At 38.4% G+C, this 144,179-nt stretch overlaps 3 protein-coding genes and 2 long non-coding RNA genes across 13 annotated transcripts; 3 read left to right on the top strand and 2 right to left on the bottom strand.

The window, feature by feature from the left end:
* Nucleotides 1–45,729: 45,729 nt before the first annotated feature.
* LOC145122192 (protein FAR1-RELATED SEQUENCE 5-like) lies at nt 45,730–48,821 on the bottom strand. The gene is made up of 7 exons (XM_079057835.1): nt 48,734–48,821; nt 48,132–48,413; nt 47,609–48,038; nt 47,302–47,497; nt 46,707–47,123; nt 46,137–46,349; nt 45,730–46,026 (listed from the first exon to the last, which is right to left on the bottom strand). Exons 1-7 carry the CDS (start codon nt 48,819–48,821, stop codon nt 45,730–45,732), a joined length of 1,923 nt encoding a protein of 640 aa, XP_078913961.1.
* Nucleotides 48,822–75,534: 26,713 nt separating this feature from the next.
* On the top strand, nt 75,535–84,172 carry LOC145120704 (uncharacterized). Of its 2 annotated transcripts, none has more exons than XM_079056507.1 (12): nt 75,535–75,630; nt 75,728–75,782; nt 75,850–75,907; nt 80,920–80,991; nt 81,184–81,259; nt 82,026–82,150; nt 82,914–83,184; nt 83,315–83,368; nt 83,450–83,506; nt 83,604–83,696; nt 83,812–83,904; nt 84,008–84,172. In XM_079056507.1, exons 4-7 carry the CDS (start codon nt 80,939–80,941, stop codon nt 82,999–83,001), a joined length of 342 nt encoding a protein of 113 aa, XP_078912633.1. In that variant the 5' UTR covers nt 75,535–75,630; nt 75,728–75,782; nt 75,850–75,907; nt 80,920–80,938; the 3' UTR covers nt 83,002–83,184; nt 83,315–83,368; nt 83,450–83,506; nt 83,604–83,696; nt 83,812–83,904; nt 84,008–84,172. Both variants share the same exon structure in this region, with proteins under 2 accessions (XP_078912633.1, XP_078912634.1).
* On the bottom strand, nt 78,847–80,679 carry LOC145118805 (uncharacterized). Its single transcript, XM_079054468.1, has 2 exons — nt 79,472–80,679; nt 78,847–79,142 (listed from the first exon to the last, which is right to left on the bottom strand). Exons 1-2 carry the CDS (start codon nt 80,580–80,582, stop codon nt 79,126–79,128), a joined length of 1,128 nt encoding a protein of 375 aa, XP_078910594.1. The 5' UTR covers nt 80,583–80,679; the 3' UTR covers nt 78,847–79,125.
* Nucleotides 84,173–98,004: 13,832 nt separating the features above from the next.
* On the top strand, nt 98,005–100,199 carry LOC145120520 (uncharacterized). Of its 4 annotated transcripts, none has more exons than XR_013714229.1 (4): nt 98,005–98,456; nt 98,545–98,656; nt 98,757–98,801; nt 98,892–100,199. It is a non-coding gene; the product is annotated as an uncharacterized LOC145120520 (long non-coding RNA). The 4 variants fall into 4 exon arrangements; XR_013714228.1 differs by having other exon boundaries at nt 98,545–98,669; XR_013714227.1 differs by having other exon boundaries at nt 98,757–100,199.
* A 1,976-nt stretch (nt 100,200–102,175) lies between these two features.
* Nucleotides 102,176–104,283, top strand: LOC145122794 (uncharacterized). Of its 5 annotated transcripts, none has more exons than XR_013714740.1 (4): nt 102,176–102,765; nt 102,899–103,229; nt 103,451–103,723; nt 104,029–104,283. It is a non-coding gene; the product is annotated as an uncharacterized LOC145122794 (long non-coding RNA). The 5 variants fall into 5 exon arrangements; XR_013714737.1 differs by having other exon boundaries at nt 102,179–102,765; nt 102,961–103,229; XR_013714738.1 differs by having other exon boundaries at nt 102,250–102,992; nt 103,132–103,229.
* Nucleotides 104,284–144,179: the final 39,896 nt, after the last annotated feature.

Raw genomic sequence — 144,179 nt, 5'->3', positions numbered from 1 at the left:
AGGATTTCTCACGCTGTGAGGAGTCAAAGGGACACCATCCGAAGCTAGGGACCAAATGGCGGGTCTACGAAGTGAGCAGGATCGAGCTCACAACGTGAGCATGCTTGGTTCACGTCGTGAGAGGCCAAAAATCAGCCTATAAATAGCCATTTCGACCCCAAGGCTTATTACACATAAATCTCTTCCTGCTCTCTTGTTTGTTGAGGCCATTTCGCATCCCGAGCTCGACGATCTCGAACCGATGACTGTTTCTAGTTAGATTACATAAAATCAAGCTACTAGGGTGAGTTTTATGGCCCCACTTTTTTTAATGTTTTCGGGGGAAAACGCATGCTAAATATTGAATACAAGTTAATACTATATTTATATGATAGTATGTTCATTAATCGGGATATAATTATTTTGTATCTATACAACTATCATAAACTTGTTAGCATGTTATTGTTATAGAAGTATACTAATGTAGATCTTGAATTACTTAGGATTCTATATATATATATATATATATATATATATATATATATATATATATATATATATATATATATATATATATATATATATATATATATATATATATGTTGTGTGCGATATAGTTCCAGAGTTATACTCGGAAGTTCTATATGCTAATTTATAAAGTATGTTGTTATTGTTGGTTTTATGTCAAGATAAAACCCCGTATGTTATATGTTGTTATTATTGGTTTTATGTTAAGATAAAACTTGGTTTTTCCTCAAGTTATAGCTGTTCTACTACCTAAAGTATTATGAACTTAGGAATAATGTTTAAAAGCATAGTCTAGTAACTTAGGGTTTTAGACACGAAAATGCTTTTGTTGTTCGAGCTTTAGGAAGCCGACAAAGTCTACATGAGCTATTGTATTCATCAACTAATATTGGAAATCTTAGTAGAAATCCTCTGACCTATAACCGTTAATCCCGTGCGAGCGAGGAAGTCGTGTATGAGTAAGATACAGGTTGACAATCCCACTCGTGGTTACTAGCTACAACCAAACATAAGTGAGGCCCGTTGTCGGGCGGGGTCTGATGTATGTAGGTATACATGCTACGTATGGCATGAGAATCATGGGATCCGAGGCGAGGTTAGGCCTGTATAGCCCTCGACTAGGTGAGACCCATGGTCAAGGCCCGTATGATTACAATAGTGTGGGTGTGACCCGGTGGTTTAGGTTGGGGCGTGGTTTTGGGATCACGTTAGAGTGGGCTGACCCTATGGTCAGTGGTGGGATCGGGTGTAGGACTGCCAATCTCGATGGTCGATGGAGAAGTATACATATCCATTCAGTGGGAAGTCACCATGGATGCAGAAGATCTTTAACAAATCGAAATTGTGAATTTTTGCTTATTAGGATGTGAGTTTTTAGACTGGTTTGGTACGTAGGGGTGAGGCTTACATTGGGAGTCACGCTTGATCTTAAATGGATGATTCATTAGCGATGAATGGTTGGTTATGTTATCCTTGGTTGGAGGAGGAGGGTTGTTGGAGCCATTAAGGCAAGTAAACTTGGATAGCTCTTGTCAGATAAACCTTCGTTCAGGAGTCGCGTGGTGTAATTGTATGAGCCTATCAACATTATCAACCAGTTGGAATTCTGGTATATCTGTTAATTGCTAGGTAAGTGCGAGACCAAAGAGGTCTCGGTTGCATATGGAATGTAATTATGGGGCAACAAGATGAGCCTGAGGTGGTACTAGTGATTGGGACTCATCTTAGGAGTCGCTTGTTATTAAGTGAATATGTTAAGTCATTTGTTTCATGGGTTAGATAATCTCAGAGTAAATGATTTGACCTTACTACACAACTCTCGTATGAGTCTAACCATTGTAGAGATGAGTCTTTTAGTCGAAGGATTATCTAAGCCTCCTATCAATTGAACAAGTTCGGAAGTAAGAATTGGTCAGTGATTTTGTTTTCAGTGGAAACAACAATATAATCAAGGGTTGGAAGTGTTATGATTGGTTGGAGTTCGAAATGGATTTGAAGTGGTAGTTATTCAGAATGGGTTGTTGTCGGGGAGTAAGAAAGGGTATTAGAATTTCGGACTTCGGACAGAGTAGTAAGGGTTATTCTCTAGTGGTTAACTCTAGTGGTGTAAAGATCCGTTCGTCGAAAGGAAGTGAGAGCCCTGCTAAGGCCTAGTTCGACCACATGTTTGGAATGTTGTTGTTTGTGTGAGTTGTAACGTCCTAAAAATAATCATAAAATATGGAAGGAGGTGGTGTGTGTATTGCAGTCATCGCGGGCTCTTCCGTTTCGGGGGTTTGTTGTTGTTTTAGAAATCGTAACCGAGACAAATTTCGAGGGCAAAATCTAATTTAAGTGGGGGGGAATTGTAACATCCTATTTCCTGCCATTTCTAGGCCATGGGTCGGAAGTCAGTTGTGTAAGGATTTGGGCCTTAAGGAGGCACAGTTTATTCCTTGTGGAAGGAGGTAATGGTAGTTAAGAGATTTTACCCTTGAATTGTGCTTTGGTCCGAAGGATAGAAAGGGAAAAGTCATAGGTTGGGTTCTTGCATGAAATATGGATTTTATTCGAGAATTTTTTAGTCCAAGATATTTAGATAATATTGTAGAGCTCTTCAATACCTTTCTGTGGATATAAAAAAACGTTGAAAACGGAGTTGGAACGAAGAAGTTACGACCGTTTGAAGTTTGGCGATTTATGGGTCAACCGCGTACGCAGGGCGTACTAGGGCCTCCCTAGTACATTAGGAGTACTCAACATGTACGATGGGCGTAATAGGGCATCCTTAGTACGTTGGGCGTATATTGAGTATGCAGGGCGTACGTGATCAATGCCTAAACCCTTTTTTCGTGGTTTTAGCCCTATTTTAGCTCCTTAACTTCCCCAGACCCACTCCATTCTCAACCTCTACCTTTCCAACACCCTCTCTTGAAACCCTAACCCTATATTGAGCTTTGTGAGAAAAAATGAAGGTTTTTTAAGTGCTTTGGGGTGTTCTTGGTGCACCTAGGAGAAGAAGGAAGTCATGGAAGAAGTGTTGGTTGCATTAGAGCTTGTAGATCCAGACTTTGTTCACCTTGATCTTTCTTCTAGAGGTATAAATTTTGAATCTTGATGATGATATTGTTAGATCTAGCTAGTTTTGAGTGTTAGGAGCTTTTGGTCACTTTAAGTGCATAAAGTTTAGATCTTGAAAGTTTATGACCTTGTTATGGATAAAGTTGGAAACTTTATCCATCTAAACATCATTTTGATTCAGTTCTGAAGATTAGAGACTTGGACTTAATGGATTAAGTTGAAAAGATGCACATTTTGGGTCCCTTTGAGACTTAAATTCTAGATCTTGTTTGTTGGGTGTAACGCCCCGATTCTCGAATACCAACTTATGATTATGAATTCTCATGAATTCAAGGTCTACTCAACGAGTCGGTTGTCTAACTCGTCGAGTAGCAGCGGGTTTGGACCACGTGTTAAGTGACCAACTCGCCGAGTTGGAAGAGTGACTCGACGAGTTGGAGTTGGAAGGTAAAACCCTAATTTCCGGGGTTTGACACCCTACTTAAAGAATCATTAACCTCCTTCATCCTCTTTACAGTCCCTTGAGAGCTTAGCAAACCCCTAATACGTGTGTGTGTGTGCCCCATTGTGTGTTTTAAGCTTTGAAAGAGGATTCTTGGTGGTAAGAACTTGGGGGAAACAAGTGGATTGAAGCAAGGAACTCGTGGGAATCAAGATCTACTTCAGTTTGCATCTTTTGGGAAGGTATTAAGTTGTTATCTTAACCCCATTTCATTCTAGATCTCCTTGGATGAAGTTTAGGGCTTCTTGGCTTGGTTATGAAGCTATTCTTGGGTATGAGCTCAGATCTGAAGTTGTAACTTCATATCTGAACTCGCTTTGAATTGTAAGTCCATAAAGCTATCAGCTTTGGCAAGTATGAACCCCTCCTTAAGTGTAAAACCCCATTTCAAGCTTAGCTTTGGCATTTTGAGTCAATAGAGCCTTGCATGCACGTAAAGTTTGCAACTTTACGTGATAAGCATGCCTTGGGAAGTTGGATCTGTAGTATGGAGTCTTAGCATGGCTTAAAAAGCATCTGTATGGATGAAGGTCTGAAGGTACTCGGCGAGTCGCATGGTAGACCTGGCGAGTCATATGAAGATGGTCATGAACTCGACGAGTTGGATGAACAACTCGGCGAGTCCGATGAAGATTGCCTTGGACTCGGCGAGTAGCATGGTGAATCGACGAGTTGGCAGGTTATGCAAGGAACTCGGCAAGTAGTTGAAGGTACTCAACGAGTTGAGGTCAACATAGACTGTTGACCTTGATAGTTGACTTTGACTTTGACCAAGGGTTGACCGTTTTGACTTTTGAGGGTAATTGGTAAGCGGGTATTTATGAATTGGATCCTTGATGGTTATAGGTGTTGGAGTTTGGGGCAGTGTTTCAGGAGCGTGATTTCGTGGTTTAGTCCGGCATTGCAAGGTGAGTTATCCTCACTGTACTCAAGGGTCTAAGGCACCAAGGTCGGCCCTTTGTTTGTTACTGGGATTATTACTGTTGTGATATGTTAGTTCAGTATCCTGGTAGATAGGATGGTTATATGCTAGTATGATATGTTAGATCGGTATCCTGGTAGATCGTAGGTGGTTATGCTTAGTGACCTATAGTTGGTCCGACTGTCTGCATGTTAGTTGTTATGCCAGTTGGGTAGATCTGTAGGACTACCTGTAGTATTATGTGATTATCTGAATATGCATTAGTTGTGTTATATGTCGACATATTATGTGGGATGGGTTGAGGTGAAACTGCTTCGTGCGGTAACCAACAAACCCAGGAGCATTCCAGATACGAGCTGAGGGAGACTCGTACTGTGGGGTCGATGGCAATCCAAAGGTGAACTGTGGGCCCGGAAGGCAATCCAGACTCACACTATGGGCCCAGGGGTAATCCAGTCTGTGAAGCTGTGGACCCAGTACATGTTGTTAGTTGTATATGTGTTATGTGAAGTGTATCGGTATGTTGGCATTCCAACCTAATGGTTGAGGGCCTAGGGTATTCCATCCCGATGGATGATTGGACCCATAGTATGTTGTTTGTTATTGTATGTGTATTGTTGTATGTATGGGTATTTTGGGGGTAACTCACTAAGCTTTCGGGCTTACAGTTTCAGTTTATTGTTTCAGGTTCAGCGGATGGCCGCAGGTATGCGAAGGCGTGACCGTACACTTCCTTGATTGATGATTATGTTTTCCTGGGAACTCTGATGTTTAAACTATTTTGAAAACAAATTGTAATAAGTGAATGGTTTTAAATGAATTAAAAAGTTTTAAATCGGCTCGAATTTTATGGGTGTTACAAGTTGGTATCAGAGCCTTGGTTTGAGTGAATTAGAGGAACACTCGTGTGAATCCAGTCTCAAATCAAGGAAAGATTTTCAAAATGATTTTAAATGGTTTTCAAAATAAGTAAAGGAGGATGCGAAGTGTACAATCAGCCGGAGCCAGTAAGTAGACCCCAAAATACCATACGGTTATTTGATATTGTGATATGTTAGAAGAACATGCTAGTACTAGGCTAGGGATCTTCAGGAATTGCATGATAGAATTGCCTGAGTACATGATGCCTGTTAGCCTAGGGTTTTCCTTATATGAGATTGACATCATTACTGTAGTTACTTGTGTATGCATTACAGCTGTATATAATTAAGATCTTATAGCCTAAGAATGTTTGATATGGCCTTATGTTCTGTTCTTATTGATTAGGGCTTAGGGTAGGATTGGATATTCGAAAGTCTATAAGGTCCAGCGTTATGTATGTCTAGCATACACTAGTGCTGCAGGGGTTGGTGGAAGTTTCATGGATGGGTGGATAGTGAGAGTCCGGGAGGCCATTTGTGAGATATTTAGCATTCCTCTAGGAGTGAGGATTTATCGCTCGATATGTATATGTGTATTGTAGGGTGTTGTGTTGATACTTGAGACAAATATGGGTAGGTGTGGAAGGTAGTATGGGCCCGTACTACTGAAAGCACAGGACCCATACGCGTATCAAGGAAGTCACAACCCCCTAGGGCTTTGGTTGGGAGTCGGTTCCCTGTTATGGTATGGATTTTTGAGACGTCTTGAGACCGGATCCAGGTTAGGATCGGGAGTGGGCAGCCAAGATAGGCCAGCATCTTCAGGAGATCGTGTTAGTGAGATCATCCGGGAGTAGGTGATCAAGATTGTCCGGGGGTAGTTTCCGGAGATGTCGGGTCTATTAAGACCGCCATGGTTGAGTATATCGAAGAGCGCTATGCAGCCATTGCCGAGACGGTTGTCGTGGCAGTTTTAACAGTTCTAACGACGGCAGGGAGAGGAGCTGGTCGAGCCTTCCAGTACCGGGACTGTTATTGGTGCATATTCTGATGAGTAGAGGGCTGCAGTTATCTGGGATCAGGAATATGATCTGTACCCGTTATATTTCCGCGGGTTGATCGGGAGAGGCTAGCATGTGGGTTTCTAGATTTGAGGCTCGGGGGTTTTGCTCGAGTCTGGAATGTGCGTCGCAGGGACACCGAAAGGGAGTGATGGTTATGTTCAGTTGGGGTTTTGCAGCTGGAAGTGCAATGGTTAATTGATGGATTGGATTGTCGTTTTGTAGGGCAAGGATTGTGCCCTCTCAGTTTTTCGAGCTCGAAGGAGTGAGCAAGCTTGTGACCCAGGGGCAGGTTGTCTTCCAGCGTGGGATCAGTTGGTTACAGAGGTTGGCAACATTATTTTAGCACCGGTGAGCGCAGGTGGGTCGACGTGGCATAAGTAAGTGGGGAGTCCGGTTTGCCTTGGATCTCTTGCATCGGACGGTAAACATTGATTTCGCAATCTATTGCACTTTTGGGATTGTAGATTATGTCTTGGGAGCAGTTGTGGCCCGGTTTAGTGCGGAGGTTGTTTCAGCTGCTGCAGTTCAGCTGTGGACGTTTGAGCTGGTAAGTGAGTCAGGGTGCGAACACTGAAGAGAATGATTCTAGAGCCCGAGAGCGGGAAGTTTATTGGAACACCTTTGGAAAAAGGGGTATTATGTGGGAAGTCTGTAGACAGGGTTTCACAGGATGGTTATTCAGCATTGTCAGGACTCAGTGGTCTTAGCAACCGTTCATGATTGATGGACGAAAACGCCAAGGGTAGTGGTTCGTTGCCTAGGTATTAGTTGGAGTATTTACCTTGTGGTCTTCAGGACATGAGTGTGGGGTCGTTCAAGCAGTAGTGGCTGACGGTTTCACTAGGATTCAGGAAGTGTTCATTTGGTTCTTAGAAGTGTGTGATCATTTGGGACTAACTAGCAGTGGAGTACTAGTGGGAAAGAGTTGGTTGTCATCGGATCGGTCGTTGGGAAGTGAGAAGGATTGAGAATCCTCCAATTTTCATGTATTATGAAGGCTTAGTCGAATCTAAGTGGGGGAGTGTTACCCCGAGATGCGGAAGTGGGAGAGGTTTTGAAACGGGGATAAGTTTCACAACTTGATAGGGAGAATGGAGGCCTTAGTGGCTGATTGGTTGAAGGGTTGTGTTGATTGGGGGTTCGGCAAAACTCTCCAGCATAAGAACACGTCTTCTGGGTGCTTAATAGTAGAATTTGGGGAAACAGGTTGGAGTTCTAGTCAAGAATCGAGTTCATTTTGAGTATTCGGTCGAGGGTATGCTCGACTCTGAGGATTTTGGATTGATAGATTGAGGGTTTTGTTAGCTTCCAGGGCTCAGCAGTGCATTCAACTCGGGTGCGCGGGATATTCAGCGTATGTGGCAGACCACGGATTTCAGAGAGAGTGGACGATCGACATGAGGCCTAGGGTTAGGCTGGAGTTTGAGCCCACGAAATGGATCAGGAGTTCGGAACCCCAAGTGGGTGAGAACAGTTTGCATGGGAAGGATCACCAGGAGGGGTGGTCCAGGCAGATACTCAACAGTTTAGAGCGGTCCGGATAGACTGAAGGCCAGTGGGGCTTACCAGTCAGACCGAAGGCTCGGAGGACAGTCCAGATAGACTGAAGGCTTGGTAGAGCGGTCCAGTCATGCTGAGGACTCTGTATATGTTTGTAGAACTATGATCGGGTGTCGAGCAGGCTGCTATGCTATAGCAATCAATAGGTCTGTCCCAAGTTTTGAGCATGCTGCTGGAATAGGCTGAGGACTCCGGTGTATTTTGGTTGATCGGAAGTTGTTATTAGTGGTCAGACGGAGTTCAGAGGACCTTGGTGATCTCACCAGTTCGGAGTGTCTCATAGGATTAATCTTCTTGGATCGAGTAATACTCCAGTTGGGGACTGGGAGTAGATCCGAATGGGTACTCGTGAGCTTTAGGAGGGCTTGGGATTAGAATGTTCTGTCTTTCAGGTTCGGGGAACTGGGCTAGATCTTTCTCATGATCGTGTATGGCATTTATATAGGGTTGAGGCGGTCCTGCTTTATGCAGTAGGTCAAGATACCCGGTGTGGGCCGACTGAAAGTCGTAGGCACGGAGGCTCAAAGGGAGCGGTAGGGTTGAGGCGGTAGGCCAACAAACCCTTAAAATTTCAGCTCGATAGTTGAATTGATTAGACATGATTGGTTTTCCAACCAGAAGGGTAATATGGGTTAGATATGAGTGTCGTACTGGTGGGCTAGTAGTGGTAGGTATGTTGATGATGGTTTGAGTTATTGTAATGTGTCTTGGGTTGATTTCATCTGTGATAGAGCCATAGCGTGTCTGAAGTAAGGAGAAGATGGGTCACTAAAGACCAGGTAGGATGTGAGGCTGACGTGGGTCATGAAACGTTCATTATTTTGGCAGGAGTTGGTGGCAGGGCGTGGAACTGCTGTTTGTGTGTGTGTTTTGCTTAAGTAATCGGTGAGGTGTCTGATGTTCGGGTTGTGGGCAGACAAGTTGGGACCAAGGAGGTTTCGACTTCGCTTGAGAAACATCATATGGTAGCAGGAAGAGTTAAAGTGGGTTTATGACTCGGGATTTATGTGTGGTAGTAGTTTTTGTATCGTTATGTTGTTCGTTGATGAGAAGGGCGTCGATTAGGCCCTTCGAGTGGCGGAGGAAGTGGATATTTGCAGGGTTGGAATGTTGGGCAACTGAAGTGATGACAGTAATGTCGATCGGTCATCGGGAGCATTCCAGTCATGAGCTGAGGGCCGGGGAGGGCATACCAGACTCATGTTGTGGGCTCAGAGGCAATCCAGACCTATGCTGAGGACCACGTAAGGGTATTCCAGTCATAGGCTGTGGGCATAGAGATTGTGTTGGTTATGACTGTTGTAGGAGCGCGATGTATTATTGAAGACTCGGGGGAGTTGTACTCGGTTGTGACGAGTCTGAGGATGGTGGATGAGATGCAAGGATAGATCCTTGGGTCTCCGGTTATAAGTAGACCCGAGTTATGTTCATGGAGGTTCCCAATCTAGGGTATCCCATCCTGAGGATGACCGGACCCTATGATGGACTGGATTTGATATGTTTGGTATTCCAATCCGGGGGCTGATTGGGCCAAACATGTGAGGGATATGAGGGTATTCCCTCCTAGGATGATTGGAGTCATCGTAGGCTCGCCTGGTATTCCAGCCCGAGGCTGTTTGGGCCAGGCATGAGTGTTCGTATTCATTAGTGGATCGATTATGTATGATATTCTGAGAACTGAGGGATGCATTATCATGTCAGCGAAGAGGGTTCGCTCCAGGAAAAAGGGAAAGTGGGTTTCTGATACTTTGGACCATCAGGATTTCGTCAAGTTGGCAAAGTGGCATGAAGGATAGACCTTATGAAAAGGTCCGATTGGGATTCACATCACCTCTCACTTTTCGCACTTGAGAAAGTGCGTCATGGATCAGGAGGCAGTAGCATCGTTGGATGACATTCAGGTCGGTGAGCACCTGGATTATGTGGGAAGGCATGTGGCCATTCTGGAGAGAGGGGTGAAGGTTCTGCAGGACAAGGAGGTACCTTTGGTAAGGGTACAGTGGTAACACCAAAGAGGGTCCGAATGGACGTGGGAGCTGGAGGCAGAGATGCGGGAACACTATCCGAGGATGTTCACCGCATCAGACTTCGAGGACGAAGTCCAGTTCAAGTAGGGGAGAATTGTAACGCCCCGATTCTCGAATACCAACTTATGATTATGAATTCTCATGAATTCAAGTTCTACTCGACGAGTCGGTTGTATGACTCATCGAGTAGCAGCGGGTTTGGACCACGTGTTAAGTGACCAACTCGCCGAGTTGGAAGAGTGACTCGACGAGTTGGAGCTGGAAGGTAAAACCCTAATTTCCGGGGTTTGACACCCTACTTAAAGAATCATTAACCTCCTTCATCCTCTTTACAGTCCCTTGAGAGCTTAGCAAACCCCTAATACGTGTGTGTGTGTGTGTGCCCCATTGTGTGTTTTAAGCTTTGAAAGAGGATTCTTGGTGGTAAGAACTTGGGGGAAACAAGTGGATTGAAGCAAGGAACTCGTGGGAATCAAGATCTACTTCAGTTTGCATCTTTTGGGAAGGTATTAAGTTGTTATCTTAACCCCATTTCATTCTAGATCTCCTTGGATGAAGTTTAGGGCTTCTTGGCTTAGTTATGAAGCTATTCTTGGGTTTGAGCTCAGATCTGAAGTTATAACTTCAGATCTGAACTCTCTTTGAATTGTAAGTCCATAAAGCTATCAGCTTTGGCAAGTATGAACCCCTCCTTAAGTGTAAAACCCCATTTCAAGCTTAGCTTTGGCATTTTGAGTCAATAGAGCCTTGCATGCACGTAAAGTTTGCAACTTTACGTGATAAGCATGCCTTGGGAAGTTGGATCTGTAGTATGGAGTCTTAGCATGGCTTAAAAACCATCTGTATGGATGAAGGTCTAAAGGGACTCGGCGAGTCGCATGGTAGACCCGACGAGTCATATGAAGATGGTCATGAACTCGACGAGTTGGATGAACAACGCGGCGAGTCCGATGAAGATTGCCTTGGGCTCGACGAGTGGCATGGTGACTCGGCGAGTTGGCAGGTTATGCAAGGAACTCGGCAAGTAGCTGAAGGTACTCGACGAGTTGAGGTCAACATGGACTGTTGACCTTGATAGTTGACTTTGACTTTGACCAAGGGTTGACCGTTTTGACTTTTGAGGGTAATTGGTAAGCGGGTATTTATGAATTGGATCCTTGATGGTTATAGGTGTTGGAGTTTGGGGCAGTGTTTCGGGAGTGTGATTTCGTGGTTTAGTCCGGCATTACAAGGTGAGTTATCCTCACTGTACTTAAGGGTTTAAGGCACCAAGGTCGGCCCTTTGTTTGTTATTGGGATTATTACTGTTGTGATATGTTAGTTCAGTATCCTGGTAGATAGGATGGTTATATGCTAGTATGATCTGCTAGATCGGTATCCTGGTAGATCGGAGGTGGTTATGCTTAGTGACTTATAGTTGGTCCGACTGTCTGCATGTTAGTTGTTATTCCAGTTGGGTAGATCTGTAGGACTACCTGTAGTATTATGTGATTATCTGAATATGCATTAGTTGTGTTATATGTCGACATATTATGTGGGATGGGTTGAGGTGAAACTGCTCCGTGCGGTAACCAACAAACCCAGGAGCATTCCAGATACGAGCTGAGGGAGACTCGTACTATGGGGTCGATGGCAATCCAGAGGTGAGTTGTGGGCCCGGAAGGCAATCCAGACTCGCACTGTGGGACCAGGGGTAATCCAGTCTATGAAGTTGTGGAGCCAGTACATGCTGTTAGTTGTATATGTGTTATGTGAAGTGTATCGGTATGTTGGCATTCCTACCTAATGGTTGAGGGCCTGGGGTATTCTATCTCGATGGATGATTGGACCCATAGTATGTTGTTTGTTATTGTATGTGTATTGTTGTATGTATGGGTATTTTGGGGGTAACTCACTAAGCTTTCGGGCTTACAGTTTCAGTTTATTGTTTCAGGTTCAGCGGATGCTGCGGGTAGGCGAAGGCGTGACCGTACACTTCGTCGATTGATGATTATGTTTTCCTCGGAACTATGATGTTTAAACTATTTTGAAAAGAAATTGTAATAAGTGAATGGTTTTAAATGAATTAAAAAGTTTTAAATCGGCTCGAATTTTATGGGTGTTACATTGGGACCATTCTAATGGATAAAGTTGGAAACTTTATCCATTATGGAGCTATTTTGAACCATAAAAATATGATCTTGAGTGTTGTATATGACCCATTCATGTGTTAGATGGTCTTATTGGGTTAAGAACATAGGGTTTTAGACATTAAGCACTTAATGGTATTTTGGGTATTTTTTGGAATGTGTTTGAGAATTGGTCATTTGGATGGATAGGTGACGGTTAGAGCTGAGAATGGGAGTCACGACCTCATGGTTTGTTATGTTGATGATGAGAGGTGAGTTTCCTCAAGTGTTTGCGAGTCGAAGGCACCAATGTCAACGCATGGTTTGTTATTTTGAGGATGCTAGATGTCTACGTGACTCTCACATATGTTATGTGTTTGCATGTTTACCGGGCGGAGCCTGATGCTGGGAGAGGGATCGATGACCATTCTGTATGCTATTTATCTTTGTAATTATTGCATATGTATGTGTTTATATGCCTATATGTTTATATGTAAATCGGGCGGGACCTGATGACTCACAAATCTGTATACCGAGCGGGGCTCGATGCCGGGCGGGGCCCAGTATATGTGGATATGTATGGTATGTGGTATTTTGGGGAACTCACTAAGCTTCGTGCTTACTGTTTTCAGTTTTTGGTTTCATGGATTTCCGGTTTAAAAAGGGAAGGGCCCGGCTTGATCGCAATGCATCCACCCATGTTTCTGCACTATGATGATTTTGGGATTTCACTCTGATAACTATTTTATTATGAAATACTTTGAATGTTTGAAATAAAGATAATTGGTGTCTTCGTTGAATTAAAAATGAAAATTTTACCTTATGATTTTCAGGATGCTGCAATCTGCCTGGTCCTACCAGAAACTGGAACCCAAACGCGACCACATCGGGTCAACAACCCCTGACTATTAGTGACAAACATGTCGATTTAGCCCTTGATCCTCTCTTGTTTCTAGTTCTCCTTCTTGACTCCTTTTTCCTGTGCCCCTCTGATCAAAACCAACAATGATGAATCAATGGATATCCTCAAACACATATCCCCAATCGAAGATCCAACCGACTTGCGGCTCAAGGCATATGCTACCACATTCGCTTTACCCAGATGGTAAAGGATCTCGCAGTCATAGTCCTTGACCACGTCCAGCCACCTACACTGCCTCATGTTCAGGTTTGGTTGATCCATAATGTATCGTAAACTCTTGTGGTCCATGTAGATAGTACACGAACCCCATACAAGTAGTGCCGCAAATCTTGAGGCCAAACACCACCGCCCCCAACTTTAGATCGTGAGTAGGGTATTGTGCCTCATGAGGCTTCAGCTGCCGTGAAGCATAAGCAATCACTCGTCCCCTCTGCATAAGAACCGGCCCCAATCTAGTGATGGATGCATCACAAAATTCCATGAAATCCTTGATGTCACACCCCTAAACCAGAAAACGTCTGGGGGCGGATGACTTCATGTACAGTATCATAACAATTGAATAATAGAGATCAAAGCAATTCAACCATTGTATTGAATATTTAATAAGTTTACATTGTACTAAAAAACATTGTTTACATGAGATCAAATGCATATGCTAGAAGTAAATAACGTGATGCGGCGACGTCCCATCCACCAAAAACTCTTGTGTTACCTATTTAATGATTTCCTGAGAATAAAAGTGATTTCGAAAAGTGTCAATAATTAAGTTGGTGAGTTCATAAGTGTTTTTTATGAGAAGGATTTGTAACTGCTTCGTGTAAAATGATAATGCAAACTGCCAGAAAATCCAATATTTTCTTTATAAATGAGTTGTAAGTCTAAAGACCAAAATATAAGTAATGTTGTACTGAAAAGTAGTGTTATGAAGTTTTATCTCTATATAAAAACTACTTGAATATATGTTATCCTTGTTGTAAGTCTTAAAGTCCCAAGACTAAAAATGTAAGTAATCCTGTACTGGAAAGTAGTATTAGTAAGCTTTATCTTTATATAAAACTACTTGAATGTATGTTATCCTTGTTGTGAGTCTTAACCCAAGACAAAAACGTAAGTAATATTGTACAGGAAAGTAATATTTTTATCTGTATATGAAACTACTTGGATGTATGTTAATCTCGTTGTAAGTCTTAACCCAAGACTAAAATGTATGTAATGCGGTACTGGAAAAATAGATTTAGTAAGATTTATCATTTTGTGAATCTATTTGAGTGTACGTTAGCCCGTAAACCCAATGTTTTGTCAATACTCTAATATGAGTCATCATAACCACACTAATGCGACTGATTGCCTAAACGACACGCTTCGGACGTCGGAACTGTTTACGACATTTGTCACCCCAGACCTGCCGGTCTAACTTTAGCTAACAATTTAGGTGCGGGGTTGTCAATCCCGTATAGATCTATACACAAGTGTCACGCTCTCCCTACAAGAGACTGGTTATAACGCAGGTCTTACTATGTTTACTCTGGTGGGTACAGTGAAGCCTAAAGTCTCACAAGTCTGTATCAACTAGTTTATGTCTATTGTACTGAAAATTCGTTTTCTTGTAAGCAAATGTATTATTCTTCCATAATGGATACATAGTATGAAAATAATTATATCTTCAAAACAATTATCTGTTTCTTCTGAAATGATAGTGTAGTTTTGTGACTCCCCAAACTATACCAATTATAGTTTATCATGTTTGTTTGTCAAGAACATTTATATAATCATTTATATAAATACACAGTAATCATCTCATTTAGTTTCGAAATGTAAGAATCAAACTTCTTATTTTTGGGTTGTAACCCACAAAGTAGTGAAATAACTAGGATGTGCTCCTTTTTGTTAGAAAAGCTATATTTTGGTAAAAAAGCTTTTAGAAAACCTTGTAGTTTTACAAATCATAACTTTCCTCATGATTTTTATAACATAGATCTTGTTTTGTTTTTGTTAGTTTTGCACTCGAGAACTAATATGTCACAAATATTTGTACAAAGGCTAGTAATAATCATATCTTATGCAAATAATGGCTCATAAAGATGAAGCATGCAAGTATTTGTGTGATAAACAATTTTGACTTGTATCCCCCCCTAAAACATGAAAATCTCGAAAATGTGGGGGTATGAACTCACCTTGAGTGGATTTGTGGGTTGTTTGAGGAGATGGTGTGAAGATTTCCAAGCCTAAACACTTGAATGTGGTGGATGAACATCCTTGGAAAGAATATTATCCTAAGAGTTTTAACACATAATAATGTGTATAAATAAAATAAGACTAGTGTAAAAGAGTGTTAAAACACTAGATTAGTGAGAAAATCTTACCAACATGTTAAGAACAAGCTTGAGAAATAAATCCTTGGAGGATTTGTGCTTAACCTTTGAGAGAACTTAGAGTAAAATGGAGAAATGGAAATGGTGGGATTTGTGGGTGTTTATGCCGTTTTTAAGAAGGGAAGGAATGGATTTGATGGTTGCCTAGTTACCTGTTGGATTTTACATGGGTTACTGATGGATAATATTTTGCATGGGAAAAAGATGGAAACTCAAATCACCAAGTCAACTGTCCTTTTTCTACTTTTCCAGTCGAAATCACTTTGGAAGGGACATCAAATTGGTGATTTCGGCCAAGCATGACCGAAATCACCTTGTATACCAACAAGGTCCATGTGATTTCGGTCCCAGCTCCTTCCTAGCTTGTGATTTCGGTCTTAGTGGTGACCTAGATTGGTGTTTTCGGCCTAGGGTGTTCTAGGATTGATTTCGGTCTTGTGTGGTCCTAAGCAAACCGAAATCTCAATGACATAATTCATGCCTCAAATCCTATTGTATTGATTTGGCTTGACTCTTTAATGTTTATTGCGACATGATTTTTAAAGTATGTATATATATATATACATATATACTTATACAAACAATGCCCTTTTGGCTTTCAAAGTTTTATTGCAACAAGGTTACTTTGTGGTTTTACATTCTACATAGATACACCTTAGACCTTGCTTGATCCAAAATTTTCCAGTTGTCACACTCGACACCCTCTGGAAGGGTTAACACCGGGGCCTCACATAACCTCTGTCGCAACGTCTTAAAAGCAACCTGTTGCTCAGGGCCCCATCGGAAATACACTCCCTTCCTCATCAGATGAGTGAGGGGTACAACGATCTTGGAAAGTCCTGGATAAATCTACGTTAAATTCCTGCCAAACCCAAGAAACTCTTGATCTTTGAGGGAGATTTCGGAACCTCCCACTGCATCACGGCCTCGATTTTAGATGGATCGACCAAAATCATGTTTTGATTAACGAGATGTCCCAGGAATTGGACCTCTCGTAACCAAAACTCACACTTCGAGAACTTGGCATACTGCCATTCTCGCCTCAACACCCCTAAAAGCTCTCGAAGGTGCTCCTCGTGATGCTCCCTGGTCTTGGAATACACCAAGATATCATCAATGAATAAAATAGCTGATCGATCGAGCATCACCCTGCATACCCGATTCATCAAATACATAAATATCGCAGGCCCATTGGTGAGCCCAAACGGCATCACCACGAACTCATAATGCCCATAACGTGTCTGAAATGTTGTCTTCACCACATCCTCCTCTCTCACTCTCACCTGATGATACCCGAACCTCAGATCGATCTTCGAGAACCAAGCTGCATCCTGCAACTAATGAAATAGGTCATCAATCCATGGAAGGGGATAACAATTCTTCACCATCAACTTGTCCAACTGTCGGTAATCAATGTATATCCGGTGGGAACCATCCTTCTTCTTGATGAACAAAACTGGCGTTCCCCACAGCTCGGCCTGATGAACTGCTTTCCTAACAGCTCCTGAAGCTGAGAGGACAACTTATGCATCTCAGGCGGTGCCAAACGGTACGACGCCTTGGCCATCGGAGCCGCATCTGACACTAGATCAGTCCTAAACTCAACCTACCTCTTGGGAGGCACACCGAGTAACTCCTCCGGGTAAACATCGGCAAAATCCCTAAAAATCGGTACATCTGAAACCAAGACCTTCTCCCCTACCTAAGTATCAACCACGTAAAAAAGATAACCCACACACCCATGCTGAATATACTGTCGAGCCCTAGCTGCCAAACAAAACCCTGATATAACCTTGGTACTTTCTCCGTAGATGACCAGTTCTCTCCCACTTGGGGTTCAAACTATCACCCACTAACCCTCGCAATTGATCATGGCACCAAACCTACTCAGCCAATCCATCCCTCCTATCACGCATACAACCCCAATGGGGATAGGGATCAAATCAATCGGATAAGGCACCCCGAAGATCTCGAATATATATATATATATATATATATATATATATATATATATATATATATATATATATATATATATATATATATATATATATATATATATATATATATATATATATATATATATATATATATATATATATATATATATATATATATATATATGGGTATGTGTGAGTGTGTCTAAGTGCGTCTGTGTGTATGTGTGTGGAAGTAGTGATTGTAATGTTAAAGCATGAAATGCATAACGGATCGAAAGGTGCACATGGCTCTACACAAGTAGATATTAGGTATAAGTTGGCAGAAGTGTATATAATCTTGTATAGTAGAGGTGCGAAAAGAAAGAAGTGAAAAAAATGACGTTCGGTTCCCGAAATGTCGAAAATAAAGAAAATCTATAGGTAACTACCTACGAATTACCGACGGAAGCGGCCATCCGTCGCTATTCCGTCGGATTACCTACGGATTTTCCTTATTTTCGACATTTCGGGCACCGAACGTCGTTTTTTCGCTTCGTTCTTTCCGCACCTCTATTATACATGATTATCTACATTTCACTATCTTATACCTAATATCTACATGTGTAGAGCCATGTGCACCTTTGATCTGTTACTCATTTCATGCCTTAACATTACAATCAATACTTTTACCCGCACACATACGCATACATACACACATACACAAACATAAATACACATACATACATACATACACACATAGATATACATACATACATAGACACACTCATTTCACCTTTTTAACATTGTAATGCTTATTAATACATTCACATACTTCCATAATTATACATAGACATACATACGTGTACACATATACATATACACATAATTGCATGTCTAATAACAGATGCCACCATTGCATGCCTAAATGAAGGGCCATTTTCCTACACTCGAAATTTATGCATAGAACATAGGGTCTTAAACAAAAATGGTGATTTCTCCATTTTATCCTCTACGGCCCTTAATTGCATAAACATACACACAGTGGCAAGGCTACTTTGTTTGAAGGTGGGTCATTTGACCTACCTAAATTTAAAAAATTTCCATAAAGTTAAATATAAGATAAATTTAGGACCTATTTTAAATATTTTGAATGACCTACCTTAAATTTGTTGAACCAGCCCGATTGAACATATTTTTCTCTTGAACCGACCCAGTCGAACTTTGTTAGCTAACCGTGTGATTTTCTATTCTAGACTCGCCACTGCATATATATATATATATATATATATATATATATATATATATATATATATATATATGTATATGTGAATGTATGTGTATCTATGTATATATTTAGGTATGTGTCTATGTAAATGTGTGAATGTATATGTATATGTGAATATTTGTGTATTGTGTATGTGTGATTTGTATATATGAATATTTGTGTATGTGTGAATGTATGTGTATGTATATATATGTGTGTATATGAATGTATGTGTATGTGTGTGTCCATGAATGTATGTGTGAATGTATATGTCTATGGGTACATTTGAATGTATGTGTAAATGTGTATGTGTATGTATGTATATGTACATATGTGAATGTGATTATAATGTTAAAGTGTGAAAGGAGTAACAGATTAAAATGAGCACGCCACTATAAACATCTAGGTATCAGGTATAAGTTGGGGAAAATATAGATAATCATTTAAAATAGAGGTGCGGAATAAACGAAGCGAAAAAAACGACTTTCGGTGCCCAAAATTTCAAAAATAAGGAAAACCCATAGGTAATCCATCGGCAATTACCGACAGAATAGAGACGGATGCCCGCTTCCGTCGGTAATCCGTAGGTAGTTACCTATGTATTTTCTTTATTTTTGACATTTCAGGAACCGAACGTCGTTTTTTTTCGATCTTTTTTTTGCACCTCTACTATACATGATCATCTACACTTTCACTAACTTATACCTAATATCTACATGTGTAGAGCCATGTGCACCTTCTATCTGTCACTCATTTCATACCTTAACATTATAATCAATACTTTTACCCACACACATACGTATTCATACACACATACACATACATACATACACATACATACATACACACATAAATATACATACATACATAGACACACTTATTTCATTGTTTAACATTGTAATGCCTATTAATACATTCACATACTTACATAATCATACATAGACATACATCCATATACACTCATACATATACACATAATTGCATGTCTAATAACAGATGCCATCATTACATGTCTAAATGAAGAGCCATTTTCATACACTCGAAATTTATGCATAAAACATGGGGTCGCAGACAAAAATGGTGATTTCTCCATTTTTATCCTCTATGGGCCTTAATTGCATAAACATACACACAGTGGCATGGCTACTTTGTTTGAAGGTGGGTCATTTGACCCACCTAAACTTAAAAAATTTCCAACAAGTTAAATATAAGATAAATTTAGGACCTATCTTTAATATTTTGAATGACCTACCATAAATGTGTTGAACCAGCCCGATTGAACATATTTTTCTCTTGAACCGACCCAATCGAACTTTGTTAGTTAACCATGTGATTTTCTATTCTAGACTCGCCACTGTATATATATATATATATATATATATATATATATATATATATATATATATATATATATATATATATGTGTGTGTGTGTGTGTGTATGTGAATGTATATGTATGTGTATTTGTATATGTGTATCTATATATATATATATATATATATATATATATATATATATATATATATATATTTGGGTATGTATCTATATGTATGTAACAACGTAATTTTTCAAACAAATTTTACATTTTCAAAACACAGTAAAACTCATTTTACAAATCTCAAAATCACAAGTGTCTAAAATGTCAACAATCCACAATGTAATTCACAATCCCAGAATCATAAAAACAACATCTCTCGCCAGTGTGTACAATCATGCCGGTGCCTTTCCGCGATCCTCGGAACTACCTGAAATACATAACACATAACACGGTAAGCATAAAGCTTAGTGAGTTCCCCAAAATACCACACACAGCTCGTCAGCCACTCGAGGCTATACCTCAATAAGACCCTCCGGTCAATGTGTCCCAGTGGGACCCTCCGGCCCCATAACTCAGTTGGACCCACTAGTCCGTCAACTCAACAATTCAATATAATACACAATATGCATATCACAAGCAATTAGCAGAATATCACACAGCACATATACATAAGACATCTCAGTCACACAAAAATACCACTCATGGTAAAGTATAGTGAGAAGATTCACCTCGTAAGCTAGCAAGTGAAAATCTCGTACTCGGAAATCTCGAACTCTAACCACCGGTCTAGCCTCCGCCTAACACATATAATAATTATCCCTAATTAATCATGGCCCTCAAGAAGCTAGACTAACCCTTCTACAAACTCACAGAAGGGTAAAAGACCATTCTACCCCTCCATAGGCTTAATAGCCCACAATTTGACCAAACCCTAAAAGTCAACAAAAGTCAACGGCAGGGAGTACGCTGCGCGTACTCGGCTGTCATGCAGGCATCGGGGATGCGCAACCCCTACGTCGCGCGTACTGGATTTACGCCCAACGTACTCTCCAGTTTCCTCTTTCTCACTCATTTGGTCTTAAACAGTTAAGATCTTGACTCATCTCATAGATCCAGACGCTCTAATAGCTCTTAACCCATAAATTCAGTGACTTTATGCCTTTGCATGGCTGAAATGGTCACCAACCCTCAAAATATACACTCTTTTGTCTCAAGGGGCTCATAACTCATGCATGGAGTGATTCCAACGACCAAGATTGGATTTTTATGACATTACACCACTCATAATCTCAAAAGGGGTTGGTTCTAGTCTCTGGAGTTCAAGATCTCATCAAGTCTCCACCTTTTTGGGACAAAACCCTAAAATACTCCATTAAGATACTCATAGCAAAAAAGAGGTAAAGTTTGAAGCTTTATACCTCTATAAGAAGCTCTCAACTCAGATATGCTCGGATCTAGAAGCTTGGACTCCAACTCCTTCTTCTTCAAGGACTTCTCTTCCCTTCAAGAACACATAAGAACTCTCAAAGGCTCATACACACACTCACAAGCTCCAAAATGAGGGTTAGGGCACACTTAGGGTTTGTTGCCTGAGAATGGTGGCCAGAAATGAGGCCATCATATCCTTTATATAGGGGACTCACCCTAAATTAGGGTTTACACTCTGGGCCTAGTATGCCCAGCATACCCACGGGTACGCCCAGCGTACTAGGTGGTCTCCGCGTCACATGCGCGCTGGCGAGTACGCTAAGCGCACACCTCAGTTACGCCCCGCGTATTCATTTTTCACCCTTTTTAAAATCAGGGCCTAAATGGACAATATCTCAGAAGATCAAGGTTCACAAGGTATACCTGGACTCGGGATGTTACAATTCTCCCCCACTAGAATCAGACTTCGCCCTTGAAGTCATGCTCCGCAAATAACTCTAGATGCTGCTCTCGCATCTCCGACTTCGACTCCCAAGTCATCTCGGACCCTCTCCAATGCTGCCACTAAACCTGAACCAGGGGCACCTCCTTGTTCCTCAAACTCTTTACCTTTCTATCCACAATTGCGATCGGTCTCTCAATGTAATTCACGCTCGCATCGACCTGAATGTCCTCTAGTGGTACCACTGCCGTCTCATCGGCCACACACTTCCTCAACTGGGACACATGGAAGGTGTTATGGATCTGGCTCAACTCCGCAGGTAGCTCTAAACCGTAAGCTACCTTACCCACTCTAGTGGTCACCCTGAAAGGATCGATGTATTGGAGCCCCAGTTTTCCCCTCTTCCTGAACCGTATCACCCCTTTCCACGGTGATACCCTCAGGAGAACGAAATCTCCAACATGAAACTCAAGTTCGGATCGTCGCCTGTCCGCATAACTCTTCTGGCGACTCTGAGCCGTCAGTAACCTCTGCTTGACCTGCTGAATCTGCTCAGTCGTCTTGAGCACTATTTCAGTGCTACATATCACTCGCTGCCCCACCTCTCCCCAATAGATAGGGGTCTAACACTTCCTCCCATAAAGAAGCTCAAAAGGAGGCATACCGATACTGGAATGGTGGCTGTTGTTGTAAGAAAACTCAGCCAAGGGCAGGTATGTGTCCCAACTTCCACCGAAGTCCATAACACATGCTCGAAGTATGTCCTCGAGCGTCCGAATCTTCCGATCACTCTGCCCGTCCGTCTGTGGGTGGTAGGCTGTACTAAAATGCAATCACGTATCCAACTCCTCATGAAGCTTCTTCCAGAATCTAGAAGTAAATCGCACATCCCAGTCTGACACGATCGATGTCGGCACTCGATGCCGAGCTACCAGCTCTCTCACATATATCTCTGCTAACCTCTCTGCAGAAGAACTCTCACTGATAGCAAGAAAATGAGCGCTCTTCATCAACCGGCCTACAATCACCCAAATCGCGTCGACACCCCGCACGGTCCTCGGCAATTTGGTGATAAAATCCATCGAAATTTGTTCCCACTTTCACTGGGGAACCTCTAGTGGTTGCAACTTGCCATGAGGACGCTGGTGCTCGTCCTTAACCTGGCAACAGGTCAAGCACCTCTCGACTACCCAAGCAACATCCCTCTTCATACAGGGCCCCCAATAGTCTCTCTTCAGGTCCAAGTACATCTTAGTGGGCCCAGGATGGATCGAGAACCTCGATCTATGTGCCTCCTCCATCAGTACTCGTCGAGCTCCGCCTGTATAGGGCACCCAAATCCTTCCTCGAAAAGTCATAAGCCCTCGGCTATCCGTCACAAACTCGGGCACCTGCCCAATGACCCGCTCCCTCTTGCGATTCTCTAGTCTCACGGCCTCCTCCTGGGCCTCTCGAATGGTATCTAAGACCGGAGTCATCACTGTTATCCTCATACACACGTCTCGGATCTGGGTACTCTCTACTCTGCGGCTTAGGGCGTCGGCTACCACGATAGCCTTACCCGGATGATACATGATCTCGCAGTCATAATCCTTCACTACATCCAACCATCTCCTCTGTCTCATGTTAAGGTTGGGCTGATCCATAAGATACTTCAAACTCTTGTGGTCCGTGTATATGGTACACCGAACCCCATACAGATAGTGACGCCAAATCTTGAGGGAAAATACCACCGCCCCCAGCTCTAGATCGTGGGTGGGATATCTCATCTCATGAGGCTTCAACTACCTCGATGTGTACGCTATCACGTGCCCTCTTTGCATCAGTACCACACCCATGCCTGTAATAGATGCATCGCAATAAACCACAAAATCCTCCATTCCCTCCGGAAGGGCTAACACAGGAGCTTCGCACAATCTCTGGCGAATAATCTCAAAAGAGGTCTGCTGCTCGGGACCCCAAGTGAAAGTAACGCCCTTGCGGGTCAACCTGGTGAGAGGAACGGCAATCTTGGAGAAATCTCTGATAAATCTCCGATAATATTCGGCCAAACCCAGAAAACTCCTGATCTCGGTGGGGGATCTCAGCACCTCCCATCCCATAACTGCCTCAATCTTGGCCGGATCGACCAAAATACCCTTCTGATTAATGAGGTGTCCCAAGAAATGGACCTCTCGTAACCAGAAATCACACTTGGAGAATTTGGCATAGAGCCTCTCCGATCTCAGTACACCCAGAATCTCCCTCAGGTGCTCCTCATGTTACTCTCTGGATCTCGAATACACCAAAATATCATTGATGAACACGATCACCGATCGATCCAACATGGGCCTACACACCCAGTTCATGAGGTCCATGAATGTTGTCGGTGCGTTGGTGAGCCCGAAAGGCATCACCACGAACTCATAGTGCCCATAACGTTTCCTAAAGGCCGTCTTCTGGACATCCTCCTCGCGGACTCTCATCTGATGATACCCAGACCTCAAATCGATCTTGGAAAACCAAGACGCCACCTACAACTGATCAAACATCGTCGATCCTCGGAAGTGGGTAATGGTTTTTGACCGTCAACTTGTTCAACTTCCGATAATCAATGCACATTCGGTGTGAACCATCCTTTTTCTTGACAAAAAGGATCGGAGCTCCCCACGGCGAGCTACTCGGCCTGATAAACCCTTTCCCCAGCAGCTCTTGGAGTTGTGAGGATAGCTTCTACATCTCTGGTGGCGCAAGGCGATAGGGTGCCTTGGAAATAGGAGCCGCACCCGGCATCAAATCGATCCGAAACTCTACCTGTCTCTCGGGAGGCACACCTGGCAACTCCTCGGGGAAAATATCGGGAAACTCGCACACTATCGGAACCTCAGAGATGGAACTCGGTCTCCCTGCAGTAGCCCGCGTATCCATCACATACGCCAGAAACCCCATACAACCCTGCTGTAAACTCTATCTCGCTCTGGCAGCAGAGCAGAAGGCTGATCCAGATCTAGTACCCTCGTCGTATACCGTAAGTACTCCCCCACTAGGGTCTCGTATAGTCACTAACTGTCGCTCGCAGTCTATCACCGCTCCAAACCGGCTCAACCAGTCCATGCCCACTATGACACAGACATCACCCATAGCGATCGGTACTAGATCTATAGGAAACTTCACACCAAAAATCTCCAGGGTGCACTCACGGATCACGTCCGTAGCAAAAACCGCATGCTCATCGGCTATAGAAACCCTCAAAGGCCAGCTCAACGCCTCGCATCGAATACTGATGTGGCGACTGAAAGCTTAGGACACAAAAGATCGACTTGCACCCGAGTCAAATAACACCAAAGCAGGTACAGAACTCACAAGGAAAGTACCTATACACAATCATAATATAAGCACAAAATATCTCAAAAGAATACAATAAGAATACATACCGGCCACAACGTCGGGTGCAGTGCGGACCTCCTCCACTGTCAGCTGAAAGGCTCTCCCACGAACCCTCGGCGTCTCGGCCTTCACTGGCCGGCTCTTAGTAGCACACACAGAAGTAGGTACAGATCCTTGGGCTCATCCCCGCACGAGCTGAGGGCACTCGGCCTTCCTGTGGCCGGTCTGGTTGCAATGGAAGAAAACCGAGAACCCCTTGGGGCAATCATTCGCCATGTGCCCCTCTTTGCCACATTTATAGCAAATCCCCAAACGGCATGAACCCTCATGAATCTTGCCGTACTTGCCACAAGTGCGGCCCTTCTGGCTCCCAGCTCTGGTATCAGCGGGCTTAGTCCGCTTCGTCGCCGGCTGCGACTGCACTGGCCTCCGGTCCTACCCCGGGACTCCTCCTCCTCCAACCTGGTCTGCAGCTCAAGCTCAATCTCCCTCCTCCTGGTATTGGCCTAAAGCTCAACCAATGTCTTGTACGATGAGTTCGCCACGAACTCTCGTATATCCCTCCTCAGTATGCTCAAATATCGGCTCACACGTGCCTGCTCAGTGGACACGTGTTCAGGGAAAAACATCGCCCTCTCATGGAACATCCTCGAAATCTCAGTCACTGACTCTGTCTTCTGCTTGAGAGACAAAAACTTCTGTGCAAAATGTTCCCTCTCCACCGGGGGAACATACTCGTCTCGGAACATCTGAACAAACCTCTCCCATGTCATTGCAGCATGATCTGTAGTGGTAAAACCAGCTGTCACAAACTTCCACCAGTCCTTCGATCCCAAGCGAAGCTGGTTCAGCGCAAATTGAACTCTCAAGTGGTCGGGGCATGAACACGTGTAAAAACACCCCTTGATATCAGAGATCCACCTCATCGCAGCAATTGGATCCTGAGTCCCATCAAACTCTGGTGGCTTCGTGTTGCTGAACTCCCGGAACAACAACAAGTCACCTCCCTGAGGCCTAGCAGCGGTGACAGTTGCAGTGGCCGCGACAGCAGCATCCTCAGTGATAGAAGCATATCGATCATCAAATATCTGTATCAAGGTGGTCTTGATAGACCCAAACATCTCTGGAATCTTTGCTCGGATAGCTGCAGCCACCTCCTCGTGGATCATCATCCGTATCTCCTCATTGCTACTCCCGCTGCCTCCAGGGTTGTGGCGTGTTCCCACCATGATGTCTCTGAAACATAACACAAAATTATCAGATACTCGCTCGAGCATACTCACACTCGATCACCCGCCCTTACTTGTTCCTTAGCATCCTAAGGATTCTTACTCGGACTGCTCACTGATCCGGTGCTTCCAGTAGTACGGGCCCAATACTACCTTCCACACCGCATCTGTGTTCACCCCAAGTCCTCCTCCTGGGATCCCAATTACATGTACTCTATACCTCACAAGCTACTCTCACAGTAAATCTCTCATACGCTCACTCCTGCTAAATACTCGTACCCAAAGCCAATCACCGATAGTAGAAATCCCTAGGCTAAGGCATCACAAATCAGGCCACCCTAGTCCTAATATATGAATTACCTAGCCCTATTCTCTAGCATGCATTATATCTCATAATATATCATAAATATCTTGTAACACAAAATGAGGGTATTTTGGGAAATCACCGCTCGGGCTCTGGCTGATTGTACACACTGCTCTGGCTCGTTTTCTCTTAGACTCTTTCTCATTTTTAGAAAAATTTGTCTCTTTTTTTTTGAAAAACTTTCTCAAATCCTCAGTTTGAGTCCAAACGCACCCGAGGGTGCATCCGAATCCCTCAAATCAAGGCTCTGATACCAACTTGTAACAACGTAATTTTTCAAACAAAATTTTCATTTTCAAAACACAGTAAAACTCATTTTACAAATCTCAAAATCACAAGTGTCTAAAATGTCAACAATACACAATGTAATTCACAATCCCATAATCATAAAAACAACATCTCTCGCCAGTATGTACAATCATGCCGGTGCCTTTCCGCGATCCTCGGAACTACTTGAAACACATAACACATAACACGGTAAGCATAAAGCTTAGTGAGTTCCCCAAAATACCACACACATCTCGTCAGCCACTCGAGGCTATACCTCAATAAGACCCTCCGGTCAATGTCTCCCAGTGGGACCCTCCGGCCCCACAACTCAGTTGGACCCACTGGTCTGTCAACTCAACAATTCAATATAATACACAGTATGCATATCACAAGCAATTAGCATAATATCACACAACACATACACATAAGACATCTCATTCACACAAAAATACCACTCATGGTAAAGTATAGTGAGAAGACTCACCTCGTAAGCTAGCAAGTGAAAATCTCGTACTCGGAAATCTCGAACTCTAACCACCGGTCTAGCCTCCGCCTAACACATATAATAATTATCCCTAATTAATAATGGCCCTTAAGAAGCTAGACTAACCCTTCTACAAACTCACAGAAGGGTAAAAGACCATTCTACCCCTCCATAGGCTTAATAGACCACAATTTGACCAAACCCTAAAAGTCAACAAAAGTCAATGGCAGGGAGTACGCTGCGCGTACTTGGCTGTCATGCAGACATCGGGGATGCGCAACCCCTACACCGCGTGTACTGGATTTACGCCCATCGTACTCTCCAGTTTCCTCTTTCTCACTCATTTGGTCTTAAACAGTTAAGATCTTGGCTCATCTCATAGATCCAGATGCTCTAATAGCTCTTAACCCATAAAGTCAGTGACTTTAAGCCTTTGCATGGCTGAAATGGTCACCAACCCTCAAAATATACACTCTTTTTGTCTCAAGGGGCTCATAACTCATGCATGGAGTGATTCCAACGACCAAGATTGGATTTTTATGACATTACACCACTCATAAGCTCAAAAGGGGTTGGTCCTAGTCTCTGGAGTTCAAGATCTCATCAAGTCTCCACCTTTTTGGGACAAAACCCTAAAATACTCCATTAAGATACTCATAGCAAAAGAGAGGTAAAGTTTGAAGCTTTATACCTCTATAAGAAGCTCTCAACTCAGATATGCTCGGATCTAGAAGCTTGGACTCCAACTCCTTCTTCTTCAAGGCCTTCTCTTCCCTTCAAGAACACACAAGAACTCTCAAAGGCTCATACACACACTCACAAGCTCCAAAACGAGGGTTAGGGCACACTTAGGGTTTGTTGTGTGAGAATGGTGGCCAGAAATGAGGCCATCATATCCTTTACATAGGGGACTCACCCTAAATTAGGGTTTACATTTTGGGCCCAGTACGCCCCAGCGTACCCACAGGTACGCCCAACGTACTAGGTGGTCTCCGCGTCACATGCACGCTGACGAGTACGCTAAGCGTACACCTCAGGTACGCCCCGCGTTTTCGTTTTTCACCCTTTTTAAAATAAGGGCCTAAATGGACAATATCTCAAAAGATCAAGGTTCTAAAGGTATACCTGGACTCGGGATGTTACAATGTATGTGTGAATGTATATGTATATGTGAATATTTGTGTATTGTGTATGTGTGAATGTGTATATGTGAATATGTGTGTATGTGTGTATGTGTGAATGTATGTGTATGTATGTATATGTGTATATATGAATGTATGTGTATGTATGAATGTGTGTGCCATGATTATATGTGCGAATGTATATGTTTATGGGTATATTTGAATGTATGTGTAAATGTGTATGTGTATATATGTATATGTACATATGTGAATGTGATTATAATGTTAAAGTGTGAAAGGAGTAACAAATTAAAATGAGCACGCCGCTATAAACATCTAGGTACTAGGTATAAGTTGGGAAAATATAGATAATCATGTATAATAGAGGTGCGAAAAAAATGACGTTCGGTGCCCGAAATGTCGAAAATAAGGCAAATCCCTAGGTAATCCGTCGGAAATTGCCGACGGATGGCCGCTTCCTTCGGTAATCCGTAGGTAGTTACTTACGGATTACCGACGGAAGCGGCCGCCCCGTCGCTATTCCATCGGTAATTTCCTACGGATTACCTACGGATTTTCCTTATTTTCGACATTTCGGGCACCGAACGTCGTTTTTACTCTTCACACCTCTACTATACATGATTATCTACATTTTCACCAAGTTATACTTAATATCTATGTGTGTATAGCCGTTAGCACCTTTTGATTTATTACTCCTTTCGCACCTTTGCTACTTTCACATATACACACATATACATACATATAGATTCTCATACATACATACACATACACATACATTCACATACATACATACACATACACATACATACATACACATACACATACCTATAGACACATATATACATATATATATATATATATATACATACATACATACATACACATATATTCACACATTCACACTTACACATACATTCACATATTCACACATACACATACATACATATGTACATACATACACATACATCCACACAACTCGACCATACTCCATGCATGTCCTATACCCATCATACGTCAAAATAAAGGAAAATGAGGGGAAAAACTCATGCTTGGAGTCCAAGCCACCACAAATCCTCAAATCTGAGACATGTGCTAATTAAAAGGCCTCAATGATCCGTAAAGTTGTTAACTTTATGGATCCTATGCATGCTACCCAACCCAAGAGCTTTAGGACTTACAAAGGTCCATAACACAATACAAGGTGGTGAGGAAAAAGGCTTGATTTCTGAAACAATGCACCAAAGAGACCATCTTCTTTAACGAAGAGCACCAAAACCACTCAAAATGATCCAAAACCACCAAGATGAACTCGGGTTAGGGTTTCTGAGGTGATGGAGACTGAGAAATGAACCCTTAATTAGAGTTTAGGATGCTTAAATACAAAGCAAAAACTAAAAGATCATGAGCTTGGGTTGCAACCCTTTTCACGTCGTGACCAGCTATGTGTCATGTCGTGACTCCTCCAGACACGTATTCTTCAACTCAGCTTGTCACATCGTGACACTCGGTTTTCCCCAGAAACCAAGTTTTTGACTACTTAATGCCCTAAACCGATCCAATCCAGGAAACGGGTGTTACATTTTCACCAACTTACAATTATTAACATCGTTCATAAAGTCGTGTGCACCTTCATGATCCATTACTTGTTTCATGGTTTAACATTGTAATGCCTATTAATACTTGTGATTTTTGATACGCATACATACATACATACATACATACATACATACATACATACATACATACATACATACATACATACGTACATACATACGTACATACATACATACATACATACATACATATAAACACATACACATATACATACATATAGATAAATACACGTAAGCATACACATACACATATACATAAACATACACATTCATACATACATACATACATACACCCATACATACACATACACATACACGTGTATCCGTGTATGTATGTATTTGTATGCGTAGGTATATTTGTGTATGTACATTTATATGTATGTGTATGTATTTAAATGTGTATGTATATGTATTTGAATGTGTATGTGTATGTATGTGTATGTTTATGTATGTGTTTATGTGTCTATATGTATGTATTATATTTTTTTTAAATGGCATGTATGTATTATGTGTCTATATGTATGTATGTATGTATGTATGTATGTATATGTATCAAAAATCACAAGTATTAATAGGCATTACAATGTTAAACAATGAAATTAGTAATGGATCTCGAAGGTGCACACAACTTTATAACACAACACGAACACAAACACAATAACAATAACAATAACAATAACAATAACAATAACAATATAACAGTAACAGTAACAGTAACAGTAACAGTAACAATAACAATAACAATAATAATAATAAAATGATAATAATAAATGATGATGATGATGATGATGACGACGATGATGATGATAACTAGGTGTGAAACCCCGCTCCGCGGGGTTCGGTTAAGAACATAGTTTGTCTTTTGTTTATTGGTTATGTATGTGGTGTAGCGATAGGTAGTGTGTCGTTGGTTGTTATATTTAAGATGCAGTGTTAATTATTGTTAGTATATGGGAAACTTTACTAAACAGGAGAACGTTTTGATTTATTTATGCATGGAGAACGACTTCAATAATAAAAAACACACTCAAATGAAACTTACAATACAATGTATTTTGCTTTTTGGTAAAAAAAAAATTTAAACCAATTGGAAAAAACAGAAACAAAAAGATGAATGGTAAAAGTATGTTGGTATTTACTGCATATACCAACTAAATATGAGAAAAAGTGCACGAAATAGCAATATGTTTTGGTATTTGGTAAAAAAATCAAATAAATTATTGAAAAAAGAAGTACCAATTTATCCACTTGTTTGACTCGTATTGTTGCATAGGAAAAGTCAAACTTCATATTCAGCGCCAACTAATATAATTATAATTTATTTTCTTTCCTATGAAGCACCATGAGTAATACCTTCTTCCTTTTGGTTTAGTTGGTATCTAACTGGATCTTTAAATTAAAATAGTACAATCTGGAATTCATATTAATATTTTATATGTTTGTTTTTTCTTTAAGTAAAATAAAACAAAATAAATTGCCACAGGTATTGCGAAATTGAATGTGTATATATCAATAACTAAACCTTATTTTCTTTAAGCAGAATGGTAAATAGGTTGGTTGGATAAATAGTGAAACTTGTAATTTTTAGTTTTAAAATGCTTCATCACCTGCAACTTTTCTTTAAATCCTTCAATTTGCATTTGTCACTGTAAGTCAAGTACTTTCTTCAAATCATCATCTTTCTCTTTCTGCAAGTCGAGGCAAATTGTGGTTAGTACTGAGTGTGTTTGTAACAGAGGATCAATATGAGGCACATGAGGTACCACAAACACCAAGGATAAGAATTGAGAAATGTGACATGTATTGGATTTGTCAATTTTGTCAAAAAAAAGTAATTATTTTCCATTAGATTCTGCCCAACTATTTGGTAGACCAAATTTCATGTTTCATATAATCCTAACACTAAAATTCCCCCCAAAAAAATACAATGTCACAAGATAGCCGTGAATCGAAATGTCCATTGAAGAAATGCAAAAGGAAAAAAAGCGAAAAGTGATCTCATAACCACTACTGAAAACATAAGACATCAAGTAATATATACAAATGGACTTACAAATAGAATCTACATCACAAGATATTCCATATCTTCAACCGTAATTTTTTTTTCTGCTTAGCAATGATGCCCGGTGAAGGAGTTATGTCTTTAAATGGTGACTACGACCAAAGAAAATGAAATGTAAAACTAAACCCAAAAAGGTCAAACTCAAAACTCTTTTTTTTTAAGAAAAAAAAAGAGACACGAATATACAAACATCAAGTAGATAGAAAGAATTGATAACACAAGATAAACAAAATCAGCTTCAAAAGAATATTTTGTTCTATCTTAACCGCACAAAAAAACACATACTTATACCGTTAGATTCGCTCCTTTTAGATTTGCTCCCACACGATTTCCTTGAAATAAAATCCGATGCCACACTCTAAGAACTAAAAAACAACCAATAATGAGAACAAATCAATAAAAAGAAAAGAAAAGTAGCTGCTATTTGTTGCATTTAATCAGAAACATAAACGAAATTTGGGTAATTAAACATAGAAACTAACCACTTTCCCAAGGAAGCATATTCATAAATATTGAAAGGAACCATGGTCTAGAGACCCAGGCGGGGCGACCTGAACTGTCCAAGGTAATCTAAATCATTCATTGCATCAGATGATTAGGTCTCATCCATAGTCAGAATAAATAAATAAATAAATAAAAATTGAAGTTTGATTTCCAATTGAATTTCAATCTAAAATAGATAAAAAATGAAAATTTTTATTATTTATTTCTTGGATTTCAGAAAGAAAATAAGAAAGAAATAATATGCTTTTTTTATGTTAATGGAAAAATATAGAAATACTTTGATAGTCAAGTGATTGTATTATTCATATATCAATATAAAGTGATCATCCAGTGAGTAAAGCGTTTTTTTTTCTTCGTATTTTGACTTAAAAGAATACACAAGTGAGTAAATCATTAAATTGGTAATTGGTTGTCCGTATTTTGACCTAAACTAAATATCAAAAGTTATACAAAATTAGAAGATTCCCACTTATCATAGCTTCCTTCCCAGCAATCTTCCGTGGCTTCTTTCATTTTCCTATAAGTTTCCGACTGCATATAATAATATAATATAACATTAGAGATAGCAAATTTTAAGATTAAGTTGTTAGCAGATATCAATAAATAATGTTTGTGTTACGTGCTCATCTCCTTTCGGGCCTTCAAAGAGTCCAGGGTCCAATGATAGATCCAGAAATAGAATATCTTCACCTAAAAACCAAAAATTGTTGTTTTGTATTTCGGAAAAAAAATCACTTAAACCCTGTTTCTTTGGATGATTTCTATTGTGTGAATGTGGAGGGAAAATATTAGGCAATAGCTACGGATTTGATATGTAATGAAATCGTGTATCTACATTTGGATTATGGACTAATGTTGTGTTTATCCCAATAGACGTATCCACCCCTTGTTCTTCACACATCAGAGTTGCAAGAAAGTTCTGTGACATTTACATATCCATGTTTCAACAAATTCTTATATGTTTTCCATTGATCTTTTAGGTCTATTAGCTTTTGTAAGAATTAAAGGACAAAATATGACTATGTCAGCCATGAATCTAAACATATTTTAGGGAAAATTATGTTTACTACTGCAAAGAAATCTGAGGTAATTAGGGCATGTATGATTCAGAACTTCAATTTAAATCAAACCAATAAAAAAGTTACGTTTTTTAAATATTTTAATTTTACATATAACTTCTAACCTAGTATCAAAAGCATATGCACACTACAACATTTTTTTTCTATATTCTCTATTATTTTATAATCTTCAATTTAAATCAAACCATGGAGTGAAACTCAAACATACCAAAATTCGATTCACCCACCCGTCCGTACATGCTAAACACAACATCCTGACAGCATTTCGGTTCATCCACCGATGGCTTCATGAATATGTTACATGACTCGCCAATTGAACACCAACCTCTTTTGCAACTACCATTTCCATAAATTACTCCCAACAAACTTTTCAATAATCAGTTGCATTACAACAATACACCTTCTAACAACCAAACAAACTTTCCAATAATCAATCTCATTCCAACCAAACGCCTTCTAAAAACCAAACATATTCCAAGCAAACCTACCCACAACAATTTCAACGTTCTCAACTCCAACATTCCCAAAATGACAATGAATCGGCAACATTCTCAAAATGACAACGAATCGGTACCGAGGAAACAAAAAAACCCTTCGAAACTAAAAAAACAAAGCAAAGACAAACATAAGTCCAATCGAGGAGTTGGACTATAAACTAGGAGGCGGCATTAATGCGAGCTTGAATATTTGTCTTTGAAGATTAATGTAACGCCAACCATAATCTACGTCAACTTTATTAGGAGTGCGTTTTAGACCACTTCCACGCCAATATGGGAAATTGCATTTATCGGAACAATGACGGTTTTTGCAACAATAGTGAGAGCTAAGAACTAGTTGCATCAACTTCAATGGCATGTTAAACAATCTTACAAATATGCATAAAATCGGAACAAAAGATTTCAACATTTTGAATAACATCAACTTCAACGGCATGTTAAACAACCTTACAAATATGCATAAAATCGGAACAAACGATTTCAACATTTTGAATAGCATGCTTCAACAATATCGTACCGTCCAAAGTAGTAACACATTTAACAATCCAAAAACATTGATACTTATGTGAGAGGTTCTGAAATGAGTGCTTCATTCAGAAGTGATTTCTTAATTAGACAACTCAAACAAAGGGAAAATGGCTTACGAGCCCAACGAAGTTTCCGAACCGTTCAAAAAACTTCAATTATGTTTTGTTTGTTCAAGAAAACCCAACGATGTTAACCTTTTGTTTAAAAAGGCCCAACTAAGTTAAACTTTTGTTCAATTCTAAGGAAGTCAAAAAAAAAAGATAAGGTGGCTTATTACCATATCAGGAAAATGACTTTCCAGACCAACGAAGTTTCCAAACCGTTCAAAAAACCTCAATCATGTTTTGTATATTAAAAAAACCCAATGAACTTAACCTTTTGAACAGACAAAATATGATTGAGGTTTTCTGAACAGTTTGGAAACTTCGTTGGACTTTTTTAGACAAAAGGTTAAGTTTGTTGGGTTTTCTTGATCAGAAAAAATATAATGAAGGTTTTTTGAACGGTTTGGAAACTTCGTTGGGCGTGTAAGTCATTTTCCCCTCAAACAAACGGTCAAAACTATCAGAGTCAAATGACTATACCAGTATGTCTAATGTCGGTAAAATAATCGACATCAACATTGAACTCATCGAGTGTCCACCGAAAGTATCCGTTCGATGACGGGTTTGAAGGGATAAAGGAAACGAGCAACATTGTCCCCCAGAAATAAGCATATATTAAAGGAATACTACACAAACATTTTCGTAACTTTGATGTATCTAGAAAAAAAAAAGTAAAGTATTTATACTATATCCTATATGCTGATCAACAATATAATAAGAAAATATTATCTAAAAAAGTACCTAATATCAATACAATATTTTAAATACCAATTTAATGTTGTTCATTTCTTCTTGTATATCATACCACCACAATTTTACATGTCACATCAAAATGGATGATTGTGACATGGTTATCACGGATAACATGAACACCCGCCCTAGGTATATGGGCATGGTGTGAAGTGGACAGATCCATGAGACTTCACGGATGTAGATACGGTATTCTTCCTCTCTCTCTCTCTCTCTCTCTCTCTCTCTCTCTCTCTCTCTCTCTCTCTCTATATATATATATATATATATATATATATATATATATATATATATATATATATATATATATATATATATATATATATATATATATATATGGTTAGGTTATTGTATTCTAACTATTTAGTGTGTGAATGTAGGGTTGATTGTGGACCACTCATTTTAATTTTTTTTTTAGAAAATGATTAATAAATACTATTGAATTAAAAATAAATAAAAAAAATACCATCTAATTTCACTATAAGGGTATTTTTGTTAAATGAGATAAATTTTAAAAAGGATTTTTCCAAAATTTTGGGATAGTTAATTCTCTTGATTTAAAAGTTCTTATTTTTTTTAATTAATTCAATTTTAATTCTAACGTAATTTTTAATTATACCCGGTTTTTTTCCTGTCATAATGATATTCTGTTAGAATGATATTCTATAAAAATGTCAGTATACATATTTCTTACAGAATACATATTTTGATTAAATTAACTTCTTGAAGAAAGACATAATTCTTGAACCATTAGTTAAAAAATAACAAGATCCTTGTATATTTATAGACATATGAATGTAGATACATACATATTCTTACATAATAAAAGTCTTATACATTTAAATATAATTATACATATTCTATCTGAATGTCATAAAAATAAAATAAATTCTTAAAAAACATAGCATGCTTAAATATACAATTCTCGAACAAATGCACTTGATCTTCTTCAATGGTCCAGAGTCTGACTTGATTCCAACCATTCTTACGAGAATGACATTCTGTGAGACTAACATCAGACAATAATTACATTTTATAAGAATAACATTCTGTGAGAATACATTTATCTTTATCATCTAATATATGCAATGCTCATGTATCTGATAAAAAAATACATATTATCAAATCTTATGATAAAATACTTTACAAACTTTAGTGGTTCATTTCAAAATATATTCTAGCAGCTAAAAACAACTATCCACAAACTCCTTACATTTCCTAGTCTATAATTAATAAAAAAGTGAGATGCTAGTCAATAATAAAAACAAGATTGCTTTCTAAGGAAATTGTAAACCATAAGTAATATGGTTTTAAAAAATAAGAGTAAATTACACGAATGGTCCCTATGGTTTGGGGTAATTTGTATGTTTGGTCCCTAACTTTTTTTTTAACTCGGAAGGTCCCTACAGTTTGTTTTTGTTGCGCGTTTGGTCCCTGTCATACTTAAAAAGACTATTTTTCCCTTGATTTTTTAATTTATTTAAATAATGTGAGATAGATAAGGTAAAGTAAGGTGAGGTGGAAGTGAGTTGGGGTGTATTTATTTAAATAAATCAAAAAATCAAAGGCAAAATAGTCTTTTTAGATAAGACATGGACCAAACGCAATAAAAACAAACAGTATGGACCTTCAAAGTTAAAAAAAATAAGTTAGGAACCAAACGTACAAATTATCCCAAACCATAAGGACCATTCGTGTAATTTACTCAAAAAATAAAAAGTAAAAAAACAATTTTTTTGTCCACCAAAATCTCTAAGTGACGATGCTTCCCATGATGATATTAATATATAAACATTCTATGGATTTAAAAACAAAAAACAACTAATTATAACATAATATGGACGAACCTGTTACAAAAGGATACTTGATTTTTATTTTGGTCGACACAATGGAATGAAAACATGTACTAAACACGAGTTTTTGTTTTTATTGAATCACTGTCTATCCTTCTCTCGCTCCTGTTGTAATGTGTCGGAGATGCATATAGCGGTGGGATAGAGTTGTAGTGATTACCGACAATGAAGATGATGATGGTCATCGGCTTACGCAAATTCTGAAGGAAAAAAAGGAGGCTGACGATTTTTAGAGAAAGTGGGGGAAAAGATTATTAGGGTTAGAATATATCAAGCCATATTTATAAAAAAAATAATTATGGAATTAAATGAAATTACCAATCTATCCTTATTTGTTTTAATAATAATTTATTTTTTTCTTTTTAAAATGAGTGGTCCACAATTATTGCTACATCCACACAATAAATAGTTAGAACATATGAATCTCTCTCTCTCTCTCTCTCTCTCTCTCTCTATATATATATATATATATATATATATATATATATATATATATATATATATATAGAGAGAGAGAGAGAGAGAGAGGAGGGTTCAATTGAGAAAAAAAAAGGTTGAGAATGGGGAAACCATTCTCAGTCAATCATTTAATGAGCTTAAAAAACGCACGGTGGCAAACTTGTAATAATCCAAATACATTAATGAGCGGTGGCAAATTTGTAAATAATCCAAAAACATTAAACCGTCAGGGCACTTGAGTAATTTGATAACACGTCAAATCTCGACAGAAAAGCACCATTTCCCTCTTCGATACACCATAACACGAAAACCATTTGCAGAAGAATCGATAAGAAGAAAACCATTTGCAAAAGCATCAAATAACATAAACGAAGAAAAATGTCTTCCGATGAAAACATGAACGAGACCATTTCCTCACTCTTGACAATGAAAGGTAACCATCGGCGTTTTTTCTCGAGTTTTTAACGATTTCGAATCATTTCTAAAATTATCACTTGATTACTTGAAATTTCTCGTAATCTTCGATAATTATTAGTTGATTTAGAACTAAAAACATTGTTTTCACACTGTTCATTCTTCAAAAAAGGTTGTTTACTTCAATTTTTTATGATACTCGTTCATTCTCGTAACCCTCCTTCGTTATTACTTTATTTACTTGAAATTTTTGTAAGAATCATCCATTATTATTTGATATATAAATGATTTTACATCATCTCTTCATTTTTCATCTTTATTCAAAACTATTCTGTCAAAATACAAACGTTACTTCACATTTCGCTTATGTTTTCCTAATATTAACTACTTACCCTTACAGAAACAACACCAACAGTGAAGAAAACATATAAACGAAAAACAAGAACAAATCAAAAAGGTAAATAAAATATGTTTTGTTTACTTCTGAACACAAGCAAAACTAATAATCATTCGTGAATATGTATGTTATATTCACATATGAATAGAACATAGCTTGCTGCCATACATACATTATTCATATGTGAATACAACAAGAATCACTTACATATGTTCTATTCACATATGAATATAACAAAACATATTCATATGTGAATAAAAAAATATGAATACATATGTTTTATTCAAATATTCATTCGTGAATATGTATGTTATATTCACATATGAATAGAACATAGCTTGCTGCCATACATACATTATTCATATGTGAATACAACAAGAATCACTTACATATGTTCTATTCACATATGAATATAACAAAACATATTCATATGAGAATAAAAAAATATGAATACATATGTTTTATTCAAATATTCATTCGTGAATATGTATGTTATATTCACATATGAATAGAACATAGCTTGCTGCCATACATACATTATTCATATGTGAATACAACAAGAATCACTTACATATGTTCTATTCACATATGAATATAACAAAACATATTCATATGTGAATAAAAAAATATGAATACATATGTTTTATTCAAATATTCATTTGTGAATATGTATGTTATATTCACATATGAATAGAACATATCTTGCTGCCATACATACATTATTCATATGTGAATACAACAAGAATCACTTACATATGTTCTATTCACATATGAATATAACAAAACATATTCATATGTGAATAAAAAAATATGAATACATATGTTTTATTCAAATATTCATTCGTGAATATGTATGTTATATTCACATATGAATAGAACATAGCTTGCTGCCATACATACATTATTCATATGTGAATACAATAAGAATCACTTACATATGTTCTATTCACATATGAATATAACAAAACATATTCATATGAGAATATAAAAAATATGAATACATATGTTTTATTCAAATATTCATTCGTGAATATGTATGTTATATTCACATATGAATAGAATATAACTTGCTGCCATACATACATTATTCAAATGTGAATACAACAAGAATGACTTATATATGTTCTATTCACATATGAATATAACAAAACATATTCATATGTGAATAAAAAAATATGAATACATATGTTTTATTCAAATATTCATTCGTGAATATCAAACTCATTTATCTTCTACTTACTATTGAATGAAGGTAAGAACACTAACATTTCCGATAAAGATTCACCAACAATGAGAGAAACAAGATCAATGCAGAAAAATCAAAAAGGTATAAAATACATATCATATCTTATAAATGAATATTCTATATTCATTTATGAATATAATATATTTTCTTTGTAAAATGTATTTCAAAATTATTTATCTTCTACTCACTCTTTCATGAAGGTAAGAAGATTTGTATTTCTGATAAAGACCCCACAACTATGATAGAAACAGATTTGAAGAGGAAAAATGTGAAAGTTACAAAATTCCTATCATATCTAATATATTCATATATGAATGAAATTGTATATATTAGTTATATTTTTGTAATAAATAAATATTAATAAATCAACGAGCATATATCATATTCATATATCAGTAACTTATTCAAATATTATATGTTTTCATTTCCCAGATAAAAAAGAAACAAAAGTACCAAAGAAAATAAAGCATCAAAGCAGAAAAAGTCCATCAAAAAGGAAAACTCCTGAAAAACAACAACTACAAGATTCAGACTCTGATTTTGAAAATAGTCATCCATCGAAGAAGGCAAAAAAAAAGGAGTCACCAATCAAAAAAGACAAAAAAAAAAACAATGGTAAAAGAATTTTACTCAATGAAAAACAGATGTTCACCAGAGGCATTACTATCTATAATCCTTGGGATGAGCAAAGAACAAAAAGAATCTGTAAGATCTATGGGTTTTGGAGCTTTGTTAAAAATGAAAATCACAGATATACCACTGAAGCTGGGATTTTATGTTCTTCAAAAATTTGATTCTGAGAGAATGGTGATAGATATTGAAGGAAAGGAACTGAAAGTAACAGAAGAGTCTGTTCATGACATGTTGGGTATACCAATTGGTGGAACCAAACTTACACAACTGGATCAATGGCCTAAGGATGATACAAGTTATGATGAATGGAAGCAACAATTTAAAAAAGATTCAATCATCCGACTGAGTGCAATCAAAAATGTTATTGTTTCTACCACACAAGCTGATTTCAATTTCAAATTGAACTTCTTAGTTCTTTTTGTCAACACGTTTTGCGAGTCAACATCAATGGGAAGATGCAACCTGTTTCCCTTGAGTTATATTTCAAGAAAAACAGATATCAGCAACATAGACTGGTGCAGCTATGTTTTGGACTGTCTTGTCAGAACAAAAAAACTCATACATATCATACTCAGATACCAGCTTCTTTGTTGGACCTTCAGCTTTCTTGGTGGTAAGTTATTATAATGTTTATAATCAATTTTTAATAATATTGATTATTCATAAACTAATAGCAAATATTCATATATGAATAAGAAAAATATATTTGTTCACACGTAATGCTTTACATTACTTATTCATATATGAATAAGTAAAAAATAATATTACTTGTTCATATATTAATATCAATTAGTTATCATTTATGTGCAGTTGTTCGATGCTGATAACATCCACTCAGAAGCTTTAACAGTAACACGTAAACGTCCAACAATTTGTTATTGGAGTTCAGAGAAGATTAGATATCGAGAGAAATTTGAACAAGAAAAAGGTAGATTTGGACTTGGAGAATTAAACGAAGAATTTGTTAATGAACAAGATGAAGGAGATACAGATCTCGAAGACAGTGATTCTGATAAAGATGAAGATCATTCTGTTGAGGTAATTAGTTTGAACATGTTAATAATATATGATTACATTAAATTCTAATCATACTTCTTTTTATTACATAGGCATATGAATCAAAAATATCTAAAATGCTTAATAGTTTCGAGAGGATGAAGGAAAAGTTGAATTCAAAGCTCAATGATGCGATAACAAAGTTCCCTGAAAAGGAAAGTTTTAGGATTTTCGAAGAAAAGATGACAAATATAATTGGTGAAGAAAAAACAGAAGGCACAACTATTTTTGAATTTCCAAGTAATCAAACTGGATTTGAAGGAATCAATTTGACACCAATAATCTGTCAAAAAACAAATTATCAAAAAGAAAATGAAGATAAAGAGGGAAATGGTGAAGAAGACAGTGATAATGATGGAAGTCAACCAGAAGAAGATTATTTGCTTGATTCAAATGAAGTAGAGAATGAAAGAATAAAGAATGATGGAGATAATAATCAAAAAGAAGGTGAAACTGAAGTAAAAGAGAAAGATGGAAAGAACAATCAAAATGACAATGATGAAGAGAAAAAAGCTGATGATAATGAAGAAACAAATAATCATGAAGAGACTATTGAACAAACTGAAAATGAAAATTTGTTGGATAAAGTTGTTGACAACATTGTGGACAATGTCCTTGGAATTGGAATTTCAAGTTTAAATAGTCAAGAAGATGAAATCTGGAATCACCCTGAAATGAAAACTATTTTCGATAATATTGATATAGGTAAATTTTGTCTTACTTTTATTTTAAAAAAATATATAAAAATATTAATACACAATAACAATTTTGTTTATTAAATTTTGACCAGGGTCACCAATGAGTACAGGTAAAACTAATAATCTTGCAGAAAAGGAAAAATCAGAAGGTGTACATGAACAAGGAACAAAAGTTGAAAAAACAAAGGGAGATGATACAGGTAAATGACTGATTTAAAATATATTACAATATTTATATTGATTTTTTTAATAACATTGTTTATTCATAAGTGAATAATACACTATATAAATGAATAAAAAATAAAAAATATTCATATATGATGTATATGTTTCAGGCAAGGAAAACTCTGAAGATAGAAATAAAGGAGGAACGGAAGCTAAGAACACGAAAGATGGAGGTGAAGATAAACATACAGAAACTGAGAAAGGAAATGCAGAAGATAAAGGTAAATAGTTGAATCACTAATAAATGAATATAATAAGTTTTATTATTCACAAATAAATAACGCTATATAAAAAAAATAAAATTTTAATATTTCTTATTCATAAATAATGATATGCATTACTTATTCATAAATGAATACATTACTTATTCACATATGAATTACTTAATCAAAGTTATTTATCTTTCAGGAAAGAAAAAGTCAGAAAATGAAAACAAGAAAGGAGAAAAAGCTGACAAGACAAAAGGAAATAAAGGAGGTAACAATTTGGATAAACATTTCAAAATATAAACTCAAATATTATAATTAACTTACAACTATTTATATGATAAATCTCCTGGCATGCAGATACTCATCCAAGCTTTAGTCTAGGTCTCAGTCAAGATTCATATCAAACTTCAAGTAAAAAATCTAATGAATCTTCACCAAAAAAAACCATTTACAAAGAAACAAATCAAAGACGACCATCAGAAGGTTGTTATCAGATTAACAAAGAAAAACGTTCTTAATCCAAATCCAATCTCTGTATCAATTCCTACTGAAGTAGGACCATCAAAGCATGATCTGGATCAACCAAGAGAGAAGAAGCTTGCTGATGCTTTCAAATCACCTTTCAAATGCAGAATAACAGACACAAAACCCAAACTGACACATCAGGAGAGTATTGTCTGTGAATGGTTGTTCAACTTACAAGGCAATACATCGTAAGTAACTTTATTTTATATACATTCATATATGATTATTATATAGATAATAATCTATGACATTTTGATTATATATTTGCAGAGATGTGGTTGTCCAGACAAAATATGGTCAGATAACAGAAAGAGCAGTTATGGAAAGTCTATATGCAAGCACAGAGATTTTTGGAGAAGTTTTAGACACTTGGTCTGATTTACTTAACCACCAAGAACTGGAAAGGGATTTTGGAAATTCACCATACAGACTCTTCTTGAAAGTTGGAGTTTCTATAAGTTTATGTTCTAACCTTAATTCCTTCTTTATTGATAAATGAATACACCAATATGATGTATTCATTTATTAATATTATATTTTTTTACAACTGAAATTCACATATGATTATACAAATATGATGTATTCATTAACATAATTATATATATTCAACTGAAATTCACATATGATTATATTGGTTACATACTGCTTATCTAACTTTAACATTGTCTGATGAAAGAAAGTCTGAAAAATTCAAGGAGAACTTTCATGACAGTACCAATGGGTACAAAAAAATCTTGAACATAAAAGATATTGACATGGTATGTTAATTAAAGTTGTTTTTTTATATATATTTTATCAACAAAATACTTACCATTATATACATAAAAACAGGTATTCTTTCCAGTTGTTAGAAGTGCTCACATTTTTGTGATTGTCTTCAACTTACAGAAACTATCAATTGAAATTCTAGACAATAGTGCAGTTGAGGGATGAAGGGAAATACGGAGTAATATTGAAACCTTTGGTATGTACCCAATTCACAACAACATAAAAGAACCAATTTATTACATATCTAACTTTTATTTTATTTAATGATCAGAAAAATTTGTTTGTGAGATACTTTAAAGAAATAAACCATCCAAGAGCAAATGCAATCTCAAAAGAAAGTATGAAACCCCAACGACTTGAAATGTCATGGAGAACAGTTAAAAACAAAGTTGATTGTGGGGTCTTTGCAATGAGACATATGGAGACCTATATGGGACAACCACTCTCAAAGTGGAAACCAGGTCTTCATAAAGAAAGTGCAGTTCAGCAAACTACTTTAGAGAAGCTCAGGCAGAGATATGCACACATAATGCTAACTTCTGAAATTAACATGTTGAAGGCTAAGGTGTTGGATCTTGCTGAAAAATATCAAAAAGTTGAATTCAAAGTGCGTACTGATCATGCATACAAGGCTCTGCAAACAATTCAAAAAAGGTTAAAAGAATATTGATGATTGCTTGTGAAGATGAAAGAATGTTGAAGTGTGATGCTATAGAACAGTTTGTGTTGAAGATGAATGGATTTGAAGTACATGTAAGATGATTCTGCGAAACAAGTTTTAAACGGTTTGTTAAATGTTATTGAACATCGTTTTAATATTTTGTGAAATGCTTATGAACAGCTTTTATTATCTTGTGTTGAATGATTATGTAATAGAAATAAACTTCGCTTATTTCTGTCAGTTTTTTATATTTAAATATTTTCAAAGTTTATTTATGTTTATTCATAAATGAATACGAAAATGATATATTCATTTATGATTAAATTAGGAGTAATATGTCAGTATAACAAAGTTCATATATGAATATAATAAATTTCAGATATGAATATAACTAACTTATTAGTAGAAACAAGTTTGCTTATTTATGTCATTTTTTTATATTCAAATATTTTCAAACTTTATTTTTATTTATTCATAAATGAATACGAATATGATATATTCATTTATGAATAAGTTCAAATTTATGTTAGTATAACAAAGTTCAGATATTAACATAAAAAAGTTCAGATATGAATATTACTTATTTATTAGTATAACAAATTTCACATATTTGTATTCATTTATGAATAATTTACAATATCAATATAACTTATTTTATATTAATTTAAAAAACAAATATCAACATATCAATTTACCATATCAATATAAATGTGTATTATTCATACATGAATATTATTGTTTATTGTTTTTATCTGCATATAATCATAATGAATAAAACCAAAATAAATAAATAAATAAATAAATAAAACTAAAAAATCCCTAACTGTCTTTTGCTGATTTAGCAGCTCCAAGTCTTTCTGGACAAGTACATAAATTGTGTGGAACTCGTTTTCCACATCCTGAACACATTCTATGTTCTTTTTTAGAATTTTCATATGCTACTTCACCTGCACTTGGAATTCTTTTCTTGATTCCAGAACCTTTATTGCTTTGAACTTCAGGAACATGAATATTAATCTCTTCTAGAATTGGAATAGTAACACCCAAAAGCTTGCATACGACTTCACCATCTGTCTTGCTTTTCAATCCAGGAGAAATATAATCACTCTCAAATTCCTTCAACAACATTTGTTGTTCTCAGCAAACAAAGCCAATCTCTTTTTGTCATCTCTTACAATATCCAAACATGATTCAAAACTATAATATGAATCATTGACTAGCTTTACATTCTCACAATCACCTGAATCGGATTGAACAGAACTAAAACGATAATTTCTTGATATCACATCCTTTCTCCATCTCTTCAAAATGTACCTTTCAGGAATTTCTTTAACACCACATCTCATCATTATTGTAAAAGCATGTCTGCATAAAACACCCATACGCTTAAAATGTTCACAACTGCAATTTATTTCTTTCTCTTCAGCTTTTATTTTAACCTGATACAAAAACAAAATTTACACATTTACATTCATATAAGAATACTCATATCAACACTCATATATTCATATATTCATATAATATTCATATATTCATATATGAATATTGATATTCATATATGAATATTCTCATATTCATATATGAATATTCTCATATTCATATATGAATATTATTACATTTTTCATAAAAAACTAGTAAAATTACCTTAATTCATTTTTAAAATCACTTTTACTGTTGTTGTGCTGCACAATGTAAACTTCCCAACCATCTTCAATACCAACATATGAGTATGTACAGAAAAAACATGCTTTATATATTTCTTTTTGCACCTCAAAAAATAATGTACTTATATAAACCTTTGATGCTTGCAGTTCTATTTCTCGAGGTGTTTGCATTTTATATGATGCTTTCCTTGATGCCTTATCAAGCTCTCGTTGAGTATTCCTTTGCTTTTGAATGGCAGTGTCGTAATTCATCATGAAATTTAAAAGTAAGTTCCCACTTTCTGAGTATGTATTAAAGAATGAATTCATACTCTCTGACCTCGATGTAGTCTTCATCAAACCACACATTGGAATATCACTAAAATATCCAGGTATCCATGAATAACGTATTGTAAACATGTCTTTAAACAATCTTGTGTCTTCAAGATTGAATTCCTTCATAAGCAAACCCCACTTCACCTCAAAAACATCAGGTTTCATATTAATGTCCCAAACAAGCTTCGAAAACCTTTTTCTAAAGTCTGTGTTCGTAAATAAATCATCTGATATCTGTATTAAAACAAAAATATTCATAAATGAATAAATAATAATAAGTAAAATAACAATCAATATTCATAAATGAATATACTAATAAGTAATATATTTGAAATATATTAAAATAATACCTTTTTTTCAACTTTTTCATTATATGCCACATACATAATCGGTGCTTTGAATTACGAAACACATTCTCAAGAGCTTGTTTTATTGCAGCATCTTGATCGGTTAAAACAAGTGTTGGTTCTTTCCCATGAGTTTTAAGAGATGCTTTAAGCAACCAAGAGTAAGACTCAATGCTTTCATTGCTTAGCAACCCAGATCCAACAGTAACCGATTTTTTATGATGGTCAATAGCAGTAAACGGAACAAAAACCATTCGATACCTAACACACAAAAAAATGTTCATTAAAGTCAATTTTTGATGTATTAATAAGTGAATATAAAAATATTCATATATGAATAAGCTATAAACAAAAGTAGATAAAATAACTTACTTGTTTGTTCGGAAAGTCGCATCAAACGAGATAACATCGCCAAATTCAGCATAATATGCCTTCTCCATTTCATCAACCCAAAACATACAGTCCAAAACATCATCTTGACAATTAAACTCAAATGAGTAATTTGGATAGTGAGCTCGACGGTCATTCATTGTGTTTACTATCATTTGGGCATCTTTATAACCAATAACCATGTTGATATATCTCCTTAAATTTTTATAGTCAACTACTTTTGGCTTTACAAACTCATACCCACCTCTCAAACTTGCCCTCAACTTATGAGCCATAGTTGGACCTATTTTTGATGTGGAAGCACGCACAATAAACTCTTTTTCTGAATATGACATTTGTCTCGCTTTTTTTAAATCGCTTCTCTTCTCAAGTGGATGGTTGTGAAGTTCATCAAACTGAAAAACTTTATAATCTGGAGTTCCACATACAGATTCAAATATAATCTTTGCTTAACAACCAATAGCTCTTGAATTTGAATTTCGTTTCCTCCTAACACCACTTGTACCTAATGTGTCACAAGATTTCTTTTTCTGTTTACCACCACGATTACATATAACATGTTTCTTCTTTATAATCTTGTTATCAAACCTTGACTGTGTGCTCAGTCTAACATCAAAACCACCAATTTCAGCATACTCAGAATACATTTTGATAGCCAACTTTAATGATTTGAAGATTAAACCCTTAAATGAAATAAGTTGAACAGGTACATCTGGCTTATAGACATGTTCTCCAATTATATCATCACAATATTGCACATCATGTACTGAACTTGAAGATTCACCACCTAAAATAATAATGCATGAATAAAACAATAATATATATGAATACATGAAACTCATATAAATAAAACAAAAAACATTCATATATGAATAAAACATTCATATATGAATACATAAAAATTCATGAGGATTCAAAATATATAAAATAAAACATAACTTATTCATATATGAATAAAACGAAAAAAATAATAAATTCGAAATTACAATTATCACACGTTTATTCATATATGAATAAGACAACAATTTATTCATATTAACATATTCATATGTAAATAAATGATAATCAACAAAATTAAAAACAACAAAATAATTCAATAACTGATACCTTCAAAAAATGAGTTCTCAACATCTTCTTCTTCACTCTCACTCATAGAAGAATACAAATCACCATCAATAACACTAGAATTCGACATAATACACCAAATGATCTATATAAATAAACAAAAACAATCTTAATATCAAATATATCGAATATATCTCACAAAAAAAGTCATAAAGATGAAAACCTGGTTAATTTCGAATATATCTCACCTCAACGTACAAAATATCTTAAAGAAACTTAAATCATATATGATCAGATGATGTAATTAAGCAATCTCTCTCAGTACAGAGCGTAAAAACTACAACGATATATCCGATTAAAAATTAACTCAACTCCGATTTGAAATAAATATCTCAAACTACTTAACAAAAATCCGATGAAATAACTCCAATACATATTCGAAACTTGATAATCTTGATAATTAACTCCGATGAAACAACTCCAAAACGAAGATAATAAGCGTAATTCCAAATAAATTATAAAAAACAATAATCTTGATAATGAACTCCGATCTATCCGATTCAAACGATATACATATCTGATCAAATCGGAAACTGAATACAAAGTAGAAAACTGAAACACAGATGCGAAACTCCACGATTAATAGAATGAATATGTATAATTGCTAACGAGTCATATAAAGAAAATAATCTTGATAATAAATTCCTCATATCTGATTCAAACGAGCTAAAGATATCATCAAATTGGAAACTGATAACAACGAACAGGTAAGTTCTATGTAAAAAAGTTGCTAATTTACAAAGATACTGTGACATCCCCTAATTTCTCGGCCAGAAAAGACCAATTTAATTTATGCTTTTTAAAATAAAATCAGAGAAATCGTTTCAAAAGAAGGTATATATTTTTCCATATATATCAAAACCTCAGGATGTCATATTCCGATACAGATCAAAAGCATAAACAAGACATTATAAGCCTTTCAACAGTTATTTATAACTACTGGCCTATAATCCAAAAATCTCTCCTCATCCTCCGACTATGCTCGGGGTCCACTACCTGTAATCATAAAACGTTGAGTGGGTCGGGCTTGGGAGCCTGGTGAGCATATAGGGTTTTCAACCCACAATAATAATAACTTATTAAGTTCACCAATTAACAATAACCCTGATTACCCATTCCCGTTGTCCTCTCTTTACGTCCCTAAACACCTAACACAAGGGACTTATCCTAAGGAATATCATCGGGTTGGACACTACTGCTAAGGAGACTCCTCAGCCATACATGTCCTAAAGGCAACCATGAGGGGGATTGGAGTACACCAATGAACATTTAGTTCATCAACACCTACAAGTTGCGAACCTGCTAGTGTACCACTGGACTGTCTAGAAAGGTCCGTGATCGTCATCTATACTCCGCTAGACGACTACAACAACAGCAACAACAACACCGACACCGAGGCCTCTCATCATTTTAACACCCACCGACTATTTTGTCTACCCATGTTCTACCCAACATATTTGTAGATAAAATACATATACAGTTTAAAACTTGTATAAAACATCAATGCAACAGTCACCACAAATAAACAATTAACATATTTACACATAACACGTATTTTAAGGTAAATACTTCATATCTATGTGTAAATTGAAAGTAACTACACACTCACATGTTTTGATGAAAATCGGGCAGCAATTCGTTTCCTAAAACGATCGTTTCTAATAAAAACGGGAGTTTTATTGAGAAACCGGGCTCTGCAAAGGTCAGGCTTCGAAACCGAAAAGATAAATTTTCCGGGCTTCACGGGCACTTCGTGACGTATTCTGGGGCTTATAATCGATACCAGGGCTTTGGGTGATGTTAAGATGAAGAAAATATGAAGAAAGGGGTGAAAGATGGTGATTTTCTAAATGTATCCGAGAAGGCTCGCAGCCTTCTATTTATAGGGGGGACCTTCTGATCGGACGGCTGAGAATCCTCCAGGTGGCGAATATCCGAAGCTCGCAGGGGAAGGCTCGCACATGGGTTGCGCGTGCGAGGGGGCTGCTGGCAGTTCCTGATTGGACCGAAGTCCGAATCCGAGGAGGGGGTGTCCGTGGCTTCATGCGAGGGCTCGGTCATGTGAAGGAGGGTACGTGTCGCACCGCTACTGGACCGCTTCGGATCAGGCCAGGAGCTCGGATGACTCAGCAGCTCGGACACGTGGCTCGCATGACTCACCAATTTCGGACACGTGGCACGTTCTAAGCGAGGGTGACGTGGCCGAAGCCACCTATGCGAGATTTCTCGGTTTTTGTGCAAAAACTTCTAAAATCCATAACTTTCGCATACGAGCTCTGTTTTTAACGTTCTTTATATGCACGCGTAGGTAAAATTACGCTCTACAACTTTCGTTTAGACTTCGTCGGCTAATTTTGACTTTAATTTTTAAATTATTATTTTTAACAGATCGGGACAGAAATCCGTTAAAATTCATAACTTCTTCATCCGACGTCCGTTTTCGTCAGACTTTTTACCGTTGTGCTACTATTTACGAGACTTCGATTCTCGGTTAGGTCGTGTCGGCTAAAAATCACTCGATCTAAAATTCGAGTTTTTAGCTGTCTACTGCTAAGCTGAATCTTCGAAAAATCATAACTTCCTCATACGAAGTCAGATTTTGGCGTTCTTTTTATACCTACTCTCGGTTTAACGAACACTACAAGTTTCGTTTAGATCACTAAGGCTAAAAAGTAGTTTATCAAAAACTCACTTTTTACGACATTCAGCACCGAGCCGGTTTTGTCGTGAAACTTCGACAGGTCAAAACTTCTTCGTTATAACTCGGATTTCGGCATTCTTTATATATCCGTAATCCTTGTCACGACCACTACAACTTTCTTAATAGATATCGGCTTTATCTAAAATTTATTTTCGTCGCTCATTTTTATTCTTAATTAATTAACTCCTAGTAATTAAGCATAAAACACATAAAACACATAGAATTCACATAATTCCTTTTTCATTGCTTCAAAATGAGTTACAAGGGTTAACCTAGACTATCACATCAATATTAATGCCTAGGCTAGAAACACGAGTGTTACAATTCTCTCCCCCTTAGGATGATTCCGTCCCCGGAATCACACATCACCAAACAACTGCGGGTAGCGACTCATCATGTCACTCTCCGTTTCCCAGGTGAGATTTGGTCCATTCGTATGTTTCCAGCGCACAAGAACTAAATCAACCATCTTGCGCCGCAACTTCATAGTCTTACGGTCAACTATTGCCTCAGGTTCTTCAATCAACCTTTTGTTTTCATCCAACCTTAATTCAGAAATGGGAATTATGTCGGGCACATCTCCCTTGAACTTCCTCAAATAACACACATGAAATGTGTTATGAATACCCTCCAGTTCTTCCGGTAATTCTAGCTTGTAAGCTTGATTCCCGATCCTCTGAAGAACTTTAAATGGTCCAATAAACCTTGGACTCAACTTTCCCCTTTTACCAAATCTTATAAGTCCCTTCCACGGCGAGACTTTAAGTAAAACCGAATCTCCAACTTCGAAGGATATCGGTTGTCTTTTCTTGTCAGCATAGCTCTTTTGTCGATCTTGAGCAGCTAACATCCTCTCCCTTATCACTTTCAACTTTTCAGCAGTTTGATGGACTATCTCAGGTCCCATAAACTGCTTTTCCCCAGCTTCCAGCCAACATGATGGCGTTCGACACTTTTCTCCATACAAAGCGTGATAAGGTGCCATCTTGATGCTTAGTGGAAACTATTATTATAGGAAAATTATACTAAAGGTAAGTGTTCATCCCAGTTACCTTGGAATTCTAGGGTACATGCTCTCAGCATATCCTCCAATGTTTGAATCGTTCGTTCGCTCTGACCATCAGTTTGCGGATGGTAAGCTGTACTCAAACACAACTTGGTACCAAATTCCTCTTGTAGACTCCTCCAAAACCTTGAGGTAAAACGGCTGTCACGATCGGATACAATCGTTACCAGAACACCGTGTAGCCTCACAATTTCCTTCACATAAGAATTCGCAAGTTTATCCATAGACCATTTCTTGTTAGCGGCTATGAAATGCGCACTCTTAGTGAAGCGATCAACAACCACCCAAATCATGTCGTGACCTTCCTTGTTCTGGGCAGTTTAGTCACAAAATCCATGGTAATGTCCTCCCATTTACCTATGGGTACAGGTAAAGGTTCTAAACTCCTATACGGTTTCTGATGTTGTGCCTTAACCCTAGCACAAGTTACACACTCGGCCACATACTTAGCAACATCAAGCTTCATCGTCGGCCACCAGTAATAGGGTTTTAGATCCCTATACATTTTCGTACTGCCAGGATGAATCGAGTACATGGTTTTGTGAGCTTCTTCCATCAAAAGACCTCTTACTCCTCCCATCTTAGGTACCCAAATGCTATCTTTGAATACCTTCAATCCTTGACCGTTTGTATCAAACACCAACGTTTTTCCCAAACGTTCCTCCTTCCGGTCATTTTTCTCCAAAGCTTCCTCTTGAGCTTTCTTTATACTTTCCATAATTGTAGAGAAAACTTCAATTCTCAACGCTCTTGGCCGTCTCTTTTCAAGATTTACCTTCCGACTGAGAGCATCAACAACAACATTTGCTTTACCAGGGTGGTAAAGTATCTCACAGTCGTAGTCCTTGAGTAATTCCAGCCAGCGCCGTTGCCTCATGTTCAATTCTTTCTGATTAAAGAGATATTGAAGACTCTTATGATCAGTGAAAAGTTTACACTTAGTACCGTAAAGATAGTGCCTCCATATCTTTAAGGCGAATACTACCGCTGCCAACTCTAGATCATGAGTTGGGTAGTTCTTTTCATGCTCTTTCAACTGCCTCGATGCATACGCGATCACTTTATCCCTTTTAGGTCAGAACACATCCTAACCCAACTCCAGAGGCATCGCTATAAACTGCGAAGTCATCAACTCCTTCAGGTAACGAAAGAATCGGTGCTTCACACAATCTCTTCTTTAACTTTTCAAAGGCCTCCTTATGCTTTTCATTCCAAGCATAAGTAGCTCCTTTGTGGGTCAAAGTTGTTAATGGAGTAGCAATCGAAGAAAAGCCTTGGATAAATCTTCGATAATATCCAGCTAATCCTAAAAAGCTTCTAATCTCCGTAGGACTTTTTGGTTGTTCCCACTTCATCACAGCTTCAATCTTTGCTGGGTCAACCATTATTCCTTCTTGGTTAACCACATGACCTAAAAATTGGACTTCTTGAATCCAAAATTCACATTTGGAGAACTTTGCATACAGCTTCTCCTTTTTCAGAACTTCTAGCACTTCACGCAGATGCTTATCATGCTCCTGCTTGCTTTTCGAATAGATCAAGATATCGTCTATGAATACTATCACGGATTTATCAAGGTATGGTTTACAAACCCTGTTTATCAAATCCATGAAAGCTGTTGGGGCATTGGTTAATCCGAACGACATAACCAAAAATTCATAGTATCCATATCTTGTTCTGAACGCAGTCTTCTCGATATCCTGCTCCCTCACCTTTAGTTGATGGTACCCCGACCTAAGATCGATCTTCGAGAAATAGCTCGAACCTTGCAACTGGTCGAACAGGTCATCGATCCTCGGCAACGGGTACTTGTTCTTTATCGTCGCTTTATTCAGCTCTCTGTAATCGATGCACATTCTCATGCTCCCGTCTTTCTTCTTTACAAATAACACAGGGGCTCCCCAGGGTGATGAACTAGGTCGAATGAAACCTTTGTCCAATAACTCCTGAAGTTGTGTCATAAGTTCTTTCATCTCTGTTGGTGCTAATCGATATGGTGCTTTGGCTATCGGCGTCGTTCCTGGTAACAAGTCGATACGGAATTCTACTTGTCGATCAGGGGGCAATCCGGGAAGATCTTCTGGAAAGACTTCCGGATAATCACACACCACCGGAATATCCTGCACCTCCTTCTTTTCCTTCTGAGCATCGATCACGAACGCTAGATATGATGTACACCCCTTGGCCAAACACTTTCTGGATTTCATTAGGGAAATGATTCCAGAATTTACTCTGTGTTTGTCTCCGTACACCATAAACGGCTCTTTCCCTGGCGGGATTACTTTAACTATCTTCTTCCTACACATTATTTCGGCATCATTAGTGCTAAGCCAATCCATTCCTAAAACTATGTCGAAACCATTTAACTCGATAGGCAATAATTCCTCGTGGAACTTATTCCCATCCAAGTCAATGATGATATTTTTCATACGATGGCTAACAGGTACAAACTTGCCACTAGCAATCTCGACTAATAAGGCATTAACTAGTCTATCTACAGGCAAAGCTATTTTTCTACCAAATTCATGCGATATAAAGGAGTAATTGGCTCCAGAATCAAACAAAATTTGGGCAGGCAATTTGTTTACGAGAAAGGTACCTGAAGCGACATCGACTTCTTCTTTCGCAGCTTCGAGTGTCATCTGAAAGGCTCTCGCCTTCGGCTTTGGTGGCAGATTGGGTTTTGCTGCGTCCTTCTTCTTCGGGCAATCCCTCAAAATATGCCCTTCTTCATTGCACCCATGACAGACGCTATTAGTGAAGGTGCAATTATTGGCATAATGCCCTGGCTTTCCACACTTGTAACAAGTGAGTTCCACGCTGCACTTCCCAGCATGTTTCTTCTTGCACCTGTCACACCACTTGGCTTCGGCTCCTCCTCCGAATTTTCTCGAACCAGTCTTCGAGAATTTGTTCTTCTTATTGGAACCTGAAGTTCCTTCAAACTTTCTCTTTTCACCAAATTCAGCCTTGCTGGCGGCTCTCCCTTTGATCGTATCTTCAACAGACTTGGCAGCCCAGATAGCTGCCTCTAAAGTAAGTGCCTGACGTACTGGCACCGCATACTCCCATGGAAGTCCCTTTGCGTACCTGTCAATTTTCGCCAGCTCATCTGGGACGATACGCAAAGCAAACTCCATTTTGTTTGTGAAGTTATTCGTATACTCGTCAACGGTCATACTCTCCTTCTTCAACGTTAGAAATTGGTTTTCTAACTCGAGCACGTTTTGGGCCGAGCAAAACTTGCGCTTAAAGTGCACCAAGAACTCTGCCCAAGTCATTTGCAATGGCTCATTAAGGCTTAGGGTTTTCCCCAAAGTGTTCCACCAACGAGCAGCACTACCCCTGAACTGACGCACTGCAAAGGTGGTTTGTAACTTGCCTTGGCAATCACAAGTCATGAAAGCCAACTCCATTTCCGAGATCCAGTCCATTACTCCGACAGGATCTTCTTTTCCAGTGAAGGTCGATGGCTTGCAAGTCATAAATTCCTTATACTTGCACCCATTTCTCTCCACTCTGCCCTCGTGGTTATTCCTTCCAACCACGAGCGGTTCACTATGACCAACCGATCTGCTGTTGTTCCCTTCTTCAGATCGATCGTCATTTAGTTCACGTTGTTCAACAGGAACTGAAGGTTCATCCCTGTTGTTCAGCAACATTTGCCTCAACTCCTCCCTCTGTTCAGCCATCATGGTCTGAATCACAGCTCGTACTCCAGCCATGGTGATGGGTTCTGGTGCAGCTCCTACTATAGGCACCTGTTCCACCACTTGAGGTTGAGGTTGTTGGTTTCTGTTTACATTTCCCGCTCCACTTCTAGTTTTTGCCATTACAATCTATATACCGAATAAGGCGAATTTAGGTCTTATCCTTGTTAGATATTTTAATTCCCTTATCACTCCGAAACGTTTACATGTTAGTTCTAATCTCGTAATCATACGCTTAGAATCCTACACATATAAGGTTTCCAGATCCGGTCGGCAATAGACCATAGATCCGAACAATTAATGGCATATATGGCAACATATAGCATTTAGCACATAAAGGCGTTTTAGGCACCTTTCCTAAAATAAACTAGTGCTCATGTCTAAAATATGGTAGACACTCACCTCACAATCATCACTTAGCATTCTAAGTTTAAGTCTAGAAATCGTAGGATATTTCTTAGTTCGCTTAAACTAATGCTCTGATACCAACTGTGACATCCCCTAATTTCTCAGCCAGAAAAGACCGATTTAATTTATGCCTTTTAAAATAAAATCAGAGAAATCTTTTCAAAAGATGTTGCGGAATAGGTCCCCAAAATAAAAATGATAAAAGTTTATCAAAACCCTTCTTTAAGAAGGTATATATTTTTCCATATATATCAAAACCTCGGGATGTCATGTTCCGATACAGATCAAAAGCATAAACAATACATTATAAGCCTTTCACAGTTATTTACAACTACTGGCCTATAATCCAAAAATCTCTCCTCATTCTCCGACTATGCTCGGGGTCCACTACCTGTAATCATAAAAAGTTAAGTGGGTCAGGCTTGGGAGCCTGGTGAGCATATAGGGTTTTCAACCCACAATAATAATAACTTATTAAGTTCACCAATTAACAATAACCCTGATTACCCATTCCCGTTGTCCTCACTTTACGTCCCTAAACACCTAACACAAGGGACTTATCCTAAGGAATATCATCGGGTTGGACACTACTGCTAAGGGGACTGCTCAGCCATACATATCCTAAAGGCAACCATGAGGGGGATTGGAGTACACCAATGAACATTTAGTTCATCAACACCTACAAGTTGCGAACCTGCTAGTGTACCACTGGACTGTCTAGAAAGGTCCGTGATCGTCATCTATACTCCGCTAGACGACTACAACAACAGCAACAACAACACCGACACCGAGGCCTCTCATCATTTTAACACCCACCGACTATTTTGTCTACCCATGTTCTACCCAACATATTTGTAGATAAAATACATATATTGTTTAAAACTTGTATAAAACATCAATTCAACAGTCACCACAAATAAACAATTAACATATTTACACATAACACGTATTTTAAGGTAAATACTTCATATCTATGTGTAAATTGAAAGTAACTACACACTCACATGTTTTGATGAAAATCAGGCAGCAATTCGTTTCCTAAAACGATCGTTTCTAATAAAACCGGGAGTTTTATTGAGAAACCGGGCTCTGCAAAGGTCGGGCTTCGAAACCGAAAAGATAAATTTTCTGGGCTTCACGGGCACTTCATGGCGTATTCCGGGGCTTATAATCGATATCGGGGATTTGGGGGATGTTAACTTTACGTGCATGCAAGGTGCTATGAAGCTAAAACTCTTAATCCAAGCTAAAATGGAGGTCTAGGACATAAAATGGAGCCATAGTTGGATAAAGCTAGCAAATCTGAGCTTCTAAAGCTCAAGAGTGCCCAGATCTGAAGTCCAATACATCCTCAAGGGCTTAATACTCGGATTAACCTCGGAAATGGCCCAAATGTGGCAAAATACAAGCTAGAAAGGGGATCTAGATGATTAACAGTCAAGGTATAAGCTTTATACCTTCAAATGATCTGAAATACCACACCAACTCTGGATCTATAGCTCTTTCTTGCACCACTAAGAGTCTCCTTCCTTCTCCAAGCTTCAAATCACTCACAAAGGTAAGAAACTAGCTTAATACTCCACAAGGTTGATTAGGGTTTCGAGAGTAGGTGAGGGGAGTGATGGAGGCTGGGGTGGAGGCCTGAATGATGCTTAAATAGGGCATCAAGTCCCGAAATTAGGGTTTCCAAACCCAGACCAGACTCGCCGAGTCAGTCTCCCCGACTCGTCGAGTCGGTCACTTAATCTGCGACACGGGACACGCTCCGACTCGTTGAGTTCTTCCTTGGACTCGACGAGTTGACCCCTTTGACTTAGGGTTTTTCTTTCCTTTCTGGGTCTTCTGGATTCCAGGTGTTACAGAATACTTCATCAATCAAAAATATCCAATGATTAAAGCTTACGTCCACTGTTTCATCACTCAATAATTATAGCATATATTTTCAATTTTAGATATTTGCAATTATGATTCTAAAATACTTTCTTTTGCAATTTTGTTTCGTTTTGGAGTAATTTAAAGTTTTTCTTTCTTAGTGAACATTTCGGATTTTGATTCCAAAATGTTCTTTTGCTGTTCTTTATTTAGAAATATTATAATATATTTTGTCTCGTTGTCCTCTAAGTTAACAAATCTAAGTTAACAAATGATTGATGGTAATTTACTTGTAATTTAAATTTTAGAATAATTTTAGTATCTAATGGAAATTGATTCATTCATTATATGTAAATTCAATAGTGTTTTTTTATTTATTTATATACTTGGCTATTTTAGAAGATATTCTTTTATTTAGTGTGTAAGTTGTATTATTAATCGATGCCTTTAATATTTAAATAATTGTACCCGTGATATGAAAAGATGATAGAATGAAAAAAAAAATTTCAATCATGTGGAGAGACACAAAAGGCGTGTTCGGCACGGAACGTTTGGGAGCTTCTAGCTTTTAGCGTTTGACAAAACGCTCCGTTTTGAACAGAAAGCCTTGTTCGGCACTACAAGCTTCTAGCGTTTAGTTTAAACAAAACGCTCCAAATCCAAATGCTACTTCATGTAGCGTTTAACAAAACACTACAAGCTCCATTTCTTTCCCCTTCTTCTCCAACCCTACCCCATTTTCACCTCCATTTTTGGAGATATGAATAGTATTCCCCCATATATGGGGGAATACTATTCATATCTCCAAAAATGGAGATGAAGTTTGGTTGCCAATTTTAGTCTCTCTCATTTTTATTTTATACATTTTTAGTTTATTTTATCTACTAATTATAATTTAAATGCAATATTTAATATTTATAATATTATGTTATATACTAATTTATATTAATTAATCATAATATAGAGTTTAATTAGTATAGGGGTGTATTTGACAATATATATAAGTTATAAAATGGAATATTCTAATAATATACTTTTTGGGGTAAAAAATGGGGTAGAAAATAGAGTAGGGTTGGAGATGAAACACTATTTACTTTATTTATGGGGGAAAAATGAAGATGGGTTGGAGATGGTCTAAGTATAGGTTCCGATATACGTGTAAACGATAAAAGATAAAAGAGGTTCCAAAAGTTATGCATTAGATAGTTGTAATCTATGTTTTATATGTAGGACAAATTCAAAATGTAAATAATATTATAAAATTTTAATATTGTTTTATTGATGGTTAATTGTACTGTTAGCTTAATAGTTTGGACGTCTTAAAAAAATAATATTATTATATTCAATCTTTTTTTAGAAATATTGAGATTTCTTATAAGATAGTAAAGATGTGGATATGGAATATACATTACAGCCTCACCTAAGCTTAGATACTAAACCTCTAAAATATGTCGTTTGAACTTGCTAAATATACTCAGTTTGGTTTCACTTGGTAATATATCATCCTCCATAACATTTCTTTATTTCATTATCGTTTTACCATCTCTGTTTTCTTTCCTCCATTATCGTTTATTACTTCACCCAAGTGAACATTACTAAACCCTAAACCCGAAACCTAAAATCTAAACCCTAAACCCTAAACCCTAAACCTTAAACCCTAAACCCTAAACCCTAAACCCTCAACCCTATTGTGTCGATCTTGAATTTGCATCTTGAAGTATTAATCATGAATCCATTAACCGTAATCTTTATATAGTAAAACAATGTATTTTCAAAAGGTTTAGTACCTAAGCTTAAGTGGGGCTGTAATGTATATTCCCTTTTCCCATATATATATATATATATATATATATATATATATATATATATATATATATATATATATATATATATATATATATATATAGATCAGTGAAGTGATAAATATTTTCCAAGTGTAATGCGGAAATAAAAATGATAATAACACTTTTTTGGTGTGGGTGGGAAGTTGACTTACCCTAGTTTCCAAATTATCTTCATTTTTTCCTTAAAAATATGGAGTAAAAAATAGGATAACTAGTGTTTAATATGATATACTCAATTTGTTTACTCTAAACATATATTCCTATTATATACATTTTTGTAACTTTCATATATTATCGAATAAACACTTCTACTAATTAGTTTTAACAAATATATATTCTACCTTTTTTAATTACAATGATATTATAAATTATTTTATTATTAAATTATAACAAAAGAAACTATTCATATATAGTGAATTTTGAATTAATTATTAATTTATTAAAAACTATTAAAAAAAATAACACACTTTTAAATAAATAACAATATAGGTCATTTTGTTTCAAATTTTTAATATGTATTTTATTGTTTATATGGATACTATATATAAGACAAAAATTCAAAATTAGTCCATGTGGTTGTCAAAATTATATGATTTTGGTCTAAAAATATTTGATGGTGTATCATTGGTCTAAAATTGGATCTTTTTATTGGTTTTGGTCCTTCATACTAACATCTGTTAGAAACCACTGTTATCAACAAAAAGAAGGAGGGTATTTTCGTCTTTTCATTTTCCATTGTTTTAAATACAAAATACAGGGACCATTTTTGTAAAACACTAAAATTAATAATGAGCATCTGTCCTTTCACCTTCGTACGATACCCTTCTCAAAACCTCCATTTATGTGGATCCCTTCTTTCCACCTCTATCACCGCCATCAACAACCACCGAAATCCGTAACCACGTCTATGCCACTTCCATTGCCCTTCCTCTTCCATAACACCAGAGGTTTTTTTTTGGCAAGCACCAGTACAGAGCCTACTTGGTTGAGCTATTCAGCCTCCTTAGTTAATCCGAAATCACAACTTCAAGCCTTAAAAAAACTATGTGTTTAGTTGAACTCCAAATGCTAGTCGTTGCGGATATAATGAAGAAACAAGAATGATGGTCTTCAAAGACAGCTCCATTTATAGGTTGTGGTGTTTTTGTATAAATATCTCACATTTGTTGGGTGTAAGAGACGATAATATAATTGGAATTGGTTTCGTTAAATCATTGAAACTTTCCTAAGGATAAAGTGATTTGAGTATATCTGATTGAAATTGTTTCTAGAATCATTTTACTGTAAATCGATGGATGATAACTTTTTTTTTTCTAAAAGTGCATCAAGAACAGATGAATAAAATAATGATTTTGTTTGATGCTTTACTGATTTTTGAATCAGATGTTCTTGAGAATGGATCGACTCACATATACATTTATTAATTGATGCTGCATTGGTTTGGAATTTGAGGATTTTGTTGGTTTTTCTCTTGATTCGTTGAATCGGATAGCAAATGGCAGATTATGTTTTTGTTGATTTCAAATGGAGAATCGATTTATGTAACATCCATAAAAATTCATAAAATTTAGACTTTTCAAAACAACCCTTTTTCTAAAGAAGTGTTTACAAAAGCCATTGTTCCCAAAACATTATTAAAAAAATCAAAATCGCTTTCAACATAGTTTTCAAAACATTCACATTATCAGAGTTTCCCAGAAATCATAAGTCCAAAAAAACGCGAGGATGTGTACGGTCATGCCTTCACCTTGACACGATCCACTGAAGAACCTGAAATCATAAACCAAAACTGTAAGCACGAAGTTTAGTGAGTTCCCCCAAAATACTAACATACAAACAATAGCATATATACAAAACAACATACTATGGGTCCAATCAACCATCGGGTTGGAATACCCCATGCCCCTTAACCATCGGGCTGGAGTGCCAACATACTATGGGTCCAATCAACCATCGGGTTGGAATACCCCAGGCCCCTCAACCAACGGGTTGGAATGCCAACATACTATGGGTCCAATCAACCATCGGGTTGGAATACCCCATGCCCCTCAACCATCGGGTTGGAATGCCAACATACTATGGGTCCAATCATCCTCGGGATGGAATACCTTAGGCCTTCAACCATCGGGTTGGAATGCCCCGGCCTGTTGGCTTACGCACAAAGCAGTGAAACCTTAGCCACCGACCAAACATGTACACATTTAACAGATAATTATATAACAGACTACAGCCAATCAACAGATCTACAGATCACAAAACATATCATCATCTTATATACCAGGATACCGATCTAACAGATCATAACAGCATATCAACATCCTATCTACAAGGATACCGATCTAATAGATCATAACAGCATATCAACATCCTATCTACCAGGATACCGATCTAACAGATCATAACAGCATAGCAACATCCTATCTACCAAGATACCGATCTAACAGATCATAACAGCATAGCAACATCCTGTATACCAGGATACCGATCTAACAGATCATAACAGCATAGCAACATCCTATCTACCAGGATACCGATCTAACAGATCATAACAGCATAAAAGCATGCATAATAGGATATCAATCCAATGGTTCGACATTGATGCCTTCGACCCGCAATTACAGTGAGGAAAACTCACCTCGCAATGTCGAATCATACTGAAAACCTCTGAATGCTAGTTCACGAAAATCCCGAACTCTCACAACCAAATAAACATCCAATTAACAATTGGATTACCATCCTTAACTAATGATTCATACCTAGGGTAAATGTCCATTTTACTCCTTCCCTAACTGGGTCAAGGCCCAAGTCCAAATCTTTGATCTAAAAGGCCCAAATTATCTCAAGGCCCATAATTGGCCCAATTTTTCAAATTGGGCCCAAACTCCTTATTGGGCCTTATCCTAAGGTCCAATGCTCTAATTAGCCCAAAACACACCTACTCAGATAGTCTATTAGGGGTCCAAGAATTTAAGCCCAAAAGATGGCCCAAAACATGAAGTCCAAATGCGAAAACCCAACAGATAGTGCATGTTGGGCGTACCCCGAAGGTACGCAAGGCGTACGCGAGCCTCGCATTGACCACATACGAGGAAGCTAACCAAGTACGTAGGGCGTACTTCTTCGTACGCGGGGCGTACCCTCGTAGAGCCCAAAACCTTGTTAGGAGCTTAATGGCTTAAGCACTTAAGCCTAAATTTCAGATCCATGGTTCAAAAGTACTCCTAAATCATAAAGTCTCAAACTTTAAGACTTTGGACGTCTAAAAAGTCCTTAATACATTGTCTTAATCCATTAAGACCTCCTACAAACAACAAGGAACCAAGCTAGCTAAAGGGACCTCATTTTTATGACTTAGAACCCATCCTTGGATCTAAAAGGACAGCCAAACACGTCCAAAACAAAGCATGCACAATATTGGGACTTTTGGGACAAGAAGAACACCATAGAGCTACCAAAACAAGATCTAAACAATCCAAGCATAAAGGTAGAAGCTTTTTACCTTCCGGAGCTTCCCAAGAAGATGGTAATCCAAGATCTACAAACTTGCTTTCCTTCCTTAATTACTTTGATGCACTTTCTTCTCCTTTTGGCACACAAATATCACACTTTAAGCTCAAGATGCTCACTTATGGGGTTAGGTGTCACACCCCCAAACCAGGATGGCGGAAACGTCCGGGGGTGGATGCCTTTCATGTATAGTATTATAAACAGTTGAATAATAGTAAAGAAAGCAAACACAACAATCATATATATAATCGAAAAGTTTACATTGTTTCACAAGTTACATGTTTCAAAATCAATTACAAAATGATGACAAAATAATGGTTTGTACGACGCCTTAGCGTCCTATCCTCAAAAGCTTGAAGTTACCCGTTTTAGTGATTACCTGAGAATACATGTAATTTTGAAAGAGTGTCAACAATTAAGTTTGTGAGTTCATAAGCTTTTGAAAGTAATGTTAAAATCCTTTATTTGTAAAAGTAGCGTTTGTTCTAGAAAAATCCAATATTTTCCTTTTAAAATGAGTTGTAGTCTTACGACCCAAAGACCGAAATGCTCAAGTATTTTCCATACTTAAAATACTATATGCAGTTTTAAGTCATATAAAATCGTTTGAGTGAGTGAAACCCCGTAAACTATATGTATCGTTGTTTCCCATGTAAGTTATTGTAACCGTGCTAAACGACATAGATGGCATGTACGATGTTCTTCAGGCGTCAGAATGTTATGACATTTGTCACCCCAGACCTGCCGATCTAACTGTAGCTAACAGTTTAGGTGCGAGATTGTCAGTCCCGTATAGATCTATACACAAGTATCACGCTCTCCCTACAAGAGACTCTGGTTATAATACAGAACTTGGTAGGTACATGGATTTGTACGTGAAGACTTTAGCTCACAAATTTGATTCAACGAGTTTACGTGTAGTGTAAATGAAAAACCCTTATGAGTATGATTATACCCTTTTCATCGAAGTAAAATAGCATTAAATATAATCAATGTGTATTTCTATAATATTACACATGCCCACTGCATCGGGCCCCGCCCGACATTGGACTAATCCGGCATCGGGCCTTGCCCGGCATCGGACCGAAGTCCGGAATACATATCATAGCACATATCACATAAACATATAACACATAGACATAATAAACTTCCTCAGGCTTGCCCCCGCATCGGACCAAAGTCCGGTACATATAAACTAATTCAGCATCGGGCTTACCCCGGCTGTAACGCCCGTAGATCTGGGCTAGTCAATTTAGAGAAGATAAGCATCAAAGTGACTTTTTGATAAAAAGATTATTTATGATGAATAATCTTAACTAGGTTGTAGTTGTCGTGACAAGGATTCCAGATATATAAAGAATGCCAAAATCCGAGTTATAACGAAGAAGTTATGACTTGTCGAAGTTTCGCGACAGAACCGGCACGAGACAGCGCGACGTAAAAAGTGAATTTACGTTAGAGCGATATTTAGCCTTAGCGATCTAAATAAAAGTCTTATAATACGTTAAACCGAGAGTGTGCATGAAAATAACGTCCAAATCTGACTTCGTATGAGGAGTTACGATTTTTCTAAGTTTCGACTTAGCGGTATACAACCCAAATCTCGAAATTGAGATCGAGTGATATTTGGCCGAAACAATCTAAACGAGAATCGAAGATCTCGTTGATAGTAGTCCAATGGTGAAAAGACTGACAAAAACGGACGTCAGATGAAGAAGTTATGAATTTCTAACGGAGTTTTCCTGTCCCAGCCTACTAAAAATAATAAAATAAAAATAAATTCAAAATTAGCCGACGGAGTCTAAACGAAAGTTGTAGAGAATAGTCTCACCTACGCGTAGATATAAAGAACGTCAAAAACGGAGCTCGTATGAGGAAGATATGAATTTCTGAAATTTTTAAATAATTAAAAAATATTTATAAAATTATAAATTCGGATAATATCCGAAGCCATGACACGTCCGATCCTATCCACCCGGTACGCCCAGTGTACCAGGAGTACGGCCAGCGTACTCCGGTCTTGTGTGGTCCGAGACACGGCCACGTAGCCCCACCGAGACTTCGCCACCTGGCAGCCTCATTCGAACTACGCCCAGCGTAGATCTTCGTACGCCCAACGTACGCATGAAAGAGGCATTACGCCCCGCGTACATGGAAGTTACGCCCAGCGTAACCCGATGACCAACAGCCTATAAATAGAAGACGAGGGTTGCAGATCTTGTTTGCTAATTTTCACTTATCTCCCTTTTTTCTTTCTTCTTCTTGGCAATTTATACCCCCGAAGCCTCGGTATCATCCCGACACCCGAAGCAAGTCCCGAGGCCCCGAAGATCCCGAGAAATAGAGTTGTCGAGCCAAAACTCTGCCCGCGAGAAGCCCGGTTTTTGGAGAAAACGTCCCAGTTTCATCAGAAAAGATTATTTTAAGAGACGAGGTGTTGTCCGATCATCGTCTTATCAAGTGAATGTGTAGTTACTTTCTTCTAACACATAGATATGAAGTATTTGCTATGAAGTACGTGCTATGTGTTTATACATTGTTTGTTTATTGAGATGGATGTTGAAATAATGTTTTATACAGGTTTTAAAAGATTTAAACTGTATATTTGTTTGCATCTACAAATATGTTGGGTAGAACATGTGTAAATGAAATAGTTGATGTGAGACGAAATAATAAGTGTTTTTGAACTCACGTGTTCATTAAGTATTTTTGAACTCTATGTGTTCACTTGGTGTTTTTGAACTCTATGTGTTTGTTAGGTATTTTTGAACTCTATGTGTTCACTTGGTGTTTGAACTCAATGTGTTCATTAGGTATTTTTGAACTCTATGTGTTCACTTGGTATTTTTGAACTCAATGTGTTCATTAAGTATTTTTGAACTAGATGTGTTCACTTGGTGTTGTTGAACTGAGTGTGTTCACTAAATGTTTTAGAACTAAGTATTCACCAGATGTTTTTGTTCACTAGGAGTGTTTGAACTAGGTGTTCGTTAAGTATGTTGAACTAAGTGTTTACCGGTTGTAATTTGAGGACCTTGACAGTGGTGGACTTTGTGTCAATTCCTTAGGTCAATCCTTAGGAATAAATGAATAAAGGATAGTTGATTCTTAGGGTAAATCCTTAAGAAATAAAGGAGATAATGGGGATGGGTAATTTGGATTGATTGATAGATTGATGATTGAATATAATAATTATATTATTGTGGGTCGAAAACCCTATATGCTCACCAGGCTCCCAAGCCTGACCCACTCAGTTTTCTTTGCATTACAGGTAATGGCACAAGAGTATAAGTTGGTTGACTTGAAGAGAGATTTTGGATTATAGACCAGTAGTTGAAAATAACTGTTGTAAGGTTAAATTGTACTGTTTATGCTTTTTGGTCTGTATCGGAACATGACATCCCGAGCTTTTATTATTTAATAAAAAGTACATTCTCTTTGAGAAATGTTTGATAAAGTTTTATCATATTTTGTTTGGGAACAAATTCCGCAACTGTTTTCTTTAAAAGATTACTCAGATTTTAAAACAAAGCATAAACAAATCGGTCTTTTTTGGCCGTGAAATTGGGGATGTCACACCGGCATACATAACACATAACATGCGTGAATGACAAAGACGTCAAGCATACATATACTCTTCTCGGAACCGCCCCCGCATTGGACCGAAGTCCGGAACATATAAGCTGCTTCGGGCTAACCCCGACATCGGACCTAAGCCCGACATATACTAACATTTATAAACGGGCGTACATTGGTGCCTTCGACCCGTTCCTACTGGAGGAAAAACTCACCTCTCAATCTGGCTGCTGAAAACTCGTGCGAAGGTAACTCTGACCGCTGCTCCAACTACTCCCCGACTATTTTGACCAAAATAAACACTTAGTCAAAAACTGAGAATCCTTCTAAGGGTAACATGACTATTTTTACCCCTTTGATCTAATTTGGACCATGACCTAGGCCCAATCCTTTCTAGTCCTTCCAAACTCACTAAATCCCATTAAAGTCCTCAAATGGCCCAATTTTCTAAATTGGGCCCAACTCCTCAAATGGGCTTTCCACCCAATCCTAAACTAGTCCTTGGGCCCTTAACTGACTCCTGGGGGCCCATCACGGCCCAACATCTACTATGTCCAAAGCTTGGCCCAAACCGAGGCCCAATAACGTAAAGCCCACTGTCTGAGCGTACACTGAGCGTACCCTTCTGTACGTTGCGCGTACAACTTGTTTGGCTTGTACGTTGCGCGTACTGGCATGTACACCCAACGTACTCCCCTGTTAAGCCATTTTCTTCAAAGCTGCTTAATCCCTTAAGACACTACGTCCAAACTACAGATCTGAGTCCAATAATTCGTCTTAACCCATAAAGTCGATCACTTGGTGGCTTGCAACCCACCAAATGAACCCAACTCGAAAAATAGCAATAAACTTTCTGTTGGATATAGTGTCTAAGTCCATAACTATATTTGGTATGTACTTGACCCGACCCGGCATGGTCCATTTGGGTTGCACTTCACCCGAACAATTTATGGATAATCGTTTGAGAATAGTATAAGTTATGATTTATTAATATATTATAAGTCCTAATATATTAATATAAAATCATATTATTTAATTAGTATTGATTTATAATTAATCTAGAATTAATTTAGAGATCAAAAGTATGACTAATTAAATATGGGCTCTTGTATTTATATAGTGTGGGCTAATGCTTATTTGGAATGGGCTAGGCTTGCATGGAAAGTCCATGGATACTCCATGGAGCTTTAACCCATGGATCTCATGGAAATGAAAAGACATCGGTATTAGGGTTTACATGAATGTAACCCTAATCCACCACACTATATAAAGGAGGCTTTGGTAGTATAAACAAGGTTTTACCTTTTATTTTGATAATAATAATGGTAGTATTGATGCTTTCTTTAATAATGTTCTTTATTTTAAAGCATTACCTTGTGATGGTGTGTATGAAACTGTATCTGTTGTAGATAATCTAGGAAATAATGTATTGTGTATTAACTCTTCCACTAGCTTAGATAAAGCATCCTTATGGCATTGTCGTCTTGGACATGTAAGCAAGAAACGCATAGGCCAACTCCAAAAGGATGGAGTCTTGGAGTCATTTGACCTAAAGTCAGATGATAATTGTGAATCTTGTGTGCTTGGTAAAATGACAAAGTCACCTTTTACTGGCACTTGTGCTAGGGGTGAAGGTTTGTTGGACCTCATACACACGGATGTGTATGGACCCTTCAGAACCGCCACAAGAGATGCTAATCGGTTCTATGTGACTTTTAATGATGATTTTAGTAGATATGGATATGTCTACCTAATCAAGCATAAGTCAGAAACCTTTGAGAAATTCAAAGAGTTTAAGCAAGAAGTGGAGAATCAGTTGGGCAGGAACATTAAGATGCTTCGATCCGATCGTGGTGGTGAGTATCTTAGTACTGAGTTCCTTGACTATCTTAAGGAATGTGGGATTGTCTCACAATTGACACCTCCTAGGACACCACAGTTGAATGGTGTAGCTGAGAGGCGCAATCGGACCTTGTTGGACATGGTTCGTTCCATGATGAGTCGAGCTTCGCTACCAAACTCATTTTAGGGGTATGCCTTAGAGACTGTCGCCCATATCCTTAATCTAGTCCCTACAAAGAAGGTTGCCAAAACACCTCACGAGGTATGGACTGGAAAAGTTCCCAATCTAGACCACATCAAGATTTGGGGTTGCGAGGCTTTCGTGAGACGCGAGACTCACGATAGGCTCGAACCCCGAAGCGAAAGGTGTATTTTCATCGGCTACCCATAGAAATCCTTTGGTTACATCTTCTACAGACCCAGTGATAATGTGGTCTTTGTAGCAAGAAGAGGATTCTTTCGAGAGAGAGAATTCATGAGCCAAGGAGACAGTGGGAGGCAAATTGACCTTGAGGAAATTCAAGAGTCAAGTGGTGAAGGAACCTCAAACCCTAGCCCTCAACCTGAGGAGGAAACTCCTGTTGAGCCGACTGAAGAATCTATACCTCTGAGGCGTTCCACTAGAGTTAGGAATGCACCTGAGCATTATTATGGTTTTCATATTACTGCAGAAGGTGAGACACTTATCAGTGATAACACACTGGTAAATCTGGATGAGCCTAACAGCTACACGGAAGCCATGGCAGGTCCTGAGGCTGCTAAATGGAAAGAGGCTATGGATAGCGAGATACAGTCCATGTATGACAATCAAGTTTGGAACTTGGTTGACAATGTACCTGATCGTAAGATAGTTGGGTGCAAATGGATCTTCAAGAAGAAGACCGACATGGATGGTAATGTACACACTTATAAGGCACGACTGGTTGCAAAGGGTTATTCTCAAACTCCGGGAGTTAATTATGATGAGACCTTTTCACCAGTGGCCAAGATTAAGTCTATTAGGGTTCTGTTAGCCATTGCTGCATTTCATGATTATGAAATATGGCAAATGGATGTCAAAACCGCTTTCCTTAATGGAAAGTTGGCTGAAGATGTTTACATGGTTCAGCCAGAGGGTTTTATCAGTACAGAGTACCCCAGTAGAGTGTGTAAGCTTGAGAAATCCATTTATGGATTAAAACAGGCACCTCGCAGATGGAATCTTTGCTTTGATGAGAAAATCAAAGTATTTGGCTTTTCAAGGAGTGAATATGAATCTTGTGTCTATATCAAGGCTAGTGGGAGTATAGTCAGCTTTTTGGTACTGTATGTGGATGACATACTACTCATAGGAAATGACATCCCAACCCTGCAGGAAGTAAAGTCCTGGCTTGGGAAGTGTTTTGTTATGAAGGACCTTGGAGAAGCTGCATATATCCTAGGGATAAGGATTTTGAGAAACAGGAGTAAAAGACTAATTGGACTTAGTCAAAGCACCTATGTGGGCAAAGTGTTGAAAAGGTTCAACATGCATAACTCCAAGAAAGGAGAGTTACCCATCCAGAGTAACGCCAGATTGAGTAAGACGCAAAGCCCTAGTACTGAGGCTGAGATAGCATAAATGAGTCGAATACCTTATGCTTCAGCTGTAGGATCGATCATGTATGCTATGACGTGTACTCGACCTGATGTAGCCTTTGCTTTGAGCATGGTTAGCAGGTATCAGGGGAACCCTGGCAAGGCACACTGGACTGCGGTAAAGAATATCCTCAAGTACCTACGGAGGACTAAGGACTGGGTCCTTACCCTCGGTGGCAGTGAGGACTTGAGAGTTGTAGGGTACAGTGATGCTAGCTTTCAGACTGGCAGGGATAATTTCCGCTCTCAGTCGGGCTGGGTCTTTACTCTAAACGGAGGGGCAATTACTTGGAAAAGTTCCAAGCAGGAGACAGTGGCTGATTCCACTTGTGAATCAGAGTATATAGCAGCAAGCGAGGCAGCAAAGGAGGCTATATGGCTAAAGAACTTCATCGGAGACCTTGGAGTTGTACCAGCTATAAAGGAGCCAATGGAGATTTTCTTTGACAGCAATAGTGCGGTTGCCTTAGCCAAGGAACCAAGAGATCATGGGAGATCCAGACACATTGACAGAAAATATCACTTCATTAGACATCGAATAGAAGAAGGAATCCTCGTGGCAAAGAGGGTATCATCGGATGAGAACCCAGCAGATCCCCTCACGAAGGGACTGACTCGGGCTAAGCATCTCCAGCATGCTCGGAGCATAGGGCTGAAGGTTGATATTAGTTTTAGTAGTTAGATAATCTTGAAATTTGTAAAATGTAATTGACATTTGATGATAAATAAAAGCTGTTATTTATGAGTAAAGTGTTGCTATCTCTTGTCAATCGTTTACTATTATTTCTTTTGCATGTTTTGACTTCCAGAATAATTATGTTATGGTTTATATCATATTATTCAAACTCTCCACAGTCGGTCATATGTTGGAAGTAGATATGAATCAAGACTGTCATGGGTTGGCTTGTAGAGGTCTAAGATGTTAGACAAAGCGGGGCTACAACACTCATGAGTGCTCATAAGTTCTGAGTATTGGATTCAACCCACGCTCACTTGTATCACTTCATGGAATTTATCTCGAGTGATTGTGAGACGGTAATATCATATAAGTCTTCAAACCTAGAGATATGATTTGTTGCCTATGAGTTGGTTATGCATTGATTGCATGAAAACGCATTGGTAACTCGATGTTATAAACCGTGCTTTTATGTGTAATTCAACAAGTAGTAGAGAAAACATATGAGTCGAAGTTTATATGTTCCTTCTAGGATTAGAAGCGATATTTGGGCCCCTCGATGATTTTGTTTTGACCTATGTATCGGGCCCGGTCAGAACTAAATTGATGTGTTCAGTTAAGTTCTATGTCAAACAAATCGGAAATCGGGAAACAAATGCTAGACAATAAGCAAGATCATGTTCCATGTATTTGTCCGGCTGATATCTAGAACAGAGGATTATATGATCACTTATCTAAAATGGCGCTTCATAGTTCAACAGAGTTTAAAGAGCTACGATTGCTGATCGGTTCCTGAAGTCATACTTGCAACTATAGTTATTAGACTTATCCAAGTGGGAGACTGTTGGATATAGTGTCTAAGTCCATAACTATATTTGGTATGTACTTGACCCGACCCGGCATGGTCCATTTGGGTTGCACTTCACCCGAACAATTTATGGATAATCGTTTGAGAATAGTATAAGTTATGATTTATTAATATATTATAAGTCCTAATATATTAATATAAAATCATATTATTTAATTAGTATTGATCTATAATTAATCTAGAATTAATTTAGAGATCAAAAGTATGACTAATTAAATATGGGCTCTTGTATTTATATAGTGTGGGCTAATGCTTATTTGGAATGGGCTAGGCTTGCAAGGAAAGTCCATGGATACTCCATGGAGCTTTAACCCATGGATCTCATGGAAATGAAAAGACATGGGTATTAGGGTTTACATGAATGTAACCCTAATCCACCACACTATATAAAGGAGGCTTTGGTTCTTGAAATTACACGAGTTGTGGTGAGTAAAGTAAGAGGGCCGATTTCAAGAAGGTGATTACTATTCTCTCAAAGTTCCAAGTTTGTGGTGATTTGTGATTTCCATTTGAGGCATCCACACTATTGGTGCTAGGCTCTAAAACTCCAAGCAATCAACTACAACTACAAGGTAAGTAATTCTACTAGCTTTATTTGATTCAAGTTCCCCATGCCATGCTAGATAGGATAAGAACCTTGGAAAAATAATTATTTGCATGTATCATAGTCAAACATAGATCCAAGGTTTCTAGGGTTGCATGTACACCATAGGAGTGTTAGAATGCTCAAAAACCCATCACTTTCATGGAAATGACTAGATCTCATGCATGGCTACATAAAGGCCTCAAAGGTTGAAACTTTACTACTAAAGGGATACTTTGAGCTCCAAGGGTGGCAACCCTAAGCTCAAAATCGAAGTTGCATGGTAAAGATCCATCCTTTGGACCTTAAAAGGTCCAAAACTTCATAACTCTAGATCTAAGCTTCTAAGAGGAAATTTTGAAACTTTATACCTCCTTTGAGTGCCAAAAGATGCAATAGTCCCAGATCCTTGAGCTCAAGATACTCAAGTTCTTCTTCTCCAACTCTTCTTCTCTTCTTCCAAGCTTTTCTTCACCAAAATGAGCTCAAAAGTCAAACACACACAACAATGGAGTATGAGGGCGTATTAGGGTTTTCTAAGGGTGAGGGACTGGTGAGGGCGTATTTATATGTCTTAAACCCTAAAAATTAGGGTTTGGCTTCTGCTCGCATACGCTGGGCGTACCTCTTGGTACGCTGCGCGTACGTGCCCGAGTCCCCCGAATCCAATGAGCCTTTACGCCTCGCGTACGCCAGGTTACGCCTAACGTACGACTTATGGGCAGCCCAAATTCTTGGCCCATTCTGCTAAGGTCCACTCCAAAAGTCCATTTGTCCCATTGTTAGTCCAAAACTAATATTAATTACATAATTTAAATAATACCTCGAGAGATGGATGTTACATCATGATGCTCCACTATGGCACAAGGTGCTCCATCATGTGTGTCGCTGATGCTCAGGGGTTGTATGACATGGAAGAATGTTCTAGAAGATGTTGCATGGTGGAATATAATTGGTTGCCACCATTCATGGGCCTATAAGCCAATGTGCTTGGCCCATTTGGGTTTTAGGTCTGATCCCTCAACTATAAATAGGGATGCATGCTTAGTCATTTGGAGTCTGGTGTCTTGTATCCTTTATCATTAGCGAGTAGGACGAATCTACAGTGAATTGTACTTGTAACCTTTGTTTGAAAACTCTGAAATAAAGAATACTCCCATCCTGCATGTGGAGGTATGTCACCTTAACCGAACCAAATAAATACAACGTCTTTGTATGCTTTTAGTTTTGCTTGTTATCCACATTACATCCTCACAAGGGTCATCAGAACTTGGCATGTGGCATCAGATATGTTCTGAGTCTTGACAAGTATCACCTATTTTTTCTAACAAGTGGTATCAGAGCTGCGGTTGGTGTTCTGTTGATTGAAGATGACATCTTACAAGTTCGATTTGGAGAAGTTTAATGGTTCGAATGATTTCTCTTTGTGGAAGGTGAAGATGATGGCTCTTCTATTTCAACAAGGGTTAATTGACTCTTTGATTTTTACGAGATTAATTGACTTAACATGAAGTGCATGTTTAATCTCTTCTACATTTCTTCTTTCTCGTGACGGTATGTCAGATATCACAAGTCCGGATAGTAAACCGTCCATAAAGAAACATGTGATACCCGACCCAAGACTCTCGGGTTTTGCGGAGGTCACATCACATTCCTTAAAGCTAAACCACACATTTTGCTAATGTATTTTTCCACATCGAAATACTATTAGTTCAAGTCAGTATCTCACTACTAGAAAAAGGTGTATCAGCGACATAATTTTAGCGACGGAAAAATCCGTCGGAAATAATGACGGTTGCTAATTCTGAGTCTGTAAGGTGTAATGACTGCCTTGCGGTTTAACTAAAGTTTTTCAGTTATGCTTTTCCCATTATATGTTGATTTTGATTGCTTTATTTGAATAATTTGATTCGAAGTTGCTAATTCTGGAAAATTCTCTCGGTGATATTGAAAATCTATTTTGTTTGTTAGTTTATAGTTTTGTCGATCTATTTTGTTTGTTTTTGATGCTACTGGTTTCTTTAGTCAGGTTTATTCTTGGTCAATTGATTTAACAACTAATTTCAACTTGTATAAACGACGAACTAGTCTTATTTTTGATCTTTTCTAAATAGATGTCGAGATAATCTGAGTCTGTAAGGTGTAATTTCCTTTAGTTTTGATGAATACATGCCACATGGTTTCCTGTTTTTATGTAAAATCACTGCTAATGGAGCTGTGTTTTTCAATTTGTTTATGGTTTTTATGCATATTGCTTGACAGCAGTACTTGTCTAATTTAATATGAAAAAGTGCTTACTAATGGAGTCTCCTTTTGATTTGTGAGATCTCAAATAGCCAATATTACTTAGTTTTCCACTTCTTGGATTATTACAAAGCATATCTGTATGATCTAGAGTTCTCATGACATAAGGTAGCTATACAATGATGTTTTTGTTTACTTGTTTTAAATTTTAGGTCCAGAAGATAATGTAGCAGAGTATTACCAACATGTAGAGATGTTGGAGGGATTTACTGAAATGATTTTGTTTCATGTGATTTCAGAGATTCAAAAGATGGAGATAAGATGAATTTGTTTGTTGAACAAGAAGTATCATCATATTGGTTTTGGTTTTGTTTTTGTTTTTCTTTTGTTTTTTGTTTTTTTTTTTGTAATTAACTAATTACTATGTTGTTTGTTAGCTAACCATGTCTTATTGCTTTGCAGTAAAAGAAACACTAAAGTATGAATCAAAGAACCAAAAGCAAGCCGACGATTATAAGTATGTAATTAATTTTCTTTTAATTACTTGGAGTTTTCCACAATCTAATGTGTTGTTTTTTATGCAGTTATGTGTTTGAGGATCAGATTGAGTTCATACAGGGACACGTCATGGGTGGTGTAAATGTATGTAGTTCAAACAATCAAGAACACATTTAGAGAGAGAAAGTAACAAGTGAAAATCAATTTTATTTCACCTTGAATTCAATAGAGAGAATGAACATGAATTTATACAGTAAACAACGAACAGAGAACAAACAGCTAGCTACTTACAATTGAGTCCCTGATCTATTCTATATTTACAATTGAACCCCTCAGCTCCACTTATAATGTTGATATCCTCCCCTCAAGATGAACTTTGATAAATGTCATCAAGGTTCATCTTGGATAAAAGAAATTGAAACTGAGGACCACACAAACCTTTCGTGAATAGATCTGCCAATTGTTGTCTTGTTGGTATATGTTGTGGAAGAACAAATCCAGCCTTGTATTGTTCTCTTACTAAATGACAATCTATATCCAAGTGTTTTGTCCTTTCATGGAAGATTGGATTCTCTGTGATATGAATAGCGGATTTGTTATCACATAACAATGCAACTGGAATATTCAATTTTACTTTGAGATCTCGTAATATGTAACTAATCCACATTAATTCACACACTGTAGCAGCTAAGCTCCTATACTCAGCTTCACATGAAGACTTGGATACAGTTTTTTGTTTCTTTGTCTTCCAAGAGATTAATGATGATCCTAAGAAGATACAATATCCTGTAAGTGATCTTCATGTATCCGTACAGCTTGCCCAATCAGAATCGCTGTATGCAGTGATTGTCATTGGTGATGAATCTTTACTAAAAAATAGACCTTTTGATGGGCATCCTTTAAGATATTTCAGTACATAAATTGCAGCTTTCCAATGAATTTCAGTTGGACAATGTAAGAACTGACTTAGTTGTTGCACAGCATAACTAATGTCTGGTCTTGTGAAATTCAAATATAACAATCTTCCAACAGGTCTCCTGTATTTTTCTAGATCAATCAAAGGTTTTCCTTTATCATTACATAATTGAACATTCTTCATCACATGAGTATTGGTTGGCTTAACTCCTGTAAGACCTGCATCATCAAGAATGTCCATAACATACTTCCTTTGACTAACATATAGTCCTTTCTCTGTCTTGAGAAATTCAACACCCAAAAAATAACTGGCTTGGCCTAAATCTTTAATAGTGAAAGCTTCATGAAGTTTAGCTTTTACTTCTTTTATCAACTCCTCATTTGGTCCTGTGATTAAAACATCATCAACATAAACCACTAATGCCATAAATGTATTACCTTCTCCTTTAATGAAAAGACAATGATCATGAGAAGATTACTTAAAGCCAAAACTCAATAATTTGTTGCAAAACTCTATATGCCACTGTCTGCTTGCCTGTTTCAATCCATACAACGATTTGTTTAACTTACAAACTTCTCCTTGTTTAGCTTTAAAATAACATTGTGGAGGAGTCAAATACACTTCTTCATCTAGATAACCATGTAAAAAAGCGTTGTTAATATCCAGTTGATGTAAGAACCAATCTTTTGAAGTAGATAAGGATAGTAATAATCGAACAGTGACAGTTTTAGCCACGGGTGAAAAACTATCCAAATAATCAATACCATATGTTTGATTATATCCCTTTGCCACCAATCGGGCTTTAAAACGTTCTATGGTCCCATCTGACTTCAATTTGACTTTATAAACCCATTTTGAACCAATAGATTTCTTATTTTCTGGTAGGGGCATAATGGTCCAAGTCTCATTTTCTTCTAAAGCCTTTAATTCTTTCTGCATCGCTTCAACCCATTGTGGATTTTCACATGCCTCTGAATAAGATTTGGGTTCTGATACTTTTGAAACTGAACAAAGAAATGCTTTATGTGTAGAAGTGAGAATAGGGGATTCCATATATGGATAGGTGGGTGGAAAATGAGGTGAGTTCAAAACCTTTTTGTTTAATGAATTTGGAATTTGATTTTGACTACAATGCATCACAAAATCATTATACCAAGAAGGTCTCTTAGTAACTCTAGTACTTCCTCTTACTGGAGCAATATTCTGAGGATCAACATGTGGAACATTTTGAATTGGAACATCTGGTATCGCTTCTTCTTCTATAACTTCTTCTTCTGTTACGTTATTAAATGGTGAGTTTTCTTGTTGATCATAAACATCCAAATCATCTGAATTATATGATTCATATGGAATAAACTCTTGAGGATTAATTTCAAATGGCTGATCTTCAATGTTGACCAAATTTGGAATTATAACATGATTTGTAGAAGAAGTTGTTGTTATGGATTTGAAAGGAAACTTTTCTTCATAAAAAACAACATCTCTTGACATTATAATTCTTCTCTCATTGAGATCATACAACTTGTAGGCTTCTTGTCCTGGATTATAACCAATGAAACAGCACATGGTTGTTCTTGAATCAAATTTAGTCTTGTATGGAAGAATATTAGCAGCAAAGCATAAGCATCCAAAGACTTTGAGATTTGAGTAATCTGGATCTTTCTTGTAAAGGTGCTTAAAAGGAGTTTCCCATTTTAAGAGAGGTATGGGAAGAAGATTGATGATATGAGTTGACATCAAAATAGCATGACCCCAAAATTTAATTGGTAATCCAGATTGAGAGAGTAAAGCACGTTCTATCTGCAAAAGTTGTTGATGCTTTCTTTCTACTCTACCATTTTGTTGAGGAGAGTATGCAACAGTCTTCTGATGTATTATCCCAGAGGTCAAAAAAAGATTTTGACATTTATGGTTTACAAACTCAGTTCTATTGTCAGTTCTGATGTTCTTAACACATGTTTGAAACTGATTTTTAACATATGCAAGAAAATTTGAAATAGTTTGGAAGACTTGAGTTTTATCAACTAAGAGAAAAGTCCAAACTGCCCTTGAATGATCATCAACAATTGTAAGAAAGTATGATGCTCCAGTAATAGTTTTTGATTTGTAAGGTCCCCATAGATCAACATGGATTAATTGAAAGATAGTAACAACATGTGAATCACTATTTTCAAATGGAAATCTCTTTTATTTAGCTTCATGACATGGAATACAAGGCATTAATTCATTCTCTCTAATTTGAGGAATGAATGAAATATGCTTCAATACAGATTGAGATGAATGGCCTAATCTTTGATGCCACAAAGAAAATGAACTATTATTCAAGTCTCTAACAGCATTACACATTTGTTTGTCATCCTTCTTACAAGAATTACCTAAATGATCAAACAAGCTGTTATTATTCAGTACATATAGATTTCCAACTATCTTCCCACGAGCCACAACTTTAGAAGTTTCCAGGTCCTGCAAGATACAGAATGTGGGGTAAAAACTGAAGATAATATGTGCAGAAATAGCCAAAGGCTTTACTGATAGCAAATTGCATTTGAACTCAGGTACATGTAAAACATTCTTGAGAATTAGCCTTGAGTTTAATTCAATAATTCCTGTGTGAGTCACTGATTTGATAGAACCATCAGGTAAGAAGATAGGGGTATATCTGTCAACAGGCTTCAAACTTTCCATATAAGATGTATTGGAACACATGTGAGCAGTAGCTCTAGTGTCCAATATCTATACATCTTTATCAAATTGATTACTCTTTAATGAATTTAATAAAGAGATATTCATACCTGCAAAGTCTCCAAGATGAGAGAAATTTGCAGAATGTGGATCAACTTTTTGATTCATCTTCATAAACTGAGTGAATTGTTGAAATAGAGCATTCATAGATTCATTGTTGTCTGAATTGGAAGAAGAGGAACATTCTTGGAACAAAGGATTATCTTCTTGTTGATTTGCATTCACTATGTTTGCAGAATTGAAGTTATTCTTCTTCTTGTCTTTACATTCTTTGTACCAATCAGGATAACCATTCAATTTGAAACAAATTTCTCTACTATGGCCATTCACCTTGCAGAAATTACAATATTTGTCCCCATTTTTCTTATTCTCAGTCTTTTGCTTATACGAAAACTGTTTCTTGTCATTGTTATGATGATTTGAAGCTTTCACATACATGGCAGATGCTTCATTAGGAACAGAAAAATTAATCTGCACTTCTTTTTGTTTTTCAACACTTAAGGCCATAAAATAAGCTTTGTGAATAGAAGGAAGAGGATCGAGAACAAGAATTTGATTTCTTAGATTCTCATAAGTATCATTTAGCCCCATTAAGAATTGCATCAGACGCATAGATGAAGTAAATTCTGAAATTACCTTTGCAGATCCACATTTGCAATTAGGAATTTCAATTAGACAGCTCAATTGATCCCATAATTGTTTCAACTTCGTATAGTATTTGGATAGAGACGGATCACCTTGATTAATGGATGCAATATGTCTCTGTAATTGGTAGATAAGCGGACCGTTGCTTTCACCAAAATGTTCTTCAAGTTCCAGCCACAGTTCTTGTGCAGTAGTTGCGAAGATGAAAGCTCCAGCAATCTCCTTTGAAATAGTGTTCAGCAACCAAGAACGAACCATACAATCATTGCTAATCCAATCATCAAGTTCTGATCCTTCAGATTCAGGCTTCTTTATTGTTCCATCGATATATCCGATCTTCTTCTTTGCTCCTAAAGCGATTCGAATAGAAAACTTCCATTGCATATAGTTTTCATTACCGGTGAGATGTGTAGAAACTAAAAACATGCTTGGATCATTGTTCTTAGCATTGGATACGGTATTGGTAGAAGAAGATGATGAATTGAAATTGAATTCAATCTCATTTTGAGAACTCATTTTGCGGAATTAGGTAAAATTATTTGATCGTTGCTCCAATACCATTCAAACAATCAAGAACACATTTAGAGAGAGAAAGTAACAAGTGAAAATCAATTTTATTTCACCTTGAATTCAATACAGAGAATGAACATGAATTTATACAGTAAACAACGAACAGAGAACAAACAACTAGCTACTTACAATTGAGTCCCTGATCTATTCTATATTTACAATTGAACCCCTCAGCTCCACTTATAATGTTGATATGTACTCTCTATTTTATCATGAATTCATGCTTTGATATGCTTGTTTTATTCATGTAACTTTTAGTCTAAGGCATTTCTTCCACTTACAGGTTGATGTTGATGAAGTAAATGAAGAGGAATATGAAAAATCTGCAGCAAAATCAGCACATGAGAAGCTTCTTGTATGCTCCCTTCAATTCATCTCTTAAAACAACATCGACTTACCATATTAATTTACCGATTTACCCTTGTTCCGATTGCTAAGATTCCTTGATCTATTTGATTTTTTAGGCAGATAGAAAAACTTTAGATGTGTATCAATATCGGGAATCTTTGTTGAAAGTTGTTGAAGATCATACTTTATTTGCTTGCAGAAAGTTCCATGATCTAACAAACATCAAAAGCTCACTGCTTGCAGAAAGTTTTCCATCAGTCTACCAAGTCATGAGGGTATTTTCCTTTTTTCGAAGGCTGTAACTTAAATGGTCTTTTTTATAGTAAATCTGGTGTAGGAAAGATGCGCTTTTATGTAGATTGAATCTGGTAAATTTAGGCTTTCAGTCAATGTTTTAAAACCCGGGTCGACCCGGCCGGTTCAACCGGTTGAACCGTGACCCGGGGTAGAAGGCGGGTCAATTGTGAACGGTTTTTTGTAAAAATGCGGACCGGATCGAACCGGCCGGATTTCCCCTAAACCGCGGTTCGACCGCTTACGTTGAACCGGTTCAAACCGGATTGACCCGTTTTAATCGGGTTTGGATAGTTGGATACAAGTAGCGAACGTCAAAACAACGAGCCGTTTGTGGTTTCTTCAATGTTTCTCAATGTTTAAACTTTTTGGACATCAAATTATTGGTTTTATATGTTTATGCGTTATGCAGGAAAGTAAAAATATATAAAAATAGAAAAATACCATAAACCGGGTTGACCCGGCGGTTCAACCGGTTGAACCGGTTGACCCGTAAACCGGTCATCACACCGGGTCAACTAAAAACCCGGGTTTTAAAACATTGCTTTTAGTTGGTTTGGAAGACCAAATTTAGAACATGCAAAATGCCTAACCTAACCTATTCAATGAGTTTTAACTTATGCCAAATCATTTTCCACTAACCTTTGTTTATCAAAAACCTGTCTTTACAAATCTACTCCAATGCAAACACCTATCTTGATTATGTTTACGAATAGGAGAATAACGCTTTGGTATTTAACATTGCAGTACTTCAACTCCAACTCCACCAGGAACCGGAATTGGAATCCCTACTCTAGGTACCGGAATTGGAACCTCTACTCTAGGGACCAGAATTGGAACTTTCTTTCATTTTCTTCTCAACCGGACATCAGGTAAATCAATTTCTTTCTCAACAGTACACCAGGGGTAAATCGGTCAAGTTAAAACAATAATGGTTTGATTAATAAATAGGTTTCAGGTTTGTTCCAGTGTTGAAACAGTAAAAGGACCATTTCACTGGCCAAAATTCAAATTGTTCCATAGTTGTTGAATATTGTTCCATTGTAAAATTTTATTGTAATGATGTTATTACTGATATTGATTGTTCTTGGTAATTAAAATGGAAAATTACACTAATGACCTTTTCAATCTGTTTTTTCCCTCAAAGGGAAATGATCAAAGATTTGTATGTGCTACTATTAGGACTATAACTTATTTAAAAAAATACCTTATTAAAAACTGTAAAAACATTATACCATAGGGACCTAATTTGTAATTTTTCTCTTGTTTGCTAAAACACCTTGCGTTTGGTCCGGACCTAATGTTGTTAACAATATGAAGTTTTTAACAAAATATGCTATAACTTTATATATTAAATACGAACTTATATTGATGTATAAATGATTTATAGTTAGTATATTAAAAAATAATTCAATTTACGATATAAACTAAAAATATTATAAAACTAAAAACTAGCATACGTACATATAAAATGTTACAGACCTTAACTTAGAATGAAGAGAAAATCACAAATATGGTCCCTGTAGTATACTGTTTGTTTCAGTTTTGGTCCAAGGTTAAAATGGTAATTTTGAATTTGCTAAAATTTTCAACTTTCTTCACTCGATTTAATATGAGATTGTTGATGTGTTACAGGAATTGCCATCTGGCAATTGGTTCTGCACTTTGGACTGTGGAATACTTCATTCCGTTCTTGAGAAATTGGTGGCATGTGAGCCCATGAAGGTTCCTCATTCTTTTATGGGTTTGATTAGGAAGAAATCAAAAGTCAGTGTTTCGGACGGAATTGGAATGGGAACCGGATTACCGGAATCACCAATTCCGACGTGATGTGGATTGTTTTCCGTGGGAAAGATGCTCTGATGACAACAAAGTGTTGTTTTCACAAGTTGTTGATATCTTTAATGTGAGTATAAACTATAGAGTATAAACTATGAAGTAGTGCTTTTATTGTTATTCTACACTACTGCTATGTACAGATTAATCAATTAATAACCATTTATTTTATTTCTGTTGGTTTTCATTGATTATAACAGAAGTGCTTCAGATTACATTACTGGAATTGATTTTATTCCATCAATGGCTTATGGGTAAAGCAAGTATAAAAAAATTTACTTGAGTGATTTTATAACATCTATTTATTTTTTCTTTTCTTTTTCTCCAATCAATAGGCGGACAATGGGTGATTCCGACTTCACTGGGATACATTGTGCTATGAGGACAATAGAGTAAGCTTACCGTTTTCATTTTATATTTATTTTCATATGCTATACAAAGTTATCATTATTATTATTATTATTATTATTATTATTATTAATTGTGCAGGTCAAAGGTTGTTGTAGCTGGAATGTTTCGTGTATTTGGGGAAATGTTGCAGAGCTTCCAATAGTTGCTACTAGTGAAACCAACCAATAGAAGGTATGTATATATTATATTATTATTCCATTTACAATTTTACATATTTTAAACATCAATGGTTTATTTATTTATTTTTTATATATAAAAAATGTATGAATACATTGATTGAATTCAGGGGTACTTTCAAGTTTTCTTCAACTGTCGAGGATGGTGGTTCCAGCTGCGGAGGATTCAGAAATTTGGTTTTGAAAAAGAAACCCCAACTCAGGTATACTTATATTATTATTATATTATTAATTTTTATTATAATGTTTCAATCATTTTCATTATTACAAATAACTTATATTATATATGTGTGGTTTTGGTGTCAGGGGAGTGAATACAAACAAACATTGACATCAAATGTGGCATTCCAATGAACATCTTTGTTAGAAAGAAGGTGGTGGAGTTACTTTTCAAGATGGTTTTTGTTTTAGTCTTTTCATGGAGAAGTAAAATAAACAATGAATGAATGAATAATGAATACCCTTTTGATGGATTTATATTGTTGGCTTTAAAATATAGATTTAATGTATGTTTTTAGATTTTTTGTGTTGAATGTAATTATTTTTAATTTTTTTATACTATCAAAATCCATCGCTTAACTGTCACAGAAATCTGTCGGTAATCTGTTAGTGAGTTATTCATAAATTCCGTCGGTAATCTGTTAGTGAGTTATTCCGTTTGCAAACGCATTCCGTCGGTAATCCGTTGAAAAGTATTTCCGTTGGTGCTAGTTGCTAATTACTGACGGAAAAATCCATCGCAAAATTTTGTCGTAGCCGTCGGAAATCAGTTATAAACAATTAGCGACGAGAATATACCGACAGATTATGTTGCAATTTCGTTGGTAAAGCCTATTAGCGACGGATTGCTGATGGTTTTGGCCGTCGGTAATGCTCTTTTTTTGTAGTCTTGTCTTAATGGGTAGTGTTATATCTAATTCAATCCACCATTTTGTTTAATTATATATTAATTTTTATTTTATACTTTATTTATATATATATTATAAAATCCTAATCCTATTACTTATAATTAAGACAAAACTTCAAAAATGGTCCCTGTGGTTTTCAAAAATATCAAGTTTAATCCCTAAGTTCAAAAAACCTCACAGATGGTCCCTATGGTTTCAAAACTTTTAACAAATGGTCCTTTTCGCTAACTCCGTTAACTTTTGGCCGTTAAGTAAAGAGCATTTCCGTCAATTCACAAAAGAGGAACCATTTATGAAGTTTTTTGTTATTTAAAAAAAAATCAAAAATATATATAATTATTTAAATAAAGGGTCTCTCTCTCTCTCTATTCCATCGAACTGAAGAACATAGATCACTCTCTTCTGCAACCTCTATCGGACCAACATAGACATACACATACATTGATGATTCACTCTCCCTCCCTTTCACATACACACATTAATGATTCATTCTATCTAGTTCAATCGATGGATTAGGATCTAGCTCCACCTCTAAAGTCGTCGCAATCACAGCCAGATTTAGCCTTCCATTAAGAACCTGTTATGTGAAAGAAATACCCAGCTCCCATTTATATGAAAGAAAAGTATTGACATCTTAATTACATCAAGAAAATACATAACAAAAGAAGAAATTAAAGCATGTATCCCCCTTTTATCCCCCTAATTGAATCACATACAGCCACCCCCAAATCAATACAAGAAACATATAGCAGGCGGTTGCAATTCAAAGGGTGGTCAATTCACAATGTCTACAAATTCAAGCTTCGAAGGAAACAAGTTATGCGATTACACTTGCTAGAAATCAAACGAACTCTTTCCACAATCCCAAAATAGGAAATCCAGGTAAAGCAAAGGTGCAATTGTAGGTATAGAAATCGGAATCGGAATGGAACATTATTCATTCTTCTACTCATGTTCTTGATCGTTTTTCGCGTAACAACCAGACAAGAAGTCGATCAAGAAAAAGAAGATGAAACCGATAGCAACAAAGAAGAACACGAATCGAGACTAATCGTTCTTTTCCAGATTTCGAACGAAAGCAACAAAGATCTTTCCCTCAATGATCTTTTGAAATCAACCAACAGTTTTGATCAAGAAAACATAATCAAATGCGGAGGATTTGGTCTCGTCTTCAAAGCCACCCTCGCAGACGGCCGGAAAGTCCCTATTAAACGGTTGCCCGATGACATTGGTCAAGTCGATCGCGAATTCCAAGCAGAAGTGGAAACCCTCTTGCTTCTATGAAAGAACCGAGAGATGTTAAGAGAGGGTCGACAACAAACTGTAACTGGTAGTTTGAATTGGAGATGGATGGTTTAAGCGATTCGACGCCTGAAAGAAGAGAACAGAGGTCATCGAAAGCCATTATGAAGTCCTGATAATGGACCTTGCAGACTTCTTCGATCTCAACCTCTTTGGATTTGTAGAAATGACAGAGGTGGTGGAGTCGAGTTTCGGGCTTACCCGAGGCGAAGGTTTTGATGATGAAAGGAGGTAAGTCTTCTTCGATTGATATGGCGGAAGATGAGTTCATCGACGAATTGAAGATCCAGTTTAAGAGAGAGAGAGAGAGAGAGAGAGAGAGAGAGAGAGAGAGAGGACCCTTTGTTAAATAATTATATATTTTTATTTTTTTTAAATAACAAAAAACTTCATAAATGGCCCCTCTTTTGTGAATTGACGGAAATGCCCTTTACTTAACGGCCAAAAGTTAACGGAGTTAGCGAAAAGGACCATTTGTTAAAAGTTTTGAAACCACAGAGACCATCTGTAAGGTTTTTTGAACTTAGGGATTAAATTTGATATTTTTGAAAACCACAGAGACCATTTTTGAAGTTTTGTCTATAATTAAATAGGCCGGATTGTGTTCCTTGTTAAGTTTTTTGGTGTTTCGAGCTCGTCACTTACTCAACTACGAGAATTTGCAATACAACATCAAATCTCATATTTTAAACTGTTTTTCACATTATTTCTTTACAACCCATTAATATATTGTTGCGTCGAAACGGAATAAAATAGTATAACTTCAAAGACAAAACTGTACAAATGGTCCCTGTGGTTAGCTGAAAATTGCCACTTTGGTCCAAAAATGTTTGGACTAGCACCAGAGGTCCAAACTTTTCATTTTGTTATGAGTTTGATCCGTTTTGCTTTGAACTTTTTTAAAATGACGATTTTGCCCTTATTTTTTTCTTTTTCAGTTTTTTATATTAATTTTATTAATTTTTTTATTAAAATAAATAAAAAGAAAATTGAAACTAATCTCTCTCTCTCTCTCTCTCTCTCTCTCTCTCTCTCTCTCTCTCTCTCTCTCTCTCTCTCTCTCTCTACACGTACACATCTTCTTCTTCTTCCTGAAAATCAGTCCAGAGGAACAAAAAAACACCCTTAACAAATTGTTGAACTCGCCGGTTATCAATGGAGATGGAGAAAACAGAAGGACAAATCATATCTAGGGCTAGTCTTCTACATCTGTTTTTAGAGATGTTCGTCTTCTCCATCTATTTCCAGATCTGTTTGTGTTCTCCATCATCGTCAGGATCGGTTTACAACACCACCCCTTCTCAGTTTATCTTCTCTATTTGTGGCTCGATTTTCAGATCTATCACCAGAAAACCCACCTCAACCACACCCTCTAGTACCATGGTAAATCTTCAACATATCGTCTCCAGTCTTCGATCTCGTCGCCTCCGTCCAAATCTGTAAATGTCGCTCGGAAACTCGAGCCACAAACGCCGCCTCCGCCTCCGCCTCCGTCGATCCTCGTCTCTCTCTATCTTTCTCCATCGAACGTGAAGACCGTCGCAGACCAAAGATTTGGCTAACTAAGGGCAGCGATTGGTTAGGATTCTCAGATCCGACGAGTTAGGGTTTCAGAATAACGAGTATCAAACGAGTTAGGGTATCCCAAATGACGATATTTCTTCTTCTACGTCGGAAACCCTCTGTCGTTGTCACCCTTCTTCTTCGTCGAAAACCCTATGTCGCTGACGCTGTGGCTGGAGTTCGTCTCTCTACTTCTCCGATGTTAGTGGTGGTGGTGGTTACAAATATGCATATGGTGGTGGATCGGCAAGGGTTTCTCACTCCCTCCAACGCTCCCTTTCACTCCCTCTCTCTATCTTCACCTAGAATAGCCACTGTAGGTTACAAGACATTTCCGGAATTCAAACTTGAGAACGAGAGATGTGGAGGCGGCGAGCTACGGTGGAGACGGTAACCGGTGGTGGTGGTGTTCATGTTTACCAGAGGGAAAAAAGATGGGGGTGGGTGGTGAATGGATGATAACACAAATATTTTTTTTCTTTTCTTTTTTGTTTAATTTTAAATAACAAATATAACAAAATAAAAAATGAAATTAATGAGGGGCAAACCGGTCATTTTAAAAAAGTTTAAAGCAAATTAGACCAAACTCGCAACAAAATGAAAAGTTTGGACCTCTTGTGCTAGTCCAAACATTTTTGGACCAAAGTGACAATTTTCAGCTACCCGGACTATTTGTACAGTTTTGTCAACTCCAAATTACCATTTTAATGTTAAAACTGTTAAGGATCGAAGATAATCTAAATCTATAAACATGTTTTTGTATGTAAACTTAGAAATTCAAATAGGTCAACCAAGGTTGAATTGAAAAAAAAGATAAATATGTGATGGCTAACTTCAGAGAAAAGATTATCAAGATCAGGTGAAAATTCCAACCCCATTTTATAGAAACAATTTGGATTGGGTCGGAAACAGAATTCTACGTACTTAATTATATCATCCTTTTTAACATCTTACATTTATTAATTACTACCATTATACTTCAATATTTTTAATAAGATTTATATTATTTCGAAAGATATATACATTACGATAGCATGTAATTTATTAATACGAAAAGTGGTGACTGTTTTTGCTTTGTAACGGTCTATAAGAAATATTTAGCTAACATGACATATTTAAAATACCAAATATTTTTCTTTTTAATTAATGTTTATACATAAATCATTTTTATTTTAACCTCTTATAGTACACAAATATGAACAAAGTTTTGTTCATACAACAAAACCCGACCAAACCTCCACTTTGTATATTTAATGACATTCTTATATATATATATACTAAGCGTATTCCCGCGCGTTGCGCGGTAAAACAAATATATGGTTATATGTTGAAATTTATAATTTTATCCATGGTTTTTTGGTCATTTTTTATATATAGGTCTATTAAAATTGAAACCTACGACCCTTGAATATTGGAACCGATCCTGGAACATGTTATGTCGGTTTTTAATATTCCAAAACTGCTCCTAAAATTTTCGATATTGGGTATCTCGTTTTTTATTACGGAGTAAATTGATTGACTATTACAGCATATGAAAAAATAATTAACAATATTAATTATTGATAATGTAAATACAACGAAGTAAAGGAAAAGTTAAAATTATAAGTAAAAAGATATTTATAATTGATGTCAAAATATTCTCTAATAGATTCTAACCAGACTAATAATAATTATAAAACCTAAAATGAGTTTTAGCCCTCATATGTTATTAGAAAACATAAGTTAAAAAACAATTAAACGATTTGTATTTTATGAGAGTCTTGTGCCATTATGCTTTTCATTAGTATCACATAAAATTAGAGGTGCAAATTGCAATGGTTAAATCTTATTTCACTTTTAATTACCTTACAGTTAAATCATAAACGTCTTATTTAAAAAGATCACGAATAATTAAACGATTTATAATCAAATAATGGCTTGTAATTATATATCAACAACTCAAATTTACCATTTTTATGGAATATAACAAAATCAATTTTAATAAGTTTTATCAACTATATAATTGTCATCTATAGGACCATTTCCATGTAAGCGATTGTGAACATCCAACACAACATGAAGACCTATAAAATTAAACGCCGAGATGCACTCCATTACGTCATCCTATAAATTACACCCAATGAATATTTTTAAAAGTTTAGTTATACAATTTGAAGTAGAATGAACATTAACTTGTACCATCTTGAAAACTTCATTATAATTTATACAACATGGACCGTTGGGTTTAGACTTTAGACGGTTATTTGCATAGCTTCCCTTTGGGACCCCGCTGAACATGATTATAACTTTCATGAAAAAAAAATGCAAAACTTTAACATAAAATGAACCACCAAAATTTTAAAATCAAGAAGCATGAACTACGCTAGTTGTATCCATTCTTGTTTTGTATTGTTGTGAAGTAGTCTTGCTGCTCATGTGAATCTAGAGGTAGTGATTAGAACATCTTCATATATAATATTTTTCATTCCAACCAAAATCATAATTATAAAGTATAAATTTAGATAATAAGAAAGAAGAAAATGAAACAATATTTCTTACCATAAACTTTCATATTTCCTTCTCATCATCATCTTCCTCTTTAATATTATTTATGCTCTCCATCGATAATTTTTTTGTATGGAGTTTCTGATCTACCTCTCAACCACTCACGCAACTCTTTAAATCATTCTAATAAAAATTTACCATTGTGAACTATATATATCTCAATGTTAATCAATTGGTGTCATAAGAACCATTAAGTATCATAAGTTAAAAAACTATTGAGTGGTAGTTGTTAATTAGATGCTAGTGAAAAGTTATGTAGGTTTGTGAAGTAGTCTTGCTGCTCATGTGAATCTAGAGGCAATGATTAGAACATCTTCATATATAATATTTTTCATTCCAACCAAAATCATAATTATAAAGTATAAATTTAGATAATAAGAAAGAAGAAAACGAAGCAATATTTCTTACCATAAACTTTCATATTTCCTTCTCATGATCATCTTCCTCTTTATTATTATTTATGCTCTCCATCGATAATCTTTTTGTATGAAGTTTCTGATCTACCTCTCAACCACTCACACAACTCTTTAAACCATTCCAATAAAAATTTACCATTGTGAACTATATATATCTCAATGTTAATCAATTGGTGTCATAAGAACCATTAAGTATCATAAGTTAAAAAACTATTGAGTGGTAGTTGTTAATTAGATGCTAGTGAAAAGTTATGTAGGTTTAAATAGATATTATGAAATCATTATTATAGAGAAATATGAAAAGACATGGAAGTTTCAAATGCATGAGGTGCTTGGAAATTTTTGTGGGAGTTTCAAATGCATGAGGTGATAGGAAAAATGTCTCCTTTATAAGTATAGTATGATATATATATATATATATATATATATATATATATATATATTAAAGGTGGTCACTTCTTAGGAATAGTGTCTAACTAGGGTACTAACCAAGGTACTGTTCCTCAGGTTCATTTCCTCACCCATGGTATTTTTTATGTATACGTGTCGGAAACAATTCCGGTTTCCCGGTCATCTTATCCCCACACCCCGACACCCGTAGGTTAATCGGTCCTTCCAGTTGCTTCCTTCCTTCCATTGCTTCTTATCCAACTGGTCACGTCCTCTCCATCTCTATCTGAACTCATTTCTTCGACATTTCACCGGTTAAACAGATGAATCAATCGTTCAATTTCGGGGTTTTATTAAAGCATCTGGGATGAAGATAACACATCGAAACTGGTGGAGAAAAAGATCTACAAACCAGCCGTACTCGACCCAACTCCGCTTTCCGTCGACCCCCATGTGAAGCCTTTGACCGGTCACCTTCGCCCCGTACAGTTACAGTACATCACCGAGTCGCTGCCTTCGTTTTCCAATTAGATCATCGACTATCTTCAAAGGCCTTTCGTGTGGAGGTCTGGAATGATTAATAGCTGAGGAAGGCTCGCAAGGTAACACTTCACAAGGCAGAGCTTCTATTGTTTCCGATTTTGGGGTGTTTCGGAGACGATAACCATCAGGAGGTGTAGTATGTTTAGGGATGAGCAATGGGCCGAACCCGGACCGGACCGGTCCGAAGACCGAAAACCAGAAGACTGAAAATCATGAATTACCTTACCTGAAAATCGGACCGGTTTTGGGTGTATCGGGTCCGGGTCCGGTCCGGTCCGGTTCCGGGTACTAAACCAGGTTCGGGTTTTGGACCGAATTATACTTTCACAGTGTTGTTTACGGTTTCGATCCGGTCTTGTTTCGGGTAACAAATTGAGTTTTGTATCTTTTTTGTTTATGGTTTCGGGTTTTGTTTGTAATACTACTCTCTAGTCTCTATCATACTATTTCAAGTTATAATCTTACTACATAATATTAATCGTTCGTATTTTTGTTGTTTGTACAATTGGAATAAAAAATACATAATTGAAGATGAATGTAAAGCTAATAAATAGCAAACCAAATTTACCAAAATATTATTGTACCAAAATAATAATAACCAAACTATCATTGTACCAAACTAATAATAATCATGTACTAACCAAATTACCATTATACCAAAACAAACAATTTATGAAAAAAAAAAAAATTAAACTTCAATCGGCTTCTTTCCATTCCCTCTATCTTCTTTTTCCTCCATCGCCGCTTCAATCTCTATATAATTAACAAAGCATAATGAGTATCTAAATTTTTTGAAAACCAACAATAAATAAAAGATGATTTAAATTTACTACCTAACGCTATGTCAACATCCTTCAATGTCTTCATCATCATCTATAATGGGTTTGCGTGATTTTCTTACCCAATCTTGGGTGCATACTAAAGCTTCAACAATCGGCGTATTCAAACGTGTTCTATACTCATCTAAAATTCGACCGCAAGTACTAAAAGCGGATTCTGACGCCACAGTCGTCACTTGTATGGATAAAATATCTAACAACAAACCACCATAAAATTATAAATATAATAATCTATAATTTAACTAAAAGAAAACGAAATTAAATAATAGAATTACCTTTGGCCATACAAGCAACGATCGGAAAACGAAATGCATTTTTTTCCACCAATCTAGGATGTCGAAATTTTTATCAAAAGTCACCCTAGGTTCATTTAAATATCTTCCCAATTCGTTTTCAACTGTCGCCGACGTGTCTCCTTGTCCCATCAAGAAATCGTCCCAAAAATCGTTACCCACATCACAACTTACACCTTCTTTTACTTTTTGAGACGAACCTACATTTGCATATTTTTCTTCATAGGTTTTAAATAAAATTTCCATTCATTTTTCAATTTCCCACACCGTAGACATCGTCTTCAATTTTATTGAACCTCAATACTTGTTGTATTTGGGGGTCAGTAATACGGCAAAACACGTAAAATCATTCAAATTTTCTATTGAACCTCAATACTTGTTGTATTTGGTACGCATGTCCGGGATCATATGACAAAGATGCACTTTTGTTGAACATGTTTCTAGATGTTGGTCAACATCTATAATTTCCCGTAAAATTGTTTGTACCAACGGTTTTGATGAAGCCGACAACATCTCCGTTTTTGTTTTGAACTTTTCAAGAAACATTACAATCTCTTCTATCACTTCGAAATCGGTACGTTGTGGGACTCTACTTAGATCACGTGCAAATGAGGTGTCTACAAAACAAATACAAAGTTCTTATCATTTAGAACACATAAATAATGCACTTTTTAATCAAAAAAAACTGCACTTTATTTTATAAAAAATAAACACTATTAGTAAAAAAAACTATTAATAAAAAAAACTGCACTTTATTTTATAAAAAAACAGCAACAAAATTGCACTCTAACAACACTATTTATAAAAAAAACTGCAAACTTTATTAAAAAAAATGAATTTTTAACAAAAAAAAGCATTATTAACAAAAAAAACTGCATTTTTAACAAAAAAAAAACAACAATATTAATAAAAAAAACTGCACTCTAAAAGCTTTTATTTGTAATTAAAAAAAAAACATTTTTACCTTTAACTTCATATTAAAAAAAAAACATCTTTTAAGTTCAAAGCGCTCTTCAACAACTCGAATGTCGAATTCCACCTCGTTGGACACTCTCCACATAAGAACTTATCCACTTCTAAGTCGGAATCCTTCATACACTTTTTAAATTTCCTAATTCTAGCGGTTGAATGTCTAATGTATTTCACCGCTCTTTGAACACATGACACATGGGTATTGTGACATTTTAACCCATCTTTCACAATTAAGTTTAAAATATGAGCCACACATCTAACATGAAAATGTTTTCCACCTTCATACAAGTTGGGAAGTTTATTAGTCAAGAATTCCAATGCTTTGTCATTTGTAGTGGCATTGTCCACACTTATAGTCATCACATTTTTTATTCCCCACTCATGTATGCATTCAAGTAACAAACGTCCCACGTCTTCCCCTACATGAGTATCTATTGGTCTAAAATTTAAAATCCTTTTATGCATGACCCAATCGTCATCTATGAAGTGCCCCGTAGCAACCATATAATTCGTTTTTTGACACGATGAAGTCCAACTATCGGTTGTCAAGTGTATCATGTTGTGTGGATTAGCAAAGAAAGTTAACAACTTTTTCCTTTCTTCAACATAAAACTTGGCAACATTACGGCTAATTTTATGCCTAGATGGTATTTTGACTTTCCCGTTTAGAGCATTTGTAAACTCTATAAAAGCTTCATTTTCCACAAATTTAAACGGGAGTTCACCTACAACAAATAGGTTTAGCATAGCTTTTTTAATCCTATCTTCATCGTGTTTCCATACGGTGACACTAGTACCATCCCCAAAAGGTTGTTTTTTAAATTGTAAAGTATTTTGCCCTTTAATATTATCCGGATTTTGTTGGCATTTATTCGCATGTCTAAGTAAGCTAGAAGTTCCATTTATGTTTACATCGGAATTGAAAACTTTAAAGCAATGCTTACACTTAGATTTATTGGTTTTCTTTTCATCTTCATCCATAACCACTTTCATTGAATCCCAACATTTTGACCTTTTTTTTTTTGTGGTGTCCGTTTTCTTTTATTTTTTTCTCTGGCAATGCGGTGTTCTCTTCAATATTTATGTCTCCTTTGTCGGTATCAACATCATCATCAATAATATGTGGGGTATTATCAACAAAGACATCATCATCCTACAATACAATAAAGTAAAAACAATTACTTAGGTATTCAAAATAAGGCATTCAAGAATCAAAAATAAACAATTTAACATTAGCCGTTACAACTTACAACATTAAAAATCAACAATCATTCAACAATTTTAACATTAGTCATTACAACATCAAAAATCAACAATCATTCAACAATACTAAAGAATGCATTTGATATTATTTATAAACATGCTTACCTTAAATCACTAAAATGAACTACGCAAACAATTAAGTATAAAAAAATTATGTAAGAGGTCTTTATTTTGTCTTTCTGGTAGCAGAAAAATTAGTTTAGCCGCGTAGGGAGTTATATAAACTGTTGAAATTAATGATCAAAACTTTTTGATAACAGAAAAAAATAAAAAATAAAGATCCATAACTCTTAATAGTAGAGATAATGGCAAATCAAACAAGATTGATATTTGATAGAACAGAGATAGATATATATCACAACACATTTAAAAGAGCGGCAACTGCTTCATGGGTTAATTGCAAAAAAAATCCTTACTTTTCATTAAAAAAGATCCATACGAAACCCATATTATTTGCTGGCAATTGGTTCTAACACATGGAGATGTGCGCCTATATGTTTAATATATTTTCATTAAACAGAGATATATAGCACAATACATTAAAACGATCGGTGTAATGCTAATGTAGAGCACATTACGACGTCAAACATATAATTAATTAGACTTACTTGACTTTGATTGTCTTCCATGGAACCAACCCAATTTTCAATCACCATTACAGAGCAGAGAAAATATTAGAGTGTAGAAGATCAGTAGCCTAGGGAAGAAATCATCGATCGACACCAACAGTATATCAACTAAGAAGAGCCGTCGATAGGGTTTTTATTTTTTTATTTTTTTTTTGGGTATCGGCTTCAATTAGTTTTTTTGTGTACGCTCAAAAGAGGCAATAATATCAATAACTTATTAATAAGTTTTGGTTTTCCGGTCCGGTCCGGGTTAACAACCTTATTCCGGATCCGGTCCGGTCCGGTTCAAACCCGAAACCCGATTATTGTAAAAAACAAAACCCGAAAACCGGCCCACCTACAAGCATAACCGGTTCGGTCCGGGTCCGGTCCGGTCAGGTCCAACGGGTTGTATGCTCATCCCTACTTTTATCTGTTACTATCCATTTGATTTTTTAAACAATTTAGGTTTTTTATATTTGGTTTATCTATTAAATTGTTTTTGATAAAAAAAATTTTGAACTACTAATTATCACAATTAGTGAATATCATGTGTGTTTTTTTTTTTTTGCTTATGCCGAAGTGTTCATTATTGCAAATTAGAGTTTCGATGTTGGTAAAAATGTAATCATATTTGTATGATATTTGCAAAAATAAAAATTAATATGGTTATGTTTGTATTTGATAATTAAAAAACAAACATTTAAGTATGTACAATTTTGTCTATACAAACTGCATTACAATTTATTTCATTCAACAGTTAAGACGGAAAGAAGGAAACAACCCAAAAGTCAATGATATTTGCGAATGCATTTTTACATTATTGATAATTATGTTTGTTTATAGTTGGCTAAAAGATTATGAATAATATTTAGAGATAATGACAAAAATAGCCAAAAATACTAATCACTTTGTGGAAAATAGCCAAAAAAAATTAAAATTGTAAAAATTGCCACAAAAATCGCAGATGGGAATGGTCCATCTGCGATTTGCACATTCCATCTGCGAATGTACAAGCTAACTTGTACATTCGCATGTGGATTATTTTTTATAATTTTTTTTCTATATATATAGGGCAGGGTAGGCTTAAATCGCAGATGGACACAGTCCATATGCGATTTCCTCTGTATTCCATCTGCGATTTTACGATTTTTTTTTTAATTTTATTTTTTTTTTTATTTTTTTATTTTGACTATCAAATCAATTGGTTTGACTACGAAATAATCTTACTATATATAAACTTTTGTAGAAAATTATCAGTTTAGTTGTTATTTGTTTAGGAAATTTCATATTTTCGGGATTGTTGAATAATCGTCCATTTTCTTCAAGAAATCGTCAAAAGGAATCCCCGAGAGAGAGAGAGAGAGTTTTTCTATATTAAAGAGTGAAAAATGAGGAAAAAAAAATCGTTTTATAGATTTTCACAACCAAAATCACAGATGAACAGTACAAATCGCAGATGGAAAGCCAAAATCGCAGATGGGGCATTTCCATCTGCGAATTTAGTGGTTATTTTTGCAATTTCTATTTTTTTTGGCTAAATTTGTAAGGTAATTAGTGTATTTGGCTAATTTTGTAATGTTCTCTAATATTTAATATTTATTGTATCGAAAGTATTAACAACATGTAATTTATTAAAGTCAAATAGATAAATACATTAAATTGATTTATGTAAAGTATATAAAACAATAGCTAACTAAAACGAAAGAAGAACGGTAATGGAATGTAATTGTAAATATAGGTAATATAGTTATATATAAACAAGGTATTTTGAATGTTAATTATAAATAATATATATTATAATTAAGAAATATTGAAATTATAGTATTAAATATGTGCCTTTTAACCTTGTAATTGGAAATTTTATGTGATTTTATTTAAAGTAGTATCCCTTGATAATATTGAGGTTGAAGTGAAATCTTGCAAATAATTAAATCGAGAAAGATTTATAAACTGGTGTTTTATAAAGTTTCACATGATACATACATTATAGAAATATATTTCAAAGATAATGATATATGTCGATACATTATACTATAGGTGAGTATCGGTCCGGAACAAGACTAAACCGAACCGAGAACAAAGAAACAAGAACTAATTCAACGGAAATTTGAGAACCGGGCCGAATATCCCGATTTTGGTTCCGCTTCGGTTTTACAAGAATTTGTGTTCTTTAGGGATGTGTTAGATTCCGGACCCGACCCAAACCGAAACGAAAACTGAAGAACCAGAATAGTGGCAAATGGAACCAATAACCGAACCAAATACCAGGTCGAGTTGGGTTTCGTTTTTTTCCGGTCCGATCCAATTTCTCTGGGTCAAATTCCCATCCGTATATTATATGTTGTTTGGAATATGATATGTTTTTCGAAATGAAACGATTCCTCGACAGCTGCAACGCACGGGTACCCCACTAGTATATATATATATATATATATATATATATATATATATATATATATATATACACCTTAATAAGCATTTAGCCTCAAATACTGAATTTTAAGAGGTATAACCCTTAATGCATTATATACAACAACTTTATGCATTGAAAATCAGATATGGTAACCATAGAAAAAGTCAAACAAAATAATACAGCTCCTCGTATCTGTCGGCATCCCCAAATTTTAGATCAAAGACTGGTTCAAAGCAAAAGAACCGTAAGCACGGAAAGAATAAAGGAGATTTGTTACTTCACCGCTTCATATCTATCCGAACTAATCTTATATACAAAACTCAACATCAACTCTCTGAACACCTAGACACAAATGATCTAATGCTTGCTCCTCACCCTTTTCATCTCCTTCATCAACTAACGTAGCCACCACTACTCTCTTCCATAGCGGACGACCTTCACCACCATTCACCTCCCGAAACCCTAGCCGCCAACCTCCAAACGCACCGTCTCTATGTCTCACTGTTTGGCTCCCTATCAAATTGAAGTCACCTTCTTCTTTTCCCCAACCCAGTTCGGCAAATCACTTTCCAAGTCATAACAAAAGTTCGAATAGATCCCAATTTTAGCAGAGATTAATCAATAATCACTGGATTTCCTACGATTTACGTCCTTCTTCTTACTCTTTTGATCTTCACCTAAAACGTTTTATCAATTCGGTAATTATTTTCTATGATTTCTACTATTGACTATTTATGTGTTTGATTTTTGAATCCAAGAAATATGAGGTTTGAATTATGAATTCAGCCCAGATCTTGATTTCCAGTTGAGAAAGATAGATGTGGATATAACAGACCCGCCTTCTCAACCATGAATCGGCTTCTATCTCCTGTTATGTTTAAAACAATCATGTTATTAGGTGTGATTAAAAGGTTATTTTCGTGATTTCTTGATGATTGGGGTTTGCTATTAACTATAATTTACGATTACTAACAAATTTGCTCCTATTTCTTTTGTAGTTTTCATTAAATATGAGTTGGTTGTTTCCTGGTGCTATATTAATGGTATGGTGTCTCCGGTCCTTTATTTCTATTGATAAACTTCGTTATTTTGTGATTGATTTTTTACATCTCATTAATTTTTAAAAATTGTAGATGTCTCCAAACATAGAAAAGAATCCTTCAAATTAAGTAATTCTTATGATTAATACTATACATACATTTTGTAAGTCATTTTCTTATCTTGACCCAACTTTGCTGTCAAACACATATTGAATCTTCCGTTCCAAGCAGCTAGACAAGGTGGAAGGCTTAAGGAAAATAGAATAGATGGTGTATTTGTTTTATAGAAAAAGAGTTGTTTCATCGGATGTAGATTAGAGACATCAATCTGCTAGAACAAGAATAGAATCGGTACATATCACTCTTTTACTCTGAATTTTGTTTCCCCTATAATTAGCCGTTTATCATTTGACATTCGGTTTTGTTTACTTTTTCCTTTTTTTTTTCCGACATATTCATGAAAATATAGACAAAATGTAGATTAGGGCATTCTCGGGGCACAAAATTGCTTTCTTTCTCACTACAGGTTCGTGGTACAACATGTTTCAATGGAAAATATCGTCTTTTGTCTATCTCAGTTTCATTCCTACTTTACCCCTAATTTGAGTTTAGTTTGGTTTTTTTATTTTTATTTTTTTATTTTATAGTTTCAACGGAAACAAAAGATGGTTAAGAAACAAAAATATTTACGAATTGAAAAGAAAAACAGAGGAATGGAATTGAAGGGGAAAATGTATATTTTTAGATTTTCGAGCAAAAGGAATCTGTAATTCTCTATTTATTTTTTAAATTAATTCATCAGCTGAGATTTGTTTTTATTTATTTGAGTTTTAGTTTTGATGATTTCTTTATTCCCCTCCCTTGCTACACTACCCGTTTTTTGTTGATGAGTTGTTTTCAGCTGTCTATTTGTCATGATGTTTTCAAGAAGGTTAAAGAGGATCCAAGTTGACATTTGAAATCACATAGCTAAATGATTGTGTAGATCACAATCCCTAGAACTTCCTCTTCCTTGCAAACATGCCTTTGATCTAATAATTCCAAGTGTATTTTGAGATAAATTTTCTACAACCTATCACACAGTTAGATATGTTTATTGCTAACAGATTGCTCTCTTTCCACCAAAAAAAGCTCATAATGGAAAGAACAATAACTAACTTTCAATCTTTAACCAGACTACAAATCAACACCAACAACATCAACTAACATTGAATCTTATAAAAAACAGCTTATTATGTATTGTACTTACTACTCTCTTATATCTAGAAGAGAGTGAATATGTGTGTATGTGACTGTATTTGTGTGTCGATGTTGTAAGGGAGGGGTATATTAATGTTAAAGTTCAGTATTTGTTTAAACTGGAAATTTAATGAAAGAAGTTCTCATTGGTTATGTCTTCAACTGAAATCTTCTTATCCGAATTTAAATATAGAATATACCCAATTGCTAAAGATCAATTTTTTGTTTTATTAATTCTAGACTAGAATTGCTTATCAATTTTTTGTTTTAGCAACTAACTTTTGTAAATGACTTGGTATCGTTGGTCAAATTTTTTGCACAATACATTTTTTTCTCAATGTTGTGTGAATTGACATATTTGAGTGACAAATGACTAAAATACCCTTTTGAGGGGTATGCATGCAAACCCGACTTTATATAAAGTCATCTATCTACTTTAGCCTTATTTGAAAATGGGTAAAACTTATCATTTAAACCCTTATAATCAATTTTGTTAACATGTATGTACTTGAATGATAGAAATATGATATTTATTAAAAAAACATGAATTCGTAATCTATAAAATAATAAATGCAAGTGGTATTTTTGGTTTTTTAATTTTTTTTTTTAACTTTTTGATGTCTAATTATTATAAACTATTAACTATCTATCCTATTGAGTTATCGAGGTGTATATTATAATGTATATACATTAGATGACATTTGATAGACAAAACATGAAATACGAATACCCCCTTGGCTTCTTTTTTTGTTGGCCAATTTAATAAAAGAATATGTCAAATTAAGAAAAACAATAAAATGCACCATAATTTCTAAAGGGAATGGCTATCAACATAACTTATCAAAATAACTTGCACATTAAAATTTCATTTTTTTAATTTATTACTAGGGTTACAACTATTCTTTGCTGCAAAACCATCTAATAACAGTGCATATCTATTGTGTGTTCCTAAAAATATAATAAATTCCCGAATGAATTATTGTCGAAACAAACTATTCGTCACCCGTCGCTTAGCACGGGTAAACAACTAGTGTGTGTGTGTATATATATATATATATATATATATATATATATATACGGAAAAGGGAATATACATTAGAGCCCCACCTAAGCTTAGGTACTAAACCTCTTGAAAATACATTGTTTTACTATATAAAGATTACGGTTAATGGATTCATGATTAATACTTCAAGATGTAAATTCAAGATCGATACAATAGGGTTTAGGGTTTAGGGTTTAGAGTTTAGGTTTAGGGTTTATGGTTTAGTAATGTTCACTTGGGTGAAATAATAAACGATAATGAAGGAAAGAAAACAGAGATGATAAAACGATAATGAAATAAAGAAATGTTATGGAGGATGATATATTTACCAAGTGAAACCAAACTGAGTATATTTAGCAAGTTCAAACGACATATTTTAGAGGTTTAGTACCTAAGCTTAGGTGAGGCTGTAATGTATATTCCATATCCACATCTTTACTATCTTATAAAAGAAATCTCACTATTTCTAAAAATATATTGAATATAATAATATTATTTTTTTAAGACGTCAAAACTATTAAGCTAACAGTACAATTAACCATCAATAAAATAATATTAAAATTTTATAATATTATTTACATTTTGAATTTGTCCTACATATAAAACATAGATTACAACTATCTAATGCATAACTTTTGGAACCTCTTTTATCTTTTATCGTTTACACGTATATCGGAACCTATACTTAGACCATCTCCATTTTTCCCCCATAAATAGAGTAAATAGTGTTTCATCTCCAAACATACTTTATTTTCTACCCCATTTTTTACCCAAAAAAATATATTATTAGAATATTCCATTTTATGACTTATATATATTGTCAAATACACTCCTATACTAATTAAACTCTATATTATGATTAATTAATATAAATTAGTATATAACATAATATTATAAATATTAAATATTGCATTTAAATTATAATTAGTAGATAAAATAAACTAAAAATATATAAAATAAAAATGAGAGAGACTAAAAATAGAGAAACTAAAAATAAATAACACATACAAACATCAAATATGTTTATAAAGATGGGGTAGGGTTGGAGAAAATGGGAAAAGAAATAGAGTTTGGGGGTAGGGTTGGAGAAAATGGGAAAAGAAATGGAGTTTGGGGGTGAGTTGGATATGCCTTATTTATTTAACAATCGTTGAATCCGTCATCCTACTTAAATGCATAACTGACCAATTTTAACATTTTAAATTTCAAAAATACAATTGAAACCCTAAAATCTCAAATTCTCTGTATAAACCTAAAGTTTCAGCAGTTGAAGATGACCGCAAAACCAAGGATTCCAGGTCAGCATCTACCCATGTTTCCGCCTTCAACAACCCACCTTTCTTTAGATCTAGCAACAAGCATCATGGATGTGTGGAGCGTATATGGAGGTGCTCTCTGTTACAGTCCCCCATCTGCACACCATTAACATTGTCGTGTCTCTTCTTCAACCTCAGTTCCCCAGCATGAACCTACTTCGTCTCCAAACTCTTTCGTTCTTCGATTACTGTGTGCCACCACCATAATCAATGCACTCGACACTGGCTACGCCCTTGGACAACTACCCACCAGCAGCACGACTTCACACCAAAACACGACCACACACCTTGCAGCGCGAAAGACATCTCACTATCGTTATCACACCCATCGCAAAGCCTAACATTCTCCTCTCTGTCGTCTACCACCACGGTCTGCCCTTCTCTCACTCTCAAATGCTAATCCCCATTTTCAATATATGTTTAATGTTTATATGCATTCTCATACGAATTTCTATTTTTATTGGTTTTCTTGTTGATCCCATCTATGTATTGCTGAATTGAAGCTTGAACAAGAAACTCCAAATGCTCCTATGTTCCCTGACCATGAATGATTCTTTTATTGCAGGAAACTTCTACATATCCATGGATGTATTGTATGTATGTGTTTTTTCTTCTTTTTTATGAATTTCTACGACTTTGATCAGTTTTGATTTGATTTATTTTTTGATAAGAAAGTTATATTGATCTATTGCGTAACTATTTTTCAAACTACATGAGGTTTTTAAATTGATTTCAGAAAACATTGGAATCTAAGCCCAATGTTGATCATTTTGGCTTTTTGGAAGTACTTCTTGCAAAAACTGGATACATGAGGTTCCTGTTATGAGACACTTGGTATGTTACATTTCAATTTTGTGGTTTTTTAATTAAGATGGTAACATTGTATATTTTTAGTGGTTTAGATATGTGGTTTTCATATAGTTTTCAACCAAGATAGAATTCGTAAGGCATAAATTTTTTCCAGTCGTGTTCATGTACATAAATGCCCCATCTTTATAAACATATTTGATGTTTGTATGTGTTAATTTGATATTGTTTTTGCTATGGATGTGTAGGTTATTGATCATGTATAGGATAGACAAAAAGAGATTGAATGGATGCGCATCGTGTTGTCTCGCATATAGCGATGGATGTACAAGTTTTATGATCACCATTTTTAATGTTTTTGAAGACATCCGTTGATATCTGAAAGGATGCCAAGTACAAAATTTGACATTTTTTGACTGTTGGGTTCTTAGCTGGTGGGAAGATTCTACGTGGGAAATTAGAAATTGCAGGGAATCTAATGCATAGGGATTGTTGAAGGGATCAGATGCCATTGCTTCATGGCAAGTCTTAATATAAACTATCCTGTCCTCACATATCAATACCTAGAAACAAAAGAGACAAAAAAAATTATATTTTGCCTTATTATTCTCCCTCATACTCAAGTAATCTGGAAACATTAATTAGGTAAAAAAAAACAAGCCTTTACCTTTTCCCTCTTCAGGTATGTTGTTTTGGTTTATATATAGTAATATAATCCATTTTTGACAAATCTGTTTTCATATTGGATGAAGTGATTAATATCAATATTTTCTTTGGTTTATAGTCAGTAGTAAAGTTAGTTTATAACAAGTTTATTTTCATGTAGGATAGAATGGGTAACAGAGGCAGGAAATGTAAGCTGTGGAGGAGTTAATGAAGGCAGTCAGTCAAGTCAGTCAGTCAGGTGTTGATTGCAAGGGTTTCGAAGGAAGCCACAGGGGCAACATCTCTTTCTGATGAGTCACAGTTGATTTTAAAGGACCAATTGTAACAAGAAGAGGATATATGAGCATTTTATTGGTTATATATTGTTATTGATTATATCTTTATTTAATTTAAAGTTCTTGTTGTTTTCTGATAAGTATAAATGGTACATCACATAGGATTTGGGTGTGTTCGGCAAAATTAGCAGGTAGCTTGTAGCTTGTAGCGTTTTGTTAAACGCTACATGAAGTAGCATTTGGATTTGGAGCGTTTTGTTTAAACTAAACGCTAGAAGCTTGTAGTGCCGAGTAAGGCTTTCTGTTCAAAACGGAGCGTTTTGTCAAACGCTAGAAGCTCCCAAACGTTCCGTGCCGAACACGCCTTTTGTGTCTCTCCACATGATTGAAATTATTTTTTTTTCATTCTATCATCTTTTCATATCACGGGTACAATTATTTAAATATTAAAGGCATCGATTAATAATACAACTTACACACTAAATAAAAGAATATCTTCTAAAATAGCCAAGTATATAAATAAATAAAAAAACACTATTGAATTTACATATAATGAATGAATCAATTTCCATTAGATACTAAAATTATTCTAAAATTTAAATTACAAGTAAATTACCATCAATCATTTGTTAACTTAGATTTGTTAACTTAGAGGACAACGAGACAAAATATATTATAATATTTCTAAATAAAGAACAGCAAAAGAACATTTTGGAATCAAAATCCGAAATGTTCACTAAGAAAGAAAAACTTTAAATTACTCCAAAACGAAACAAAATTGCAAAAGAAAGTATTTTAGAATCATAATTGCAAATATCTAAAATTGAAAATATATGCTATAATTATTGAGTGGTGAAACAGTAGACGTAAGCTTTAATCATTGGATATTTTTGATTGATGAAGTATTCTGTAACACCTGGAATCCAGAAGACCCAGAAAGGAAAGAAAAACCCTAAGTCAAAGGGGTCAACTCGTCGAGTCCAAGGAAGAACTCAACGAGTCGGAGCGTGTCCCGTGTCGCAGATTAAGTGACCGACTCGACGAGTCGGGGAGACTGACTCGGCGAGTCTGGTCTGGGTTTGGAAACCCTAATTTCGGGACTTGGTGCCCTATTCAAGCATCATTCAGGCCTCCACCCCAGCCTCCATCACTCCCCTCACCTACTCTCGAAACCCTAATCAACCTTGTGGAGTATTAAGCTAGTTTCTTGCCTTTGTGAGTGATTTGAAGCTTGGAGAAGGAAGGAGACTCTTAGTGGTGCAAGAAAGAGCTATAGATCCAGAGTTGGTGTGGTATTTCAGATCATTTGAAGGTATAAAGCTTATACCTTGACTGTTAATCATCTAGATCCCCTTTCTAGCTTGTATTTTGCCACATTTGGGCCATTTCCGAGGTTAATCGGAGTATTAAGCCCTTGAGGATGTATTGGACTTCAGATCTGGGCACTCTTGAGCTTTAGAAGCTCAGATTTGCTAGCTTTATCCAACTATGGCTCCATTTTATGTCCTAGACCTCCATTTTAGCTTGGATTGAGAGTTTTAGCTTCATAGCACCTTGCATGCACGTAAAGTTAGCAACTTTATGTGTAATGCTAGCCTGAAGAGTCCAGATCTATGAGTTGGTAGCAATGGAATGGACTGTAATCGACAGAATAGAGATGTCACAAAGCGGAATCGACGAGTCGGTTCATGGACTCGGGGAGTCAGGTCGCAAACCCAAATCCCTTCGGGTTATGAGTCAGATCAGTGAGTTGAGTTGGTGAAGGACACAGCCAGTCTGGGTCCATAATGGACATGAAGATCATAGTACTCGACGAGTTCAAGGAGGAACTCGGCGAGTCCAAGGCAATCTCCTTAGTTATGAAGGTGGACTCGACAAGTTGTTCATACAACTCGGTGAGTCGGTTGAAGATGGTCCCGATTGAATGGTTGAAGGAGAACCCGTTGAGTTCTTGCTAGACTCGACGAGTTAAGTTGGGGGTTGTAATGGATTGGAGGAGTATGGAATCGACGAGTTGGTAGAACAACTCGGCGAGTCAAGTCAACTGGAAGTTGACTTTGACCGTTGACTTTGACCAAGTTTGACCAGGGTGACTTTTGGATTATTGTGGTCTAAATGTTGTTTTGGGTATTGATAGTTCGGGAAGCCGGAGGGTCCGCATTTCAGAAGTGCCGGTTAGCAGTTAGAAGTGTTCAGCGAGTCTTCAGCAGTGCGAGGTGAGTCTCCTCACTGTGTGCATGGGTCTACGGCCACAATGCCGACCCATTATGTTTATGTGCATGATTATGCTTATGTATAGAAGGAAGACCCGAGGGTTAGCCCCAGGCACTTATTAATATATGTTTCGGGTTATGACCTGATATCGGGCGAGGCCCGAGGAATGTTAGGATGCTAGAGGTCTTTGTGATTCTTGCATGTGTCGATATGATAGGTTTAGGACCGAGGGTCCGATGTCGGGGTAAGCCCGAAGTATGTTAGATATTAGTATGTCTCAGGACCGGGAGTCCGACACCGGGGTAGTCCCAAGGAAGATTCTTATGTAGCATGTTAGATATACTTGTTGTCTTCGTGATACTTGTATGTGCCTGGTAGGGAGGTGAGTGTGGCCGAGGTCCCGTATCTCACCACTAGCTGAGTATGGATGGGGTTCCATATCTCGATAGTAGAAGAGTAGGGGCGAGGCCCGTGATAGGAAGGACGTGAGTGTGGGCGGGGGCCCGTATCTCACCATTAGTAGGAGTATGGACGGGGTTCCACTACTTTAGTAGCAGATCCGGGGCGGGGCCCAAGTAAGGTAGGAAGGACGTGAGTGTGGGCGGGGTCCCGTATCTCACTACTAGTAGAAGTATGGACGGGGTTCCACTACTTCAGTAGCAGACCAGGGGCGGGGCCCAAGTCAGGCGAGGCCTTAGATCAGGATGCAGTTAGATTAGGTTTATGTATGCTTTATTATGTTGTTTGATTGTATATATGTGTATGGCGGGCGAGGCGCAGAGACAGGCGGGGCCTATCGAAAACAGATATGTTCACCGAGCGGGGCTCGAAGCCAGGCGGGGCCTGATGACGGACGGGGTCCGATAGCGGGCGAGGCCCGATGCAGCGGGCGGGGCCCAGTATATGGTTATGTGCTCATGGTTATGTATGGCATGTTTGGATCAGTAGATATGTATGGTATGTGGTAGGTTGGGGAACTCACTAAGCTTCGTGCTTACAGTTTTCAATTTTGGTTTCAAGTATTTCCGTAGCGGAATGAAGAGCTTGGGATGATCGCATGGCACACACCATGAAGTTTAGCTTGGGATGTTTACTCTGATAAAATGAATAAGTGTTTTAAAAAGATACTCTGATTTGTTATATAACCCTTTTAATATGTATAAAATGATTTAATACTCTGGTTAGTAGTGTTTTTAAAAGAAATTTTTGGTCATGATTTTTGGGATGTTACAAGTTGGTATTAGAGCCTTGGTTTGAGGGATTCGGGGACACTCTCGGGTGTGACTGAACTCAAACTGAGGGCTTGGTAAGGAAATTTTCAAAGGAAAAACCGTTTTTATAAAAAGAACCTTGAAAAGAAAAAGGATTTCGAAAAAGGAATAAGAACTTTGAAAAGAGAAAAGGGTGTGGTGCATGCAATCAGCCGAGCTCAAGTAAGCTCTCCCAAATTACCCATACAAGTTTATGTTATGATATGATTATGTGATAAGCATGCTAGAGTTAGGGCTAAGGATCTAGGAGGATGCCTTATATGCATGTTATATGTGCTTATTGAGCTGTATGCTAGTATTGGTTAAATAGTGGTAGGATAGCCTGTTTAGGTTGTGCCTGATTATATGAGCTTATATCGCATGCTAGTGCAGATTCTTGATATGTAAATATGATTGCTTGATTATGTTATGGATAGATTTTCCTTTTGTCTGAATGCTGCTTGCTCTGTGCTTTGTGGGATTCTGAGTGATGGGAGTTAGCTATTAGGTGAATACGTTAAGTCACATGTAATCAGGGTTGAATAATCTTAGAGTGCTGGATTTGACCCTATTGCGCAACTCTTGTTTGAGTCTTAACCGTTGTAGGGATGAGTCCTTTACTCGAAGGATTATCCGAGCCTCGTTACATGTGATGGTATTCAGGTGATGGCTAACTGGCATCACGAGGAGACCTTCAGCAGCTGAGGACTGGTTTGAGTCGGAGATTTCCCTAGGGTAGGCCTAGGATGAGTTTAGTGCTGGGAGCAGTGGTAGTAGTGAAAGGGACTTAGTGGAGTCGAAGCAACTCTTGAGGAAAGTACAGATACATGTGGAAGGTAGTATGGGCCCGTACTACTGAAAGCAGAGGATCCGTACTCGATTCAAGAGGGGCTGAGATAAAACTAGGGAACTTGTAGTGTGTGTGATCCCTCAGTAGTGATGTGTATTTTGATGATTGTTATGGCATGGCGACGTTGCAAGATGGACCAGTGGATGGATCAGGTGTAAGAGAGGGATCAGGCTCGGGTTTAGGGACCGAGCAGCTCGAGGAGCGGATGAGGGAGTTTGTATCAGCTGAGATTACGCGCAGTATTCTAGACCAGACTCCTGTGATCTTTGGTACGGTCAAGGAGGGTATTATGGAGATTTTGGATGAGAGGCTTGGAGCCTTCTGCGCAGAGATGATGGCCATGTTGGGAGCGCGTACATTGACATTCCGGGAGTTCAGAGCTTGTGGAGCTCCAGACTACCATAGGGTTAGGGACGCCATTGCTAGTGGCAGATGGTTGGCCGATGTCGCCAACGCTTTTCGTTCTAGCCGGTGTCCAGAGGGGGACAAGGTTCGAATCGCCTCCTGTCTTCTGAAGGACAAAGCACGGGATTGGTGGGAGGAGATTGGTCATGCTATCGGGGATGATGCCGCGTTGGACGCGATGACATGGAGCGATTTCTCGGCCAGGTTCAAGGCCGAGTGTGCACCGGTGATTGAGGTGCAGCAGTTAGCCCGTGAGTTTCAGGATTTGAGGCTGACTATAGAGACAGTGGCGGAGATTACCGCCAAGTTCAGGGAGGGAGCCCTTCTGGTTCCGCAGTATGTGGCGGATGAGGAAATGAAGATGGCTCGGTACCACAAGATGTTGAGGAGCGATGTCAGTCAGTTTGTGAGTCGGTCCAACTGCAAGACGCTGGAAGACATGATCGCTCGGGCCAGAGAAAGAGAGATTGATCTTGAGATAGAAAAGAAGAGGAAGTTGGCAGAGATTCAGATATCTATGGGATCGGGCAAGAGGCCCAAGAGGTCAGATTCTAGATTGAGAGGTCATCAGGACCGGGGCCGCTGTGGCAAGTGCGGCAGGATGCACAAGGGTGCGTGTAGGAGTGGCAGTGTTGGTGATTCTCGTTGCTTCAAGTGTGGCCGGATTGGACATTTTAGCAGGGATTGTACTGCTACCACCACCCAGGGATCAGACTTGATATGTTTCCATTGCTATCAGAGGGGCCACAAGAAGGCCCAATATCCGAGTTTGTATTCAGCAGGACAGGTGATAGCACCTGCCCCTGCAACCTTTAGGATCACCGACGGCCATCAGGGCCGGGCAGAGACGCCTGCAGCAAGGACCAGGGCGTATCAGTTGGTTTCAGATGAGGTGTGAGCAGCCCGATGCGTCAAGTACGTATCTTTAATTTCTCTAACAGCTTATGTTATGGTTTTATTGTTATGGTTCTACATCGGTAATGATAATGATATTTCAGAATTTTGTGGCCTGCGTGTGATTGAGTTATATGTTATCTGCATACCTTGAATGTTAGAGTGAAAGTAGGAGGTCGTCTCCTTTAGAGCAGGTTACTTCGGATGCAGTAACTGTAGCATGTATGTGTGAGACTCGGTAGTGTCTCGCTAGTTTCGGGAAGGTGTCATTTGTGTATAGATCGATTATATCCCCAGCTGTGGTAAGCTTGGGTTTTCAGCTGAGTGGCCAGAGGATGATGGGGAGAATTGGGAATTCTCCCAAGCTGTGAATTGTGAGAAGCTAGTCGAATCGAAGTGGGGGAGAGCCACCCGTTTGGCCAGGGGCAGGAGTAAGTGCAAGACTGGGGTGATTTCGCAGTCTTGGTGAATATGGAAGCAGCTCAAGTGGTTGCATGGATTGAGGATCAGATAAGTTGGGAGTTGGGGAAAACTTCCCAACCTTGAGTTTGTGTATTCACGTTTAGTTGATGGCTGGTTCGCGGAAACCAGGTCGAAGAGCTTCTGGCAAGGTGCGAGTTTAGTCAGGATTTAAGACTACGTGGTAGCCGCAACATTCCCCAGCAGCGAGTCAGTAAGGAAAGTGTTGTAAGACTGCGGGTAAGCTGTAGCATTCTTTAGCAGCTGAGTTAGTGGAGTGTGGGCGGGGGCCCGTATCTCCTAGTTTGCAGAGTGTGGGTGTGGGACCGTATCTCCGAGTTAGCATGATAAGAATAAGGAAGGTATAGTTTGGGTGAGACCCATGGGCGAGGCCCGTGTTCTTTTAGCAGCAGGTGGGACCTGGTAGAGACCTTAGGGTAAGGTAGGAGATCGAGGATCCCAGATCTTCTAGAGCCAGAGTGGCTAGGTTGATAGAGCAGTTCAGGTAGTTGCAGTATCTCCATAAGTCGCTGAGAGCAGCTGAGGATTTGTTCTTGCGTTCGGTAACCGGTGGGGGGCCGGTATTTCGGGTAATGGTAGATCAGTAGGGACCAGGGTGGTCTCGGTTCATCCGGAAGGCGGATGGGAGTCAGCATGACTTCAACAGGAAGAGATGATAAAGGATCTGGTGTAGAGGGCAGTGAGCTGTTCGGGTGATGCTAAGTTACTCGCGGTGAGATTAAGTAATCTCAGAGCGATTGAATTAACTCTGTTGCGTAGTCCTCGTTGAGTCTTAACCGTAGCAGAGAGGGATCTTCTACTCGAAGGAATTATTACGTGAGGATCTGTCCTCAATGGAATTTGGAAAGGTTTGTTGCTTGAGGAAAGTTGCCTTGGAAAGGCCAGTGACAGCGCAGGGTAAAGGGGGTGGCCCCCTTGTATGCCAAGTGTAAGTGCTCGGGAAGTACCAGTATGATTACCGGTTGTGTAAAAGTGTTGTACTCAAAGGTAGTAATGATTGGATTATTCTGAGGATGATATTTTCAAGGATTGAACCAAATGGGCGAAGTGCGTGTCTGGGGGTAAAGCTGTAAGAGGATTGTAAGATAGTTGACCGTGGCGGACGTCAAGGACGAAGTCTAGTTTAAGTGGGGGAGAGTTGTAACACCCGGAATCCAGAAGACCCAGAAAGGAAAGAAAAACCCTAAGTCAAAGGGGTCAACTCATCGAGTCCAAGGAAGAACTCGACGAGTTGGAGCGTGTCCCGTGTTGCGGATTAAGTGACCGACTCGACGAGTCGGGGAGACTCACTCGGCGAGTCTGGTCTGGGTTTGGAAACCCTAATTTCGGGACTTGGTGCCCTATTTAAGCATCATTTCAGGCCTCCACGCCAGCCTCCATCACTCCCCTCACCTACTCTTGAAACCCTAATCAACGTGGTGGAGTATTGAGCTAGTTTCTTGCCTTTGTGAGTGATTTGAAGCTTGGAGAAGGAAGGAGACTCTTAGTGGTGCAAGAAAGAGCTATAGATCCAGAGTTGGTGTGGTATTTCAGATCATTTGAAGGTATAAAGCTTATACCTTGACTATTAATCATCTAGATCCCCTTTCTAGGTTGTATTTTGCCACATTTGGGCCATTTCCGAGGTTAATCCGAGTATTAAGCCCTTGAGGATGTATTGGACTTTAGATCTGGGCACTCTTGAGCTTTAGAAGCTCAGAGTTGCTAGCTTTATCCAGCTATGGCTCCATTTTATGTCCTAGACCTCCATTTCAGCTTGGAATAAGAGTTTTAGCTTCATAGCACCTTGCATGCACGTAAAGTTAGCAACTTTACGTGTAATGCTAGCCTGAAGAGTCCAGATCTATGAGTTGGAAGCAATGGAATGGATTGTAATCGACAGAATAGAGATGTCACAAAGCAGACTCAGCGAGTCAGTTCATGGACTCGGAGAGTCAGGTTGCAAACCCAAATCTCCTCTGGTTATGAGTCAGATCAGTGAGTTGAGTTGGTGAAGGACTCAGCCAGTCTGGGTCCATAATGGACATGAAGATTATAGTACTCGACGAGTTCAAGGAGGAACTCGGCGAGTCCAAGGCAATCTCCTTAGTTATGAAGGTGGACTCGATGAGTTGTTCATACAACTCGGCGAGTCGGCTGAAGATGGTCCCTATTGAATGGTTAAAGGAGAACCCGTCGAGTTCTTGCTAGACTCGACGAGTTAAGTCGGGGGTTGTAATGGATTAGAGGAGTATGGACTCGACGAGTTGGTAGAATAACTCGGCGAGTCAAGTCAACTGGTAGATAACTTTTACCAAGTTTGACCAGGGTGAATTTTGGATTATTGTGGTCTAAATGTTGTTTTGAGTATTGATAGTTCGGGAAGCCAGAGGGTCAGCATTTCATAAGTGTCGGTTAGCAGTCAGAAGTGTTCAACGAGTCTTCAACAGTGCGAGGTGAGTCTCCTCACTGTGTGCATGGGTCTACGGCCACAATGTCGGCCCATTATGTTTATGTGCATGATTATGCTTATGTATAGAAGGAAGACCCGGGGGTTAGCCCCAGACACTTATTGATATATGTTCTGGGTTATGACCTGATATCGGGCGAGGCCCGGGGAATGTTAGGATGCTAGAGGTCTTTGTGATTCTTGCATGTGTCGGTATGATAGGTTCTGGACCGAGGATCCGATGCCGCGGTAAGACCGAAGTATGTTAGAGATTAGTATGTCTCAGGACTGGGAGTCCGACGCCGAGGTAATCCCGAGGAAGATTCTTATGTAGCATGTTAGATTATACTTGTTGTCTTCGTGATACTTGTATGTGTCTGGTAGGGAGGTGAGTGTGGGTGAGGTCACGTATCTCACCACTAGCTGAGTATGGATGGGGTTCCATATCTCGATAGTAGCAGAGTAGGGGCGAGGCCCGTGACAGGAAGGACGTGAGTGTGGGCGGGGGCCCATATCTCACCATTAGTAGGAGTATGGACGGGGTTCCACTACTTCAGTAGCAGATCTGGGGCGGGGCCTAAGTCAGGTAGGAAGGACGTGAGTGTGGGCGGGGGCCCGTATCTCACTACTAGTAGAAGTATGGACGGGGTTCCACTACTTCAGTAGCAGACCAGGGGCGGGGCCCAAGTCAGGCGAGGCCTTAGATCAGGATGCAGTTAGATTAGGTTTATGTATGCTTTAGTATGTTGTTTGATTGTATATATGTGTATGGCGGGTGAGGCCCAGAGACAGGCGGGGCCTATGGAAAACAAATATGTTCACTGAGCGGGGCTCGAAGCCAGGCGGGGCCTGATGACGGACGGGGTCCGATAGCGGGCGAGGCCCGATGCAGCGTGCGGGGGCCCAGTAAATGGTTATGTGCTCATGGTTACGTATGGCATGTTTGGATCAGTAGATATGTATGGTATGTGGTAGGTTGGGGAACTCACTAAGCTTTGTGCTTACAGTTTTCGGTTTTGGTTTCAGGTATTTCCGTAGCGGAATGAAGAGCTCGGGATGATCGCATGGCACACACCAAGAAGTTTAGCCTGGGATGTTTACTCTGATAAAATGAATAAGTGTTTTAAAAAGATACTCTGATTTGTTATATAACCCTTTTAGTGTGTATGAAATGATTTAATACTCTTGTTAGTAGTGTTTTTAAAAGAAATTTTTGGTCATGATTTTTGGGATGTTACAAGTTGGTATCAGAGCCTTGGTTTGAGGGATTCGGGCACACTCTCGGGTGTGACTGAACTCAAACTGAGGGCTTGGTAAGGAAATTTTCAAAGGAAAAACCGTTTTTATAAAAAAAACCTTGAAAAGAAAAATGATTTCGAAAAAGGAATAAGAACTTTGAAAAGAGAAAAGGGTGTGGTGCATGCAATCTGCCGAGCTCAAGTAAGTTTTCCCAAATTACCCATACAAGTTTATGTTATGATATGATTATGTGATAAGCATGCTAGAGTTAGGGCTAAGGATTAGGGGTGTTCGTTTGGATGGATCGGTTTGATCCGATCCAATCAAATAAATCTAAATTGATTTCGGTTTTCAAAACATGGATCCGAATTTCCAAACTAAGTTCAAATCCAATCCGATCCGATCCAATTACAATTCGGTTGGATCGGTTTTTATAATTCGGTTTTCAAAAATCGAAACATTTTAAAACGACATATAATTATAATATTATCCAATTTTACACAAGAAGCAAAATCAAATAATTTAGTTGTGATTTGAAATTTATAAACAACTAATAAACAGATATATTATAGTTAAATATTTTATAGATACAAAACTTTTGAGAGAAAATGCATATTAATGTTTTTTTATTGGGTGAAGCGTTTTGAACCTATTTGAAAAAATAAATTACAAAATTAATATATAACTATAGATATATATTTTAAATAGATAAATAATAAATTTTTATTCGGTTTTTTGGACTATTCGGTTCTTATTTTATAAACCAAAACCAATCCGAAATCCAAAATAATAATTCGGTTTTGTTGAAAACCAATCCGAATATCCGAATATCCGAACCAAATAGTCCAATCCAAATTGTCCAATTGGATAATTCGGTTTTATCCGAACAGTGAACATCCCTACTAAGGATCTAGGAGGATGCCTTATATGCCTGTTATATGTGCTTATTGAGCTGTATGCTAGTATTGGTTAGACAGTGGTAGGATAGCCTGTTTAGGTTATGCCTGATTATATGAGCTTATATCGCATGCTAGTGCAGATTCTTGATATGTGAATATGATTGCTTGATTATGTTATGGATAGATTTTCCTTTTGTTTGAATGCTGCTTGCTCTGTGGTTTGTGGGATTCTGAGTGATGGGAGTTAGATATTAGGTGAATACGTTAAGTCACATGTAATCAGGGTTGAATAATCTTAGAGTGCTGGATTTGACCCTATTGCGCAGCTCTTGTTTGAGTCTTAACCGTTGTAGGGATGAGTCCTTTACTCGAAGGATTACCCGAGCCTCATTACATGTGATGGTATTCAGGTGATGGCTAACTGGCATCACGAGGAGACCTTCAGCAGCTGAGGGCTGGTTTGAGTCGGAGATTTCCCTAGGGTAGGTCTAGGATGAGTTTAGTGCTGGGAGCAGTGGTAGTAGTGAAAGGGACTTAGTCGAGTCGAAGCAACTCTTGAGGAAAGTACGGATACATGTGGAAGGTAGTATGGGCCCGTACTACTGAAAGCAGAGGATCCATACTCGATTCAAGAGGGGCCGAGATAAAACCAGGGAACTTGTAGTGTGTGTGATCCCTCAGCAGTGATGTGCATTTTGATGATTGTTATGGCATGGCGACGTTGCAAGATGGACCAGTGGATGGATCAGGTGTAAGAGAGGGATCAGGCTCGGGTTTAGGGACCGAGCAGCTCGAGGAGCGGATGAGGGAGTTTGTATCAGCTGAGATTATGCGCAGTATTCTAGACCAGACTCCTGTGATCTTTGGTACGGTCAAGGAGGGTATTATGGAGATTTTGGATGAGAGGCTTGGAGCCTTCCGCGCAGAGATGATGGCCATGTTGGGAGCGCGTACATTGACATTCCGGGAGTTCAGAGCTTGTGGAGTTCCAGACTACCATGGGGTTAGGGACGCCATTGCTAGTGGCAGATGGTTGGCCGATGTCGCCAATGCTTTTCGTTCTAGCCGGTGTCCAGAGGGGGACAAGGTTCGACTCGCCTCCTGTCTTCTGAAGGGCATAGCACGGGATTGGTGGGAGGAGATTGGTCATGCTATCGGGGATGATGCCGCATTGGACGCGATGACATGGAGCGATTTCTCGGCCAGGTTCAAGGCCGAGTGTGCACCAGTGATTGAGGTGCAGCAGTTAGCCCGTGAGTTTCAGGATTTGAGGCAGACTACAGAGATAGTGGCAGAGATTACCGCCAAGTTCAGGGAGAGAGCCCTTCTGGTTCCGCAGTATGTGGCGGATGAGGAAATGAAGAAGGCTCGGTACCACAAGATGTTGAGGAGCGATGTCAGTCAGTTTGTGAGTCGGTCCAGCTGCAAGACGCTGGAAGAAATGATCGCTCGGGCCAGAGAAAGAGAGATTGATCTTGAGACAGAAAAGAAGAGGAAGTTGGCAGAAATTCATATATCTATGGGATCGGGCAAGAGGCCCAAGAGGTCAGATTCTAGATTGAGAGGTCATAAGGACCGGGGCCGCTGTGGCAAGTGCGGCAGGACGCACGAGGGTGCGTGTACGAGTGACAGTGGTGGTGATTTTGGTTGCTTCAAGTGCGGCCGGATTGGTCATTTTAGCAGGGATTATACTGCTACCACCACCCAGGGATCAGACCTGATATGTTTCCATTGCAGTTAGAGAGGCCACAAGAAGGCCTAATGTCCGAGTTTGTATTCAGCAGGACAGGTGATAGCACCTGCCCCTATAACCTTGAGGATCACCGACGGCCATCAGGGCCGGACAGAGACGCCTGCAGCAAGGAGCAGGGAGTATCAGTTGGTTTCAGATGAGGTGTGAGCAGCCCGATGCGTCAAGTACGTATCTTTAATTTCTCTATCAGCTTATGTTATGGTTTTATTGTTATGGTTCTGCATCGGTAATGATAATGATATTTTGGAATTTTGTGGCCTGCTTGTGATTGAGTTATATGCCATCTGCATACCTTGAATGTTAGAGTGAAAGTAGGAGGTCGTCTCTTTTAGAGCAGGTTACTTCGGATGCAGTAACTGTAGCATGTATGTGTGAGACTCGGTAGTGTCTCGCTAGTTTCGGGAAGGTGTCATTTGTGTATAGATCAGTTATATCCCCAGCTGTGGTAAGCTTGGGTTTTCAGCTGAGTAGCCAGAGGATGATGGGGTGAATTGGGAATTCTCCCAAGCTGTGAACTGTGAGAAGCTAGTCAAATCGAAGTGGGGGAGAGTCACCCGTTTTGCCAGGGGCAGGAGTAGGTGCAAGACTGGGGTGATTTCGCAGTCTTGGTGAGGATGGAAGCAGCTCAAGTGTCTGCATAGATTGAGGATCAGATAAGTTGGGAGTTGGGGAAAACTTTCCAACCTTGAGTTTGTGTATTTGCTTTTAGTTTATGGCTGGTTCGGGGAAACCAGGTCGGAGAGCTTCCGGCAAGGTGCGAGTTTAGTCGGGATTTAAGACTGCGGGGTAGCCGCAGCATTCCCCAGCTGCGAGTCAGTAAGGAAAGTGTTGTAAGACTGCGGGTAAGCCGTAGCATTCTTTAGCAGCTGAGTTAGCGGAGTGTGGGCGGGGGCCCGTATCTCCTAGTTTGCAGAGTGTGGGCGTGGGCCCGTATCTCCGAGTTAGCATGATAAGAATCAGGAAGGTATAGTTTGGGTGAGATCCATGGGCGAGGCCCGTGTTCTTTTAGCAGCAGGTGGGACCTGGTAGAGACCTTAGGGTAAGGTAGGGGATCGATGATCCCAGATCTTCTAGAGCCAGAGTGGCTAGGTTGATTGAGCAGTTCAGGTAGTTGCAGTATCTTCATAAGTCGCTGAGAGCGGCTGAGGATTTGTTCTTGCGTTCGGTAACCGGTGAGGGACTGGTATTTCCGGTAATGGTAGATCATTGGGGTCCAGGATGGTCTCGGTTCATCCGGAAGGCGGATGGGAGTCAACAGGACTTCAACAGGAAGAGATGATAAGGGATCTGGTGCAGAGGGCAGTGAGCTGTTCGGGTGATGCTAAGTTACTCGGGGTGAGATTAAGTAATCTTAGAGTGATTGAATTGACTCTGTTGCGTAGTCCTCGTTGAGTCTTAACCGTAGCAGAGAGGGATCTGCTACTCGAAGGAATTATTCCGTGAGGATCTGTCCTCAATGGAAGTTGGAAAGGTTTGTTGCTTGAGGAAAGTTGCCTTGGAAAGGCCAGTGACAGCGCAGGGTAAAGGGGGTGGACCCCTTGTATGCCAAGTGTAAGTGCTCGGGAAGTAACGGTAGGATTACCGATTGAGTAAAAGTGTTGTACTCAAAGGTAGTAATGTTCGGATTATTCTGAGGATGATATTTTCAAGGATTGAACCAAATGGGCGAATTGCGTGTCTGGGGGTAAAGCTGTAAGAGCATTGTAAGATAGTTGACCGTGGCGGACTTCGAGGACGAAGTCTAGTTTAAGTGGGGGAGAGTTGTAACACCTGGAATCTAGAAGACCCAGAAAGGAAAGAAAAACCCTAAGTCAAAGGGGTCAACTCGTCGAGTCCAAAGAAGAACTCGACGAGTCGGAGCGTGTCTCGTGTCGCTGATTAAGTGCCCGACTCGACGAGTCGGGGAGACCGACTCGGCGTGTCTGGTCTAGGTTTGGAAACCCTAATTTCGGGACTTGGTGCCCTATTTAAGCATTATTTCAAGCCTCCACCCCAGCCTCCATCACTCCCCTCACATACTCTCGAAACCCTAATCAACCTTGTGGAGTATTGAGCTAGTTTCTTGCCTTTGTGAGTGATTTGTAGCTTGGAGAAGGAAGGAGACTCTTAGTGGTACAAGAAAGAGCTATAGATCCAGAGTTGGTGTGGTATTTGAGATCATTTGAAGGTATAAAGCTTATACCTTGACTGTTAATCATCTAGATCCCCTTTCTAGCTTGTATTTTTCCACATTTGGGCTATTTCCGAGGTTAATCCGAGTATTAAGCCCTTGAGGATGTATTGGACTTCAGATCTGGGCACTCTTGAGCTTTAGAAGCTCAGAGTTGGTAGCTTTATCCAGCTATGGCTCCATTTTATGTCCTAGACCTCCATTTTAGCTTGGATTAAGAGTTTTAGCTTCATAGCACCTTGCGTGCACGTAAAGTTAGCAACTTTACGTGTAATGCTAGCCTGAAGAGTCCATATCTACGAGTTGGAAGTAATGGAATGGACTGTAATCGACAAAATAGAGATGTCACAAAGCGGACTCGGCGAGTCGGTTCATGGACTCGGTGAATCGGGTCGCAAACCCAAATCCCTTCTGGTTATGAGTCAGATCAGTGAGTTGAGTTGGTGAAGGACTCAGCCAGTCTGGGTCCATAATGGACATGAAGATCATAGTACTCGACGAGTTCAAGGAGGAACTCGGCGAGTCCAAGGAAATCTCCTTAGTTATGAAGGTGGACTCGATGAGTTGTTCATACAACTCGGCGAGTCGGTTGAAGATGGTCCTGATTGAATGGTTAAAGGAGAACCCGTCGAGTTTTTGCTAGACTCGACGAGTTAAGTTGGGGGTTGTAATGGATTGGAGGAGTATGGACTCGACGAGTTGGTAGAACAATCGGCGAGTCAAGTCAACTAGAAGTTGACTTTGACCAAGTTTGACCAGGGTGACTTTTGGATTATTGTGGTCTAAATGTTGCTTTGGGTATTGATAGTTCAGGAAGCCAGAGGGTCAGCATTTCAGTAGTGCCGGTTAGCAGTCAGAAGTGTTCAACGAGTCTTCAGCAGTGCGAGGTGAGTCTCCTCACTGTGTGCATGGGTCTACGGCCATAATGCCGGCCCATTATGTTTATGTGCGTGATTATGCTTATGTATAGAAGGAAGACCCGGGGGTTAGCCCCAGGCACTTATTGATATATGTTTCGGGTTATGACCTGATACCGGGCGAGGCCCGAGGAATGTTAGGATGCTAGATGTCTTTGCTCCCTTCCGGACAGGAGCAGATCTCAAAGATCGACTCCATCTTCTCGAACCATTGCAAGAGGGCAATGATTCCGCCAGTTCCATTGAAGGCACTGGGTTTGCAGCTGGTGAAGTCCTTGTACGAGCACTCCCTAGCGCGTACTGGAGCTTCGACAACAGTGGGAGGCACATAAGTTTCACTCCCACTTGTACCGGTCGAGGTGAATTGTGCTAAAGCTGCAATAACAGCCGCATTCACAACAGCTTGGATAGCTGCTGAGTTGTATTGAGGAGGAGGAGGAGGTGGTGTTGAAGTTACCGGAGGATTGCGTCTCGTTGATCAGCACGGAGGCATCTTTTAACTAAAAGTTTACAAAGATGAAGACATTGATAAGAACTTAATAGAGATAATAATGAGTGTGACTCATGGACTAACTCTCCATAGCCCAACAACACAATGAAAGTATGACTAAATGTAGATTTAGCACTAGAAAGATGAAAGCATTTGGATATTAATTTCCATGAGATTAGATATCTGTCAATAATACTGGTATTACAGATGTAACAAGTTCGGGAAAAATGACCTAGAAGTAGGTCTTACATCAAACCAAGATAGGAAAATTTTAACAGAGCTACGACCTAACAAGACTTAACAGATTCAAAGTCTTAACATAGATAGGAAATTACATAGACTAAGTTATATCCAAAAGAGAAACTTGAGTAGGCTCTATCTACGACGAGAACCACTAGAATGAGTCCTTGATTCTGACAGACGGCACTCCATGTCTCTCATGCGCCTTTCAGACATTGCCTGCCGAGCTCGAAGTTCCCTGACTTCAGCTTGGGTTGCAGTAAGATCTCTCCGCAGGGCCGCATTCTGATTCTGAGTCCTTTCATAAGCAGACTCCAGATGGCGAATGCGAACGGTATTGACTCCCGCATCGGCATCAACTTCCATGATTCGGTTGATGGCCGCTCTACCCTGTTAATCACTACGAGCAATCATGCGGACCAGGATAAGCAGGACCCTGTCCGCTGAGCCTCCCTCGCTCAAGTTATAGAAGCTTCGGTCTCCGTTGTAAGGTAAGGGTTGACCCTGTTCGTGGCTCCATCTATTCAAGTTTGTTGCCCACAGAGGTGTGGGACCTTGAAATGCTGGACGAGGGTTTGGGTTCAGGATTTGAGCCACTGGGGGTAGGTTGTTGACTTTGGGTTCGGAGTCAGAATCCTCCGAGAAGTTCTCTGCGAAGTCATCATCCAAAGGGATTGGATGATTCTCTTCTGGCTCATCCTCGAGCCATCCTCCGTTATTTTGGTTGGGGAAGTACGGGTCGCCAGGGAGATGGAATCCAACCATGTTTATCTACGCGAGAAAAGGGGTAAAAGAAATAATTAATAGACGTACTAATTTAGATAATTATAGGATTATCTTTATCAGTTACTTCAATACTTGCATAGTGCATACCAGTTACATGAAATCAAAACAGGATAGACCTTCAAATAAGTGACCCTAACTCCAAATCCACAACCAAACGAGGAACAAGAAGTAAAGCAAAGATCATAGATTCTTAGTCTATGACATCCTAGTCACATATAACCTCAGCGTATCCACTTAGCAACTATTGACTTACTAATAAAGACCTTTAGTTCTCAGGTAAGTAATGATAGTAACACAAAATACTCCTATAGTATTTTAGGTTTATGTTCTGTTCTAATGTTCTCGTTGGAGTAGTGTTGGTAAGTTTTTAGACTTGTTGCAACCTCATAACCATTCCTAGGCACATGCTAGTCACTCTTCGGAAGATATAGTTGATCAGGCTATATCACTCCCCGGTTTGACTATATGTCTCTAAGCCTAATTGTGTTGTTCAACAATCGTAATACTTTTGTTCTGTCCTAGTGACACTGATTTTAGTATGAATGCAGGTATGTATACTTGGTTAAATATTTTATTATTTAAAAGTATAAACTCTTGGTCAGAGTATTTTAATCCCGTTGTGTTTATAGTTTGTATATCTTTTATGGGTTGATATACTCGATTCACTATAAACAATGCTCTGATACCAATCTGTCACACCCCAAAACCTGAACGACAGAAACGTTCCGGGGCGGAGGACGTCATGTACAGTATCACAACAAAGCATAATAGTAAACAAGCAACAACATCATCTATTTCATTAATAATATAATTTAATACAAGTGTGTTCTGTATAGTTATAAGACACCAAAAATATGAATCCAAAATAAGAGATGAGTCTTGAACGTGCTCCATCTTCTCAAAACCTGGCATCGGTACCTGTCTACTGATGACCTGAGAATACAAGTTATTTTGAAAGAGTTTATCAGCTTTAAAGCTGGTGAGTTCATAAGTATTTTAGTGTCATTGATTGTATGAAAATGTTTGTAGGTGTTTGATGTATAAGTTTGTAAGTGTTTGTAGTAATTGTTTGTATCTCCTAGAAAATCCTATATTTTCTACTAAAGATAGCCTTCTACCAAGGCATCAAATGTTTTGTATGTTTGTTTCTTGTAAAAGTGTGTATTTTTCCCAAGTGTGACTATCATTAACAAAATATAGTTTTTACATTACCGTTTATGTGCGAAGATCACAACGTGAATGCAATGGGAAATAACAAAGTACTGTAGTGTTGTATTATAGTGACTACTATTGTACTAACTACCTTAAGCCAATTGTTAATTAAGGTATAATGTGATATGATTGTAACCATACTTGATCGACTTAGTAAAACACGATGCTCGAATGACGTCGAAATGGTATGACATTCGTCACCCGTAGACCTGCATGTCGCACTGTAGCTAGCAGCAAAGTGTAGGACGGTCAGTCCCGTATAGATCTATACACAAATCCACGCTCTCCCTCCAGGAGACTCTGGTTACAAAACGAGCCATAGCAGTGATGCCATGCCCCGAAGTAGTGGCTCACATTTATGTTATAGTATTCTTGTATATGAATTATATGTACTGGTGTAGTGTATGTTCTCTTTGTCTAGTATGTAGTATGTTCTCTTTGTTTCTCATCATAGTATGTTCTCTTGTATAGTGTATAGTATGTTCTCTTGTATAGTGTATAGTATGTTCTCTTAGTTTCTCATTATAGTATATTCGTTCTGTTTCTCATTATAGTATATTCTCTTAGTTTCTCATCATAGTAAGTTTGTATTGACTCATGAATGAACTGACTCTTGTATGTTTCGTTGTACTAGAAGTAGTGAGTAGTGACTTCCTAAACTATACCTATTATAGTTTACTAGTAGAGTTGTTTGTATGACTGAGTGTGTTGAACTGAGATAAAAGCTTTTATGTCTATATATATATATATATATATATATATATATATATATATATATATATATATATATACACATAATATATAACTAAGGATCAAACGACACTCGGACAAACAACAGGGTACTCTAAGTCCACAACCAAACAAGGAACAGGAAATAAAGTGAGTTATCAGTCCTAAGTCCTTCCAACCTTACTCATATAACTATATATGCATTAGACATGGTTTTGACAATATATAAGTTTAAAAGAGTTAAAAGAAAAGGTTTGGCATATAAGAACAAGTTTGATAAAGAGTTTAGCATGTAAAAGAGTTTGATAAACATTTTGAAGTAGTTTGTTTGATGCAACAGTTAAAAGTATAGTAAATCCATTTGTTTGATAGTTATTAATCACATGTGATTAATATAATAACTATAATGTTTCAGCTTGTATCCCCCCCCCATAAAAGCATTTAAAATCATTTAAAAGGTAAATTAAGGGGTATGAACTCACCTGCTGTGAGTGACACGAATGAAAGATCGGTTTGCAGGATGCTAAGTGCCAAGTGAAGACTTGAGCTCAATGGATCCTAAATAACATATAATGACACATATATGTATCTAATTAGTGTTTAAAACATATAATCATGAAATGGAACAACCTTAGGGACTAGGAAACACTTGTAATGAAGTGTTACACCAGATAAGGGGTGTAGGGCCTCACTTTGGAGTTTACGGCCCAAATGGTAAGACTCCCATGAGTTCACGGCCCATGGGTTTGCGGCCCTATGAGTTTACGGCCGTAAACTCATGGTATTTTGTACCAAAGTGTGTGTTAAGGTCTAATGGTCTTCCAAGAAGTGTTCTAGTTCCCAAACTTAGCTCCTAGAAGAGTTTAAGGTCAATATGGCACCATTTTAAGGGTTTACAGCCAAGGGAGATGATCTTGGCTGTAAACTCCCTTTATTCATGACAAATGGATGTTTTCTAAGTGTTCTTCAAGTATTTCAAGTATACAAAAAGCTAAGGAGAGAGTACTTACGATATAGAAGCTTGAAAGGGTGTTTAAGGTCCAAAAACACTAGTGTGTGTTCTTGGTGTTCTTGGTGAAATGAAGAACACTTGAAGATCTAACCAAAAGAAGAGATTTCATGGATGAAATCAAAGGGTTGTACTAGATAAAGATTTGTATCAACTAATCAAATGGAAAGAATTCTTACATTTTTGGAAGATCAAGATGATGATCTTATGATACTTGAGAGAGAAATCGGATTCTTAGACTTGGAATGGATGAGAAATGAGGAGAAGTGATGAAATCTCATACATATAGCATGAGTTTATGGCCCACATGTAAACTCATGGTGGTGTGGCCGTAAACTCCATATGATGGGGTTTAAAGCTTGATTAAGGCATAAAGGGCTCAAGCAAATACTTTCTAACACCCGATCCTTGAATGTACTATGCTTATAACACTCAAACAGACTCTAAATAGTGCTAAATGATAGCAGAAACAAGTCTGACTTTGATTGAATTGAATGGTTGTACAAGATAGAAATTTCGAGTTGTCACATCATCCCCCCGTTACAGAGAATTTCGTCCCGAAATTAGAGTTTAAGCAAATAAGTAGTTACAAATAACTAAGTAAAAAGATGAGGATATTTCAATTTCATTTGATCCTCGCGCTCCCAAGTGAATTCAAGTCCTCGCTTGGCATTCTAGCGAACCTTCACTATCGGGATACGGCTTTGCTTCGTTCGTTTGACCTCTCGGTCCATGATCTCTACAGCTTCTTCCACGAAGTTGAGGCTCTCGTTGATCTCGATTTCATCGAGTGGGATTACAAGAGTCTCGTCGGACAGACACTTTTTCAAGTTCGAGACGTGGAAAGTAGAATGTACGTTACTGAGTTCGCGAGGTAGATTGAGTTTGTAAGCTACAGGGCCAATTCTAGTGAGAATCTCAAAAGGCCCTACGTATCTTGGATTTAGCTTTCCATGCTTTCCGAAGCGTATCAAGCCCTTCCAGGGTGAGACCTTCAATAAAACACGGTCGCCAATCTGGAATTCCAAAGGTTTCCTTCTCTTGTCTGCGTAGCTTTTCTGTCGGTCTCTAGAGGCTTTCAATCGTTCACGGATTTGAACGATCTTCTCTGTCGTTTCCCGAATGATCTCCAGACCTGTGAGAGTGCTGTCAGGAACACGTCCTTTAGCTAACTGGGTGTCACCCACCTCAGCCCAACACAGAGGGGATCTGCACTTTCGGCCATAGAGGGCTTCAAACGGAGCAACTTTTATGCTCGTGTGATAACTATTATTGTAAGAGAACTCGACAAGGGGTAGATGACTATCCCATGTCTTTCCAAAGTCTATCAGACAGGATCGCAACATATCTTCAAAAGTTTGAATACTCCTCTCACTTTGTCCGTCTGTTTGAGGATGGTAGGCTGTACTCATGTCCAGCCTAGTTCCTAGGGAACTTTGTAGCGACTGCCAGAACCTCAAAGTGAATCTACTATCTCTATAAGAGATAATCGATATGGGAACACCATGCAGTCGTACAATCTCCCTAATGTATGTTCTAGTTAGCTTCTCCATCTTGTCAATTTCCTTGATAGGTAGGAAGTGTGCGGACTTGGTTAACCTGTCTACGATCACCCAAATGGTATCGAGACCACCCGTAGTCTTGGGAAACTTGGTTATGAAGTGCATTGTGATCCGCTCCCACTTCCATTCAGGTATCTCCGGTTTTTGAAGTAGACTTGATGGTTTCTGGTATTCGACCTTAACCTTGGCGCAAGTAAGGCATTTACTCACGAAGGTAGCAATCTCTGCTTTCATGTTAGGCCACCAGTATAACTTTTTATGATCCAGATACATCTTATCTGAACCTGGGTGGACGGAATAACGAGTGTTGTGCGCTTCGGTCATGACCAAGTCTCTAAAACCACCGTGTTTCGGTGTCCAGATCCGATCCATGAGATATAAGGCTCCGCCACCCTTGACTTCCAAGTTCTTATCCATCCCTCTCAGGGATTCACCCGTCACATTTTCAGGTTTCAAAGCTTCGAGCTGAGCCTCCTTAATTTGTGAGAACAAGTGTGAATGGATATTCATAGTCAATGATTTGACTCTACGACCAGAGTATTCTTTCCGACTTAGGGCGTCAGCTACTACGTTGGCCTTGCCGGGATGATAACGAATTTTGCATTCGTAATCACTGAGTAGCTCGACCCATCGTCGTTGTCTCATGTTGAGCTCCTTCTGGTCGAAAATATGTTGTAGGCTCTTGTGGTCTTTAAAGATAGTGCTTTTCGTACCATACAGGTAGTGTCTCCAGATCTTCAGAGCAAACACAACCGCTCCAAACTCAAGATCATGTGTGGTGTAGTTGACCTCGTGTGTCTTCAGCTGTCTCGAGGCATAGGCGATGACCTTACCTCGTTGCATCAGAACACAACCGAGCCCTTGATTGGATGCATCACAATAGACCACGAAATCTTCTATTCATTTTGGGAAGGATAGTATCGGTGCGGTGCATAAGACTCGCTTCAGCATTTGGAACGCTTTCTCTTGCTTCTCTTCCCAATCAAAGGCCACGCCTTTCTAGGTCAATGTCGTAAGCGGTTTCGCAATCCGAGAGAAATTCTGAATAAACCTACGATAGTAGCCAGCGAGGCCTAGAAATTGGCGAATTTCTATAGGTGTCTTCGGTGCTGACCAGTTCTCAATGGCTTTGATTTTGGAAGGGTCCACATGAATTCCCTCTTCACTAAAAATGTGACCCAGGAATTCGACTCTTCGGATCCAAAACTCGCATTTAGAGAACTTCGCGTAGAGCTTCTCTGATCGTAATGTTTCCAAGATCTGACGTAGATGGTTACTATGTTCTTCCTTACTACGAGAGTAGATAAGTATGTCATCGATGAAGACAATGACAAACTGATCCAAGTAAGGACGACATACCCTATTCATTAAGTCAATGAATACTGCAGGCGCATTGGTCAATCCGAATGGCATCAGTACAAACTTGTAGTGTCCGTAACGAGTTTAGAAGGCTGTCTTTGGAACATCTTCCTCCAACACTCGTAATTGGTGATACCCGGATCTCAGATCTATCTTTGAAAAGTAGTTCGCCCCTTGAAGTTGGTCGAACAAATCGTCTATGCGAGGCAGAGGGTAACGATTTTTAACGGTAAGCTTGTTTAGTTCTCTGTAGTCGATGCACATACGACACGATCCGTCTTTCTTCTTGACGAACACGACCGGAGCTCCCCAGGGTGAGAAGATTGGTCTAATAAAGCCCTTGCTGAGCAATTCGTTAAGTTGACCGGATAGTTCCTTCAACTCAGCTGGTGCTAGACGATAGGGCGATTTGGCTACTGGGGTAGCCCCTGGAACTAAGTCGATTCTGAACTCGACTTAACGTTGTGGAGGTAATCCTGGGAGTTCTTCTGGAAAGATGTCGGGAAAATTGCGTACTACTTGGATGTTCTTAATGTCCTTCGTTTCTTGGCTCACATCGACCACATGAGCAAGAAATGCGCGACATTCCTTTCGCAAGTACTTCTGGGCTTGAATACTCGAGATAATACGAAGGTTCGTGTCGGGTTTGTCGCCATAGGCTACTAGAGTTTCACTAGACGGCAGATTAAGGCGAACAGCCTTTTCATAACACATGATGTCGGCATGATGAAGACTCAACCAATCCATGCCAATAATGACGTCGAAACTTTTAATTGAGACCGGCATGAGGTCGATTGAAAATGAATGGCTATCTAGAGTTAGAGTACATTCTATGTATATACTGCTAGTGCTCTCAGTCTTTCCGTTAGCCATTTCTACAGTGAACGGTTCTTTAAGTGTTCGTGATTTTTGCTTAATTAGATGAGCAAATTTCTGGTTCACGAAGCTCCTCTCCGCTCCACTATCAAACAGTATGCATGCATAGGAGTTATCGAGGAGAAACGTACCAGTGACCACCGTGGTGTCAGCAACTGCTTCCTCGTGGCCTATAGCCAAAACTCTTCCTACTCCACCGGCATTCCCTGCCTTCAGGCAGTTCCTTTTGTAGTCACCCACCTCGCCACAACCGTAGCAAGCCTGACCCACACCAGCACCGGGGACTTGGTTGATTGGCCTTGCCGGAGATTTGTAGAAACGGGCAGTGTGCCCCTTCCTGTTGCAGTTAGAGCACTGCATTTCTCAGCAGGGTCCAGTGTGGTGGAAGCTGCATTTGTTGCACTTCGAAAAACTCCCCGCGTACTGCTTTACCAGAGCAGCAGCGGCAGGTGTTATCGCAGCATGAACCGCCACGACCTGCTGTTTTTTGGCAGCTTTTTGCTTCTTTTTGTCATCCCAGAATTTCCGCTTGTTGACAGCAGCTTTGGAGGGTTCTGAGATGGCTAGGGTTGTTGTTGTTGACGGGGTACGGACCCCATGGTCAATGAGCTGTTGTGCCAATCGCTTGGAACTATCGAAGGTAGCGGGGTTTGAAGCTAGCACATTCCCCTGGAAGGGAGGCACCAGCCCCCAGATATACCTCTCCACCTTCTTTGCTTCAGAAGGGACCATTCCCGGGCATAGCACTACCAGATCGCTGAATCTAGAAGTGTAGGAAACTATGTCCGAGCCCTTCATGGTTAGGCTCCAGAGCTCCTGCTCTAGTTTTTAAACTTCGCCCCTCGGGCAATACTCTTCGATCATGAGCTCCTTAAGAGCTACCCAGCCGATTGCATTCGCCACTATAAGAGATAGTGACTTGACATGGCTATTCCACTACGTCAGAGCTCGGTCCACGAAGGTGCAAGCGGTAAATTTGACTTTGCTCCCTTCCGCACAGGAGCAGATCTCAAAGATCGACTCCGTCTTCTCGAACCATTGCGAGAGGGCAATGATTCCGCGAGTTCCATTGAAGGCCCTGGGTTTGCAGTTGGTGATGTCCTTGTACGAGCACTCCCTAGCGCGTACTGGAGCTTCGACAACAGTGGGAGGCACATAAGTTTCACTCCCACTTGTACCGGTCGAGGTGAATTGTGCTAAAGCTGCAGTAACAGCCGCATTCACAGCAGCTTGGATAGCTGTTGAGTTGTATTGAGGAGGAGGAGGAGGTGGTGTTGAAGTTACCGGAGGATCGCGTCTTGTTGATCGGCACGGAAGCATCTTTTAACTAAAAGTTTACAACGATGAAGACATTGATAAAAATTTAATAGAAAGAATAATGAGTGTGACTCATGGACTAACTCTCCATAGCCCAACAACACAATGAAAGTATGACTGAATGTAGATCTAGCACTAGAAAGATGAAAGCATTTGGATATTAATTTCCATAAGATTAGATATCTGTCAATAATACTGGTATTACAGATGTAACAAGTTCGGGAAAAATGACCTAGAAGTAGGTCTTACATCAAACCAAGATAGGAAAATTTTGACAGAGCTACGACCTAACAAGACTTAACATATTCAAAGTCTTAACATAGATAGGAAATTACATAGACTAAGTTATATCCAAAAGAGAAAGTTGAGTAGGCTCTATCTACGACGAGAACCACTAGAATGAGTCCTTGATTCTGACAGACTGTAACAATGTGAAAATTTAAAACAAAATTTTCATTTTTAAAATGCATACTTTTCATAACACTTTGTATAACAATCTCATTTGTCAAATTTTCAAAACATAACTCCATATTTGATTAATTAACAATCCAGGATCTTCAAAACATAACTCTTCCTCTGGTGTGTACAATCGAGCCGGTGCCATCCCGCTATCTTGAGAAAACCTGAAACACATATCACATAACACGGTAAGCACGAAGCTTAGTGAGTTCCCCAGAATACCACACACAACACATATTAGCCACTCGAGGCTATAACTCTGTGGACCCTCTGGTCCTTACTCTATGGACCTTCCGGTCCTAACTCTGTGGACCCTCTGGCCCTAACTCTATGGACCTTCCGGTCCTAAGCTCGTTGGACCCTCCGGTCCGGTCTGCTTGAGCCTTCCGGCCTCATGAATCGTTGGACCCTCCGGTCCGGTCTATAAACTCCGGATAGCATAAACCACAAAGACATAATGCATAGCATGTCACATACAACAGGATAACATAATACTCAATGTAAGCACATAAGACCTTCCGGTCACACATAACTACCACTCAAGGTAAAGTATAGTGAGAAGACTCACCTCGGATGATGAACAGCTCCTATAGACACTGTTGATACGCACCGGCCTCTATCTCTGTGCCAAACCCGCAATTATCTCAATTAGAAACTAAGTCCATCCTCTCACTTATTAGATCTAAAGGTAGACCACCTACCGACCCATCAATGCCCTAACCCACTGGGCCCACCAAGGCCCAATAATAAATGGGCCCACACACGGTCCAATTCCCAAACAAAAAGGCAAGCCCAACCCAAGGGCCCCAAAGCACATATATACACTTCTCTGGTCCAAGGCTCTATTGCATGGAGCCCAAACTTCAGGCCCAACACAATACATAACCCAAAAGCCCACAGAAGGAGTTACGTGGGGCGTACCTCCTTGGTACGCTCAGGTACTCAAGCGCGCCTGAAACTGATCGGGGACCTCAACCTACTACGCTGCGCGTTCTGAGACTTACGCCCAACGTAAGTCCCAGACTTATCCTTTCTCTATTTTTGGTCTGAACAGGTTAAGTCATGGGCTCATATCACAGATCTAGGCTCTCTACTGCCTCTTAAGTCATAAAGTCGAAACCTTTGAGCCTTTGCATGGCTGTAAAGGCCACTAACCTCTCCAAACTCTTAACCTCTTTCCTCATTAAGTCCTTAACTCAAGCATGACTTAATATTAGCGACCAAGATTGGATTTTTACGAACTCACAACTCATAATACACTGAAATAAGGCAGATTCTAGCTTATGGAGGCCATTTGCTCATAAAGCCTCCACCTTGGGACCAAAACCCTAAAAGTTGGTCCATCAAGAACAAAACAAAAATGATAAGGAAAGCTCTGAGCTTTTTACCTCTAAGTGAAGCTCCATCCTCTGAAGAACTCAGATCCAAACTTGTACTCCAACTTCTAGTCTCCACAAGAACCTCCTCTTCTTCACTATCACACAAAGGCACTTTCTAGCTCAAAACACTCACACACAAACTTTATAACGATGATGATGCTCTCTTAGGGTTTCTCTCTGTGAAATGGCGGCTGAGGAAGAGACCCTATCATTCCTTTTATAGTCCTCTAGTCCCATTTAGGGTTTTGCATCTGGGCCAGCTACGCCCAACGTAACCTTTGGTACGCCCAGCGTACCTAGTAGTGTCTGCGTCCAAAGCCATCCCACGAGTACGTGCAACGTACTCCTCAGTACGCCCAGCGTACTCGCCTGCCACCCTTTTCTTTTATGGATTAATCTTGACAACTTGGAGAAGAAGAAGGGTTAAATAAATATACCCAAATTCCCGGATGTTACAATTCTCCCCTACTTGAATTTGATTTCGCCCTCGAAATCGGTCCTTACAAACACACAAATTAAACCCAACTAACCGAGAAGCACCACCGAAGGTCCTCAAACCATACGACAATCACTTCCCAAGATACTCAATCCCACCAAGGACTCCTAAACCGAAAGGGGCAGACCTCACCACCGCTGCGGTACTCAATCTGAATCTTCAGAACTTGAAAACTCTTGCGGTTTATCTCCTTGCCAGACCACCCTCGCAACATCATCCTGTTAATCGCCCACCGACTAACAGACTCTAAGAACACTCTACCAACCCTGATTCCCTGATCGATCCCGATCGCAAACTCAAAAGGAACAGAAAGGTCATAATCTCCTCCTTTCTCCAGGACCTACTGCAAAAACAATCGTCAGGGTTCATCAGAGAGGATGAACCCAAAACTCTAATCTTGGACACCAGAAAGTGATCATGCTCGCCTGAAAATATCCTCTGACCTCTATAAACCCAATAGATGATCCTCAAGTTCACTCATTCCATAACCAGAAGGTCTCACCGATTTCCCCCTTTATAATAACTATCTCTACTCTTAGCGACACCCAAGTCACGCAATTCGCTTTCCTTCAAGCGAACCTTACCACCCTACTGAAGATCGGCTCACCCCTGAACTTTGTCGTTTACTGCTCATTAGTCCCGTGCATCCCGCGGTACCTCCCGAACCGAGGCACTGACCTACTCAGGTTAAGGACATCGGACGACAAACAATAGCCCCCACATGGAACCCACCTCTGATTCCAGAATCTCATCTCGTCAATCCGATGCACCGTTAGGGCCAAACTCAACACGAGAGTTTGGTCCGACCCAGAGTTGGAACCACTCGTCCCGATGAAGCACTCAACTCAGAACTCATTTACCGCAACCCATGCGTACCTCACTTATCCCATTCTTTCGGATTGCAACAACCACAACTCAAATCAGAGTATAACGATTCCCGACAAATATAGTGACCTCCATCTCTTTCCTGATCTGGCCCCCAGGCTCCTGGTTACTCAACCCAATAAGGCTACTCAAGCCTAAGAATTCTCCTACGTCATTCTCTGATCAACAAATAATGCGGATCCCTGCCTGTAACGCCCGTAGATTCGGGCTAGTCAATTTAGAGACGATAAGCGTCAAAAATGACTTTTTGATAGAAGATTATTTAGGATGAATAATCTTAACTAAGTTGTAGTATATGTTACAAGGATTCCGTACATATAAAGAACGCCGAAATCCGAGTTATAACGAAGAAGTTATGACCTGTCGAAGTTTCGCGACAAAACCGGTACGACACAGCGAGACGTAAATAGTGAATTTACGTTAGAGCGATATCTGGCCTTATCAATCTAAATGAAAGTCTTAGAATACGTTAAACTGCGAGCGTGCATAAAAAGAACGTCTAAATCTGACTTCGTATGAGGAAGTTATGATTTTTCGAAGTTTCGGCTTAGCAGTGTACAGCCCGAAGTTCGAATATGAGATAGAGCGATATTTAGCCGAAACAATCTAAATGAGAATTGAAGATCTCATCGATAGTAGTGCATCAACGGAAAGACAGACGAAAACGGACGTCAGACGAAGGAGTTATGAGTTTATAACGGAGTTTTCCTGTCCCGACCTACTAAAAATAATATAAAAATAATATAATAAACATAAATTCAAAATTAGCCGACGGAGTCTAAATGAAAGTTGTAGATCTTGTTTTTGCCTACGCGTCGATATAAAGAACGTCTAAAACGGAGTTCGTATGCGAAAGTTATGAATTTCTGAAGTTCGGGGCGCAAAACCCCAAAACTGTCAGAGACCACGACGTGGAAACAGTGCCCACGACGTGGCATGGCTTCTGACGCCTTCTGGAGCCTGACAGAGCAAGTGGATGATGACGCATGCAATGACGACCAAGCCCACGACGTGGAAGAAGTGCCCACGACGTGGAAAATGAGAAAACAGCCCTATAAATAGATTTGAAGGGGCAACCGTTTGTGGTTGCCAAATCTCTTCTCTCTCACCCATATTACCTCGATTTACGTGCAAAGAAGTACCCCCGAAGCCCCGGTATCATCCCGAGACCCGAAGCAAGTCCCGAAGCCCGAAGATCCCGAGAAGAAAAGAGTTTCCGAGCCGAAGCTCTGCCCGCGAGAAGTCCGGTGCGTGAAGAGATCACAATTTCACCGAAGAATACTACTTCTACAAGCCGTAGTGCTGCCCGATCATCTTCTAACCAAGTGAGTGTGTAGTTACTTTCTTCTACCGCATAGATATGAAGTATTTGCTATGAAGTGTGTGCTATGTTTTTATACATTGTTTGTTTACTTGAGATGGATGTTGAAATAATGTTTCATACAAGCTTTTGAATGATTAAAACTGTATATGTAATTTATATCTACAAATATGTTGGGTAGAACCTGGGTAGATGAAATAGTTGATATAAGACGAAATGATAAGAAGTTTGGATGATATTGATGTTCTAGTCAACTAGTGGAATAGAGATGGTGACCACAGACTGTTCTAGACAATCCAATGAAAAGTTAACAGGTTTGTAACATGTAGGTGTTTTGAACTCAATGTGTTCATTAGGTATTTTTGAACTCTATGTGTTCACTAGGTGTTTTGAACTCAATGTGTTCATTAGGTATTTTGAACTATATGTGTTCACTTGGTGTCCTTGAACTCAATGTGTTCATTTGGTATTTTGAACTATATGTGTTCATTAAGTATTTTAGAACTCAACGTGTTCATTAGGTATTTTTGAACTCTATGTGTTCACTAGGTGTTTTGAACTCAATGTGTTCATCAGGTATTTTTGAATTCTATGTGTTCACTAGGTGTTTTGAACTCAATGTGTTCATTAGGTATTTTGAACTATATGTGTTCACTTGGTGTCCTTGAACTCAATGTGTTCATTTGGTATTTTGAACTATATGTGTTCATTAAGTATTTTAGAACTCAACGTGTTCATTAGGTATTTTTGAACTCTATGTGTTCACTTGGTGTTTGAACTCAACGTGTTTATTAGGTATTTTTGAACTCTATGTGTTCACTTGGTATTTTTGAACTCAATGTGCTCATTAAGTATTTTTGAACTAGATGTGTTCAGTTGGTGTTGTTGAACTGAGTGTGTTCACTAAGTGTTTTAGAACTAAGTATTCACCAGATGTTTTGAATTAAGTGTTCACTAGGAGTGTTAGAACTAGGTGTTTGTTAAGTATGTTGAACTAAGTGTTTATCAGTTGTAATTTGAGGACCTTGGCAGTGGTGGACTTTGTATCAATTCCTTAGGTCAATCCTTAGGAATAAATGGATAAAGGATAGTTGATTCTTAGGGTAAATCCTTAAGGAATAAAGGAGATAATGGGAATGAGTAATTTGGATTGATTGATTGATGATTGAATATAATAATTACATTATTATGGGTCGAAAACCCTATATGCTCACCAGGCTCCCAAGCTTGACCCACTCAGTTTTCTTTGCATTACAGGTAATGGCACAAGAGTATAAGTTGGTGGACTTGACGAGAGATTTTGGATTATAGATCAGTAGTTATAAATAATTGTTGTAAGGTCTATTTTATACTGTTTATGCTTTTGGTCTGTATCGGAACATGACATCCCGAGATTTTGTTATTTAATGAAAATACATTTCTTTAAAGAAATGCTTTGATAAATTCTTATCACATTTTGTTTTGGGAACAAATTCCGCAACTGTTTTCTTTAAACGATTACTCTGATTTTAAAACAAAGCATAAACAAATCGGTCTTTTCTGGCCGTGAAAATGGGGATGTCACACTGCCGCACCATGACACCCTCCTACTGACTAGTGATTACTACGGCTCCCCGCAGTATCACAACACCCTCTCGCTGACTAGTGAGTACTACGGCTCCCCGCAGTATCACAACACCTTTTTTGCTGACTAGTGAGTACTACGACTCCCCGCAGTATCACAACACCCTTTTGCTGACTAGTGAGTACTACGGCTCCCCGCAGTATCACAACACCCTATGACTAGTGAATACTACGGCTTCCCGTAGCTTCACAACAACCTCTGACTAGTGAATACTACAGCTTCCCGTAGCATCACAACAACCTCTCACTGACTCACATTCCGCGGATCAATCATAGATAGGTGCATGCACTTACCCAAATTATGCATCACTATATCTGGCGGCAATCGCCATAACAAAACACCCTTCCCTGCTGCAACCCATATTCTTGGACAATCTCACTTGCTGTCATTAACCGGAAGGGCTCCCACTGGAATCATCGATGCTTGACCCACCACTTGCCGTCTCCACTCAAGACTCAAAATTATCCGAAATCTAATGCATTAAATTCGGATACCTCGATACACCACATAGGCCCTCACGACGTCTCGTCTCATCCACTGATCTTCCTGTTCCACAACCTGAAATTGGTTGTCTAATCAACTTCTGCCCTTTCCAAGCTGAATAACAGCCCCATCATTGAACCAGAATTTCTCAACCGCCGAACTCACCCTACGAGCCAACCATCTCGAATTCACCATTATGACCTTGAAGAATTCCCGTTCACCCCAAGGTCTCCGATCAACGGCCACTTGCCGTGGAGGCACTCATCCTTTTCAAACATAACACATGCATTATCTCACTCTGAACCTCGTCTCAATCACCAACAACCTTGGGCTCAATGAATTCGCACCGCCGGTCTCTATATCCCGATCTCTAACCATTCTTGATCGAATCTCTGATCCCTTCAATAAAATACCCGGTTCTCCCCCACTTAGGGTTCGAACCATCCCCAATTGGTGCACCAGCAATCTATCCCACAGATTGTTTCCACCAGTAACATCGCACCTACTCTTGGAAGGTGCTATGCAACGCTCGATGATCTCCCGACAGAGATCGAGCAACTTCAAATGCCCCGAAACTCAGATGAAATCCTCAGAACTTCTCACCATGACTGCCCCTAGTCATTCAGAACCTCACACCATTCCATCACCGGACCTCCTAACTGTCCAGTATTAACCCCGAATCTTAGTCTGGAAGTAATGATCTACCGTACTCCTCATCATCGACTCCTTAACCAACGTTCCATCACATCACTTGTCACAAGAGCAAAAACCATACTTCCACTCTTAATACCCATCAAAGACAATAAGGGCCACCGCCCTGATATACTCCTCTTGATCGTCCGTCGCTGCAGCTAACGCATGCCCTACTATACTCAATTAGGGTGTATTCTGGTCCTTGACCATCTCAGTCCCTACTGACGACCTGTTCAAGTTATATCTTTACCTCGCGGCAGACCTACTGCCATATACTCTGGTTGAAGATCACCATCCGTGCAATCTCACAGGGCTCACCCCCATACACAAAAACCGAAATCTCAACACCTTTTACGTCTCCCACAGGAAACGAAAATAGCACCACTCGGGTCAAAGAAAGTGGCCTCTCCACTATCGTCCGGTCGCCCAGCCCAGACCGTTTTTTCCCATAACGCACCATCCCTACTCATCCCTGAGTCTTGCGACTCCAACTGGCATGTCACCCACAATCCCTCGGAGCTCACTCGATTTCCCTATCAAGGGATGCTCCACTAAAACTCGTTCATCCTAGCCTTCTGGACCCATACTCTTTCACATCCGACCTTGGTCTAGATAATCACCACGGAATAACCGGTAAAACCAAAAGCACTAACCGCCACATATCATGGTACTCGAAACATGTCCTCTCTTCTCAACCTGCCTCAAATCATGGTACTCGAACCATGGCATCGCCTCCCGATCTGCTACAAATCATGGTACTCGATCCATGACATCACCCCTCGATCTGCTACCAATCATGGTACTCGAACCATGACATCACCTCTCGATCTGCTACCAATCATGGTACTCGAACCATGACATTACCTCTCGATCTGCTACCAATCATGGTACTCGAACCATGACATCACCTCTCGATTTGCTACCAATCATGGTACTCAAACCATGACATTACCCCTCGATCTGCTACCAATCATGGTACTCGAATCATGACCTCACCTCTCGATCTGCTACCAATCATGGTACTCGAACCATGACATCACCTCTCGATCTGCTACCAATCATGCTACTCGAACCATGACATCACCTCTCGATCTGCTACTAATCATGGCACTCGAACCATGACATTACCCTCGATCTGCCACTTAGAACCTATGGAATACTCCCTGCATCAAGTATGGGTCCTCTGCTTTCAGTAGTACGGGCCCATACTACCTGCCACATCTACCCATACTCCCTACACGGACCATCCCAGATTCCCTAAGTAGCTGCTCAACCTTCTCATCACCAATCTCAACACGCGTGCTCGCTCCCCAGCGAAATGCTCTACTCTACCAGCGTACTCATCTGACTAAGGTCACTTCCTAGGCTCTTCCTAGGTCCTCACACTTCTCCACCATCAGCTGCTGAGAAACTCCTTATGATGCCAGTCATCTACCTCCTGAATATTGTCACATTTGCTTGGTAGCTGACTCCCATCATCGGGAGTTCCACAAAGCACGAAGCAAGCAGCATTCGGGCATCGAATAAACACATATAACCCGCTCTAGGTGATAACTCCACTTGCTCTGCTCTTACTCAAAAGATATCACCGAACTCTGCAACTCTACCCCCGCGGGTATCTAGCTACTCTCTCGGTAGGCTCCACAAATGCTCATCTAGGTATCCCTCCTATATTACTCCTCTACTCAAATCCCTCTCTACAAGGATTCCCGTTGGATACTCTTACTCAGCACATACTCGAAATCGCATCACAGATAACAGCAACTCCTAGGCTAAGGCATCACAAATCAGGCCACTCTAGTCCTAAAATATGAAATACCTAGCCTATCTCTAGCATGCATAATATCTCATAATATCTCATAACACATAAGGTAAGGGTATTTTGGGAAATCACCGTTCGGGCTCTGGCTGATTGTACACACTACTCTTTCTCGTTTTCTCTTAGAAACTCTTGCTCGTTTTAGAAAAATCATTTATTTTGAAATTTTCCTCAATTCCTCAGTTTGAGTCCAGATATACCTGAAGGTGCATCCGAATCCCTCAAACCAAGGCTATGATACCAACTTGTAATGACGTGAAAATTTAAAACAAAATTTTCATTTTTAAAATGCATACTTTTCATAACACTTTGTATAACAATCTCATTTGTTAAATTTTCAAAACATAACTCCATATTTGATTAATTAACAATCCAGGATCTTCAAAACATAACTCTTCCTCTGGTGTGTACAATCGAGCCGGTGCCGTCTCGCTATCCTGAGAAAACCTGAAACACATATCACATAACACGGTAAGCACGAAGCTTAGTGAGTTCCACAGAATACCACATACAACACATATTAGCCACTTGAGGCTATAACTCTGTGGACCCTCTGGTCCTAACTCTATGGACCTTCCGGTCCTAACTCTGTGGACCCTCTGGCCCTAACTCTGTGGACCTTCCGGTCCTAAGCTCGTTGGACCCTCCGGTCCGGTCTGCTTGAGCCTTCCGGCCTCATGAATCGTTGGACCCTCCGGTCTGGTCTATAAACTCCGCATAGCATAAATCACAAAGACATAATGCATAGCATGTCACATACAACAGGATAACATAATACTCAATGTAAGCACATAAGACCTTCCGGTCACACATAACTACCACTCAAGGTAAAGTATAGTGAGAAGACTCACCTCGGATGATGAAAAGCTCCTATAGACACTATTGATACGCACCGGCCTCTATCTCTGTGCCAAAACCGCAATTATCTCAATTAGAAACTAAGTCCATCCTCTCAGTTATTAGGTCTAAAGGTAGACCACCTACCGGCCCATCAATGCCCTAACCCACTGGGCCCACCAAGGCCCAATAATAAATGGGCCCACACACGGCCCAATTCCCAAACAAAAAGGCAAGCCCAACCCAAGGGCCCCAAAGCACATATATACACTTCTCTGGTCCAAGGCTCTATTGCATGGAGCCCAAACTCCAGGCCCAACACAATACATAACCCAAAAGCCCACAGAAGGAGTTACGTGGGGAGTACCTCCTTGGTACGCTCAGCGTACTCAAGCGCGCCTGAAACTGATCGGGGACCTCAGCCTACTACGCTGCGCATTCTGAGACTTATGCCCAGCGTAAGTCCCAGACTTATCCTTTCTCTATTTTTGGTCTGAACAGGTTAAGTCATGGGCTCATATCACAATCTAGGCTCTCTACTGCCTCTTAAGTCATAAAGTCGAAACCTTTGAGCCTTTGCATGGCTGTAAAGGCCACTAACCTCTCCAAACTCCTAACCTCTTTCCTCATTAAGTCCTTAACTCAAGCATGCCTTAATATTAACGACCAAGATTGGATTTTTACAAACTCACAACTAATAATACACTGAAATAAGGCAGATTCTAGCTTATGGAGGCCATTTGCTCATAAATCCTCCACCTTGGGACCAAAACCCTAAAAGTTGGTCCATCAAGCACAAAACAAAAATGATAAGGAAAGCTCTGAGCTTTTTACATCTAAGTGAAGCTCCACCCTCTGAAGAACTCAGATCCAAACTTGTACTCCAACTTCTAGTCTCCACAAGAACCTCCTCTTCTTCTTCACTATCACACAAAGGCACTTTCTAGCTCAAAACACTCACATACAAACTTTAGAACGATGATGATGCTCTCTTAGGGTTTCTCTCTGTGAAATGGTGGCTGACGAAGAGACCCTATCATTCCTTTTATAGTCCTCTAGTCCCATTTAGGGTTTTGCATCTGGGCCAGCTACGTCCAGCGTAACCTTTGGTACGCCCAGCGTACCTAGTAGTGTCCGCGTCCAAAGCCATCCCACGAGTACGCGCAGCGTACTCGCCTGCCACCCTTTTCTTTTATGGACTAATCTTGACAACTTGGATAAGAAGAAGGGTTAAATAAATATACCTAAATTCCCGGATGTTACACAGACGGCGCTCCATGTCTCTCATGCGCCTTTCAGACATTGCCTGCCGAGCTCGAAGTTCCCTGACTTCAGCTTGGGTTACAGTAAGATCTCTCTGCAGGGCCGCATTCTGATTCTGAGTCCTTTCATAAGCAGACTCGGCGAATGCGAACGGTATTGACTCCCGCATCGGCATCAACTTCCATGATTCGGTTGATGGCCGCTCTACCCTGTTCATCACTACGAGCAATCCTGCGGACCAGGATAGGCAGGACCCTGTCCGCTGAGCCTCCCTCGCTTAAGTTATAGAAGCTTCGGTCTCCGTTGTAAGGTAAGGGTTGACCCTGTTCGTGGCTCCATCTATTCAAGTTTGTTGCCCATAGAGGTGTGGGACCATGAAATGATGGATGAGGGTTTGGGTTCAGGATTTGAGCCACTGGGGGTAGGTTGTTGACTTTGGGTTCGGAGTCAGAATCCCCCGAGAAGTTCTCTGCGAAGTCATCATCCAAAGGGATTGGATGATTCTCTTCTGGCTCATCCTCGAGCCATCCTTCGTTATTTTGGTTGGGGAAGTACGGGTCGCCAGGGAGATGGAATCCAACCATGTTTATCTACGCGAGAAAAGGGGTAAAAGAAATAATTAATAGACGTACTAATTTAGATAATTATAGGATGATCTTTATCAGTTACTTCAATACTTGCATAGTGCATACCAATTACATGAAATCAAAACAGGTTAGACCTTCGAATAAGTGACCCTAACTCCAAATCCACAACCAAACAAGGAACAAGAAGTAAAGCAAAGATCATAGATTCTTAGTCTATGACATCCTAGTCACATATAACCTCAGCGTATCCACTTAGCAACTATTGACCTACTAATAAAGACCTTTAGTTCTCAGGTAAGTAATGATAGTAACACAAAATACTCCTATAGTATTTTAGGTTTATGTTATGTTCTAATGTTCTCGTTGTAGTAGTGTTGGTAAGTTTTTAGACTTGTTGCAACCTCACAACCATTCCTAGGCACATGCTAGTCACTCCTCGGAAGATATAGTTGATCAGGCTATATCACTCCCCAGTTTGACTATATGTCTCTAAGCCTAATTGTGTTGTTCAACAATCGTAATACTTTTGTTCTGTCCTAGTGACACTGATTTTAGTATGAATGCAGGTATGTATACTTGGTTAAATATTTTATTATTTAAAAGTATAAACTCTTGGTCAGAGCATTTTAATCCCGTTGTGTTTATAGTTTGTATATCTTTTATGGGTTGATATACTCGATTCACTATAAACAAAATATAGTTTTTACATTACCGTTTATGTGCGAAGATCACAACGTGAATGCAATGGGAAATAATAAAGTACTGTAGTGTTGTATTATAGTGACTACTACTGTACTAACTACCTTAAGCCAATTGTTAATTAAGGTATAATGTGATATGATTGTAACCATAATTGATCGACTTAGTAAAACACGATGCTCGAATGACGTCGAAATGGTATGACATTCGTCACCCGTAGACCTGCAGGTCCTACCGTAGCTAGCAGCAAGGTGTAGGACGGTCAGTCCCTTATAGATCTATACACAAATTCACGCTCTCCCTTCAGGCGACTCTGGTTACAAAACGAGCCATAGCAGTGATGCCATGCCCCGAAGTAGTGGCTCACATTTATGTTATAGTATTCTTGTATATGAGTTGTATGTACTAGTGTAGTGTATGTTCTCTCTGTCTAGTATGTAGTATGTTCTCTTTGTTTCTCATCATAGTATGTTCTCTTAGTTTCTCATTATAGTATATTCGTTCTGTTTCTCATTATACTATATTCTCTTAGTTTCTCATCATAGTAAGTTTGTATTGACTCATGAATGAACTGACTCTTGTATGTTTCGTTGTACTAGAAGTAGTGAGTAGTGACTTCCTAAACTATACCTATTATAGTTTACTAGTAGAGTTGTTTGTATGACTGAGTGTGTTGAACTGAGATAAAAGCTTTTATGTCTATACATATATACATAATATATAACTAAGGATCAAACGACACTCGGACAAACAACAGGGTACTCAAATTCCACAACCAAACAAGGAACATGAAATAAAGTGAGTTATCAGTCCTAAGTCCTTCCAACCTTACTCATATAACTATATATGCATTAGACATGGTTTTGACAATATATAAGTTTAAAAGAGTTAAAAGAAAAGGGTTGGCATATAAGAACAAGTTTGATAAAGAGTTTAGCATGTAAAAGAGTTTGATAAACATTTTGAAGTAGTTTGTTTGATGCAACAGTTAAAAGTATAGTAAATCCATTTGTTTGATAGTTATTAATCACATGTGATTGATATAATAACTATAATATTTCAACTTCTATCCCCCCCCCCCATAAAAGCATTTAAAATCATTTAAAAGGTAAATTAAGGGGTATGAACTCACCTGCTGTGAGTGACACGAATGAAAGATCGGTTTGCAGGATGCTAAGTGCCAAGTGAAGACTTGAGCACAATGGATCCTAAATAGCATATAATGACACATATATGTATCTAATTAGTGTTTATAACACCTAATCATGAAATGGAACAACCTTAGGGACTAGGAAACACTTGTAATGAAATGTTACACCACATAAGGTTGCATATAAGGGGTGTAGGGCCTCACTTTGGAGTTTACGGCCCAAATGGTAAGACTCCCATGAGTTCACGGCCCATGGGTTTGCGTCCCTATGAGTTTACGGCCGTAAACTCATGGTATTTTGTACCAAAGTGTGTGTTAAGGTCTAATGGTCTTCCAAGAAGTGTTCTAGTTCACAAACTTAGCTCCTAGAAGAGTTTAAGGTCAATATGGCACCATTTTAAGGGTTTACGGCCAAGGGAGATGATCTTGGCCGTAAACTCCCTTTATTCATGACAAATGGATGTTTTCTAAGAGTTCTTCAAGTTTTTCAAGTATGCAACAAGCTAAGGAGAGAGTACTTATGATATAGAAGCTTGAAAGGGTGTTTAAGGTACAAAAACACTAGTGTGTGTTCTTGGTGTTCTTGGTGAAATGAAGAACACTTGAAGATCTAACCAAAAGAAGAGATTTCATGGATGAAATCAAAGGGTTGTACTAGATAAAGCTTTGTATCAACTAATCAAATGGAAAGAATTCTTACATTTTTGGAAGATCAAGATGAAGATCTTATGATACTTGAGAGAGAAATCGGATTCTTAGACTTGGAATGGAAGAGAAATGAGGAAAAGTGATGAAATCTCATACATATAGCATGAGTTTACGACCCACATGTAAACTCATGGTGGTGTGGCCGTAAACTCCATATGATGGGGTTTAAAGCTTGATTAAGGCATAAAGGGCTTAAGCAGATACTTTCTAACACCTGATCCTTGAATGTACTATGCTTAGAACACTCAAACAGACTCTAAATAGTGCTAAATGATAGCAGAAACAAGTCTGACTTTGATTCAATTGAATGGTTGTACAAGATAGAAATTTCGGGTTGTCACAGTTATGCCTGTCATGACGTTCTTCAGGCGTCGGATTCGGTAAGATATTCGTCACCCTAGACTTGCCCCGTCTAGCTGTAGCGAACTGCTCAGGTGTGGGGATGTCAATCCCCTTATAGATCTATACACAATTACCTCGCTCTTCCTACAGGAGACTCTGATGATAATTACAGGACTTAGAGTGTACGCTAAGTGGTACCGTGAAGATATTGT

Source organism: Lactuca virosa, chromosome 6, assembly GCF_052849685.1.
Source record: "Lactuca virosa cultivar CGN04683 chromosome 6, Lactuca_virosa_CGN04683_v6, whole genome shotgun sequence".
Taxonomy (NCBI): Eukaryota; Viridiplantae; Streptophyta; class Magnoliopsida; order Asterales; family Asteraceae; genus Lactuca; species Lactuca virosa.
This window is presented reverse-complemented; position numbering and strand designations above follow the sequence as displayed.

Coding starts and splice junctions, on each gene's coding strand:
- LOC145118805 (XM_079054468.1), bottom strand. CDS start 80,582: ATGAGTTCTCAAAATGAGATTGAATTCAATTTCAATTCATCATCTTCT.
- LOC145122192 (XM_079057835.1), bottom strand. CDS start 48,821: ATGTCGAATTCTAGTGTTATTGATGGTGATTTGTATTCTTCTATGAGT. Junction 48,414..48,733: donor TGAGAACTCATTTTTTGAAG/GTATCAGTTATT, acceptor TTATTATTTTAG/GTGGTGAATCTTCAAGTTCA. Junction 48,039..48,131: donor GAAATCTTGTGACACATTAG/GTACAAGTGGTG, acceptor GTGGAACTCCAG/ATTATAAAGTTTTTCAGTTT.
- LOC145120704 (XM_079056507.1), top strand. CDS start 80,939: ATGAAGAGGAATATGAAAAATCTGCAGCAAAATCAGCACATGAGAAGC. Junction 80,992..81,183: donor CAGCACATGAGAAGCTTCTT/GTATGCTCCCTT, acceptor ATTTGCTTGCAG/AAAGTTCCATGATCTAACAA. Junction 81,260..82,025: donor CAGTCTACCAAGTCATGAGG/GTATTTTCCTTT, acceptor TTAACATTGCAG/TACTTCAACTCCAACTCCAC.